Source organism: Heteronotia binoei, chromosome 15 (assembly GCF_032191835.1).
Source record: "Heteronotia binoei isolate CCM8104 ecotype False Entrance Well chromosome 15, APGP_CSIRO_Hbin_v1, whole genome shotgun sequence".
Lineage (NCBI taxonomy): Eukaryota > Metazoa > Chordata > Lepidosauria > Squamata > Gekkonidae > Heteronotia > Heteronotia binoei.
The window spans coordinates 28,258,236-28,380,852 of NC_083237.1; the positions used below are offsets into that span (position 1 = coordinate 28,258,236).

The 122,617-nt window shown below is 46.8% G+C and overlaps 3 protein-coding genes across 3 annotated transcripts; 1 reads left to right on the top strand and 2 right to left on the bottom strand.

The window, feature by feature from the left end:
- Window positions 1–1,575: 1,575 nt before the first annotated feature.
- Window positions 1,576–79,950, bottom strand: PLEKHA4 (pleckstrin homology domain containing A4). The gene is made up of 22 exons (XM_060255492.1): window positions 79,864–79,950; window positions 28,109–28,217; window positions 27,212–27,322; window positions 25,661–25,733; window positions 24,240–24,340; window positions 22,930–23,045; window positions 19,820–20,065; window positions 19,121–19,676; window positions 18,940–19,017; window positions 17,649–17,738; window positions 16,092–16,160; window positions 14,530–14,610; window positions 13,051–13,200; window positions 12,438–12,536; window positions 11,288–11,390; window positions 9,070–9,152; window positions 8,264–8,413; window positions 7,535–7,673; window positions 4,784–4,830; window positions 4,296–4,457; window positions 3,528–3,690; window positions 1,576–2,221 (listed from the first exon to the last, which is right to left on the bottom strand). The coding sequence occupies exons 2-22, from the start codon at window positions 28,190–28,192 to the stop codon at window positions 1,629–1,631; spliced, it is 3,294 nt and encodes a 1,097-aa protein (XP_060111475.1). The 5' UTR covers window positions 28,193–28,217; window positions 79,864–79,950; the 3' UTR covers window positions 1,576–1,628.
- Window positions 78,281–94,347, top strand: PPP1R15A (protein phosphatase 1 regulatory subunit 15A). Its single transcript, XM_060255491.1, has 3 exons — window positions 78,281–78,536; window positions 87,130–88,582; window positions 93,087–94,347. Exons 2-3 carry the CDS (start codon window positions 87,137–87,139, stop codon window positions 93,360–93,362), a joined length of 1,722 nt encoding a protein of 573 aa, XP_060111474.1. The 5' UTR covers window positions 78,281–78,536; window positions 87,130–87,136; the 3' UTR covers window positions 93,363–94,347.
- An 11,381-nt stretch (window positions 94,348–105,728) lies between these two features.
- Window positions 105,729–117,982, bottom strand: NUCB1 (nucleobindin 1). The gene is made up of 12 exons (XM_060256754.1): window positions 117,846–117,982; window positions 116,132–116,239; window positions 115,637–115,769; window positions 115,405–115,508; window positions 113,626–113,811; window positions 113,439–113,529; window positions 111,839–111,897; window positions 110,364–110,456; window positions 109,790–109,879; window positions 108,597–108,767; window positions 107,634–107,748; window positions 105,729–106,474 (listed from the first exon to the last, which is right to left on the bottom strand). The coding sequence occupies exons 1-12, from the start codon at window positions 117,951–117,953 to the stop codon at window positions 106,365–106,367; spliced, it is 1,368 nt and encodes a 455-aa protein (XP_060112737.1). The 5' UTR covers window positions 117,954–117,982; the 3' UTR covers window positions 105,729–106,364.
- Window positions 117,983–122,617: the final 4,635 nt, after the last annotated feature.

Below are 122,617 nucleotides of genomic sequence, written 5' to 3' on the forward strand. Positions count from 1 at the left end.
TTTTTTTGTGTGTGTTTCACTTCAAAAAGTCTACAAATACTTTGGATTTGATTAAAATAGAAGTTACTACTTCATTTTCATGGGTGCCAACCTCCGTGCCATGTCCCCTTGTGCATGCCTGGACATTCTATAATCCTCCTGGCTGTTGCTCCTGCAGGATCAGAAGATAATCAATTGATTTTTCCTTCCTGGCATAACACCAGCTCAGCGACTTTGAAGCCAGCCAGAAGGAGGGTTCGCATTGCCTCTACTGCTTGTGAGGGCCAAGCATTCCATTCACAATGGAAGCAAATTTCATTTTTTTAAAAACAAGATACATGATCAATTGAACAGTCTTGGGAGGACTCAAAATGCCTTAGACAAAAAAAAATTAAACCCTCAAACCATAAAAATATAGCTGCAGTCTGGGACTGTGCAGACATACCCTAATACAGTAGGCCTTGTTTTTTTAGACTCTTGTCTTGTAAGCTTTTGTTTTCCTCTCTAGGGAGAAATCAGTGTCACTATTTTCGTGTATAACTGCTGGAAATCTGCCACTCATGCAAAAGACCAGCACCATGAAACCCTTTGCACATACTTACAAATAACTGCTCACCTAATTGCCTGTGGAGGTTAGCAATTGCCTCTGGGTGACCAGGCAGGGGTTTGGGGGTTTTGTAAGCTGAAAGAGTTTTGTTTAGTCCCCCCCCCCCTTTTTGCAGGTTATTCACCCTCTCCATAGGAATAAGATCAGCATTTGTGTGTGGGAAGTGCTTAGAGTTGCCAACCTCCAGGTGGCGGCTGGAGATCTGCTATTACAACTGATCTCTACATGACAGATCAGTTCACGTGGAGAAAATGGCTGCCTTGGAAGATGGCATTATACTGTGCTGAAGTCCCTCCTCCCTTCTCAGGGCCCATCCCCAAAATCTCCAGGTATTTCCAAGCCCAGAGTTGGCAACCCTAGAATTATGTAAAGATATGTGTGGTCTAATGACTTGCATAGCAGAATTGGCATGTTAAGGAGGAGCCAGGAGAATAAGCTAGGTCTCCAGTTCAAATGCTGCCTCTTTTCAGGCTTCATTAGGTGACCTGAGGCATGCCACACTTCCTCAGATTCCTCCCATCAGCAATATAGGGAATAGTAATACTGGCCTACCTTAAAAGAATATTGTAAGGATTCTGGGCAAGGTAATGCAGTAGGGATTCCCAGTTCTTCTGCTGCTGGGAAATCTTGAGTGAGGACTTAAGAGCATCTCTCAGGGGAGTGTGAACCCACTGAAAGCACTTTGCCTAGTAAAACATGGCTCTAAACTTTTGTGTGCAGATTAGTATGAAAGCAATGGGCTAGTGTTGTGTCCATGCAGATTAATGCACATTCATTAATAAAAAAAATGGGGGTGCGCATGTGCTTGAACATATATGAGAACATCACTGGGTTTCTGAGACTGTAGCCGGATCCTTGGGATTTAAACCAAGAGCTTTAAAACAAGGCTACCAGGTGATGAACCCTTTGGAGGGGATGAGCGCTTTCTGAGATGGGCAGCTCTATGGGCATCATACCTGTTCCCTTCCCATGTTTCTGTCAGACAGGGAAAGATGCCAGATGTGTCATCCATTTTTTTATTCCCACCATCCACCCACTGGAGTTAAAAACTGGATTTCACCAGTGTGACCTTGATAGGCTGTGCAGTGTCATAAAGGTATACCACCTGATGGGACTTATTCTCACCTCTCCACCCATGGCATCTGCCATTGCTTGGGTCCCGATTACCCACAAGGCTTTGCTCAGATTCCCACACTTCACAGTCCCAAAACGGAGGTGAATCCCAATTGGCCATTCTGGAGATAGAGAAGTTCCGATTGGCTGATGGAGGCAATGGCGCCACCCAAGGTGGACTCTTTAGAGACAGCTCCTCATTGGCTGATTCTATGTGGTGCAATGTAGACTTCGGAACCTTGGACTGTGATGACACCTGACTGGTTTCCTCTGGAAGAGGTAATGACCAATTGGAAGCTTCCGAGGCACATGACACATGATTGGATGTGTGGGATGAAGATAGTGTGTGATTTGCTGCTCTGGAGTCACTACGACAGTTCTGAGTGGTTGTTTGGTTGTGTTTGGATGGCACACCATTGAGCTCTGCTTCATCAGAGTTACTGTCACTGGGGAGGTGATGATGGTCCAGACTATCACGTGACCCGGGGATGTTGTCTAAGGAGGAGCGAGAACCGGTCCTTCCTGCAGAAAAGGAAATGGGATTAGAAACCTCTGCTGCTCCCCAGACACCTGAGCTTGTGGGGAACAAATGGGACAACTTCACAAAAAGCCCCTAAGTTGAAACTCTGAGCTGTTGTTCAATGGGCCAAGGGCTGAATCAAGCAAGTGACTCACTTCTGCAAGAAGAAGAAGAAGGAGGACTGCAGTTTTATACCCCGCCCTTCTCTCTGAATCAGAGACTCAGAGTGGCTTACAATCTCCTATATCTTCTCCCCCGCTGCAACAGACACCCTGTGAGGTGGGTGGGGCTGAGAGGCCTCTCACAGCAGCTGCCCTTTCAAGGACAACTTTTGAGATAGCTATGGCTAACTCAAGGCCATTCCAGCAGTTGAATGTGGAGGAGTAGGGAATCAAACCCGGTTCTCCCAGATAAGAGTCCGCACACTTAACCACAACACTAAACTGACTCTCCAACAGCACCCTCCATGCAATTTTAGGTCAGGAAAACCACACAGAGTTGGCGAGAAAGATGCCTTTCTTCCCCCCACCCCCAGCATTGCAGTTCCAATCCAAATCAGGCCCCTGTGGCACTTGGGAAATTGGTTTCCAGCAGCTGACATGTGACTGATAAAAGTTGCTCACCCTCTAGTAAAGCCTGGAGATCTCCTGGAATTACAACTGATCTGCAGACTACAGAGATCAGTTCCCCTGGAGGGAAATGTCAGCTTCGGAAGGCGGGCTCTGTGGCATCCCATCTCCATGGAGCTGTCTTGTCAAACTCTACCCTCCCCAGGCACCGCCCCCAAATCTCCAGGAATTTTCCAAGCCAGACATAGCACAAACCCTCCCGATGGATGACAATAAGAGCTCAAAACCCACAACCAGTTCCAGAAAATAACATAACAGGAACAAAAGAAGAAACCTTCTGGATCAGACCAGTGGTCCATCTAGGTCAGAATTTTGTCTCACACAGTGGCCAGCCAGCTCCTCTAGAGAGACAACAGGACAAATGATGTTGCCCCCTGGCTTTGGGATTCAGAGGTTTAGTGCCTCTGAACATGGAGGTTCCCCTCAGTGACCAGAGCCAATAGCCACTGATAGACCTCTCCCTCCATCACCACATCTCATCTGGCTCATTTAAGTGGTTCCATGTGAAGGAAGAGTTCCATTTCCAGTGGGGAGACATCTTTCAGATCAGACTCCCTCTGCCCAGCTATACCTCAGCTCTTACCCCTTGATCCCGCCCCCCCAGAGAACCCCAGTGCCCCAAATGCCCCCCATTTGGAGATCACAGACCCCCCAATGTCCTGCTTGCCTCTTCTAGTACCTGTGATGCGTTTCCCTCGCTGTGAAGCCTCCGCTGCCAACGCATAGGAAAGCTGGATTACTCTCTGTCGCTCCCACTCAGGGGTTGGGGGGCATTGAGGCTTGGGTCCCGCATTTTGAAGGCCCTCTTTGGGTGATGACTCAGGGGGGGTATTGGGGAGGGGCTGAAGGAGAGATTAAATCACTTGGAGGGGGGATTGGGGAATGAATGGAGAAGACAGTCCTATCCCTGAACCACACCCCTCATTACAAACAAAGCTGGATGCTACACTCCATAATAAAAAGCCTCCCTCTGGTTTTAATTAATAGAACTGAATTGTTCTTTTCACAGTACAATCCCATTTGCTGGATAAAACTGCAGGAATCCTGGCTCTCAGACCCTCCCAGGCAGAACCATTATAGCCTGAGCCATCATCTCTGGGATCCCACCAACCCCATTCCTGTTTCCAAGGTCCCAAGAGTACAAGCTGTACTTTCCCCATATTAAACATTCCCACCCACGTTCAGAGAAGAGTCCCTTTTCCCTGCCCTAACCTGCCTCACTGCCCAGCAGAAGGACCCAGGTGTCCTGCCTCCCACCCCCAGCACTGTCCACTAGAAACCACTCCCCTCCCAGGCCTCCCGGGTATCCTGGTTCCCCACCCCCTCAGCCCCGGCTTGTGACTCAAGGGCTTGATGTCTCAATATAGAACTTGGCAGAGACCTCTCCTCTCTCCTTTGCGTCTCTCCGAAGTCCAGAATCTCCCTCCTTCCGAGTCTCTACACCCACCCGGCCAGACCCACGCTTGAGAGAGTCTCGCCAGGGACTCAAAGGGCTGATCTGTGCGGCTTCTGATTTCCTTTGAGCTTCTTGGTTCCTTTGCATCCTGTCAAGCTGTTCCTGGGCACTCATGCGGGAACGACGAGGGGCAGTTGTATCGGGGGAGACCACCTAGGAGGATTGGAGTGGGGGGAGGAAGTTACTGCCAGTGTCAGTCTCCAGATCCCACCCTCTCCTGGCACAATTGGTGTTTCCTGTTAGCTGTCAACTGCTGTTACACCACTGCTTAGCCATGCTGGCATTCTGCAACAGCTCCCTGCCATCTTGGCTAGAGTTCAAGGTTTGAATTTACCCTCCCCTGTTCCTTGACACCTTTGTGGAACTCAATTAGATTCATTCCAAACCTACTCCAGGATTTTCTAAGCCTAGCATTTTTCCCACTTCCAAACTCCAGAAGTCTAGACTCTGCTGCCCTGCTCCTGAGAGGCCTCTCATACCTTGGCTCTGCTGCGGCTTCCATCTTCACAGATATGGCTTCCACGGTCTGAACAGAGAGAAAGAGAAAACAGAAACAGGCCCTTCACCAAAGTGCCAATTTTGCTGCCTCTACCAGCTTTTCCTTCCACTCTCACAGGGACAAACCCACAAGTCACCTATGGGGCAGTGCTTAGACATCCCAGCTGCATGGCATCCTGTTATAAGTTATAAAGAGGTGCTCTGAAGGATCGGAGCAGGGCTGCATGCCATTTAGGCTTGTTGCTCTTTTTCCTCATACAGCTTAAACTTGGCTTCTTCCTGCGTCTTCTCAGCTCATTTGACAGACTTGCTAATCGGTAAATCAAAAACTGTTGTTGGGGTGTGGAGTCGGGCAGGGGAGCGGGGTCTAAGCAGCCTTGTGCCACACCTCTCCCCACCCTCAAATGAGAGCACTAAAGGAAAAATCTTACCCACCCACCCAGCCTTGCTATGCTCAAGACTGGGTCTTAAAGACCCCAGAACTTACCCCTTTGGGCTACAGAGTTCTTTTAAAGGGAGGTGAAGAGAAATTAGCCCTGGGCTTCCTCCATTGATGGCAGCACCATGTGGAGTGTTTCTTCCCTCCCTTCTTTACTACCCTGTAGTCCGAATGGAGTTGCTGGTTTTCATCCTGTCTGTCAACAGGCAGAGAGTGAGGGCTGTATGGAAGCCATGCTCCTTCTGCTTATGTTTGGCTACTTTCCTCTTTGGGGTGGGAGGAGAAGTAATATTTTTTTTCCTGCACCCCTGAGGTTTTCTTCTGGCCCCTTGATGGTGTCTTAGTGATCCACACAGGTCCATTCACTCTGATATTAAAGACAACAAGCTGGAGCCCCTTAAGGAATTGTTCAAGGGAGGGGATGATTTCTAGATTTAGCTTCCATCCTGCCCCTGCCCAAATCCTCCCCTCCAGGATTCTATAAACATTCAGGGACTGCTGTAGACCAATGGCCCCTCCTCTTTCTCCCTTCCTTAACTATGTTTCAGCTGCTCTCAGCAGATCCTGCCTCCTAAGACATGCTCAGTCCTTATCGGACTGGGGGGGTTTTTGAGGGGGGGGGAGGGTTCAGTTCGTTTACAAATGGTTTTTTCAGGGCTTTTTTTGTAGCAGGAACTCCTTTGCATATTAGGCCACACACCCCTGATGTAGGCCACACACCCCTGATGTAGTCAATCCTTCTGGAGCTTACAGGGCTCTTCTTACAGGGCCTACAGTAAGCTCCAAGAGGATTGGCTACATCAGAGGTGTGTGGCCTAATATGCAAGGGAGTTCCTGCTACAAAAAAAACCCTGGGTTTTTTTTATATCTCAGGAGGCCTCTGAGTATATCAGAACCCTAGCTTTGCCTGACTGGGGCGCCACTCTGCTGCTTTCAGGATTGGCCTGACGCACCCACTTTACTATTAGATACAACAACAATAACAATTCTGCTAGTTCAATACAATAGGCGGTATATATATCTGAACAAAGCATAAAACTGACAGCCCAGATAAGGCTGATGCCAAAAATAACAGCCCAATGCCTCTTTTTCTCTCCCATGGCAAAGTTTAGAAAAACAAAGGGCCCAATATGATGTTATGGTGTTGTAAGAGCTTCCTTCTCCCAGCAGGGGAGACAGTAAGGGGAAGATACAGGGCCTCATGATGGCCATGTGCCAGCAGCAATGAAATCCATTATTTGTTAGTGTAAAGTCAAAGTTAGGTTTGTACTATTGTTCTTATCTTGTCTTGTTTCTATTTCCAAAATAAAAAAAGCCCTAATAGCTGACGTCAATTGCCCCTGCATTTCTTCCTTACTTGTGTCAGACATTGTAACTTGCTTTACTTGTTATGTAGTTAGATATGCTTGCTTGACCTGACTAACTCCATTTTGTAGGCTGTTATATTCTCTGCACTGTTACTAACCCTGGGAATAAAGGTCTGCATTTCAAATAAGGACAATTGCTAACCGCAAGGGGAGGAATTTCTCACTTGGTACTAGAAACATCTGGGGCCTTTGAAGATGGCATGCCCCAAGGTAACCAGCAGGGTTCCTTCCCTGAGAAAGAGATAAGGGAGTATGGGAATCGTCAACTGTCTCTTAGAGTGTGAGAATGGTTTTATTGTTGTTCTTTCATGTAATGTACAAAACCGCCAGGCTCGGCCTTGGAAGGTATCAAACTCAATCTGCTTCTACACCAGACTGCTTGTTCTTGAATAAATGGATTAATTTTGAAACAAAATGATTCCTCTTTATTTGAAGTCCCAACGTCTGACAACTTGAAGGACCCAAATCATCACTCTGAAGTAATTAGGGCCAGTCTACACATTTTAAGTCCTTGTATTTGTTTGGGTGACTCTTCAGTTTGGTGTAGTGGTTAAGTGTGTGGACTCGTATCTGGGAGAACCGGGTTTGATTCCCCACTCCTCCACTTGCAGCTGCTGGTATGGTCTTGGGTCAGCCATAGCTCTTATAGGAGTTGTCCTTGAAAGAGCAGCTGCTGTAAGAGCTCTCAGCCCCACCCACCTCACAGGGTGTCTGTTGTGAGGGGAGAAGATATAGGAGATTGTGAGCTGCTCTGAGTCTCTGATTCAGAGAGAAGGGCGGGGTATAAATCTGCAGTCTTCTTCTTCTTCCACTAACAAACAAGGATTTTGTAATGTGCAGATTGGCCCTAAAACACCCCAATGAACTCAGATTTAAATTAAGCCCCGCCAGTATGCCCAAAGGGTACATTCTCTCATCTTACCCACCTGAACAAAGAGCTTCTGCTTCCCTCACGAGACTACTTTTCTCCATTTTCACGGGTTCAGCAGAGGAATCCGGAGACCGCCGGATCCTATTAGAAGGCCATGATGCCCCCTGCTGCCCTCTGCTGGAGGAAGATGGGTTCTGAAAGCAAAGAACACAAAAGCATCAGTGTGGGGAACTACAGGACTGGGACACTGCTAAAGGCCAAACGCCAAAGCATATATTTCGATTGGTCACAGTGGGGGGGTCTCACTTCTCCAACTGGCTTTTCAACCCTCCACCACATCACAGTGCTTGGAACTCATTCCCCAAGTGCACAGAGTCCCAATTCAGATCAGAATTATGACCTGGAGGAAGAAGGGCTTCAGCCTTCCCCTCCATGCTGTTTGCCCAACCCAAAATGGCTCCAGAGGGGGCACAGTTTGCCTAACAGTATACATGCCTAACAGTGCAAATAGCACTGCCATGGGCCATTTCAGGTTGGGGAAAATGGCATGTGTGTGGGGGAGGGGGAGGGTGTCTGAGACCCTTCTTCCCCATCTGTGCTGTTGTCCCAAACCAAATCAGGGTCCCATGCAATTAGGAATCAGTCACTAGATGGTCCAAAAGACAGACTGGGAAATCCAGGTCTAATCTGTGAACAAGTGCAATGTCTAGCTTGGCCCTAAGGGAAGTAAGTGCAGCTGCAGAAAGGAACTGACAGAGAAGTTTTAACACACAAACACACTTACAGACTGTTCTCCCACACTGGGATTGTCCTGCTGCCCGCTTTCTGATTGGCTCACAGTCCTGCCAGGCTCCTGTGTGACTGACACATGGCTAGAGGTAGCTTCATGGTAGAAAAGGGAGGCTCCTACAGGAGGAGCAGTTTCGGATTCCTTCTGGTTTCCCAGCAAGAGAAGGAATATCGTTAGTGATGTACCTACAGTTTTTCAGTAAAGAAAATGCTCAAAGCAGCATACAAATGGATGGGATGACGGAATCTTTGTTCCTTTTGTGGAATGTGGAAAAATGATGCTTCAGCACATATAAATATAAAGATCTTGCCAACCAGTGGGTCATACTAAAGGTCTAACTAACCCAGTATCATGTTTCCAACCATGGCCAGGCTTATATCTCCAGGATGCCCATTCTCAGATCATCAAAGCGACAACCACCCCATTGTTTCTCCTAGCTGTCTGGGATTTAAAGATATAGTAACTGCGAATATGAAGGCTCCGTTTATCCATTAGAGTACTAGCAGAAAGATCTTGGTAGACCTATTCCTCCTCTATTAATAGGCCCAGTCTCCTTTTAAAGCCATCAGCCATTCTGTGGCAGAAAGTTCTGCAACGGGATTCTGTCCTATGCCCAGAAGAAGGGCAGAGGTCAGCTTCCACAGGATAAAGAATAGGAGAAAGGAGACAGTAAAAGAAGCACAAATGGAGAGACTGGCATGGCTTAAGGCCTAATGCTTCCACTTAACCAGGCTATGCTTTGGAGACAAAACCAGGATGATTACGTAGCCTTTCCCCATTAATTTAGAAACCAATAATACCTCTTCTCCAGAGCAGGGCAGCATGGGATTGTGGTTCATTCCCAGATGAGAATCCAGAGTTGGAGTTGAGGCTGGAGATGCCCCTGCAATGGGGAAAGCAAAAGGCATTCCTAAGTCAGCAAAAGATTTCCCCTGCTAAATGGAACCTCCAAGTGCGGAGGCAGTCTGCTATGTTGACTACTCCCAGGAGGCACTGTGCCTGCAGCAGCTGGCCTTGCACTTCAGTGGCTCTTAGTGGGCTGGCTGACATTCCAGGTGCCCAGAGAGACAGGTCACATTCCCAGGGGAGCAGTGGACAGAAAGCTTTAAAGGGCTTGCTGGAGGTAGGGGAGCAGTGGCCTTTGGACTTGGTCTTAGTCTTTCACTGCCTACCTATGTTGGCACTTCTCCAGGCTCCCAACAAGAAAGAAGGAACAATGGACATGAACTCCTCTGACCTGCAGTGAGGAAGGGGCCAGCATGGCCTCCATTGGTGCCTCGTCAACACAAAGGCAAGTAAGCCAATTTTTTTCCTCCTGTCCAGTCTTTTTCACCAGATTGAATGGCACACAAATGTGAGTTGCCATGCAGGGAAACTGGAGATCTGGCTTTGCTGTCTGGGGGAGCATGTGCAGAAAGCTGTGGCTTCCCTGGAGACAGCTGAGAGCCTTATGTTGCCAGCCTCCCCAAAGGTCCCGGTGACATGGGATCATCCCCCTTCCAGCATCAGGCCTTCCCTGTTCTGGCAGGCAGCAAGAGCTGCTAGCAAGGATGGAGCATCTGACCCAGCCAGTACCTATAATACTGCCTTATCGCATTTGGATAAAAGGGGGACGTATGTTAGAATGTTGTTTGTGGATTTTAGCTCTGCTTTTAATACAATATCACCCCATAGATTGTTGTTTAAGCTTAAGGATTTGAAGCTGTCGGACTCTATATGTGAGTGGATTTTGAACTTTTTATCAGGTCGTTCACAAAGGGTTAAAATGGACGGATATACTTCTTCCGTGAAGATCTTAAACACTGGCACTCCCCAGGGATGTGTCTTGAGTCCACTTCTTTTCACTATTTACACGTCTGATTGTGTTTCTAGTAGTCTGAGCAATAAAATCATTAAGTATGCAGATGATACAATGTTAGTGGGGCTCATCTCTGAGAATGATGAGTCTGCGTATAGGAGGGAAGTTCATCAGCTGTCCCTCTGGAGTAAAGCAAATAATCTTATTTTTAATGTAAATAAAATGAAGGAAATTATAGTGGATTATAGGAAGAGTAGTCTGGACATTCAGCCGTTGTTTATTGATGGGGTTATGGTAGAACAGGTGACAGAATGGAAGTTTTTGGGAATTACTATGAAACAGGATCGAACATGGGGGGCAAATACTTTAGCTCTAGAGAAAAAGGCCCAGCAACGACTATACTATTTAAGACTCTTAAGATCACAACAACTGTCAGGGAGTCTGCTGGTTGCCTTTTATCGTAGTTCCATTGAGAGCATTTTATCTTATTGCCTCTGCGTGTGGTTTGGGAGCTGCACGGAAGCAGAGAGAAGGGTGCTCCAAAGAGTGACGAGAAGAGCACAAAAGATTTGCGGATGTTCTCTCCCCTCATTGGTGGATCTGTATGATATGGGATGTAGAAGGAAGATACAAATGATCTTAAGGGACCCTTCACATCCGGGCCACTTGCTATTTGAGATTTTACCGTCAGGTAGGCGATGTGTTGAAGGCAAAGACAAATAGATCAAGGGCAGCTTCTATCCAAGTGCCGTGGTTAAACTAAATGCAGGGTTATGAATGGTTATGTGTTTTTAGATGCATTTAAATGGTCTATGTATATGTCCTTTTGTGGGTGTTGATGTGTTGGTATGTTTGTGGAAGAGCACCTCATTTTGTTGCTCTCATTTTCTTTTTTGAGAACAATGACAATAAATTTATCTATCTATAATCCACAATGCTGATCTTACACATCTACACACGGCTGCCCTTCCTATTTAGCAGGAACCACACCCCCTTCCTTGTCACTTGCAGCAGATCCTCCCAAGCCTAGTGCTATTTCAGGTTTGAATTCTCGCTCTTGTTGCATTCTGGCCTCTCTTTCTCTCGGCTTCCTCTGGCCTGAAAGGGCTGTTGCTGTGAGGATAAAATGGAGGAGGGAAGAACAGGCCCATGAGATATTTTGGGTCCCCCACTGGGGATGAAAGCAGGAAATAAATATCTTAAATAAATTAAATAAGAACCTGTTCTTCTGTTTTCCATGGTGAGATAGTTTGCCGGGCTGGCCCTCAGACCGGCCAGGATGTCGTGGATCCTCCACAAATCTTGCTGAGCAGATGCTTGGTCCTTTAAAAAGAAGAAGACTGCATCAGATCAGACCTCTGCCACCTGGCCCACCTATTGCAGTCATGAGTTCCATCTTGATCAGCACATAAAACAAAGTCTCCTGTAATTTTCTGTGGCAGGCAATTCGCTTGATGAATTATTTCAAGGCCTGTGCATATTCTGTGAGACCGAAATCCCATTGTGCAAAATTCGGTAATCGAGTACAAACTTCCAATTCATTTTAGCATTCAGTTATTTGAAATGTAAATTTCCAGTTCTCGTGATTATGAAGAACGAACAATATCAATTAAGGAGGCTGGGAAGACTTCCACGGGTCAAGCTGGGGAGACGGGGCTTTGATTTTCTGTAGTTCCTTTTCACATCCTCCCAGGTTCAGCAGAAATGGAATCCACTGGGATTATCTGATACCCTGGTGAACCCCTATCAGCCAATGCAGACAAGACTGAGCTGCGTGTTATGTGCCATATTACGAAACTGGAAAAGGAGATGCAGTGACTCTGTGAGAGAGTGCGTGCTTCACCCCAGGTTCCATCCTAGTCATCTCCACTTAAAAGGAACTCTGTAGGATCTTTAGCACCTTAGGGACCTTAGGGTCCAGTAGCACCTTAAGGACTGACAAGATCTTTGGGGTATAAGGTTCATCAGACAAAGAGAGCTTTGACTCTCAAAAGCTTACACTGCCAAAGTCTGCAGACCAACATGGCTACCTTCTGAAACTATCTTTGCCTGAGACCCAGGAGAGCTCCTGTCTGTCAGAGCAGACAAGAAAGAATCAAAGGGACCAAGAGTCTGCACTGGTATAAAGGCAGCTTTGTATGTTTAATTATGCAGGAAAAAATGGGCACCAAAAGCTGAATAATTTCTGCAGAATAAATAAACAGAAAAGTTGCCTCATCAGCATTGCATGTTCTGATCATGACATTTGATTGTTCAGAGCAGTTTCATTTTTTCGGTGTGAAATCTCCTCAGCCCAGAATATGCCATGGCCCCCCAAAAGATGGTAGACTATAGTTTCTGTTGGGGGAGGGAGGCAAATGAAGCACTTACCTGGGGGTGCCCCACATTCCGGATGTGCTCCAAGGAGCCCTTCAGCAACTGCAGCTCATTTTCCAAGCCTGAATAATCCTCCCAAGCTCGGTCACTGTCCTGAATAAAGAAAGAAGACCCACAGATACTTACCCAGAAATTCCTTCACAACTACTAACAACTAACTAACAGCACGCTAAGTGAACATGCTATGTGAAGAAATTCACTCAACTTGCCAGATTATGAAAACCCTTTCTAACTCACAGATTGCCTACATCAATTATTTGGTGGCTTAAAATGGGGGGAGGGGGGGAGAGAGAACTATTATAAAATTTCCCTGATGTTGCTTGGGAGAGATTTCCTTTCCCCTTAGGTGACCAAGCAAGTCTCTGTTTACTAGCCAGTTGTTTTCCTTTCTAATCCAGCGAGCTGTGGGAAAGAGAGCAAGCTGTTCCTACAGGGGCCCATCCATTCAGCAGGCTGTAGGATGAGGTCAGCTGTTTGTAACAAGATCTTCCGCCCAGCCCTCAGTTTTCATGTGGGCAGTGATGGCTGTTTACACAGGAATTCCTTGCTTACTTCTCCTTGGCAGCTGCCTGCCTGGCAGGGTGGGGTGGAGTGGAGTGGCACTTACCAGCGCCAGATCACACAGACGTGCTCGGACTTGAACCAGCTCATCCTGCAACTGCCGCCGCTGGCAGCAGATTTTCTCCATCGTCGCATCCTGGCCTTTGAACTCCTCAAGCTGCAAACGTGTCACCTCCAAGGCCTTTTCAAGCCGTTCCTGTAGAGGCGGATTTAAGGCTGAGATCAATCCCAGGTTCACCTGTGTGTGAGCCCAGAGCAACCTCAGTGCTCCAAAGCAAAGCCACCAACCTAGGAGTCATTACAATCCAGACCTGAGGGGATCATCAAATGATGCTGAAAAGCAAATCACTCTAGATGGTTTAAAGGCCACATTGTCCCAGCTGGGTGGCCCAGGCTAGCCCAATCTTGTCAAATTTTGGAAGCTAAGCAGGCCTGGTAAGTGCTTGGACCGCCAAGGAAGTCCAGGATTGATAGGCAGAGGCAGGCAATGGCCACCTCTGAACATCTCTTGCCTTGAAAACCCTACAGAGTCACCGTAAGTCAGCTGCGACTTGACTGCTCTTTTCCACCACCAAGAATCAGTGGCCTAGCATAAATTTACAAGAGTCACTTTTCAGAAATTTTAATTGGCTGTTCTTAACATATTTTAGAAGACCACAACCTTGCACCATCATCTGTTAACCTTCATTCAAACCATTTATCCTTTTTCATCAGTTTGCTTTTTCCTCGAATGTCTGGACTCTCTCATCATCTATTATGGGCAGCTGCTGACTTATGACACAGGAGTCACCTACCCTTTCCCACCTTTACTCCTCTCTTTCCCACTTTACACTTGAGTGATTCCTGGCAGAATTCTCTGCCTCACTTCACCCCTCAAAATCTTCCCCATAGGAAGATTTCCCAGTATAATTTCCCTTCAAAGATCTATCTGAAGAGGTAAGTTATGACTCACCAAAGCTCATGTTGGAATAAATATTCGTCTAACTGGACTTCTCTAGTTTGCAACAACAGACCAACATGGGTATCCCTGTGCTGAAATTGCAGCTATGGCCAAAATAAATCAAGCTCGGCCTATATTTGCACTATCTGTCCCTTCCTGCCTTTCCGTTGTTTGGGTATGGCTGCCAACTCCAAGTTGGGAAATTCTGAAGATTTGGGGCCAGAGCCTGGAGAAGCTACTCAGAAGGGATGTGATCCCACAGGGTCCACCCTCTGAAGCTGCCATTTTCTCTGGCAGTACTGATTTCTGTAGTCTTGAGATCAGTTGTAATTCTAGGAGATCTCCAGGTTGCTAACTGGAGGTTAGCAACATTAGTTTATAGCTTTAAATATAAGTGCATCCACCCAATGGAGGTACAGTCGAGTACATCTGGACATCTGAACTCTGTCTCATGAAATCTGAGGCTGGAAAGAACTTAGGTAGTCTTTAAGGCCCAGGGGGTCTTCTGTTCAATGAACCAGGAGGCTGGTTTCCTTGGGGGAAAGAGAGGAGTTGGGGAGGAGAGAGGAAGAGTCAATGGATTACCTTTTCAGCCCGGAACTGGCTTATCTCCTCTTCCAAGCCACGGAGAATTTTGTCTTGGCCACACAGTTTTGTCAAGAGAGCCTAGAAGTGGGTGTATGAGAGGGAACTGTAATTCTACGAGGAACCATCAGATGGCACTATGTTGCACCCACCCACCCACAACTTTCTAAGACCTTCACAGTGAAGCAAAACATTCCCTCCTTTTGGGCCCTGTGATCACAGCCAAATAACCTTATTTATTTATTTTCATTAAAAGCATTTATAACTTGCCTTTTCCCAGGGACTCTAAGGCAGTTCACAAATGTAAGCACAAGTTCAAACAACCATTACAACACCAAAACCTTCCCATTCAAGCAATATCAAAGTGAACAGGCTAATAGAACCCTCCAAAATCCATTATCTGCCAGAAAAAAGTGCTCTGAAATAGGACGGCTTTGGATGCCCTAAGGAAGACAGAAAGTGAACATGCCCTCTATGCTTCTTCGGGAAAGTCTTAATACAGAGGGTTTATAATGCTTGATCTGGTGCATGAGTTCTGGTTCATGGGGGCCAGGAAGACATGCCGATCCCCTAAGATCCTGGGGTAGCTTTTGCCTTTTTTTGTGGGGCACAAAGGACCTTGGGGGACAGTGGCTTTGCATCAGATCAAAAATCTCTCTGGCTTTTGCTTAGACTTAAGGACCAACTGTTCATCTGACTTGGGAAGTCACCCAGCGACTCAGGTTCAAATCCCTATGCAGCTGTAAAGCTTGTGACCCTGCTGGCTGGTCATTCTTTTCCCCTTCACCTAACTCAGAGGATTGTTATGAAAATCAAATGCAGGAAAAGGAAAACCAGGCATTGCACCTGGGAAGAGCAGGACATTTTAAAAAAAAACACTGCATAAATAAGTGGAGCAGGTAAGCACCTAGTCTGGCCTCCAGCATCTGGAAATCAAATGTATAATTTCATGGAGGAACAGAGGCAGTCCCTATCCAACAGGAGGTCACTAGCCAATCGCACCCCCATGAAAGAAATACAAACCAGACAAACACAAATGTCTTTCCTTCTTTGTGACTTCAGTTTCTGTCCAGAACCAAGAGGTCACATTCAGATCTCTGATGCCTTCTGTTTCTTTCTTTATTGACTTCATAGATCCCTGCCTTTCTTCCAAATGGGGTCCCAAAATATGTGAGAGTCTGTGACTGATCCAAGGTCACCCACCAAGCTTCCATGGAAGGTTGGGGATTTGAACCTGAGTCTCCCAGATCCTAATCAGACACTCTAACCACTATCCCGCACTGGCTTTTTTCATCCCTATCTTATCCCAACAACAATTCTGAAAGATCATTTAGGTTGGAAGAGTGTGCTCAAGGTCACCTAACGAGCTTCTCTGGCGGAGTGGGGATTTGAACCAGATCATAGTCCAACAACCACTACGCTATGCCGGCTCTTTGTACCTCACATGGTTCTATATGAGCCAGGGAAATGAGAGTAGACTTGCCACTCGAAGGTACAAGAACAGGCCAGGCTGTTCCTTCCTTCCTCCCACCAATGAGCGAACAGCAGCACAAGACGCTTACGTCAGTGTCACTTTCAAATCGCTGCCCACCAGCACCATGGAGGCTCCTCTCTCGCGCCAGATTCCGGTACTAGAAAAACAGGAAAGAGGGTGATAGAAACATGGAACTAATACAAGGAGGAAGAATCCCCCAAAGGTCCACATTGTCCATCAGGAGAGAGTCTGCATCTCTGCTGTGTAAAAGTTAGCGCAATTTACACATTTAGAAGAGATGAAGAGAACCGTTTTGCAATCCATGCAGGTGCAAGACAGCATGTGATCCTCCCATTTTTTTTAATGACCCCTCCAACAACTTCCTGCAAGTAGAAAACTAACATTTTAGGTAGCTGGATAAGCTACAACACCTTTACCTATGATATTAGTTTCCCAGTAGGGATATTAGTAGGGGAAGCATTCCAAGATGCAATGACCATCTGCATTCCAAAGTAGGGCACACTAATTTGAAAGTCAACAGGTAATTTTTGTTCAGCTGCAGAAGAGGAGAAAAAGAATCACAACTACAAGCGGGAACTTTCAAATTTTACCACAGCCATAGGCAAGCTTAAGTGTTTTCAGTGTCATCTTCCATGTTGCCACATTCATCATAATGACACATCCCACAGGGAGCACTGAGATAATGTGTGTGAAATGCTAAATGTTCATGCCCTGCAACCCATGGGCTTTTGAATGATGCTGTGGAGTTGCAAACTGATGGAATTGTTTCTGTCTAACAGAGAGGCAGGTGACTCTCGCTAATGAACGCCACAATACCCTTCCTTCATTTGGTGCCATCTGTATTATTTTGCCTGGGCACGGCACTCAGCAGGGACCATCTTTGCTGCAAGGTTAGAACAGAATCCATCCCTATTGTAGAAAAATAGGTGGCAGAGCTCATTAGCATAATTCATTAGCATATGCCACCCCCACCCCCTAGCCAGAAGCAACCTGATGCAAGAAAGGAGAGTCTTGGGCAAACAAGGCATGCTTGGGGTGGCTAGAGATCCAACCAGCCCAAGCAGGCCTCACTTGCCTGGGGTTCTCCTAGGCACCCCCCCACCAGTCAGAAAGGCCAGCAGGCCACCCACCACCCAAAATCACATAAGAAGTGGAGAAAAGGTGGCACGGGCTTCTCCAGGGTTAATGAGGGTTGCTGGGGGTGTGGCAAAGCCCCTAGTGGCTGGCTGGCTGCCGCTCTCCTAATCCAGGGATTGTTATGTAGCTGCACCTACTATTCAATGGACAAGGTAGGTGGGGAGGAACCCTCAGAAAGGTTCAGGAGCTGTGCTCCTGTGAGCTCCTGCTGAATCTGAGGCCTGTTATTACTATTATGCAGATTGGAAGAAGGTCAGTTGATTAATTAGCTAGATTGATTGAAAGTCTTTCAAAAGTTGTCCCCAATGAATCAAGCAGTAAATTTTAAAAATGAAGTAAAAGGTAGCAAAAACACAGAAGCTAGCAAACATTGTCTTGTCTGCTGCACTCTCTGAGGACAGCACCTCGAGTAAAACATGGGTGTGTCATCAAAAATCAAAGGTTCCCCCCCTCCCACACACACCCACACCCAAATGCTTACACATACCGTGGTCTTTTTCCCCGGGTTGGGCCGGTTGGGCATGGGGGGGAGGGGCGGCAGGTGGAGGTAACTGGATGAAGCAGAGTGGGGGGAGATCTGCAGGGAAAGGGAAGACAGTGTTAAGCAGAGCAGCCACAGGGCAGGGCTGTGCGTGTGCAGCACCATTCCACAAAACTGCAGAAAAGCCACAGAATATGGTATCGGCCACATGCTGCTTTCTGGAAAATCTCAGTTTCGACCCTTACAGTTGCAAAGATGACCTCTGAAAGCCTCCTGGCAATGAAGCCAGAAGAGAGGCAGGAAAAATGTTCTAGTGTTTGGGGACAGCACTTCAGTGCTACAGCTTTCCCCCTTGTCATGGCCTGAGAAACCAGAATTATGCAAACAAGAAAGAACAGCAAAATAAATGACACAAATGATGTTACTGGTTTTGCACAATTAAGTCAAGTCACAGAATTGGTCTCTTCTTTGCCCAGAACTTCTTTCAAAGCCACTTTCTGAAACCCAACTTTTCCTCATCAAGGCCTCAGTTCTAAATATTTTTAAAAGGGAGGAGATTGGATTTATACCTCACCCTTCACTCAGAGTCTCAGAGGAGCTTACAATCTCCTTTCCCTTCCTCTCGCTACAACAGACGTCTTGTGCAATGTTCCCTCTAAGCTGCAGTCTTGTAAGCAAAAATTCTACTTTGTGAACTACTGGTATTAAAGTTGTGAGCTACTGGCATTAAAGTTGTGAGCTACTGCATAAATTATTGTGCTCTGGGGTCATCCTTCCTGAGCTAAGACAAAAATGTGTGAGCTGAAGGCTAAAAATCTGTGAGCTAGCTCATGCTAACTCAGCTTAGAGGGAACACTGCTTGTGAGGTAGGTGGGGCTGAAAGAGCTCTTTCCAGAACTGCTCTTGAGAGAACAGCTCTGAGAGAACTTGTGGCTGATCCAATGTTACACCAGCAGGCTTCATGTGAAAGAGTGGGGAATCAAACCCGGTTCTCCCATATTAGAGTCTGCACACTTAACCACTGCACCAAACTGGCTCTGGACATAAGCAAGGAGGCAGACCTTCTAGCCAACATACTGAAGGCTCTGGAAGACTAAAATGTAATATGAAGCAGAGTGACACTCTTCTGAAGCCATTGACTTCAAGGGTGTTACGTGACTCAGGACTGCACTGTAACATTTTTTAGGTCTTGCCAGACAGTCACAGGAGGGTGAGGGGGCAGAGCAAAGGGAAGGGGGAAGAAAGGCTCTTAGGAAAACAAAGGAAGTCATGTGGGGGGGTGGCCTGGGATACTCACCAAGCGTCCCTGAAGCCGAGACATGACCAAAGTACGAGCTGGTCCAGTGGAGGGTGAGATGTAGCCACGGTCTGCAAACTAGAAAGAAGGAAAAGATTAATGCAAGGGTCAAGGATGGACAAGCCCCAAAGCCCAGGCCTCTGCGGCTGCCGCTACCACTGCTGCTGCATCATCTACTTACTCGGGTCTGTGGCTGTCTCCCTAGGGAGGGTGTTAGGCCTTCCTCACCCACAGGCCGGGCTCTGCTGGGATGAGGACTTCGAGTGTAGCGCCGGCAATAGGGGTCTTCAGAGGAAGGGAAGACATCGTACCGGTCAGCGGGTGTCAGGGGGTGCCCCCTGGTGCCAGGCGACACAATGGCATAGGGGTTGAGGGGAATGCCCTCGCTGGGGGCAATGTCTACCCTCCCCATGGGTGTGTGGGGGCGCACAAGACTCCTGTGAGCATACAGGTCTTCACACGATGCAGCCTGTGCAGCTGCAGTTCGTGGGGGCTTCCGGCGGGCCCTAGGGGGTGATGAATGAGCGTCTGGTGTCCGAGGAGATTCGGCTGGGGTCAAGGGGAGGGAGTAGGAACGAGAGGAGCGGATAGAAAGGAGAGGGGAAGCCTGAAGGGTCCGGAAGGAAGAAGTAGGCGAGGGGCTCTCAGAGAGGCGAGGCGGTGGGGACCGTGGCCTTGGGGAAAGCTTTGTGTGGATGAGAGGGGAGGCACATCCATCCGTCTGGGAAGAGAGGGAGCTGCCAATGGAACCACACAAAGAAAAGGTTAACAGTGAAAACAATTCAGTCTCACCTCAACAGTACCCTCTACTGGGAGCCAAAAGGCCAGCATTTACCATTGCTTCCTGTCCCCCCTACTGCCTTCTGCAAAGATCTCTTACCTTAAATCTGGTTGCTCTCTTATTTCTAAGGGGTATCCCCCATTGAATGAAGCAGATGAAGAATCCCTCCTGGGGCACAGAGAGTCTTGCTGATCGACTTCGGTTGAAGAGGCTTCAGCTTCCTGCGCTTCTGAAATATGGGCGATTTCTAGGGATTCAGCACTTTTGGCAAAGTCATCCTTCATGAGAGTGCAGTCCTCAAAGCTGGTGTGGGCAGACAAGGACTGGTCATGGAGACCTCGATTGCTGAGCAGAAGGAGATGGGAATATCAGTCTCAATCAATCCACATCAGTCCATCTAGGAGTCCAGCCTCCATGCAACGGTTGAACCATATAAAATGCTGCCCACGGTCACAAGCTGTGTGAATTGTGATACCTGCTGTCCGTGACACAACCCAATACATCCTGGCTCCCAGAAGCCTTTGCTGTAAGCAAACTCTATCTCCATGTTTCTGTCTCAGAAAACACAAATCCCCAGGAGCTGGAAGCAGCTAAAAGACAAAGCTCCGATACGGAAGGCTCCCTTCAGTGTTTTAACTTGTGAAGGGGTGTTGGGATTAGCAAGTCTGCAACACTTCAGTAGTTATAGAGTTAACCCTGTTGTTATTGTTAGTCAACAGGAAGTCACGTGTGTTTACTGTAACCTATCTGTTAGCTAGAGAGAAGCCCTCGAAAGTCCGTAGGAGGTCTTAGTTAAATGACCAGTAACTGAGGCCGTTTTCGCACTAGCGTTTGCTCCGTCGTAGCGCCCCATTTACCTCCGGATCTTCTCTTGGATTTCGCACATCTTGCTCCGGCGCTGCGGTTTGCTCCGGCGCTACAGGGATTTTACGCCGGAGTATGTTTTTCAGCATGTTGCCGGAGTTTCCGAAAACCTCCGGATCCACTCCGGATCCACTCAGCGGAGTTTGCTGTGGGAAATCCATCCACGCCGGAGCGACTGCTTTGTGGGCGGCACCCTCTCCCTTTCCGTCCTCCCACCCCATCCACCCCCTTGGCCAATCATCAGCCTTTCGCGGCGCTTCCCCGAAGTGCCGGCGCGGCCATTTTTTTTTTTTAAACTTCACAGTTTTGCGTAATAGCGATATTTCGAAATTAACAAAGGGGAAAAAAAAAACCCTCCTGGAATAGTTGCGTTATTTCGCTGTTGCGTTATCCCCCGCCTCTTCTCCCTTTAGGGGCCCCGGTGGGGGGACCGCGGCAGCCCCCCCAGCAGGCCTTTTCCAGCCAGTTCGTTTCGGGTCTAGTTTGGGGAGGGCGAGCGGGAAGGAGGCGGTTTCAGCGGGCCGGCGGAGGGGCCCCGGCAGCTTCGAGTCTCCCCAGCTCAAACCCCCCCACTTCACTTCCATTTGCGCCCCGCTTGACCCCGCCGGCTTCCCGCTGCCGCCGCCGCCTTGGCAAAGGGAGCCCAGCCGCCCAGAGACATTTGGCGGCGGCGGCGCTTCTCCATTGTTGGGGGGGGGGAATCTAGTGCCGGTGCGGGCCAAAGCGTTCATGTGTGTGTGTTAAAAACGGAATGCCTCCCTCAGCTGTGCCACCAGGATTTCTGGACCTGCACAAAATCGCCATGTATAAAATGGGAAGTTGAAGTCCTGCATTCTTCTCCCTGGCTACATTCCGCTCGGTTAGAAAATAGACGGAGCTCGCTCTTCACACCCGCCACAGAAGGGGAAGGAGAGAATGGGGCGGGGGGGGGAGCTCTGGCAGCAGGAATCAGTCAGGTCCCCCGTTGCAAGCGCCAGCCGGAGAGGGGAAAGAGAGCGGAGGAAATCCCAGCTTCGCCACCCGGGAGGGAGCGAAGGGAAGAAGCTGCCACACACACACACACACACGCACACAAACCCCTCGATTTCTCTCTCTTCGTTATTGCGATATTTCGCAAATTCAGAATTTGGGGGGGGAATATAGTGCTAGGAATGCTTCTGTTAATACATAAAGGACTGTGGAGGACTCTACAGCTGCAGCCAATCCATGAGCAGCAGCAGCACACGTGATGCGGTTTGTCCACGAAATGAAGGGGAGGGAACAGCTCGATGTTACGTTAGTACGTTAGTACGTCATTACGCAACCAGACTTGCGCTTAAAAAAAAAATGATTGACAGGGCATCGAACTCAAGCCGATGCCAGTGGGAAAACGATTTGAGCCGGGGCTTCAGGGAAGGCGACTCCGCAAAGAGTCACTAGTGGGAAAACGAGAAAAATGATCTGGAGATAATTGCGCCGGGGAATAAGGGGAGCAAACGCTAAGTGGGAAAACGGCCTGAGTGTTGTGACTGGAAATCAATGTATTGGCTATTCTGCATTTTATGACATCTCTTTCTCCCTTTGTCTAAGTTTGAAGAAGAGAGGCCATTCCTAGCTTTGTTCTCAAGCTATAAACACGTAGAAGTTAGTTTCTGTTGTTTTATTCTCATTTCACCCTTCCCTGTAGTTTTAAGTAAAAGAATATGAGTTCAGATCTAGCTGCAAACCCACTCTCTCTCAGCTTTCCTATCTGTAATATGGGGAAGATGATAACATTAGTCTATCTTACAGGGCTATTCTAAGTGTTAAGAAGATATAAGTGCAGAGCTCTGTGTACGCCATTTACAGCTCTGGTTATTTTAATGACTCAATTTCTTTATGAACTATAATAAGAACAGATAGTACACGGGGCCCAAGTCATCTTCCCTAATAGATCCTTCTTCCCATCTCTTCCCTCTCGTTCATTAAACAACTGCAGAGCCCTGACTCCCAGTCTCTGCAACTAAGCTGAGCTCCCTTCACCAAAATTTGTAGTCTAGTTTAGGAGCCCTGTGGCACAGAGCGGTAGGCTACAGTACTTCAGTCCAAGCTCTGCTCATGACCTGAGTTGACTCAGCCTTGACTCGAGGCTGAGTTGACTCGAGGTCAGTAAAATGAGTACCCAGCTTGCTGTGGGGAAAGTGTAGATGACTGGGGAAGGCAATGGCAAACCACCCCGTAAAAAGTCTGCCATGAAAACATTGTGAAAACAACGTCACCCCAGAGTCGAAAATAACTGGTGCTTGCACAGGGGACTGACTACCTTTTCCTTTTTATAGTCTAGTATGGTATGCATTTCGCCCCTCCCGACACCCTCATCTGCTTACTAGTTTCCATAGTCGCACTCAGCAGCAGCTGATTGGTTCATGGCCCGGATCCAGCTATTCATGTCCAACTGAGTTTCAGCACTAAAATAATACGTTCTCATGCCAGGATGCTCTGCCTGCAAGAGAAGGTGAAGAAATGAGTACCTGCCATGCCCTCAACATCCCCAAGAGGTCAGTAGAGATACAATAATGCTGGTCTCCAGTGCCAGAAGAACAGAAAAATTAGACCTGTTAACTCATCACAGTGAAAGCAGGTACAATCCATGTGCATTTGATTTCATATGTGCACTGCATAATTCTCATGCTACATTCAAAACAAGTACAGCTAAACATATGATCAAACCTCCATATTTATGCAGATACAAGTCCCTGGTTTCATTCATAGAGTGAAGACATATTGTGTCTTTGTTAGAAAAAGATGCATACAGGTATATGCAAGATGTACATGTGTTCAGTGCAACATGTTAACAGGGCTTCTACGGTGGCCTTGGTGGCTCAACAGAGATGGAAAAGAAGAAGAAGATATTGGATTTATATCCCGCCCTTCACTCTGAATCTCAGAGTCTCAGAGTGGCCACAATCTCCTTTACCTTCCTCCCCTCACAACACACACCCTGTGAGGTAGGTGGGGCTGAGAGAGCTCTTATAGCAGTTGCCCTTTCAAGGACAACTTCTGCAAGAGCTATGGCTGACTCAAGGCCATTCCAGCAGCTGCAAGTGGAGGAGGGGGGACTAAAATTATATAGATTCAACAACTCCAGGAGATTTGTGAGGAAGCCTGTGGAGGGCAGCATTTGGGAAGGAGAGGGACCTCAGTGGGGTATGAATCCATAAAGTCCACCTCCAAAACTGCTATTTTCTCCAGGGGAACTGGTCACTGTAGCCTGGAGATCAGTTGTAATTCCAGCAGACCTCACAGTTCCATCTGGAGCTAGGCAATGCTAGACATACACAGCTAAAATTTCTCACAGAACTGGATTTATGCATAAACTAAGTAAACTACAGTTTAGGACCTCATATTATATGGGGCCTCCAAATAAAAAAAATACTGTGTGTGTTACACAGACACATAAGTAGTACAATGGGGCATCTTAAACTTGACATACTTTAGGGTCTCAGCATGTCTTTATCCAGCAGCATCCAATATTCTGATTTAATACTTCAATGTCATTTGCATTCCTCCTGTCTCTAATCCAGACCTTGGCTAAACACAATGCTGCTAAGTTTCAGCACAGCCGCTGCTTTCTCAGCCTCCAGTCCATAGATGGAGAACTAAGCACAAAGTGGAGAAAACAGAAGCAACGTCTTACCTTGAACACGAAGCGCCGGTTCTTCTTTTCCTTGGAGAACGCTGTCCGAATTTCATAGCTGGGGAGAGGGATGCTGCCCAAGACCATCTCTTCTCGGCTGTCTGGAAGACACATATCACACTTAAAGCATACAGGAATTAACTTAGTGCTCTACCAGGGCTTCTCCTGGCAGCCTCCGTGGAAAACAAAGGGATGGGATAGGAAGGGGGGTCTTGATCCTGAATCGGAGGCCAGAATCCAACTATTTAGGGCTCTCTGTGCTCAATTTTCAGACTATTACAGCCCTCTTTGACCTAGGAAGATCAGCTCAGGCATCAGGAGGCCTGGGATTACCAACTGGAGAGAAATGTCCTGTCCCTTTAATAGAGGCTTAATAGGATGTTATTGACCATGTAAAAGAAGGGAAGGTGACCTGATATAGTCCAATCTCAATCTTGTCAGCAGGGCTGTTTTTGTTTTGTTTTTTGTAGCAGGAACTCCTTTGCTTATTAGGCCACACCCCCTGCTGTAGCTAATCCTCCAAGAGTTTACAGCAGGCCTGTACACTCTGGGAGGATTAGCTACATCAGGGGTGTGTGGCCAAATATGCAAATGAGTTGCTGCTACAAAAAAAGCCCGGCTTGTCAGATTTCAGAAGCTAAGCAAAGTCAGTACTTGGATTGGCATGGGGGGTCCTTCAAGGAAGACTCTGCAGAGGCAGGCCATGGCCATCCACCTCTGCTTCTCTCTTGCCTTGATATTCCCTTGCTGGAGTTGCCATAAATCAGCTGCAACTTGATGGCACTTTCAGACCCCCACATTTACCAGGAGATGGTATTCACCTCCTCCTGCTGCTTGAAGTGGTTCAGCTGCCCATTTCCACACATTCTCTATCAAAGGGACAGCTTTTCTCCTGGTCAGGTGGCAATTCTAACATTGGCTAGGTTTGGTATAAATACTAGTGGGCCTGGCCTTTTTCCCTGGGCTGGCCAGTGTCAACCACTGACCCTAGGCTGAAGAACAATCACTCCAGTTCTGCTTTCAGGTATTGCTGCCCTTAGGCTCTTCCTGCTTCCAAATCCTGGAACAAAACTCTCAAAGAGTGAACTGAAGCACACCTGAGTTCAGACACCTTCTCTTTATTCTGTATCCCAATGTGTGCCTAAAGAGAATGAGCCCCTTAGGGCATCTTTTCTCAGGCTCTTCTTCTACACTTCAGGAAAAGTTACCCAGAAAAGCAAGGGCCAAAACTGTCCACTGAACAAAGAAGGCTGACCCAGGCTTCAGTGTTAAACTGCTACTCAGAAACCCTCCCTCTAGGAAAAAGCTAGAGGCCTGTGGCACTTTGAAAGCTAGCAAGATTTTATACCTTCCCAACAATGCATTTTTCTGTGAGAAGCCTAAAAAAAGAATCACAAGGGGGGAGAGGGATCCTAAATTACCTCGGTAATAGAAGAGGCAGTAATTTGAAAGGACAAACCAACGTCGTTTCCAGAGTTTAAGTCCAGAACTGTCCTGCGGAAATAAAAAAAAACAAAATTAAAAAGTAAGGCAAAAGAGGCCGTTACTTGGGCGAAGAGACCTAGGAGACCTGGTTTTCAGCACCTAATCTGCTCCTAGATTTCCACAAAAGTCCTCCCTGCCAGTTTTAATTTTTGTATATATCATGGATAGCCCATGCTAGCCTGATCCCATCAGATCTGGATCTCATTAGGTCTCTGAATCTCACCAGATCTTGGAAGTGAAGCAGGATTGTCCCTGGCTACTTATCTGAATGGGAGACCTCTAACAAATACCAGGATCATGACATGGAGGCAGCCAATGGCAAACCACCACTGAATGACTCTTGCCTTGAAAACCTTATGGGGTCACTATGAATTAGCTGTAACTTGACATCAAAACAACAACAATCCAGCCATTCACAGACTTCACAAGGCAACAGTTCCTTCTGCTGCAGCCCAGTGAATCCCCTATATTTTGTTCCAGGTCAGTACGCCCTCAGAAACAGTACAGGAGGCAAAGTGGAGATCTGCTGTGGGGGGAGAGTTGTCAGAACTGTGCTGCTGGATTATGGTTTCTGTGAGTAACTCAAGGGTGTGGGGACAAAACCGCTATCACTCAGATAGTGTAATATCATTTATAATGCAAACACAGAAGGGCTGTCACTGTGTTGGGGCAGCATTTCCACTGAAAATCTATTATTTTTACTACAGTATTTCAGTGGAATCCTAGGGTGTCTCAGGGGTGCAATGGCATCATTTCCTGCTTCATGCCAGAAATGACATCATGGCATCACAGCAACAGTGATTTTTGCTGCATTTTTCCCCACCACTTCCCCAAGCAGTGCCAAAAGTCAAGGGTGGCCTGGCAGGAGGTGCTGGCAGCCTTAAACTGGATTAAGGTTGCCAACTCCAGACTGGGAAAGTCCTGGAGATTTGGGGATAAAGCCTAGGGAGGGACGGAGCCTAGGGAGTGTGGTGTAATACCATAAGAGTCCACCATTCAAAACTGCCATTTTCTCCAGGAGTACTGATCCCTGTAGTCTGGGGATCATTTGTAATTCCAGTTGATCTCCAGGTCCCATCTGGAGGTTGGCAACTCTAGGCTGAATACATGCCATTTTCTGGCACTGAGGGCTGAGAACAATTAACATCATTTACAATGCAAACCCAATTAAACCCAATGCAAAGCCAGTTAACATTGTTGTGCTTTATAAAACATATGTTAAAAGCAACACATCCAGGCAAAACAACCATTTATCTATGCACAGCATCAGCTGGCACAATCTTGAGTGCCATAGAGGTCTGGTGCCAAACTGCCTAAAACTAAAAGCCGCCTGTCTCAGTGGTCTCTCACTGCTGCAAAAATGCCATAAAGCAACTGCTGAAGCGCCCAAAAATACATCGAATTCCTACATGAAGGAATTCTTCACCCACCATTTGCACTTTATCCTATAAGCTAAGGTGCACTGTTCATTTCTCACCATCACTTACCTTTTTATAAAGCCATCCCCGCATGATGACTGGCTGGTTAGGGTCTCTTTTGATGGAATTGGACCTCTTTCCAAAAGTGTGTACCTTCCGGACGGGCCGGGTTGCATGTGGCTGTGAGAGGCAAAAGAACAAAAAATGCTGAAAATTTCTAAAAAATATTGGGAAGTTGTGAATTAATGGGGGCGTGATCCTTTCTTCCTTGCCCCTCCACCTGTTATGATGGTAAGTTTAGATCACAGCTGCACAATATAATCATTACCTGAAGTTACCTTTCTCTGAAGGACCACTATCCATATATAATCTTACCCACTATTAGATCAGTTCAGCTCAGCTCCAAGATTCATCTGTTGGGGCGGGGCAGGGCAGAGCCTTTTTTGTGGTGTCACCTCAGTTTTGGAATACCTAAACACATTGGACTAGTACAGTACCTGCTCAGCTTTTGAGGCCACAGGCTAGACCTATGTAAACACTAACCTAGCTGCTCCCTCTTTGCTGCCTTTTTAGCTCTTTATGATTTCTTACGGATCTTAATAGGTTCTGTTTTAAAGTGTAGATCAAGATGGATAGATCAAAATGGGATTCTCGTAAAAATGCTTGTAGGCTAGTGCTTTTTGTGGAGTTATTCACACAGCTACTATAGAATTCAAGTTTTTTGGGCCCAGATTTTCTGTCTAAAGGACAGAATTTACAGATGTCTATGTAGTATGCAACTTGTTGTACACTTGGGAGGAAATCTTTCCTGGTTAACAACCTCTGATAAAAATTATCTCAGAAGTGCTTTAAAACTGAGCAGAGTGTGAACATTTCTTGGCACAAAACAGGCTGTACAGGTCAAGAGTTTGGGACATCTGTCCCCAACTGCCATCTTCAGGGCATACATTTGTTCCAATGCCTTACCTTGGTTCCCATGGAGACCGAAGTGATGGTAGCTGTGCTGCTGGCTTGGCTTAGGCCGCTTCTTGGCCGGTCCCCTTCTGACATGGTCCCCACCTAATCCAATGCAAATCTGAAAAAACAGCAAAGAATGCTGGGTATTAAAGCGATGCTTCAGGGGAGGTGACAGCACCCGAACTCCTAGTTGGTGCCTGAGAGAAAGGTGGAGCACTAGCCTAGAACCTTTCCACTAAGTTCAACTCAACTTGTCACATGGTAGCTACTCTCAATTTTTGTTTTAGTATTATTTTTGTCTTTATTTTACCTATGTAGCAACTAAGAAGAGCCCTGATGGATCAGATAGGGTTCCCAAGTCCAACCCACAAAATATCTGGGGACTTTGGGGGTGGAGCCAGGAGACACTGGGGTAGGGCTAGGGGGGAGGGGGGGAAACGGCGAGCCGCCCCGTCTCGGAGCGTGCAACGCCGCTGCACAGCTGACGCCTCTTCTCTGCTCACTGCTCAGGCTGAGCCCATCTCGGAGGAGCAGCCACGGCGAGCAGAGAAGAGGCCGCCATGCCGCTGCCGCCTCGCCCGCTCGGCCTCTGGGTTGGAAGCGGAGGGGGGGTGGAGGCAAGCCGGGGGCGTGGCGAGCCGCAAGTCCGGGTCATAGAAGGGCCCGGATTCACGGCTCGCCATGCTCCTGGCCTGCCTCGCCCTCCCCTCAGCTGCTGCTGCCTCTTGGCTGCTCCTCTGAGATGGGCTCAGCCTGGGCTCATCTCGGAGAAGCAGCTGCGGTGGGAGGGGAGGGGGCAGCAGCGGCGCGGCGGCCTCGCCGGCTCCGGGATGCGGTGGCTGGCCATGCTCCCCGGCGCCATTTCTACCCCCTCCCCCCGCTTCCATTTTTGGGGGGAGCGGGGGAAGAGGGTGGAAATTCTGGGGGCCCCCGCCAGGGCGGGAGGGTTGGGAAGCCTAGGATCAGACCAGAGGTCCATCTTGTCCAGCATGCTGTCACCCACAGAGGCCAACTGGTTCCTCTGAATGGCCACCAACAGGGCATAGAGGGCAAGGCCTTCCCCTGACGCTGCCTCCTGACTCTGGGATTCAGAGTTCAACTACTTCTAAACCTATCTATTCATTCTTCGCCCTGTCACTGTCTTTCCAGCTTCCTTTTTTTCTCTCAAGAAAAGATGATCCAGAAAGTGTGGAAATATCTTGGGTCAGGTCTTTAGAGTTCCAACTCCAGCCTGGGAAATTCCTAGCAGTTTGGAGGTGGAGCCTAGAGAGGGTGGAGCTTGGGGAGGGGAAGCTCCATAAAATACCACAAAGTCTACCCTCCAAAGCTGCCATTTTCTCTGTAGTCTCTGGAGATGAACTGGAATTCTGGGATATTTCCAGACCCTACCTGAGGGTTGGCAGCCCTAACTCTTGACCAGGTTGTGGATTGTAACCCACCAGTTGAAGAGCAGTGATGTAGAGCACTGTTTAATGAAATCCAATCAGGCCTCATTTTGGGCAGGAGCTCACAGGAGTGGAGCCCTGGAACCTCTAAATGTTATTGTGCTCTTTCTTTCTTACTTTTCCTCCCCCCCCCAAAAAAAAAAATACTTGCTTCTGGGCTCCATTGTTCAAACCCCTTGCAAGAATTTTGCTGAACTCTAAGATTTGACAAACTTTCTAATATTTTTCCTCACAGAAAAAATGGGAAAATAACCAAAACATATATAGCAGACAGAAGGAAATCTTCATCATGCTACTGTGGCCACATAGAAGAAAGTCATTTTAAAAGTATGATGGGAGGTAAAGTTTTTTCATGATAATTATAATTCAAGAAGCATTTTAAGGTAGATGCTGAGCTGATATAATTTAGTACACCTTCCAGTGATGCCAGGGGTGTTTGGCATATGTAAATGAGTTGTGTTAATGAGTTCCAGCACCTCTTTTTCTACAAAATGACCCCTGAATCCAATCATTCTCTTCCAGTAGGAGTCTCTCTATTGGAGGAAAATCTCTCTCCATCAGAGAAAGATACCTCATTTAGCAGAAGGGAGTCTCTAAATAGGGCAAATTCCCATGCTGGAGATAATTAGGGAAGGGACCGAAAATAAAGCAACCATACTGTCATGCCCCTAAACAGATTTATGGTGTAGCCACATTTGGAATGCTGCTGCATGCAGTTCTGGTTGCATATCTCAAAAAGGATACTCCAGAGCTTTAAAAAGTACAGAAGGAGTAAGAAGTTGGAATTTCTTTACTTCAAGGAAAGGCTAAAGAGTCTTAGGGGGGGTCAGTTTAGAAGGGGGGGAATTGAAGTAGGAATAGGGTTGCCAGGTCTGATTCTAGAAATATCTGGGGACTTTGGGGGTGGAGCCAGGAGACTTTGAAGCCAGGAGCAAGGGTGTGACAAGCACGACTGAACTCCAAAGAGAATCCTGGCCATCACATTTAAGGAACGATGCTCCTTTTAAATGTCTTCCCTCCATTTGGAATAATGAAGGATAGGGCACCTTATTTTGGGACTCTCAGAATTGGGCCCCCTGATCCAATATTTTTTAAACTTGGGGGGTGTTTTGAGGAGAGACACCGGATGCTATGTAGAAAATTTGGTGCTTCTACCTCAAAAAACAGCCCCCCCCGAGCCCCTGATACCCATGGATCAATTATCCATTATACCCTATGGGAATCAGCCTCCATAGGGTATAATGGAGTGCCCAACAGACATTCCCCCCGCACACACTTTCTGATGACCCTGAAGTGGGGGGAGGGCCTCCAAGCTGGGGGATCCCCTGCCCCACCTGGGGATTGGCAACCCTAAATTCCACACAGAACACAATACAGAATAAAACAGGATTCCAAAAGTATTTAAAGATTAACATAATCTCAGTATAAGATTTCTAGGGTGAAAGTTCATTTTCATCAGATGTACTGTAGTGTGCATCCATCGAACCAATTTATATACACAACAAAAGGTGGGTGGACAAAGAGAGTCTGATTCCAAACAAGAATTAATCCAAAGAGGAATCAGTTCATTCAGCAGCACTGGTATGAGACGCACCCAACGGTTGTTCGGCAAACAATAAACCCTGGTGCGGGGTCAAATGACTGTGTGAACCAACATGTGTAAAGGGTGAGATGTACAAGACATTAGCACCTATAGTGACTTAGGAATCCTATTAAACAGAGGAAAATATATTAAAATAAATAAATAAATAAATGTCCTTGGATACCTCAGGGTAGTCTGTTCTCATCAGATCTGGGAAGCTAAGTTGGGTTGGTAGTCCTGCTTAGTATTTGGATGGGAGACCACCAAGGAATTCCAGGGTTTCTATGCAGAAGAAGGCAATGGCAAGCCTGAATGTCTCTTGCTTTGTAAACCCTGCAGGGTCACCATAAACTGGCTGCAACTTGATGGCACTTTCCACACACACAATTTCATACTGGATTCTCCTTTTGAAGTTCATTTGTAAGAGAACTGTAACTTTTAGATCAGATTAAAAATTTTCCTACTAGTTCTAAATATTGTGCTTTTTAAAAAAATGTCAATGTCTACTCATTTTGTGTACTACCGCCTTTACCATATTTCTCCTTGAGTAGTTAACTCAGCCTTCCATCCTTCCAAGGTCGGTAAAATGAGTACCCCGCTTGTTGGGGGGAAAGTGTAGATGACTGGGGAAGGCAATGGCAAACCACCCCATAAAATGTCTGCCATGAAAACGTGAAAAAATGTCACCCCAGAGTTGGAAACAACTGGTGCTTGTACAGGGGACTACCTTTACCTTTAGCTGCTTCTTCCCTTTCCCTCTATCAAATTTTGGCAAGCTGCCCCCCCCCCCCCGCCTGCCAACACTCTCAATAAAATATAGAAGAAAGAAGCTCTGTGCATAATAAGCAAATCATCAGATAGTTCATTGCTTTCCCTAAGAATTTTAATTTTTAAAGCAAAGAATCCAAGTTTTTCAAAGATGGAAAGAGTCATATAGAATACAATCAGCCCCAGTTAAAGGGTTTTGGGATATTCCAGTTTATATAATTTGTTGATTTTGCATATATATATTATTGTTTCCTATTAATTTGTGTATTTATATAGGATTTCAGCTTCGTTAAAATCACCAGGTGGCTCCACCATCCCAAGAATGAGGCAAAGGCCCTTAGTTTGACTGCTGGGGGGATTGTGGGACTTGGGTGGACAAAAGCCACATGGCACAGGAGCTGAAATGGTTGAAAAAGTCAGGTGAGATCATGTAGAAAGCTAGCAGGGTCCGAACAACTGCCAAACCAGTTCCCCTGTTTAGTCCCCAGCAGTGACTTCCCTCTAGTTATTTGTGGACACAAACACAAAAAAACACCTGGCAAAAGCTTCATTTTTAGTGTCAAAGTCTTGTTTGGATAGGAAGTTACACCCCCTCACTTGGCAGCAGGACACTACAATGCATTATCCCTTTGTTCTTAAGCACCAGAACTCATTTCTTAATATCCCAGGTTTTTTCAACTCCCACAGGCTAATTCTAATGAATACTGTTAAGAGTCCAGTAGCACCTTTAAGAGCAACAAAGTTTTATTCAAGGTATAAGCTTTCTGGCTCATTCTCTCTTAAACAAACGCACAGAATTCAGTGCTCTCTGAGGATTGCCACAGACATTAGCATTCATCTACACTTCCCTTAAAATAATTATCATATTGAGCGTTGAAGCTGGATTCCTGAAAGTTAATTTTTTTTGGGGGGGGGGGGGGGGAGTGGGTTTAAATCACAAAAGAAAATTTTAGTCCATATGGTTGTGCATACATCACTCCAACGGTCTCTCATCTCTTCTCCAGTTTTTTTAAGCTGTTTTTTAAGGGAAGCAATGAGAGGCTCTCTTCATTGGGAGGAAAGTCCTGATAACTTATATTTCCAGAGGAGTAGCCATGTGAGACAGTTAGGATAAAATCAGAAAAGAAGTACTTTTCTCCCTTTCTCACAATACAAGAACTCGTGGGCATTCGATGAAATTGCTGAGCAGACAGGTTAAAACGGATAAAAGGAAGTACTTTTTCACCCAAAGGGTGATTAACATGTGGAATTCACTGCCACAGGAGGTGGTGGCATCCACAAGCATAGCCACCTTCAAGAAGGGGTTAGATAAAAATATGGAGCAGAGGTCCATCAGTGGCTATTAGCCACAGTGTGTGTGTGTGTGTGTATATATATATATATATATTTGGCCGCTGTGTGACACAGAATGTTGGACTGGATGGGCCATTGGCCTGATCTAACATGGCTTCTCTTATGTTCTTATGTTAATAGAGGTTTCAGACTATAAAGGTTTAAACAGATTAGTCTATAATATACTACAACCTCTATTAATTTGAAAAGTAATACTGTAATTTTTTTTTTTACTTGCAAACAAGGAAAGCTGCCTTATTCCAGTTTACACGGTTGTGCCGCCAGGGCTAGTACCAAAGTCACCATCTCTCCAAGATCTCAGGCCTAAACCAGAGGAGGCACTGGTCATTTGTGACAAAACCCTGGGGATTTTACCTCTAGACAGGGCTTGTGGGAGGCACAAATGCACAGGAGCGGAGTTCCGCCTGGGCTGGCCAGGGCTTCAGCTGGCATGCTGGGAAAGCCAACTTTAAATGCCTCACCAATGGCTTCAGCCTTCCCCAGGATGCCCACCGTGGCAGGTGCATTGAGGAAGGCATGGGGGAGCTCCTGCTAAGGTTTTTCTACAAAAAAAAAGCCCTGCCTCTAGAGCTCCCTGTGCATTGCTCAAGTGTACATGCATCCTCTTCCCATTCAGCCCCTCTTACCCCAATTCAGATGATCTTCATGATGTAAACTCTAAGCATAAGCAGAGTGCATTTCCTTCCTCACTAATGAAAAAGCAGTCAGGCTAGCAAGAACCCCCAGACTAAAACGAAAAGCCATTTTGATGCCTTAGGGCAGGGGTATCAAACATGCAGCCTGGGGGCCAAATCAGGCCCCCGGAGGGCTCCTATCAGGCCCCCAAGTGACTGACTGTCAACTGCTTCCTTCTCCCTCTCTCTTGCTTCCTTCTGCATAACAGCTTGCTTTTCAAAACTTGCTCAATCACACAGGAGCTACAAAACAAAACATCTATTTTCTCCATTGGCTGAGGCTCCTCCCTTGGGGAGGAGGTGGGAAGAGGCAGAGCTTGCTTTTCCAGGCTCTCTCAATCACACAGCAGAGTTATTGAACCAAGCCTCTCTTCCTTATATTGGCAGAGGCTCCTCTCCTTCCTGGTCCCCTGGGGAAAGAGGGAAAGAGCCAGAGCTTTTTTGCCCAGTTCCCTGGATTCCATGGGAGAAATACGAAGAAAGTTTTTTAAAAAATATTTAATTGTGTTTGTCTGTGTCCTTTATAAAGTTTATATCTCTGCTACCTAACCTTAGATACCTACGCTCAAGGCCTGGCCTGACATGACCTGGCCCAACAAGGTCTCATCTCAGATTTGGCCCTCATAACAAAATGAGTTTGACACCCCTGCCTTAGGGTAGCACAAAAACAAATGGCAACATTCTTACTGAATTCTTTGTTTCACTTCTACTCAGAACTGCAGTTTTCCCATTAGGAGCGCACAAATCTGATTTACAGCAACACACTTGTTTGGAATGCACATCAGGAGACATCTAGTCCTGACTCAAGATTTCTACCTTCTTTAGCATTCCAAATCCCATTTGTTTTGGGAAGAACACAGAGATCCTAGATAGAACATAAAAAGAGGCTTGCTGGGTCAGATCAAAGCTTCTTGTAGACCAACATTCTGTTTTTCATAGTGGCCAGCCAGTCTCTGTGAGGCCCAGAAGCAGGGAAGGAAGGTAACAGCCCATCCACCAAGCCTACAACTGTTATTCAGAGATATACTGCTTCCTTCAAACATGAAGGTTCCATTTAGCCACCATAACAATCATGGATAGATCTGTCCTGTATGAATATGATGATGCCTAATCTCCTTTAAAAACCATCTAAGCAGATGGCAGTGGCATTCTTTGGCAGTGAATTCCACAAGTTAACATTGTGTCATGTGACTACGTTTCTAATATCATTTTTCATATATGCTCACACACCATTCCCCTACACATGCAGAAGTTCAGGGAAGCATTTATGAACTTGAGTTGTCTCTGAGAGACAGAAAATTGAAGTTGGAATAGGGTTTCCAGGTCTGATTCAAGAAATATCTGGGGACTTTGGGGGTGGAGCCAGGAGCAAGGAGCCAGCATGGGTTTCTCAAGAACAAGTCATGTCAGACTAACCTGATCTCTTTTTTTGAGAAAGTGACTACCTTGCTCAATCAGGAGAATGCTGTAGACATCGTTTATCTTGATTTCAGTAAAGCTTTTGATAAGGTTCCACATACTATCCTTGTTGACAAGTTGGTAAAATGTGGTTTGGATCCTGTTACAATTAGGTGGATCTATAACTGGTTGACAGATCGCACCCAAAGAGTGCTTGTGAATGGTTCTTCATCCTCTTGGAGAGGAGTGACAAGTGGAGTGCCTCAAGGATCTGTCCTGGGACCTGTTTTGTTCAACATCTTTATAAATGATTTGGATGAAGGAATAGAGGAAATGTTTATTAAATTTTTCGATGATACTAAATTGGAAGGGGTTGCAAATACAGTAGAAGACAGAAACAGGATACGCAGGTGTGATCAATGGTAGCTCTCCAGATGTTTTTTGCCTATAACTCCCATCAGCTGATGGGAGTTGTAGGCAAAAAACATCTGGAGAGCTACTGTTGGCCACTCCTGGGATACAGGATGACCTTGACAGGCTGGAAAACTGGGCTAAAACCAATAAAATGAATTTTACAGGGATAAATGTAAAGTTCTGCATTTTGGTGGGAAAAATCCCATGCATAGTTACAGGATGGAGGAGACTTGTCTTAGCAGTAGTATGTGTGAGAAGGATCTAGGGGTCTTAGTGGATCATATGCTGAACATGAGTCAACAGTGTGATGCGGTGGCTAAAAAAGCAAATGCAATTTTGGGCTATATCAACAGAAGTATAGTGTCCAGATCACGTGATGTGATGGTATCGCTTTACTCTGCTCTGGTAAGACCTCACCTGGAGTATTGTGTTCAGTTTTGGGCACCACATTTTAAGAAGGATATAGACAAGCTGGAATGGGTCCAGAGGAGGGCGATGAAGATGGTGAGGGGTCTGGAGACCACGTCCTATGAGGAAAGGTTGAAGGAGCTGGAGAGGAGGTGGCTGAGAGGTGATATGATCACCATCTTCAAGTACCTGAAGGGCTGACATCTAGAGGATGGTGTGGAATTGTTTTCTGTGGCCCCAGAAAGTAGGACCAGAACCAATGGGTTGAAATTAAATCAAAAGAGTTTCTGGCTCAACATTAGGAAGAACTTCCTGACCGTTAGAGCGATTCCTCAGTGGAACAGGCTTCCTCAGGAGTTGGTGGGCTCTCCTTCCTTGGAGGTTTTTAAACAGAGGCTAGATGGCCATCTGACAACGATGAAGATCCTGTGAATTTGGGGTAGGTATTTGTGGGTTTCCTGCATTGTGCAAGGGGTTGGACTAGATGACCCTGGAGGTTCCTTCCAACTCTATGATTCAAAGGTGTGTCAAGCACAATTGAACTCCAGAGGGAGACCTGGCCATCACATTTAAAGGGACTGTGTTCCTTTTAAATGCCTGCCCTCCATTTGGACTAATGAAGAATAGGGGCACCTTTTGGGGCTCACAGAATTGGACCCCCTGGTCCAATCTTTTTGAAACTGGGGAGGTGTTTTGAGGAGAGGCACTGGATGCTATGCTGAAAATCTGGTGCTTCTACCTAAAAACATAGGGGGCCCCCCAGAGTCCCAGATACCCACAGATCAATTCTCTATCCATAGATCAATTCTCCATTATACCCTATGGGAATTGGTCTCCATAGGGAATATTAGAGTGCTCAACAGACATTTCTATCCCCCTTCCCCCGCTTTCTGATAGCCCTGAAACAGGAGAGGGCCTCCAAACTGGGGAATCCCCTACCCCCAACTGGGGACTGGCAACCCTAAATTGGAATGATCTGGCAAGCTGCTTCCACAGAGCCACAATTCTCCATTTTCCTGTTATCACTGCTGCAAATGCAGAGGTTGAGTGTCTGAAACTGAGTTTTATGCACAGTCTCCTCCATAAGCCACCATTTCCCCCTGCACACACCATGCTGTGCCCCTGGAGGGCTTTTATGTTTTTTTTTAAAAAAAAATGTTTAAAAAAAATCAGTAATTGATATTGCATTATAGTGCAGTAATATTACAATTATCTACCATCACAATCTACAAGTTCCTCTGAATTCATGCTGCAGTTCATGCTGCTGCAATTTGGAAGCCGATGAGGAGAAGAAAAAGTACAAGTCTTAGTTTACAGATGGACCAGTTCAAGCAAGCATTGCTCGGGCTCACAAGCAAAGACAAGCAGAGCTAATCTTCAAGCAGCCTCAGATTAGCATCCTGAAATCTGAACCCTCTCTCTGTTAGCCAAATTTAAACTGCTGTTTTTGGCTGTCCATGTTCACAACTCTCCACCCTCAAGCAATCCTCAATAGGTCTGCAGAGAAGCCCCATGGAGTCTATTCAATGGGGCTTGCTCTCAGGAAAGTGCCCTTAGGATGGTACAGTTAGCCTCCTCCTATCCTAGAAGTGGGCCTGACTCAGGGTTGGAAACCCAGAGGAGATGGAGTGATCTGCAGCATTGGTCCCACCCCCCCAGGTAGGGTGACCATAATGTCTGAAGGCCAGCCAGGGACACGTTGGGGGGGGGGAGGTAGGGGTGCGCGCGCGCCGCCGGAAACAGGAAGTGATGTCACTTCCGGTGATGTCACTTCCGGTGACGTCATGCCACCACAGGAAACAGGAAGTGACATCACTTCCTGTGACATCATTTCCCCCGCGTCACCTGCCGGAAATGGGAAGTGACATCACTTCCTGTGACATCATTTCCCCCAAATGACATCATTTCCCCCAAATGCCACTGCCGGAAACAGGAAGTGACTTCACAGCACTTCCTGTGACATCCCCAAAAATCCCCCAAATATCACCGCCGGAAACAATTTTGTTCTGAAATCCTGTATATACTTCATCAGTATATGGGATAAGGCACTTTCTCAACTGTGCTGCATAATGCAGCCTATTTATTTTGTCCTGTTTGCTCTGTTGGCTCTATCTGCGCCACCTTCATCACTTTCGGGGTGTAGATCCCCCAGTGGGGTGGTCTCCCGACTCCCTCCGCCGGCTGTTTCTGATAGCCCTGCGCCCTCTCTTTCATTTGATATGTGTCCCGTGCGGGTGCCACCCTCCCGCCGGGAGATGCCGCAAAATTAGCCCCCTTGAGGCTTATGGCGGCAGGGCTCGGGGGAAGCGAGCTAGACTGCTGTTCTTTTGAGGGGTTATAGAGTGTTTCGAGCCCGTCCCTGTGGCATCGGTCCCATCGTTGTGGGGCCCAGGGGGCCGGCGCAGCGGCACGCCGAAGCAGCCTGTCACTAATAACACAGGTCGAGATGCAGGACAGGAACCCGGAAGTGACCGACAGGCTGCTTCAGCGTGCCGCTGCGCCGGCCCCCTGGGCCCCACAACTTTGGGTCCACCAAAGTCAGTATTATCTACTCCAGTCACAAACACAAAGCTCCCTTACACTGAATCAGTGCTTGGGTCCACCAAAGTCAGTATTGTCACATAAGAACATAAGAGAAGCCCTGTTGGATCAGGCCAGTGGCCCATCCAGTCCAGCACTCTGCGTCACATAAGAACATAAGAGAAGCCCTGTTGCATCAGGCCAGTGGCCCCTCCAGTCCAACACTCTGTGTAACATAAGAATATAAGAGAAGCCCTGTTGCATCAGGCCAGTGGCTCCTCCAGTCCAACACTCTGTGCCACATAAAAATATAAGAGAAGCCCTGTTGCATCAGACCAATGGCCCCTCCAGTCCAACACTCTGTGCCACATAAAAATATAAGAGAAGCCCTGTTGCATCAGACCAATGGCTCATCCACTCCACCACTCTGGTCACATAAGAACATAAGAGAAGCCCTGTTAGATCAGGCCAGTGGCCCCTCCAGTCCAACACTCTGTGTCACATAAGAACATAAGAGAAGCCCTGTTAGATCAGGCCAGTGGCCCCTCCAGTCCAACACTAGGTGTCACATAAGAACATAAGGAGGGAAGGAAGGGAGGAGGGAGGGAAGGGAAGGGAAGGGAAGGGAAGGGGAGGGGAGGGGAGGGGAGGGGAAGGAAGGAAGGAAGGAAGGAAGGAAGGAAGGAAGGAAGGAAGGAAGGAAGGAAGGAAGGAAGGAAGGAAGGAAGGAAGGGGGGAGGGAGGGAAGGAAGGAAGGGGGAGGGAGGGAAGGAAGGAAGGGGGAGGGAGGGAGGGAAGGAAGGGGGGAGGGAGGGAGGGAAGGAAGGAAGGGGGAGGGAGGGAGGGAAGGAAGGAAGAAAGAAAGGAAGGAAGGGAGGAGGGAGGGAAGGAAGGAAGGGAGTGAGGGAAGGGAGGGAGGGAAGGAAGGAAGGAAGAAAGGAAGGAAGGGAGGAGGGAGGGAAGGAAGGAAGGAAGGAAGGAAGGAAGGAAGGAAGGAAGGAAGGAAGGGGGGAGGGAGGGAGGGAAGGAAGGAAGGAAGGGAAGGGAGTGAGGGAAGGAAGGGAGGGAAGGAAGGAAGGAAGAAAGGAAGGAAGGGAGGAGGGAGGGAAGGAAGGAAGGGAAGGGAGTGAGGGAAGGAAGGAAGGAAGGGAGGGAGGGAGGGAGGAGGGAGGGAAGAAAGGAAGGCCCCCCCCGCCCCCCCCCCCGCTTTCGGCCCCCTTACCTGTTTCCAGGGCGGCGGCGAGTCCTGCGGCGGCGGCCTCGCGGCGAGGGAGGGAGGGAGCTGCCGGCGCTGGCCTCTGGAGGCCTCCAGGGACCAGCGCCGGGCCTCTCCGCTTCCGGCGCTGGCCTCTGGAGCCCTCCAGGGACCAGCGCCAGCTGCTCTGCGGCCTCTCCGTGGCCTCCGCTGGTCCCTGGAGGCCCTCCAGAGACTCTTGAGGGCCTCCAGGGACCAGCGGAGGCCGCGGGGAGGCCTTCGCTGGTTGGCGCTGGTCCCGGAAGGCCTTCCAGAGGCTCTGGAAGGCCTTCCGGGACCAGCGCCGGGTGCTCCGCGGCGTCCCCCGCGGCCTCCGCTGGTCCCTGGAGGCCCTCCAGAGACTCTGGAGGGCCTCCAGGGACCAGCGGAGGCCGCGGGGACGCCTTCGCTGGTCGGCGCTGGTCCCGGAAGGCCTTCCAGAGGCTCTGGAAGGCCTTCCGGGACCAGCGCCGGGTGCTCCGCGGCGTCCCCGCGGCCTCCGCTGGTCCCTGGAGGCCCTCCAGAGACTCTGGAGGGCCTCCAGGGACCAGCGGAGGCCGCGGGGACGCCTTCGCTGGTCGGCGCTGGTCCCGGAAGGCCTTCCAGAGGCTCTGGAAGGCCTTCCGGGACCACCGCCGGGTGCTCCGGGGCGTCCCCGCGGCCTCCGCTGGTCCCTGGAGGCCCTCCAGAGCCTCTGGAGGGCCTCCAGGGACCAGCGGAGGCCGCGGGGACGCCTTCGCTGGTCGGCGCTGGTCCCGGAAGGCCTTCCAGAGGCTCTGGAAGGCCTTCCGGGACCACCGCCGGGTGCTCCGGGGCGTCCCCGCGGCCTCCGCTGGTCCCTGGAGGCCGCGGGGGACGCCTTCGCTGGTCGGCGCTGGTCCCGGAAGGCCTTCCAGAGTCTCTGGAAGGCCTTCCGGGACCAGCGCCGGGTGCTCCGCGGCGTCCCCGCGGCTTCCGCTGGTCCCTGGAGGCCCTCCAGAGACGCTGGAGGGCCTCCAGGGACCAGCGGAGGCCGCGGGGAGGCCTTCGCTGGTCGGCGCTGGTCCCGGAAGGCCTTCCAGAGGCTCTGGAAGGCCTTCCGGGACCAGCGCCGGGTGCTCCGCGGCGTCCCCGCGGCCTCCGCTGGTCCCTGGAGGCCCTCCAGAGACTCTGGAGGGCCTCCAGAGCCTCTGGAGGGCCTCCAGGGACCAGCGGAGGCCGCGGGGACGCCTTCGCTGGTCGGCGCTGGTCCCGGAAGGCCTTCCAGAGTCTCTGGAAGGCCTTCCGGGACCAGCGCCGGGTGCTCCGCGGCGTCCCCGCGGCCTCCGCTGGTCCCTGGAGGCCCTCCAGAGCCTCTAGAGGGCCTCCAGGGACCAGCGGAGGCCGCGGGGACGCCTTCGCTGGTCGGCGCTGGTCCCGGAAGGCCTTCCAGAGTCTCTGGAAGGCCTTCCGGGACCAGCGCCGGGTGCTCCGCGGCGTCCCCGCGGCCTCCGCTGGTCCCTGGAGGCACTCCAGAGACTCTGGAGGGCCTCCAGGGACCAGCGGAGGCCGCGGGGACGCCTTCGCTAGTCGGCGCTGGTCCCGGAAGTCCTTCCAGAGGCTCTGGAAGGCCTTCCGGGACCAGCGCCGGGTGCTCCGCGGCGTCCCCGCGGCCTCCGCTGGTCCCTGGAGGCCCTCCAGAGCCTCTGGAAGGCCTCCAGGGACCAGCGGAGGCCGCGGGGACGCCTTCGCTGGTCGGCGCTGGTCCCGGAAGGCCTTCCAGAGTCTCTGGAAGGCCTTCCGGGACCAGCGCCGGGTGCTCCGCGGCGTCCCCGCGGCCTCCGCTGGTCCCTGGAGGCCCTCCAGAGATTCTGGAGGGCCTCCAGGGACCAGCGGAGGCCGCGGGGACGCCTTCGCTGGTCGGCGCTGGTCCCGGAAGGCCTTCCAGAGGCTCTGGAAGGCCTTCCGGGACCAGCGCCGGGTGCTCCGCGGCGTCCCCGCGGCCTCCGCTGGTCCCTGGAGGCCCTCCAGAGTCTCTGGAGGGCTTCCAGCGACCAGCGGAGGCCACGGAGAGGCCTCCACCACCGCCGCCGGGCCCCGCGCGCGGGCGGGGAAGGCGGAGAGGGAGGGAGGGAGCGTCCCTGCGCGTGCGCAGGGACGCTCCCTCCCTCACTCCCCGCCTTCCCCGCCGGCGCCCGCGGACCACCGCCTCCGGGGCTGGCTAAACCGGGACCTTTAATGGTCCCGGTATAGGCAGCCCGGGAGGCGGGATTGGGTGGCCAGAACCGGGACATTCCCGGGCTCCCGAGACGGTCTGGCCACCCTACCCCCAGGTCAATAGTTTTATTGAAAAATAAATAAATACACAATTAACACACATAGTGTACAGAAAAAAACAATAAGCGACCAAATATTGACAATTAATGAAATTCCAATAATGATAATACAGTATTATCTAAATGCACATCACGGCCAAACACAAACTCCTTGCCCAACACATGATTCAAGAAGGGCAGTCATTTATCCAATAATGAACGCGGTCCAGATTTTTTAACAGTAATAACAGTATCAGCCAGCTTATCTAAAACAAAGTCCTCCCAAAGCTTAGTACGCCAACTTGTCGAACATGGCGGCTCAACTGCCCTCTGCCCTAAAGCCATGGTATATTTTGCTGCCATCAACATCAACATAATTCTTTTTGTGGATTATGAATTTAAAATTTTTTCCAAATATTCAAAAGAAGAATATGTGGCTCAAGGGGCAATGCAGTATCCAATATTTTTTTTATTTCAGAGGCCCAAAATTTTTGCACAACTAAGCAGGACCACCAAGTATGCAAAAGGACCCCTTCACCACAGCCCTTCCAACACAAAGGGGAGATGGTAGAGAAAATGCGTGAGAGAAACAATGATAGCCCACTTTTCCAGTCTGCTGACCCCCCATCAATGATCAGAGATTAAAATGAATATCTTACATAACAATACAATTCACGAGGGGATGGAGAAAATATGTGCCTGATACAAGCTTCCATCCATAGTTATTTGTTGATGTAGAAGAACTTCCTTTCATCTGGCACTGAGAATGCTGTTTTGTCTCATGATCCCCAGCCAGAAGGCACCTCCATAATTCCCTGGTACATTATGCCTCTTGCATTCCATTCCTCCCACCTCTCACCCTCACAATGACGCCAAGAGGATAAATGGGGGCATTGATGCTGCCAGGGTGCCCTCTCCCTCAATGCTGAACAGCTAGGGGAACATTGCAGCAACTGTTTGTGAAGGTCCTCATTCAACCACCCACACAGGGTTCAGGGATCTCTCGGCCTTTGCTGAGACCCACAAAGAAAGAGGGAAAATTCAGGCTGGGTTTGAGAATTCCAGTGCAAGAGCGCAATAAGATGTCAGGGCTAAAGAAGAAGGCCATGGCCTCCCTTCCTGCCGCTCCCCCAAAAAACCCTCTGAAATCTTACCACTTTGGGGTTGCCAGCCTCCAGGTGGGGCCTGGAGATCTCCCGCTTTTACAACTGATCTCCAGCTGGCAGACAGCAGCTCCCCTGGAGAAAATGGCTGCTTTGAAGGGCGAACTCTAATGCACTGTCCCATGCTGAGGCCCCTCGCCAAACCCCGCCCTCTCCTGGATCCACCCCCAAAGGCTCCAGGTATTTCCCAACACAGACCTGGCAACCCTAACTGTTGAACAGGACATGTGGTGGGTTACATGAGAAAGCACATAGTCCTATTGACACACATAATTAGATTCTTTATCCCCAGAATGTCTTTGCATCCAAGACGGTTCTCTTTTCTGTTTGAAAGTGTTTTGCTTGCTTCATATGTACAGTTCATTGGAGCAACTGCAGCATACCTGCCCGTTTATGAAGGCTGCCAACTGACCAGAAGAAAACAACTCAACCTGCTCTTGTGCCTTTGATAATAGCTCAATCAGTAGAAATCAGTGAGGCAAAGTTTTTCACAGCTTGATTACTTTTCTATGTCTACAGATCAAGCTACTCTTTAAAGGTGCAGAAGTAAATCAAAATAGTTGGCAGCCATAGTGACAATCTGCCCCTAGGATTACATGGCTGGACTATCTAGCATAGTGTCTACAGTAACTTGCTCTGAAGACCTCAGTTCAAATCTCACCTCAGTAAGGAACATGAGGCCAATTGCTTTCTCTCAGCCACAGAGCCAAACTTGACATGACTTCAAATGGAACTCATGTGCCAAAGTCAGGTAGCTGCCAGATCATAAGAACATAAGAGAAGCCATGTTGGATCAGGCCAATGGCCCAACACTGTGTCATACAGTTGCCAAAAAAACCCAAGTGCCATCAGGAGGTCCACCAGTGGGGCCACAGCACTACAAGCAGCTACAGGACTGAGCATTTAAAGATTCATGCGACTAGGGAGTTGTGTCCTTCTGCTGGATCTGGGAGGCTTACCTTTGAATACCCAAGAAAGTTTGCTGGGTGACCCTGGGCCAGTAATTTTTCTTGTCCTAAGGTACCTCACAGGGTTGTTGTGATGATAAAATGGAGGACAGGACAACAGTATAAACTACTTTGAATCCCCTTTGGGGAGAAAGGCAGTGTATAAATCAGATACATAAATGTTTTTAAAATTTGTTTTTCTTTTCATAGGGCTTTGTAACTGAAAGTAACCTGTCTGAAATTCTTTTAAAAAGTGGTTTTAGGGAGAAACGTGTTCAGCTAATCCCTCCCAATCCTAACTTTAATCCCTCACATTTACATTCCCCATTTGTACAGATTCAACATGAATAGGTTGTGCCACAATAAATTTCTTAATGGCTGCTAAGGGGAAGTATTATCCATCAGTGAGAGGGGCTTCTGAAGGGCAAATAGTCCAGCATTTGGGCTAAGGGAAGGGAAAAGCTGGCCTAGTTGGACATTCAAGACAATGGAATAGGTCATTCCATCTTTGACTTGGCCATTGTGAACTTCACCACAGCAGTGCCCTTCTCAAACCAGGATACTAATTCAAGTTCCCCCCACAGCGGGGCCCCAGCAGAAATGCTGAAATGCCCCCACGCCAGGGCTTAGCTGTGGCACTTTGCTGTTTGGCCAAAGGTCAGAGCGAAATAAAAGTATGATTTTCATGGTTGAATTAGTTTTTGCAGCTGTCTCCTTTAACCCTTCCACAGCTGTTTCTTGAAGGGCAGCAAGAGAGAAAAAACAGAAGATGGACATTATTGGGGAAATAAACTTGTTAGAAGATGCATATCAACCTGCACCTCATAGACATCTGGAAGACCCCAATACAGAATGAGCCAACGGCAACCTTTTCCTTTGCTTTGATGCAGTTCTTAGGAAACTGTGAGGTGACCCAAACTTCTCCTTATTCCCAGACTGGGGAATATCAGTACCAACACAGCAGCCCTCAGAAAATCCCCAGTTGTAAGTTTTGCAGCCTTCTCTCCACTGTGCCATTTTGTGTACCCTCATCCAATTAGTTGAGTGCTAGTATGATGCAGTGGTTAAAATGCTGGACTAGGGTCTAGGAGACCTAGGTTAGAATCCACCCCCCCCCCATTGTCATGAATGGTGGCCCTCATCCAGGGTTGTTATCGTAGGGGTAAAATGCAGAACGGGAGAACAATGTTAAAGTTGTTATAAGTATATAACCACTTTGGGTCCCCCCACCTGGAAGAAAAGTGGGGTATGAACATCTAAATACATTAAATAAATAAAGCTCCACTTAGCACAAAGCATCAGACTGCAACCCTTCCCCACCCATTCTTTATTTTCTCAGCTCCCCCACTACATTCTTCTGCATCATCAAACATTCCCAGAGGGCTCCAGTGCTCAGATTTGGTTTAAAATCCCATCTGTATTCCAACATCTTAGGGCCTCTTCCTGTCCACTACAGGCAGGTGGTGTAAATATGCTACCACCTGGGAGATCTATGACTCAAATCTCATATTTGCCCTGCACATATTAGGAAGCCATAGGAAAACCATTCCCCCATGTTTGTATGGGAAGAATCATATTGCACTTCCTTGTAGGGCTGTTATGAGGATTGCACTTTAATATAATGTGAAATGCTTTGTACACTGAAGGGATTATATAAATATGGCATTGTTACAACTGATCTGATTCCAAAACAAGAAATTATAGGAAGGCTTCTCCAAACATTCTCAAAATGCCCCCCAAAAGTTCCCTAAAGTTCTCAAAATCCAGGAGGGGGAGGAGCCTCGGTCAATAGAAGGAAGAGAGGCTTGGCTCAGTAGCTCTGCTATGCAATTGAGAGAGCCTGGCAAAGCAAGCTCTCCCTCTCCACCCCCTCCCCAAGGGAGGAGCCTCAGCCAATGGAGAAAACAGAGGCTTTGCTCTGTAACTCCTGTGCGATTGAGCAAGCTTGGCAAAGCAAGCTATGATGCAGAAGGAAGCAAGAAAAAGAGAAAAGGAAGCAGATGACAGCCAGTTGCTTGAGGAACGAATAGGAGCCCTACAGGGGCCTGATTCAGCCCCTGGGTCACATGTCTGACACCCCTGATCTATAGCACCAAGGTATGATGGCATCAAAACATGTCCGTCTCTTTTCAAAACACCTACCAATCCACAGTATTTGATTTTATATTCCTCTGATAATGATCTGTCTTCTGAAAGACAGATATTTGAACTCCAATCTCCTTAGACAGCATTCCTAAATATCCATAAAGAGCAAAAAGATTTGACAGTATATATTACCATATTTTAAACTAACAACGATTAGATCTTCCCCAAAGTTTTTTTCTTCCTCTTCCGTGACTTAATAGGGTAGCAGAGCCTAAATATTTTCTATGACCAGTTCACTCACCAGGGCCCTAACCTGCTCATAAAGGCTACTTCACTTGTTACCAAACTCCTGTCCGTTATACAGGATGCCAGCCTGCAGGTGGAAGCTGGGGATCCCCCAGAATTACAGCTCATCTCCAGACTAGAGAGATCAGCTCCCCTGGAGAAAATTGATGCTTTGGAGGGTGGTCTCTATGGCATTATACCTCACTGAGGTCCCTGCCCTCCCCCCACCTGGCTCCATTCCCAAATAGGGGGCAATCCCCAAGTGGGGGCAGGGGATCCCCCGGTTTGAACGCCCTCCCCCCCACTTCAGGGTCATCAGAAAGTAGGGGAGGGAGAGGGAAATGTCTGCTGGGCACTTCATTATTCCCTATGGAGATCAAATCCCATAGGGTATTTTGGATAATTGATTAGTGTGTATCTGGGGCTCTTGGGAGGCTGTTTTTTTGAGGTATATGCACCAAATTTTCGCATAGCATTTGGTGCCTCTCCTCAAAAAACCCTCCAAGTTTCAAAAGGATTGAACTATGGGGTCCAATTGTATAAGCCCCCAAAGAAGGTGTCCCTATCCATTATTTCCAATGGAGGAAGGCATTTAAAAGGTGTGTGGTCCCTTTAAATGTGATGGTCAGAACTCCCTTTGGAGTTCAATCGTGCTTGTCATAACCTGGCTCCACCCCCAAAGTCCCCAGATATTTCTTGAATTGGACTTGGCAAGCCTATTCCCAAATCTCCGGGAGTTTCTCAACCTGGATCTGGTAATCCTATCAGCTCTTGCAAAGCTTATCTTTCTTACCCAGTGGCATATATTTTCCTAAACAGAAGTGATTTCCATGCAAGAATTTGGTAAAAGTCACGTGTGAAATAGCCCTCTATGGTAATAAATCTGCAAAGCTTATCTTGCTTATATTAATGAAGCATAATGAAGGTGTGGAAGTAGGCTTCCCAACCCCCCCCCCCCCGCCCTGGCGGGGGACTCCTGGGTTCGCAGCCTCATTCCCCGCTCTTTAAAAATCGGGAAACGGGGGGTGGGGGGAGGGGGGGAGAACATACGTGTAGGCTTCATATTGTTGTAGAGCTCCTGAGTCGTTTGTAAAATGTGTGCCCCTTTAAGGCTGGGCAGGAAGCAGGAAACATGAAGGGCTTCGGAGAACAGCCCCTCCCTTTTTTTCCTTTGGCTTTCACAGCAAGTAGAGTTCTCCAGAAGAAGATCTAGTAAGTACTTGTGTGTGAGAGAGAGAGGGAGGGGGCAGGGGATTCCCTGGTTTGGAGGCCCTCCCCCCCTTTAGAAAGCGCTGGGGGGAGGGAAATGTCTACTGGGCACTCTATTATTCCCTATGGAGAACGATTCCCATAGGGAATAATAGGGAATTGATCCGTGGGTATTGGGGGCTCTGGGGGGGCTATTTTTTTGAGGTAGAGGCACCAAATGTTTAGTATAACATCTAGTGCCTCTCCCCAAAATACCCCCCAAGTTTCAAAACGATTGGACCAGAGGGTCCAATTCTATGAGCCCCAAAAGATGGTGCCCCTATCCTTAATTATTCCCTATGGAATAAAGGCATTTAAAAAGGTGTGATGTCTCTTTAAATGTGATGGCCAGAACTCCCTTGGAGTTCAATTATGCTTGTCACATCCTTGTTCCTGGCTCCACCCCCAAAGTCTCCTGGCTCCGCCCCCAAAGTCCCCAGATTTTTCATTAATTGGACTTGGCAACCCTATGTGGAAGAGCTCAGTGTTGACTTTGGCCTAGCAGTTCAGCTCTTGCAAAGCGTATCTGACTTGTTTGGTGATGTTATTCAAGAAATTACTACAAAGTTAATGTTTTAGGAAATGGAAAGGTAACATCCTTCTCACTGGAAGGCCTCTAGCAATACTCCCATAGATAAGAACATGTGGAAAGCATTACATCAGAATCAATCATTCGAAAGACTGTTAAGTCAGAAAGGTCTGCTTATATTCCACTTGCTCTGACTCATCGACTCATTCCTGAAAAATCCACCAGATCAATTCTGTGATGTTTTCCGCATGGATTCCTCCATAGGAATCATTCCAAAAACTCTATGGGGAAGACAGAATTTAAGAGGATCTTGTTTAATGCTGGGATTTTAGATCAGAGGATAGTTTCTTTTTTTAAAAATGATTATAATTTGATACCACAAATTTTTGAAAGCCCTAAAGTGTGTCTGGCTTTACAAAAGGCAAAACTTAACACTGGTTCCTGCACAGATGTGCAACTTATGGCAGATAAGTACAAAATTGCTTAAATTGGTAGCTTTGCATACAGAGCAGGAGCAAGCAATTAACAACATTCTTAATCCTTTAACTGCCTGATTTTTATGCAGCGCAGCCGTGAAATCCTCCAGAATAGTACCTTGGTTGAAGCAGATAATTGCTCTTGCATGCAGTTATTCGTAATTACCATTAAAGTAATTCTTTATTCCTTAAAATCACCATGTTGTTGTTGTCATTACTTACAGACATCAATGAACATGGCACTTCAAAGAGTCCAAACCAACAGGGCCCTGCCTCAAGGAGTTTACAATTGTAAAATGTAACATATTAAGGAGACAACAAAGGGAAGCAGAGAACCAGATGAACATTCATTCCAGTTACAGGTGGACTTAGAAATCATACATGCCTCAAGGAGCTTACAACTGTAAAATGTAATATAAAGGAGGCAACAAAGGGAAGCAGAGAACCAGATTAACAAGGGATGACTAGGCATTCATTCCAGTTACAGGTGGACTCAGAAATCATACATGCACTGTAAAGAGCAAGAAGATGGAGATTCCACTGTAAACTAAGCTCTTTGCATGGCCATGGGAGCAATTAAAAAAACATAGCACAAGGACATTTAAAACTGCCTTGCTGATGTTCTCGTAGTGCAGGCACATGTAGAACTGCCCTTGGCTTGGCACATGTGAATGACAACTGCAGCAGAAGTGCCAAAAAAGAACCATAATGTCAGAATTCAACTTACACTTCAATAGAAGATAAGGATTAATAAAGCCTGTTTTATCCATGCCAGAGAACCAGGTGGCAAGAAGGGGGTAAAATGAGTTTTAAACTGCAGACGGAGAATTGCCGCTTGGAAGGATCAGTTGTGGCAAAAATACTCTCTGCAAATAAAGAACCAAGCAAACAGAAAAGATAATGCAATAATGATTTTCTATTGGCCTGGAGCTCCTTTCTCGGCAAAGGTATAGCCAAAGCTAAAATCCAACCTGTAGAGTCTGAAGTGTGGAATCCATCCAACTGCTAGAGGATTCTACCACCCTTTGCCACTTCATTCTCCTGTACATGAGAATCAGATCAAAGACTTAGGGAAAGGGTTATCACTACCATCGTCCTTTCATAAGCATTAAATTTGTATCTGGTACCATACAAAAGCAGATTTCAATACACTTTCCTGCCTCCAAAGGGCTTTGCAATCCACAACAGGCAAAGCATCTGCTAGCTTGGGATCTAGACCAGAAGAAAACTGCAAAATCATGTTACAGTTTCACACTGTCTGCCAGGTTAGCTAGATCAAAAAGTAAACCAACCTGCACGTTTCTTAGGGTTGCCAGTCTCCAGGTAGGTTCTGGAGATCTCCCAGAATTACAGCTGATCTTCAGCAACCAGAAATCTGTTCACCTGGAGAAAATTGCTGCTTTGGAAGGTAGTCTCTTTGACATTATACCCCACCAAAGTCTCTCCTCTCCTGAAATTGATCCTTCCCCAGGCTCTGCCCCAAATCTCCAGGAGTTTCCCAACCCATAGTTGGTATCTGTAATTCTTTTGTTTCATCAAGTTTGCACAGATGATAAAAGCAATCAAAGATGCTCCCAAGATACATCAGTCAGGAAACCTGAAGGATGCCCTCCCGCTCAATAACAGCACCCCATAATTTGTCGCTTGAGCTGTTTCACTTCACCCTGCCTGACAGAATCCCAGCATCTGCTTGGGGCCTGCACAATACTGAACCTTTCTAGTGTTTGTTGAAACTTGTCAACTTCCTTGATGAGTCAGAGATCCAGGCCTACTCTGCAATGCAAACACTAGTTGATTCATTACAGATGCACTGATGCTACTTTGCAGTCCTGCCTTAGATAAAACCAAACCACACAAAAAAAGAAAAAGAATCACTCCTTTAAGCTTGGGCCATAAAAGGGACAGGAGACTAAAAGAAAGGACATATCCAAAAATGCCCCATAGTGGGTCAACCTTCAAGTGGGTCCTGGAGACCTCACGCTTTACAACTGATCTCCATCTGGCAGAGATCAGCTCCCCTGGAGAAAATGGCTGCTTTGAAAGTTGGACTATATGGTGTTGTCCCATGCTGAGCTTCCCCCCCCCTCCCCAAACTCACCCTGAAAGTCTCCAGGTATTTTCCAACACAGTCCTGGCAACCAAAATCTGAGCTAGACGCAGCGCCCTCCCATCCTCTATAAATGTCCAAACCATCTTACTTCCTTCCAATTTAGTTATCTCCGATGGGATTATGGTTGTAGATTCCTGGCACTGTGAAGCGTGTGCCTATCTCATCCCAGGGTTGGGTGGGGTGCAATCGAGGGGGGGGGGCATGGAAATAGCTAGCGATACTTTCTCAGCCATTGGATCCATTTATTTATTCATCCACTGGCATTTGAATGCAGCAGCTGAGACAAAAGGAGCCGGGGCAGCTGGCCGCGGGGGCGAAGAGCATTTTTTTGCATCAGTCACAGGGGTTCGTGTGTCCGCATAACCTCGTCCCCACCCAGAAGCCGGAGAACTTCCCTCAGGCTTTTTAACCCATTCAAGCTCAACAGTCAGGCACTGTTCTACTCAAGGCTGTGATCAGACACTACATAATGCACTTTCAATCCACTATGTGAACTGGCAAAATCGAGTTGGAAATACACTGAAAGTGGATTGAAAGTGCATCACTTAGTGAGTGTGACTGCAGCCCAAGCTTGTCGCTTCCCATCTAGGGATATATTCCACACACACACACCCCAGTTAGTTTTGCTCCCAGGTGCAGAATTCAAGCAGGAGCTTTCTAACCCCTCTCTCCCAGCCAGGAAAAATTTCACTTGTTTCAACAGTGCATACTTAGACATGATTAAAAGTGCGCCTGTGAAAACAAGCTAGTTGTCCTAGCCCTAGAGGCACCCGTGAGGGTTGTACAGTGTCTGAAAAATGCTCACAGTACCCAGAGTACCCAGAGTGGAGCAGTCCAGCAAAAACATTCCTGTGAGAAATCTCAAAGCGAGAGCGCTGCTGTGAAGAACTTATTTCCTTCTTAAAAAACTGATATCCCATTTTTCTCCCTCATGGGGCTCTAAAGCACTTATTGCATCATTCTCTCTTCCTCTACCTTATCCTCACAACAACCCTGTGAGGTAGGCTAGGCTAAGAGACTGTATCAGGCCTAAGGCTGATTGAACAGCTTCTATAGCAAAGAACGGATTTTAACCTAAATCTTGCCAATCTCAAAGGGACTGGATATCTCCCTCTATTACAATTAATCTCCAGGCAACATAGATCAGTTCTCCTGGAGCAAATAGCCACTTTGGAAGACGGACTGTATGGCATTATACCCCACCAACATTCCTCCCCAGCCTCTTCAGGCTCCATCCCTAAAATCTCCAGGTATTTTCCAAACTGGAGTTGGCAAACCTAACTAAATCAGACCCTTGGTCCATTAAAATCAGTACTGTCTACTCATATAGGCAGTGGTTCTCCAGGATCTCAGGCAGAGGTCTTTCACATCACCTACTACTGCATCCTTTAAACTGGAGAGGCCAGGGATTGGACCTGGGACCTTGGGCATGCCAAGTAGATGCTTGACCTCTGAGCCACCACCCCTCCCCTGGTCTGCCTCTAATCACTATGCTACACCAGCTCTCCATCATCTAAGAACACTGATGAAGCATTAGAATCCTGCTCTAAGCCAGTTTTAGAAGACGGGCCAGTTAAGCCTTGGTTCTGGGCCCTGAGGCACTAAAGGCATTGTATTGCCAGCATTTCCTCTGGAAAATGTCATCTTATTAAGAACATAAGAAAAGCCACATTGGATCAAGCCAATGGCCCATCCTGTCCAACAGTCTGTGTCACACAGTGGCCAAAAAGACCAAATGGCATAAGGATGCCCATCAGTGGAGCCAGGACACTAGAAGCCTTCCCACTGTTGCCCCACCTCCCCTCAGCACAAAGAATACAGAGCATCACTGCCCCAGACAGAGAGTTCTCCCTTCCTTCTTGGCATGCACCTATCAGCTGACAAGGTACCCAACTGCAAGGAAGAGAAGGAACACAAGGGCAGAGGTAGGAGATCCATGGACAGCCCTTGTCCACAACACCTGGCGCCATCCCTGGCTCCCTTGACACCCACCCACATGTGCATTAGGGGGTTGAAGGGAATTAGACGGGTGAGGGAATTAATTTGGAGAGCAAACCTGCTCCTCTCCCTTGAGCTCTGAGACATAGCCCAACACAACCAGAAGGGAAGGGTGTTAAGGTGATAGGATGGAGAAGAGACCTTACCTGGTCAGTTTCCTGCAGGCTACCTCTTGAAGTCTAGGTAGAGTTGCTACAGCAATTCGGAGTGCCTCTTGAGCAGTTGCTCACCGAAATCTTAATTTCTTTCTTTTGTCTGTTTTGGATCCCTACCCGTCGAGTCTACAGAAACTCATCTTTGGCTGTTTTTCTGACTTCATAATTCATGCTCTCCATCATGCACCCTGCCTCCCTTATCTGCCTCTCTCATCTATTTCCCCACCCACCATAACCCTTATCTCATCTGTCTCCTCTCTGCTCCATTCCTCCTCTCCCTTGCTCTCTTCTCTCATCTACATACAACGCGCCTACTTTGCTACTTCACCTACTATTGCACAGTTTCTTCCTTCGCAACCCTTTTATCGACCCATCTGATTGCTGTAGGGGGAGAAGGGAGACAAGGATTTTGCTCTCTTTCCCTTGTTTCCCTGCAGCTCCGAAAGAGGAGGGATAAAGAAGCAATGATATTGAATTTCAATCCCGACCCCTACTCCACCTTTCAGGGGGCTTGGCCAGGGAGGGAGGGAGGACAGATAGGATAGAGACGGAGAGAGGATAGAGCTGGCAGTGGGCTTGTGTAGGGGGAGATGAGAGACAGAATTCCTGACCTTAACTCCGGGGAGAGGAGTGGCCACAAAGCGTTAGAAAAACAGAGATTTGGGACGCTGACAAGGCAGAAAGAAATTATTTGCCTGGCGTGGTGCTCTATTGATGTCTGGTGCCCCCCAATGGTTGGATTCCCCCTGATATCTGGGACTAGTCTCCCAGCTTCCTATTCCATTTGCAAAATAAAACAAAATACAACCATCTGTCTGGCTGGGATAGCTTATCACTCACTACAATCTAGGGTTGCCAGCTTTGGGATAGGAAATTCCTGGAGATATTGGGGGTGAAGTCTAGAGAGGGGTGGGTTCAGAGAGGTGAGGGACTTCAGTGGGGTACAATGCCATAGATTCTACCTTCCAAACCAGCCATTTTCTCTAGGGAAGCTGCTCTCTGTAACCTGGAGACCAGCTGAACAATTTTTTAGTCCAGAGGCACCTTTAAGATCAACAAAAGTTTATCCAAGGTATGAGCTTTCGTGTGCAAGCACGCTTCCTCAGATACCGCTTCAGACCAACATGGCTGCCCACCTGGATCTATTTGGAGGCCAGCTGTAATTCTGGAAGATCTCCACCTACCACCTGGAGACTGCCAAGCTTACTACCATTGGATGGGGAGGGGGAGAAGAAGATCAAGCATTCCCAGGTCCACACCTCTCACAGCAGATTCTGGTTCCCAGAATCACCTTTGTTCCCATCAGCCAGACCAACAGCCTGACTAGCAGATTTGCCAGCTGATCAAGAAAACAAACAAACAAACAAAGGGATAAGATCATCAGGAGCCCCCAAGACAGCTGAAGTGAGAGAGAGAGCACGACCACAAAACCACATTAGGAAAGACATCGACTACTAAACAAAAAGATGACCAGTAAGTATGATAGATATTGTTATATGCTAATTTGCTGCTCACCTTTACCTATATGCAGGGCTTTTTTCCTGGAGGAATGCGGTGGAACAGAATTCCAGAGCCTCCTCATGGAAACAAAATGTCCAATAAATGTTTTAAAAGGGCACCCTCATGTGTTTCTCCTTCATTCCCCTTTGGAGAGTTCTGGCACCTCTTTTTCAAAAAAAAAGAGCCCTGTCTATATGCATAAACTGGTAACTTCCATGTATCTGAAGTGTGCATGTACACAGAAGCTTATACCTTAGATAAAATTTGGTTGGTCTTAAAGGTACCACTGGACTCGAACTTTGTTCCAGTAATTACGATGTACCATTAAATAGATATCAATACTTTTAAGAATTGATTGGCTGGTATCTGGGGCTCTGGGGGGGCTGTTTTTTGAGGCAGATGCACTGAATTTGCAGCATAGCATCTGATGTCTCTCCTCAAAGCACCCTCCAAGTTTCAAAAAGGTTTGACTATGGGGTCCAATTCTATGAGCCCCCAAAGAAGGTGCCCCTATCCTTCATTATTTCCAATGTTGGAAGGCATTTAAAAGGTGTGTGGTCCCTTTAAATGTGATGGCCAGAACTCCCTTTGGAGTTCAATTATGCTTGTCACAACTGTGCTTCTGGCTCTACCCCCAAAGTCTCCTGGCTCCACCCCCAAAGCCCCCAGATATTTCTTGAATTGGACTTGGCAACCCTATGTGCGATTGAGCAAGCCTCGCAAAGCAAGCTGTTATGCAGAAGGAAGCAAGAGAGAAGAAGAAGGAAGCAGATGACAGCTGGTTGCTCAGGGGGCTGATTTGGCCCCCAGGCCACATGTTTGACACCCCTGGAATACGCCATAATCACCTAAAACCAATAGTTGTAACTAGGGTTACCAGGTCTGTGTTGGAAAATATCTGGAGACTTTGGGGGTGGATCCAGTAGAAGGTGGGGTTTGGGAAGCAGAGAGGCCTCGGCAGGTACAATGCCATAGAGTCCACTATCCAAAGCAGCCATTTTCTCCAGGAGAGCTGATCTCTGCCAGATGGAGATCAGTTATAAAAGCAGGAGCTCTCCAGGCCCCACCTGGAGGCTGGCAATCCTAGTTGTAACCAGCATGGGGTCTGGGACATCTGCCCATTGGTAAGGCTGTCCCTGCAATAATGCTGTGGGCTAGGGTGGGATCTAAGCATTCTGCTTGCAAGAGATTGCAGCCTTGTATTCTGCATACTGAACTGCTATCCTTCCGTTTGTATTCATAAGCAGTAACAAGGAAGCAATGGTGGCACAATGCCTTTTGTAATAAGAACAATTCAGATCCACCAGAATTCTTTATCAGGATGAATGCTGAACAGAAAGGGAGGGGGAGGGAAGGAGGCAGGAGGAAAAGACATTTCAGAACATTGTGAAAGAGCCCAAAATCGCCATATAGGATTTGTTTTACAGTGGAGGGATTTTTTTATTTTTCATGAAAGCTATAAATTTTGTATTATGGATTTTTCCAACTTGCCCTTAAACAGTTCCCCCTCTTGCTTCCAATGTATTGAACATTCAACCAGATAAAGAATTCTGAGGAACTTAAAATTTGGCACTCATTACTGTTGCTGATTTTTGCAAATGGGAAAGGAATGAATTTCAGGAAGAAGCGATTTCCAGTTCCGCTACTTACGACTCTAACCTCCAGTCCTGACGATTAAAATGTGGAACTGGAAATTATTAGCTCCCCCCCCACCACCCCTAGCAGTTTTTCTGCCAGACGCACCACGTTTATACTGCTGGGTATTTTTCTTTTTAATGAATCAATGCAGAATCCACATATTACTCTAACAAAGAACAAAATTTCCATTCCTCCTTAAGTGTGTAATGGAAGATGGGGAGACATCTGACCAAAGTCTCCGAAGAGCCATAAGAACATAAGAGAAGCCATGTTGGATCAGGCCAATGGCCCATCCAGTCCAACACTCTGTGTCACACAGTGGCCAAAAAATTATATACACACACACACACGCATATATATACACACTGTGGCTGATAGCCACTGATGGACCTCTGCTCCATATTTTTATCTAACCCCCTCTTGAAGCTGGCTATGCTTGTAGCCGTCACCACCTCCTGTGGCAGTGAATTGAACATGTTAATCACCCTTTGGGTGAAGAAGTACTTCCTTTTATCCATTTTAACTTGTGTGCTCAGCAATTTCATTGAATGCCCACGAGTTCTTGTATTGTGAGAAAGGGAGAAAAGTACTTCTTTCTCTACTTTCTCCATCCCATGCATTATCTTGTAAACCTCTATCATGTCACCCCGCAGTCAACGTTTCTCCAAGCTAAAGGAGCCCTAAGCGTTTTAACCTTTCTTCATAGGGAAAGTGTTCCAACCCTTTAATCATTCTAGTTGCCCTTTTCTGGACTTTTTCCAATGCTATAATATCCTTTTTGAGGTGCGGCGACCAGAATTGCACACAGTATTCCAAATGAGACCGCACCATCGATTTATACAGGGGCATTATGATACTGGCTGATTTGTTTTCAATTCCCTTCCTAATAATTCCCAGCATGCCACTGGCCTTTTTTATTGCAATCGCACACTGTCTTGACATTTTCAGTGAGTTATCTACCACGACCCCAAGATCTCTCTCTTGGTCAATCTCTACCAGTTCACACCCCATCAACTTGTATTTGTAGCTGGGATTCTTGGCCCCAATGTGCATTACTTTGCACTTGGCCACAATAAACCTCATCTGCCACATTGACGCCCACTCACCCAGCCCCAACAGATCTCTTTGGAGTTCCTCACAATCCTCTCTGGTTCTCACCACCCTGAACAATTTTGTGTCATCTGCAAACTTGGCCACTTCACTGCTTACTCTCAACTCCAAATCATTTATGAACAAGTTAAAGAGCATGGGACCTAGTACTTAGCCCTGCGGCACTCCACTACTTACTGTCCTCCACTGTGAAGACTGCCCATTTATACTCACACTTTGCTTCCTATTAATTAGCCAGTTTTTGATCCACAAGAGGACCTGTCCTTTTACTCCATGACTCTTGAGATTACTAAGGAGCCTTTGATGAGGAACTTTTATCAAAAGCTTTCTGGAAGTCAAGGTAAACAATATCTATCGGGTCTCCTTTGTCCACATGTTTGTTCACCCCCTCAAAGAAATGTAACAGGTTAGTGAGGCAAGATCTTCCCTTACAGAATCCATGCTGAGTCTTCCTCAATAACTCGTGTTCATCAATGTGCCTATTCATTCTGTCCTTGATAATGGTTTCTACCAACTTTCCCGGTATTGAAGTCAGACTGACTGGCCTGTAGTTTCCCGGATCTCCTCTGGAACCCTTTTTAAAGATGGGGGTGACATTTGCTACCTTCCAGTCCTCAGGAACGGAAGCAGATTTCAATGAAAGATTACATATTTTTGTCAGAAGATCCACAAGTTCAACTTTGAGTTCTTTCAGAACTCTTGGACGTATGCCATACGGACCTGGTGACTTATTAGTTTTTAATTCGTCTACCAGTTGTAGGACCTCCTCTCTTGTCACCTCAATCTGACTCAGGTCTTTCAACACCCCTTCCAAAATAAGTGGTTCTGGAGCAGGCAAATACTTCTCATCTTCCACAGTGAAGACGGAGGCAAAAAATGCATTCAGCTTCTCAGCCATTTCCCTATCCTCCTTCAGTAATCCTTTGACCCCTTGGTCATCCAAGGGCCCCACTGCCTCCCTGCTTCTATATATTTGAAGAAATTTTTATTGTGGGTCTTTATGTTTTTTGCAATATGCTCCTCATAGTCCCTTTTTGCCTGCCTGATCACAGTCTTGCATTTGATTTGCCACATCCTGTGTTCCCTTTTATTAATCTCATTTGGACTAACTTTCCACCGCTTAAAGGAGTCCTTCTTACCTTTTACAGCTTCCATTACTTTGTTAACCATGCAGGCCTTTTCTTATACTTGTTTGTGCCTTTCCTAACTTGTGGTATATATTTTATCTGAGCTTCTAGGATTGTAGTTTTAAATAACCTCCAAGCTTCCCCAAGGGTTTTGAATGTATTTACCTTTCCTTTCAGTTTCCTCTTCACATGCCTCCTCATCTCAGAGAATTTACCCCTTTTAAAGCTAAACATGGTTGTGCTGGTCTTTTGGGGCAACTCTCTATTTATTTATTTTGTAAAAACAATTTTTATTATTCTACAACATATTATATCACTATTTCATTTACTTCTCTCAAATAAAAGTCAATATGTTGCATCACATTTTCCACCTTCCCTTCTCCCTTTCAAGACTTCCCCAGTGTTACTTACAATATAAAAGCAATAAAGGTAATTTAACGTTTTTTAAAAAACTGTTTAAAAAGAAAAAAAGAACTTATATTTCTTTATGGTTATTACCTCATTCGATTAATGATCTAATATATTACTAAATTAAGTCATATTATCTATCTTATTATAATCTTTTAAGAACAAAATATTTTCTCATTCTCTCATTTTAACTATCATTCTTGTCTCAGTAAATTAAAAATAGCTAATAAACAAGTTATCCATTATCAAATATCACCAAGTGTCCTTTCACTCTCCAGTGTTCTTCCACATAGTTCTGAAACTTTCGCCATTCATTATTAAATTTTTCCATATCAAGTTCCTTCAGTGTTCTTGTTAATTTGTCCATTTCACTCCAGTGCATAGTTTTCATAATCCAATCCCATTTTTCTGGAATTTTATTTTGTTTCCACAACTGCACATACAATGTCCGTGCAGCTGAAAGCATGTACCAAAGTAATGTTCTGTCTTGCTTCGGAAAATTTTCTATTTGTAATCCCAACAAAAAGATTACTGGTGCCTTCTTTACTTTCTATCCCAAAATCTTTGACATTTCTTGCTGGATCATTTGCCAATATTGTATAGCCCTTCCACAAGTCCACCACATATGGTAGAAGGACCCTTCATGTTTTTTACATTTCCAACATCGATCAGACATCTGATTATTTGTTTTCGACAGTTTTTTTGGTGTCATATACCATCTATACAACATTTTGTAATAATTTTCTTTTATGTTATTACATGTCGATATTTTCATAGAGTTCTTCCACAAATATTCCCATTGTTCCATCTGAATTTCCTTGTTTATATTAATTGCCCACTTTATCATTTGAGATTTTACCACTTCTTCCTCTGTAGACCATTTCAGTAACAGTTTATATACTCTTGAGATCAATTTTACGTCCTCACCAAACAGCATTTTCTCCATTTCTGTTTGTTTTTGTCTTATTCCTTCATTCCTAATATCCTGCTTCAGCAGACTTTTAATTTGTAACCATTGAAACCAATTAAATTTATAATCCAATTCTTCCACTGATTTTAATTCTGCTTTGCCTCCTTGTATTTTTAACAATTGTTTATATGGTAACCATTTCTCTTCCTCAATATCCAAATATAACTTTATTACTTCCGTTGGCACAATCCACAGCGGTTTCCTCTCATCTCCATATTTTTGGTATTTCAACCAAGTTTTAAGCAAACTACTTCTTACATAATGATGTGAGAAAAAACCATCCATTTTACTTTTCCCATAGCACAAATATGCATGCCAACCAAAACCTTTCCATGGCCTTCTAATGTTAATAATTTTCTGTTTAATAACACTATCCAATCCTTAATCCATACCAAACAAACTGCATCATGATATAGTCTTAAATCCGGTACTTGGAAGCCTCCCCTTTCTTTAGCGTCTGTCAGGATCTTAATCTTAATTCTTGGTTTCTTGACAGCCCATATAAATTCCGAAAGTTTCCTCTGCCATTTATGAAATTGTTTATCTTCTTTCACTATTGGTATAGTTTGAAACAAGAACATTATTCTTGGTAATACATTCATTTTTATTGCCGATCTTCTACCCAGGATAGACAAATTCAACTTATTCCATTTTTGTAAGTTCACCTCAATTTTCCGCCAAAGCTTTTCATAGTTGTTTTTAAATAAGTGAATATTCTTTGTTGTAATTTCTACTCCTAAATACTTTACTTTAGAGGCCACTTCACAGTTTGTTAAATTTTGTAATTCCATCTGCTTAGATTTTGACATATTTTTACACAAAATTTTTGTTTTCTCTTTATTTACATAAAAGCCTGCCAGTTCACCATATTCTTTTATTTTTTGGAGCAGCAACGGTGTAACTTGAGTTGGGTTTTCATTTATAAACATCCCATCATCTGCAAACGCTCTGTATTTGTAAGAAAAGCCTTTTAATTTCAAACCCTCTATCTCCTTATCTTCTTGAACTTGCATAAGCAGTATTTCCAGCATCATTATAAATATCAAAGGGGATAGAGGACACCCTTGTCTTGTTCCTTTACAAATTGCTATTTTCTCTGTCAAATCTGCATTTATACAAAGTCTTGCTTGTTGATCAGTATATATTGCCTTTACCATTCTAACAAAGTCTTCACCCAATCCCAGTTTCTCAATTACTGCAAACATAAAGTCCCAATGAACATTGTCAAAAGCTTTCTCTGCATCAGCGAAAAGCAAAGCTACTTCTTTTTGAGGATGTTTTTCATAATATTCTATTATATCTATTAAAGTTCTGATATTTTCTCTTAATTGCCTTCTGGGGAGAAACCCTGCTTGTTCCTCTTTAACAAAACTATTCAAATGCTGCTTCAGGCGTTCCACTAAAATTCTAGCATATATTTTATAGTCATTATTTACCAATGAAATTGGTCTATAGTTTTTTACATTAGTCACATCTCTGTCTTCTTTTGGTATCAACGAGATTACTGCTTCCTTCCAAATATTAGGTATCTTCCCATCTATTCTTATAATGTTCATCAATTTCTGAAGTTTTGGAAGTAGAGTTTATTTAAGATCTTTATAATATCTTGCTGTAAAACCATCAGGACCCGGAGCCGTCCCTGGCTTCATTGAGTTAATTGCCACTTCAATTTCTTCCTTACCAGTTGGGTTGTTTAAGATCTTTTTCATATTGTCTGTTAGGGGTTTAACATTAATTTCCTGTAAATAGGCATCTATTTTCTTTTTCCCCCACATGACTTTTATACAAATTTGCATAATACTTATAAAACTCTCTTTTGATTCCTTCCTGATCAACAATTTCTTTGTTGCCCAAACTAATTTTATTAACAATTTTATTTTCCCTTTGTAATGTACTCAGTGACGAGACGTGCAGAAGACAACATACTTTATTAGAAGGTACATCACAGGACAGGGCAACGTGGGCTGGGACCCACTTTATATACACTTTACCCGGAACAGCCCTACAACTGGCCCAGTCCAATCCTGGCCATTCAAACTTCCCACCCCAGATCGTGATTGGCTGTGTCCTTCGCGTGCTGCACTGGGTGACCAGGCGGCATGACCACTCTGTGCTTTATTTCAGCACAAGACTCTACACTCCTCCCCCACTAGTTAATGTATATAGTCTCGTAAGTAGGCTGGAGCCCTGCACTCCCGAGTCGATCGCCTTGGGTCGCTTGTGGTGTCGGAGCGGCCTCCGTGGAGGGGGTCTCCTCCTGTGGAGACGTCTCTGGTAGCAGATGGGCTGGTTCGGCTTGTAGTTCTGGATCGGCCAGTCTCGGGGGATCGTACGTTGGCAGGGGCAGCTCGGGCGATGCCGGTTCTGGTGTGTCCGTTGATGGCTCTTCCCCGCCTCCTGCTTCTTCCACTTCGGCCGGTTTCTCCGGCAGGGTGCAGCGGCGCATCTGATCGATGTGCCTCCTTAAGATCTGGCCCCCCTCGGTCGCTACCTCGTATGATCGAGACCCCGTCACCCTAAGTACCCGGCCGGCTACCCACTCCGGACCATTCGTGAAGTTCTTCGCGTACACCGGGTCCCCCGGAAAGAACCCCCGCACTGCTTCCCTGACTTCGGGGGAATTGTGGACGTCGGTGGCCCGGTCCGGGTGTAGCCTGTCTAACCGAGTTGTAAGCTTTCTCCCCATGAGGAGTTCCGCGGGGCTGGACCCTGTCACCGTGTTGGGGGTGATCCTGTTGTGGAACAGGAAGGCTGCCAGGCGGTCATCCCAGTCCCCTTGCACGATGCGCCCCAGAGCCTCTTTAGTGGTTCGCACCATCCGCTCCGCCTGACCGTTGGTGGCCGGATGGAAGGGGGCAGACCTTATGTGTTGTATGAGGTACCGGCCAATAAACTCCCAGAATTCCCGGGAGGTGAATGCGGTCCCGTTGTCTGTAAACAGGGTATCGGGGATCCCGTGTGTACAAAAGACCCTTCTCAAGGCCTTGACTGCAGCTGCCGTGAAGGTGGATGCCACCAGGATCACCTCCAGCCATTTTGTATAGGAGTCGACCAGGATGAAGAATATCTGCCCCTGGTGTGGCCCGGCAAAATCTAAGTGTAGGCGGGACCATGGCCACCGGTTTGACTCCCAGCGGTGGATGGGTGCGCTGGGTGGATCGGACCTGGATTCCTGGCATGGCTGGCACCTTCTCACCCATCCCTCTATCTCCTCGTCCATGCCTGGCCACCACACGTAGCTGCGGGCCAACGCTTTCATCCTCACTATCCCCGGGTGGGTCTCGTGTAGGGCATCAAGTACTTGTTTGTGCATGGGGGGGCACCACCACCCTGCTTCCCCAGAGTATGCATCCCTTGTAGGAGGATAGCTTGTCTCTCCGAGATGCGACTGGTCGGAACTCACTTTCTACCATGCCCGTTGGCCACCCCCTACCCACCCAGTCCAAAACCCGTGCAAGGATGCGGTCCCTGCATGTGGCCCGAGCCACCTCCGCGGCGTGGAGGGGTCGTTCGGGCAGGGACTCTAGGAGCATCACCAGGTGGGCCGGTGCGGGATCAGGGTCTGCTGAAGGAAGTGGCAGGCGTCTAAGGGCGTCAGCGTGACCCATGGCTTTGCCCGGGCGGTGTACCAAGGTGTATGTGTAAGAGTTTAGGAATTGGTTCCACCTCAGGACCCGCTGTGACAAGATTTGTGGGGTCTGGCGGTCGGGGGCGAGGAGGCCCAGGAGTGGCTTATGGTCCATTGCTATGGTGAAGCGCCTGCCATACAAGTAATCATTGAATTTGTGCACCCCTGCCACGATTGCCAGAGCCTCCTTATCGATCTGAGCGTGGTTGCGCTCCGCCTGGGTTAGAGTCCATGAGTAGTACGCGACCAGCACTTCCCTCCCGTCCGGGAATTGGTGCCCCAGGACTGCACCCACCCCATACGGGGAGGCGTCGCAAGCCAGAATCAGCGGCAGGGCTTCATTGAAGTGGTGGAGCACCGCATTAAAGACAAGTAGGTCTTTTACCGCCCGAAACACGGCGGCTTGCTTCTTTCCCCAAACCCACGGGGCTTGTTTGTCTAGCAGCCGGTGGAGTGGTTCCGCTATGGCCGCTCTGTGGGGCAAGAACGAATGATAAAAGTTCAACAACCCCAAGAAACTTTGTAGCTCCGCCTTACACATTGGGGCTGGGGCTTGGACAATAGCCCTGGTCTTGTCCTCCGTCAGGTGGATCCCCGCTGCATCCACGGCAAACCCCAGGAACTCCACCCGCGGCACCCCAAGCAAGCATTTTTCTTTTTTGACCTTCAGCCCCGCCGCTTGGAAGCAGCGGAGTACCTCTCTCAAGCGGCTGCTGAACTCCTCTGTGTCTGGGGCAGCGATTAAAACGTCGTCAAAAACTCCGGGGATCCCTTTAAGTAGAGAGTCCATTATGCTCTGAAATATCCCCAGAGCAGCGCTAACCCCAAACTGCAACCTTCTAACCTTAAAGGCCCCCCTGTGGGTCACAATGGTCTGTGCCTCTGCTGTCTTGGCGTCAACTGGTAGTTGCTGGTACGCTTGTGCCAAATCCAGCTTCCCAAAAACCCGGGACCCTGCTAGAGCTGCTAGAACGTGGCTGACCACCGGGACGGGGTAGGGGTTGCCCTGGAGCGCTTTGTTTATCGTGCACTTGTAGTCAGCGCAGATTCTCACGTCCCCATTAGGTTTCACTGGTGTTACTATGGGGGTTTCCCAGGCTGCATATGCTACTGGTTCTAAGACGCCCTGGGCTGTGAGGTGGTCCAGTGCTGCCTCTATCTTGGGCTTTAAGGCGAATGGTACACGCCTCTCCTTGAGCCGGATCGGTCTGACCAGGGGATCGATCGGTAGGGTAATGGGCGGCCCCTTGTAACTCCCCAGGGACCCGTCGAAAACTGCTGGGAACTCCCGGCAGACGTCCTCAAAACTACTTGCCTGCACGTGTTCCACCCCCACTAACTGGATCCCTAGTGGTTGGAACCAGGCCAGCCCCAGTAGGGTGGTAAGTTGGCGCTTGACCACCAAAATGTCCAGGGGTCCCCTGAAGTTCCCTCTCTCTACTCGCACCTGGGCCCAACCCACGATGTGCACTGGGTTCTTTTGGAAATCCCGTAGAACAAAGTCAGCCGGCCTCAGTTGGAGGCGGGGGCATAGTTTCCTTAGGGTTTCCTCCGAAATAATGGAGATGGAGGACCCCGAGTCCACCTCCATAAGACAGGGGGCACCCTCGATGAGGACCGACATTTTGACCTTGTCGGGGGCGGAGAGGGGCAAGTTTAGTACCTGCAGGCTGGTAGATGCTGTCGTATGGGCCTCGGTGGACTCGTGATGCGCTGCCGGTCTCCGGCGGCTGTTCTTGGCCCGGCAAACCCGAGCGATGTGGCCCATCTTCCCACTGCTTCGGCAGTCCATGTTTCGATATGGACAGTCCCTCCTCTCGTGGGGGTCGCCACAGCTGGCGCATTTGATGGTGGGAGATCTCTCCATCGCTCACTGTCTCGTGGGGGCTCTTGGGTCCACTCCTTGTGGCCGCCGGAGCTGGAAAGCCTCTTCGTCTTCCCGATCGCCCGGTGCCATCTCTTCATGGTGGACTGCCTCTCCACGTGGGTGGCTGTACGCTTTGGTGGCCCTCTCGAAGGCCGTCACCTCATTGAAGGCTTGCTGGAGGGTGAGCTCTTCCTTGGCAAAGAGCTTCTGCTGTAGCCTTTCATCGCAGAGGCCCCAGACGAATCAGTCCCTCAGAGCCTCCTCCCGCTTGTCGAAGCTGCAGTTTCCGGTGATCTGGCGGAGAGTGGCCAGGTAGACTGCAGCCGTTTCCCCAGGCTTCTGATCCCTCTTGTGAAAGAGGAATCTGCGGGCGACAAGGGACGGTTGGGGCGAGAAATGCCCTGTGAGGAGTCTGACGACCTCCCCGTATGACCTCTCAGTGAGCTTCGCTGGGGCAGAGAGGCCTCGTGCGATTTCGAAGGATGCCTCTCCGCAGACGCTCAACAGTACGCCCCTCATTCGGTTGTCGTCCGTGATCATGTTGGCTCTCAGGTAGCACTCGACCTGTTCAGTGTAGGTTTCCCACCGTGCAGGGTGGTCGGGGTTGAATTCAGCAAGATGGCCCGTCGTTACGCTAGGGTTCGCCATTGTGGCGGCGGGCGTCTCAGTTTCTTGCGGTCCTGCGCCTTTCTCGTCTCCAGCCAGGTCAGCTGCTATCCACGGGGGCAGCCTTCCTAGCCAGATCCCACCCTCGTCGCCAGCGTAATGTACTCAGTGACGAGACGTGCAGAAGGCAACATACTTTATTAGAAGGTACATCATAGAACAGGGCAACGCGGGCCGGGACCCACTTTATATACACTTTACCCAGAACAGCCCTACAACTGGCCCAGTCCAATCCTGGCCATTCAAACTTCCCGCCCCAGATCGTGATTGGCTGAGTCCTTCGCGCGCTGCGCTGGGTGACCAGGGGACTTCCCCTGGTCGCCACGGCGGCATGACCGCACTGTGCTTTATTTCAGCACAAGACGCTACACCCTTTTTCTTTTCATTTGCCAGGCCAAGTATTTTCCAGCTTTATTCGCACTATCAAAAGATTTTTGTTGAAGCCTTTTTAAGTTCCATTCTACTTCTTTATTTAACAAGTGTCTTAGTTGGTCCTGTAGAATTCCAATTTCTTTTAAAATCTTCTTTTCCCCCGGTCTCTTTATAAGGTCTCTCTCCTTCTTAATCTCCTTCTGTATGTCTGTCATTTGTTTCTCTTTAGCTTTTCTGCCTTTATTATTCAATGTGATTAAAATACCTCTCATCACCGCTTTATAAGCATCCCATACCATTTGATATTGAACGTCCTCATTTTCATTTTCTTGGAAAAAGGCTTTAGTCTTTTTGTAGAGATTCTACTACCCCATCTTTCTGCAGTAAATCTTCATTTATTCGCCATCTTAAAGTCTTTTTGGTAGGTTTCACAGACCACATTATTGGATTATGATCTGGTCTTATTTTCGGAAGAATCTCTATTTTTTTTTTTTTGTAAATCCCAAATTTTTTGTACTCCATAACATATCAATCCTTGAAAAAGAGTTATGTCGAGCTGAGAAGAGGTATAGTCTCTAACTGTAGGATTTTTCTCCTTCCAAATGTCTACAAGATTTTCTTGCTTGGCTAATTCAAAAAAAGACTTTGGTAGTTTACCTTCATTATGCTTCTTCCCAGATCTGTCCAAAATATTTTTAACTGTACCATTAAAGTCTCCCATTAACATGATTTGCTCATATGTCTCTTGATCAAGTTGCTGCATAATGTCCTTAAAAAAAGAATCTTTTGCTCCATTAGGAGCATACAGTCCAAATAGCAAAGTCTTCTTGTGGTTCATCATCACTTGCACTGCAATATATCTACCATCATCATCCTTAAAAATCAATTTTGGTTCCAATTTTGGTTCCAATTCCTGTTTTACATAAAAAACCACGCCTCTTTTTTTCTCCTTAGCCAATGAAAAAAATTCCATACCAAATTGCTTATTCCACAAATATTTGTAATCCAATCGTTTAATATGTACTTCTTGTAGACAAATTATGTTACATTTTTGCTTTCCAATCCAATGAAAAGTTGCCTTTCTTTTTTGTGGTGAATTAAGTCCATTTACATTCCAAGATAATTTGTAATCCATTATGGTTTTCTATTTTAATCTGAACCTCCAAATTCTTTATTCTCCACCAAAAACTTCTCCATCTCCTGGTGCTTGTAATGGTAATCCTCTTCCCCTTGTATTCAAAAACCAATCCTTCTGGGAGAATCCATCTAAATCTCATTTGACTCTCTCTCAATTGCTCAGTCAGTTTTTTATATAATCTTCTGTCACTCAAGACTTTCCTTGGTAATTCTTTCATAATTCTAACATCACTGCCTTCCACAATCAGCTTGCCTTCATACTGTTTACTTAGAATCCTTCCCACCAAGTCTCTTGTTATACATCTCACTACCACATCCCTTGGTAGTTTATTTTTCCTTGCATATTCTGAATTGACCCTGTAAATATAGTCATAAAAGTAATTATTCTCCTCAGGATCATCTCCAACATATTCAGCAATAATCCTTATTATGTATTTCCTTAAATCACCATCCTTTTCAGGCACACCTCTCAAACGTATCTGATTTTCCATTGATTTGCAGTCCTGCAGTACTGCTTTGTCCTGCAATTTTTTAATAATGGAATACACTGTATTAATTCTTTCATCATGGTCTTTCACTCTCTCTTCCACCTCTTGGATTTTTTTGGATACTGATTTAAACTCTTTACTGAGAACTTCTATATCTTTTTTTAATAATTCCTTCTTACAATCACTTATAGAATCTTTAATCAGTTTAGACAATCTAGCTTCCATGGCATCCATCTGTTCTTTCTTTAATCAGCCTTTTTGCCCTCTTCTAGTGTCTTGGCTCTTGTCTGTAATGGTTTTTGGGCTGACATTACTGCCTTCCCACTATAAATATAGGCTTTACAATTGAAGTCACCAAATTCTTTTTAAATGGCCTGGTCTTATAGATTAGGGCATGCCCTTTCAGAAAAGCCCAAAATCGCCGTCCTCCTATGCCCCTGGGTCCAGATATTAATTTTTTAAAAGTTATAATTTCCCAAAATGGTGCCCGATGTTTCTCTATGGTTTAGTCCTAGAGGGGCTTAAAAAACCTGTAGTTTCCCCTTCTCTTGATGGCCTCTATAACAGCGCGCCTCGCAGTCTCACTGGATCGCTTCTACATGCAGCTTATGGCTACCCCAGCCCCTCTTCCGCCTCAGTTCTTCTTTTAAAATTTTACCTCACGGCTATGGAACTCAAGGGGTGGGTGTAATATGGCTTTCTCACTACTAGTCTCTTCGGGGTTTTTGTTTTGCTTTCAGATGGATATAAACTCAGTTTGTAGAGGACCACAGCAGCTTTGATAGTTTTCCCAATATACTGGCACCAGAGAACTTTAAAGTAAACCACAGAAATTTATTAACGTACACACACCGTCTTCAACTGGGGAATGGGAAATATATACACGGGCTATATTGTATCTCAAGCAATTAACAGTTTCTTCGTAGTTCAGCCTTTATAATATCAAGTTCACTTAGGTCTTTCAGGTTTCACAGATCATACAGCTTTCACTCTCCAACACTATTGTAGGTTGGCCTCTTGAGTATAATGTGCCAAGTCCCTTAAGTCGACTGGTGTCTCTTCTCCCAGCCCTTCAGACTTCTAGACCCACATCTTTCCCTCAACCACCTCTTTAACTCTTAAGAGAAGTGTCTCTGCGTCTGTGACCTCTCAGATCTCTTACTGTGACTCTTCTCTAGTCACACACAGCCCAGTGAGCTTTGCTTCTCTCAGACTCTCCTCAGCTCCTGTCTCAGCTCCTTCTCAGACCAACTGCTCTCTTCAGCAGTCTCCCTCAGACTCTGTCACTAACTACCCTCAGCTATTAGTTGTCAATCACCTCTGAGAGTTCCGAGCACCCTGGCCCCCGACCCTCAGTTCACCTGACGCAAGCTCTATGCGTCCTTAGTTTTCTTGTTAACCCGTTCATTACCGTCACATGTCCCTTCCCTTCTGAATCATTGCGCAAGGTGAAAGGTCTCAGCCTTTTGCTGAGCAATGGGTACATGGGCACATTTACTTGGGTTACACTCTGTTACAACTTCAAACCTTATGTTATAACATCAGATTCTTAACTATATACATTCTTCTTCATGTATACGTACTAATATCTTCAATAAAGTTACAATACAAACAAACCTTTCAGAATTTACATTCGTCTCGACAGTGCATCCGCAATTACATTTTGCTTTTCAGGAATATACTGTATGTCAAAATTATAATCCTGGAGCTGTAAACTCCACCTTATTAGTTTACTGTTTGTATCCTTCACCTGGTTTAACCATTTCAGGGGAGAATGATCTGTACCTAGTGTAAACTTCCTTCCCCATAGGTATGGTTTTAACTTTTCTATTGCCCATACAATTGCTAAACATTCCTTTTCAATCACTGAAAGGTGTTGCTCTCGGTCTAACAATTTTCTACTTAAATAAAGAATTGGATGGTATTGTCCTTCCTCTCCCTGTTGACTTAATGTTGCACCTATCCCAACATTAGATGCGTCAGTAAAGAGGGTAAACTCCTTGGAAAAATCTGGAGTTCTTAACACTGGTTCAGTGGTCAGAACCACTTTCAGTTGCTCATAAGCTTGTTGACACTCTGCATTCCAGTTTACTGGATCAGGGTTCTTCTTCTTGGTGCACTCACATAGCGGTGCTGCTATCGCGCTAAACTCAGGTATAAATCTTCTGTAGTATCCTACTACACCCCAAAATGCTCTAATTTGTTTCTTTGCTTGGGGTTTGGGCCACTCGCGTATGGCTTGCACCTTTCCCCAATCTGCTTTTATCTTACCTCCTCCTAGCAGAGCCAGTTTGGTGTAGTAGTTAAGTGCACGGACTCTTATCTGGGAGAACCGGGTTTGATTCCCCACTCCTTTACTTGCACCTGCTAGCATGGCCTTGGGTCAGCTATAGCTCTGGCAGAGGTTGTCCTTGAAAGGGCAGCTGCTGTGAGAGCCCTCTCCAGCCCCACCCACCTCACAGGGTGTCTGTTGTGGGGGAGGAAGGTAAAGGAGATTGTGAGCCGCTCTGAGACTCTTCGGAGTGAAGGGCGGGATATAAATCCAATATCTTCTTCTTCTTCTTAACCTTGGCCATGGCTAGCTGACACTTAGATGCTTTGATGGTGAGACCCGCATCTTTTATTCGTTGTAACACAATGGCCACATGCAGCAAATGTTCTTTCCATGTAGCACTGTAAACAATATAGCATCAATATATGCTAGAGCAAATTCCTTAAGTCTCACTAACATCTTATCGATCAATCTTTGGAACGTGGAGGGAGCGTTCCTTAACCCAAATGGTAATACTGTAAACTCAAAGAGTCCCTCTTTGGTTACAAAAGCTGTTTTCTGCTGATCTTTAGGATCCATAGCTACCTGCCAATAACCTTTTGTTAAGTCTAAAGTGGTAATAAAATTGGCAGCTCCAATTGTCTCGACCAACTCATCTATGCGAGGCATTGGATATACATCAGGTACTGTAATCTTATTTAATCTTCTGTAGTCCACGCAAAACCTTATGGTTTTGTCCGGTTTGGGTACTAGGACTACAGGTGAGGCCCATGGACTTTCCGGTGGTACAATCAAACCCAAATTCACCATTGCTTCTACCTCCTGCTGTACATACTTGGCATTCGGGCCGGTCACTCTATACGGTTGGAGTGCTACAGGCCTCGAATCCCCTGTGTCAATCTTGTGACATGCTAGGTTTGTTTTACCTGGTACATTTGAAAAAATCGTTTGGTACCTTCCCAATATGGCTTGTGAGTATAAACAATTTTATTGGTAACATATGGTAGCAAATCTATATCAATATCTTACAACTTAAAAAGAAAAATTTATCTACCCCATATCTTACTTTTCTCCCACCTCTCCCCCCGTTATTTGACCCCCGCCAGTTTTATTTACTTAAAAAAAATATTAAAGGTACCCTTAACTATTACAAAACCCAAAAGTTATATTCTTCTTTTAAAACTTAATCATTATCAAAAATTGTCCAATGTCCTTTTATTTTCCACTCTTTTTGTACGTATCTTCTGAACTTCTTCCACTCCATCTTAAAAACTTCCAAATCATAGTCTCTTAATATTCTTGTTAATTTGTCCATTTCACTCCATGTCATAACTTTTATAATCCAATCCCATTTCTCTGGTATTTTTTCTTGCTTCCACAACTGTGCATACAATGTCCTTCTTTTGGAAATGTTTCCATTTGTAGTCCCAACAGAAAAGTCTCTGCAACTTTGTTAAACTCATATCCCAAAATCTTAGAAATCTCTTGCTGAATCATCTGCCAAAACATTTTAGCTCTTTCACAAGTCCACCACATATGGTAGAAAGAACCTTCATGCTTTTTACATTTCCAACATCTGTCTGGCATCTTATTATTCATCTTTGCCAATTTTTTAGGAGTTATATACCATCTATACATCATCTTAAAACAATTTTCTTTAATACTTTGACATGTTGCGAGTTTCATAGAGTTCTTCCACAGATATTCCCAAGATTTCATCTTTATTTCTTTATTTACATTATTTACATTAATTATTTACATTAATTGCCCATTTAATCATTTGAGATTTCACTACTTCATCTTCTGTAGACCATTGTATACTTTTGAAATCGTCTCCAAGCAGAACTTTTTCCATTTCTGTTTGCTCTTTCCTTATTCCTTCAGTTTTAATGTCATTCTCTACCAAGCTCTTTATTTGTTGCATTTGAAACCAATCATATTTGTGACTCAATTCTTCAGCAGTTTTCAATTCTATTTTTCTACTTTGTATTTTTAACAATTGATTATATGACAACCACTTTTCTTCACCTATCTCAGCCGTTACATAGAATTTTAGATTTTTCTCTATTTATAGAGAGTCCTGCCAACTCCCCATATTCTTGTATTTTAATTAACAGCAAAGGTGTAACTTGTATGGGGTTTTCATTTATAAACATTATATCATCAGCAAATGTTCTGTATTTGTAAGTACATCCTTTTATTCGTAAACGTATATCTTTTTCTTCTTGAATCTGCATCAATAAAATTTCAAGAGTCATTATAAACAACAGTGGTGAAAGCGGGCAACCTTGTCTAGTACCTTTGCTAATTTTCATTTCTTCTGTAAGATCTGCATTAACACACAACATTGCCCTTTGTTCAGAGTATATTGCTTTTATCATTCTTATAAAACTTTCTCCCAACTCCATTTTTTCCATTACCACGAACATAAAGTCCCAGCTTAAATTGTCAAATGCTTTCTCTGCATCTGCAAAGAATAATGCTACTTCTTTTTCTGGATGTCTTTCATAATATTCTACAATATTTACAGCAGTCCTAATATTGTCTCTTATTTGTCTTTTGGGAAGAAACCCTGCTTCTTCTTCCTTTATAAAATTTATCAAATGTTGTTGAAGCCATTCTGCCAAGATTCTTGTAAATATTTTATAGTCATTATTTAATAACGAAATTGGTCTGTAATTTTTTACATTTGTGGCATCTCTATCTTCTTTAGGTATCAACGAAATAACAGCTTCTTTCCATGTATTTGGTACTTTCCCTTTTATTCTTATTATATTCATCAACTTCTGCAATTTTGGTATTAATTCGTCCTTAAAAGTTTTAAAATATTTAGCTGTATATCCATCTGGCCCAGGAGCTTTTCCATTTTTCATTGCGTTGATTGCTGCTTCAATTTCTATCTTTTCAATTGGATCATTCAAAACTTTTCTCATATTGTCAGTTAGGGGTTCATTTTTAACTTTTGTAAATATTCATCCATCTTCTCTTTCTTTATTTTAACACCTTTAAACAGTTTGGTATAGTACTTGAAAAATTCTCTTTTTATTCCCTCTTGAGTAACCACTTCTCTTCCATCTACCACAATTCTGTTAATAATTCTATTTTCTCTCTTTTTCTTCAATTGCCAAGCCAAATACTTTCCCGGTTTATTTGCTCCCTCAAAGGATTTCTGCTAAAGTCTTTTCAAACTGCATTCCACTTCTTTATTCAACAAATGTCTCAAGTGAGTTTGTAGTATAAATTTTTTAAACTTTTAAACCCTTCAAAACACAACGAAATTTTAGATCTCACCGATTTTCATTTTGACTATCAGATTCAAAAGAGTAGGACTTGCCCTTTATGGCGAGCCCAATTTTGCTGTCCTCTGAGCTCCCAAAGTCCAGATATTTATTTGTAAAGTTTTTAAATTTTCCAAAATGGCGGCCGCAACTTTTTTTTACTTCTTGCAATTTCTTTTCCCTTTTAAAAATTTCCGAGGACCACACAAATAATATGACCAATAGTTCTTATCTTCTTACCCTCTTTTCAGTTGATTCCAACAATTTATACTGTTCCGAATTCTTTTTATAACAATGTTTATAATTTAGCCTCCCAGCAATGGCCGCCGATGTTTCTCAATGGTATATATTCCTAGAGTAGGTTTTCTTTCCACTACTTCCTGTTTTTGTTACCACAAAGTCACAAGGAGATCTCACTTGACATACTTCCTGTCTTGCTCAGATGCACTGCAGATCTGTTCCAGTATGACGATGTTGCTTTTACTTCCAAAACCGCAAGCAGACAAAACAATAAATTCCTTCTCACTTTTTAGCAGTTTTTAACACTGTCCTTTATATTTATATAATCCAAATTTCACCTCTTCCTTCCCTCTTCTTCCAAGCTCTCTATATTTTCTTTTCCCACCTTTTAACTTTGTCCCTTTAAGCTATAAATAGCTCCGGAATGAAAAGAAAACTTCTGTACCTTTTCTTCCAATTATCCAAGTTTCCACTGGTCTTTCAAAGCTTTAGATGTTTAGCAACGTCCAAGAAGGTTAGGATCCTGACGAGCTTATGTCAAATAAATGACTCTGGGCACTTCTGCAGACGATGACTATGCAACTTCTTCTGAGACCCCTCAAAGCCTCAAAGAAGTCCCTTCTGGGGCTCCCTTTTAGCCAAGGTAAATCTCCTTAAAGTTTTCAGTGCATGTCTTGGACTATTCTCTAACTGAGAAAAGTAGGCAGTAGGTATTAATTTGCCTTCCACTACCCCGAACAGAAGTTCCAGCCTGCTCTCGTTATGAGAGACAGCTCAGCTTGGCATTTTCCTCCCCCGGAAGTCATCGGGACCACAGCAGCTTTGATAGTTTTCCCAATATACTGGCACCAGAGAACTTTAAAGTAAACCACAGAAATTTATTAACGTACGCACACCGTCTTCAACTGGGGAATGGGAAATATATACACGGGCTATATTGTATCTCAAGCAGTTAACAGTTTCTTCATAGTTCAGCCTTTATAATATCAAGTTCACTTAGGTCTTTCAGGTTTCACAGATCATACAGCTTTCACTCTCCAACACTATTCTAGGTTGGCCTCTTGGGTATAATGTGCCAAGTCCCTTAAGTCGACTGGTGTCTCTTCTCCCAGCCCTTCAGACTTCTAGACCCACATCTTTCCCTCAACCACCTCTTTAGCTCTTAAGAGAAGTGTCTTTGTGTCTGTGACCTCTCAGGTCTTTTACTGTGACTCTTCTCTAGTCACACACAGCCCCGTGGCTGTCTAAATAGAGTGAACAGTGAGCTTTGCTTCTCTCGAAGACTCTCCTCAGCTCCTATCTCAGCTCCTTCTCAGACCAACTGCTCTCTTCAGCAGTCTCCCTCAGACTCTGTCTGTCACTAACTGCCCTCAGCCGTTAGCTGTCAATCACCTTCTGAGAGTTCCGAGCACCCTGGCCCCCTACCCTCAGATCACCTGACACAAGCTCTATGCGTTTTTAGTTTTCTTGTTAACCCGTTCATTACCGTCACAGCCTCTTCCGCCCACACTTGCCACAAAGTCTTGTTATCTATGGTTGTGAAGTCTCACGATGTTCCCACACTTCATTTCCTGTAATGACTTGTTGATCTGCAGTTCTTCCACTCTCGGGGGGAGTGACCACAAAAATTCCAAACAATATCAGCTTTTGCCTTTTTTAAGACTTATATCTGTTTAACTCAGTCCAAAATTTCCCCCTTCTCCTTCTTCTTTATTATTACAAGTTGTTTATGTGTCCAGACCTTCGTTTGCCTTCCAAATATTTCCCAGTTTAGTCCCGGAGCAACAGATAAAAATCTCTTTACCTTTGAAATCCCGACATCAAACACACTGGTCTGTTTCTCATCCATGATTAATTAGCCCTTAAGAAGCTTGGCACACGTTGAATTTATGTCGATTTAACGACCCCAGATACCCTCTATAGACGTTGGAAGCGGTCCTTCTCCAGAGATTCTTCAAAGCCAAAAAGAACCTCTCCCTGGGATTTCTCGTTAGCCAAAGGACCTCTCCTCAGAACGTTAAGCATATCTTGGCCATCATCTTGCCTAGATGATGTAGACAGCAGGTATTAAAACACCTTCTCTGTCCAGTATAGAGGGTCTGGTGAGCTCCCCCACTGGAAAGCTCGTCAATTCTCCATGAAATCCAAACCGGAAGTCGGGCAACTCTCTATTTATACAACTCTCTATTTATATAGCATAGCATCCGGGGCCTCTCCTCAAAACACCCTCCAAGTTTCAAAAATATTGGATCAGGGGGTCCAATTCTAAGAGCTCCAAAAGAAGGTGCCCCTATCTTTCATTATTTCCTATGGAGAAAAAGTATTTGAAAGGTGTGCAGCCAGAACTCCCTTTGGAGTTTAATTATGCTTGTCACAACATTGCTCCTGGCTTCGCCCTCAAAGTCTCCTGGCTCCACCCCCAAAGTCCCCAGATATTTCTTGAATTGGACCTGGCAACCCTATCAGTCCCCCCGGAGAAAAACATCCGCTTTGAAGAGTGGATTCATTAGCATTATACCTCCATGAGGATCCTCCTCTCCCCAAACTCTGCCCTTCCCAAGATCCACCCACCAATCTCCAAGAATTTTCCAACCTGGAACTGGCAACCCTGCCCATCCCAGACAACCTTCAACTGTGACACTAGCCCTAAATGAAAGAGTTGTCAGGTCCTCAACACCCCTGACCTGAGACTAGATAGGTGAGGCCTAGTGATGTCACACCAAATAGTAACTAACAACAACAGTCAAATTTCCACACATCATCTTGGAGAATTGTATCACACGGCACTCATGCACCTGTGGAGTGACCTCCACGTGGCTTTTACAAGATGAGCTAACAGCATACAGAAGTGCAGCTTGACATAAACTGTAGCTGAGTTGCCGCTGCTGGTTGGATTCAAACACATACTGTATCTGCAATCGTTACCTCAAGCAGGCAGGCAGAGAAGTGGCAGCAGCCACCGTGTGTGTGGGTTGGCTGCCGGCCCTGAAATTTCAGTCAGACACTCCCTGCTAATGAGCCCCAAAACCTGAGTTGCAGGGCTAAACTCAATCCACGGTTAGGTTAGATCAGGACAGCAGGTCTGGGCCTCCAGGGTTGCTGCTTTCAGGTGATAGATTTTTGGGGTTTTGCCTCCTGAAGCTGGATTGGCCCCTTCTCTGCTGGCAGGTGTGTCATTTTTATTGCTATTGGCAGGTTTTTTGTTTTTACTGACGCTGTGCTTTTAAATAAGGTTGCTAACCTCCTGGTAGGGCCTGAAGTTCTCCTGCTATTAATCTCCAGATGGTACAGATCCGTTCTCCTGGAGTAAATAGCTGAACTCTGTGGCATGCTGAGGTCCCTACCCAGGCTCCATCCCCAAAATCTCCAGGCAAGGCCAGCCTTGCCACTGGCAAACTAGGCAATCACCTAGGGTGCCAACCTTCTGGGGGCTCCAAATTGAATGCCCCCATGTCAATCCGTGATGTTAGCGGGGGGTGGGGGCAGAAGTTAGCCTTGCCTAGGGTGCCAGACAGTCCAGGGCTGGCCCTGTCTCCAGGTATTTCTCCACCCAGAAACTGGCAACCCTGCTTATTTTAAACGCTTATCTTGTGGAATAAATCTCTTATGTGAGAAACTTTCCATGAGATCCAGTATGGTATTATAACTTTAAGACTACTTCCAGGGAGACCAGCGTTCCTATTCCCGCTTGCCATGACATTCACTAGGTGGCTTTGGACCAAATCCTTTCTCTCGCTCAGCGGAACCTACCTCACAGGGACTGTTTAAAGCCTGTTGTGAGGATAAAATGGAGGGACATCCCATAGCATGAGCATCTCGGAGCAAAGAGTGGAATAACAGCTCGCTACAGTCAGAAAAAAAAGATTTAAAAAAAAACATCCCAAACGGTTTCTTAAAGCACTTGAAACACACTCGCCATGATCACACACACTCGCCTCTCCTTCCCTCCTCCCCTCCCCTCTCGAACTTTCACTTTCCAACTGGATTTTGCCAGTTCTCATAGTAAAATCCAGCTGGAAAGCACTGAAAGTGCATTATTTAGGGCAGGTGATCGCAGCCACTAGGATCTGGAAAAGTTGCTTTCTGTTTCACATTTCGAGCGTTGGTTTGAGTTATGGGATTTCTTGTTCTGCTACAATAAATAACACCAAAGAGGCTGTATGTGCCTATCACTTGGCGGACGGGAAATGAATGAATTTCAGGAAGAAGTGATTTCCAGTTCCGCTACTTACGACTCTAACCTCCAGTCCTGACGATTAAAATGTGGAACTGGAAATTACTAGCTTGGAGTTTCCCCCCTAGCAATTCTTCTGCCAGACGCACCACGTGACGCGCCGTTTCCTACAGCCCGGAGCTTCCCCCCCCTCCCCTCTTGAACGCTCTCGATATTTCGCGTCCCTCGTCCGGCCACGCCCACGGACCATAACGTCACAGCCCCATGACGCACAGTCTCCGAACGCCGGCTATATAGGCTGAGTGACGCAGCCGGCTATCAAAACATGCCATTCTAATCTATTCACTCCAAAAAGCAGCCGCCGTATCGATAGGGAGACATGGCCAGTGCCGCCGCCGACCCTCGGAGTTCTGCCAAGGTTGCCTTTCAGTTGATTCCCTGCGCCAGCCCCGGAGCTGTTTGCTGGAGCGAACTGATCCCTGGATAAGACCCCAGAGGTAAGGTGGAAAGGAAGGGAAGCGGGGCTCACCCTACTGCCCCCAACCACGGCTCTTTTCCGACCCGCTAGATCTCCTGGCCGCTCCCCCACCCCTTTCCAAGCTCCTATCTGTGGTTGCCATTTCCTTCTGGCCTCACCTACTCCCTGCCCAGGAATCCTGTCTCCCAGATTGCCGGGTGGCTTGACCTCGTCCCACACCCAGTTCCAGAAAACCCAGTAGTCCTGTTTCCCAAGAGGAACGCCCGGTTCCTGGTTTCCTTGTTTATTCTCTCAGGGAACCCGGGCATCCTGGCGAGCACCCCCACCCTCCCTCTCGGGCCCCCGTCCACCACCCTCACACCTCTGCGGCGGGCAGCCGCCCAAACCTTTGACACCCTTCTAATTGCTAGGCAGTTTTGGTCCTTATTCTTGCATAATGCCTGAGTCAAAATGGTGCCGGTCGATCTTTGGCGCTCTCTGCTAGAGCCACCCGGGAGCGCTGCCTTCCTAGGAAAGCTGCATCCCGATGCTAACCCCTGCCGGGGCATCTAAATCTTATTTTCTTGTAATATCTTGGAACTCATTCAGTCTATGAGAGTTCCCATTTTTACCCACCGAAGCCTTATGTTTTGTGTTGCCCCCCCCCCCCCAAAAATTCTGCTCATCTTTCCTTGTATGTCCAGATTTTATTTCTGCCGCCAAAACTCCTTGCATTTTTGCTTTTTCCACACTAGTGTGCCCCTTTCCAGTTATATATGTATTTATCCTCTTCTTTTGCCATTGGTGACCCCCAACAACTCCTCCCCCTTTTTGCTGTATTTTCACTTCTCTCAAATGCAGAATTCCTGGGGAAGACCAACCAGGGAAAAAAAAAACCCCTAATTTAATGTTGGCTCCCCCACCCCCAGCATTGTTTGTTAAGCAGTACCTTTGTTTTTTTTAAAAAAATCACAATCCTGCCTTCTGGTCTATCCCTTGTTCACAAGGTGTCATTCCCAGGTCTCTCCACTCCCCCGCCCCCATCTTTCCCAAATATTAACCTACCCGCTATTAAGAGCTTTCTCAGATTTTGCTCTGGGGTGTCTATGGAGGTTTGCCACTCTTTGGGATGATAGATTTCTATGGGGAGCCCTAGCCTTTATTTTGGAGAGGACAGGATGATCATCAGGGTCTCCTGGCTGTCAAAATCCAGGTGTTCTCCCAACAACCATCTGCAGCTCTGCTGCTCCTGTACATTGTCCTTCCATGCATCATTTCCTTTGTGGTGATTCATAAAAGCAAAACTTCCCCTCCCTTCTCTTTGCTTCCTCTCCCCTCCTGCTCCCCCCCTCTGTTCCAGCTCTAACCTGTTGTGGTCAGAATCTTGGCTTTTCTGCCTCTCTCCCCGACAGCAGCACACGGGAGCCAGCCGGTTGTGTGTGGATGTGAATGATCCCCCCACTTCTGCTTCCGGACTGGGGTGTTGCCAGCGTTCCAGGGGCACTTGCTGGAGCTTGTTTGGGGCGCGCCCAGGATTAAATCAACCTACACATCCCAGCCAGGAAAACAGTTCAGAGCTGAAGGAGAAATAAACTGAAGCTCACAGTCAGCAGGGGAGGAGGGAATTCTGCTGGAGTCTGGGATATAGGCCCAAGGAATGCAGGCTTCTGGCCTCTTCCTCTGACTTGCTAGTCTTGCTCAAAAGATCTGACTGGCCTTTACTAAACCCATGGCACTTCCTTTGCAAAGAAATAAGGTGTCTGTCTTTCACCAGACTCCAGTCTGCCCTGAACTCCCAAAGAACCCAGGATTTCTGACCTTTCCAGATCGAGTAACATACTGCACAGCTTAACCGCCCAGTTTAACTTGCCCCAGGGCTCAGGCAGGTTCCCTGAAAAAGTGGCATAACATCTCTCTAAAACAGGGCTGAAATCTATTATCATTAGCAGGGCTTGGCCTGGAGTGCAACAATTCTTAACAGGACCTCTGAGCATGTGCAGGATGTCATTTCCCCGATCAGTAATCAGGACCTGTATTTGCACAGTGTGGATTAGGGAACAGTCTTTTGTGAATTGATGCATCCCTCCCCTGAATGTATTAAACTGCTTTATATCAGGTAATTGCTCCTGCTGAGTCATTGTGATCTGCTGATTGGCTCTAGACCAGGGATGGCCAAACTTGCTTAATGTAAGAGCCACAAAGAACAAATGCCAGATGTTTGAGAGCCACAAGAGATAAACATCAGATGTTTGAAAGCTGCAGGGCAGGCAGGCAGATAGGCAAATAGATTGGGGAGGGAGAGATAGAAAGAAAGAAACTTTAACTTTAAATGCATTCTCCAAGCTGCAAGCTGGCTTGACTTGGAGAAGAGTGTCAGAACTTGGATGAACTTCAGAAGAGTCCAATACTTGTTGCAAGTTAGGATCTTTATTTGAAGAACTACAGTACTATAGTAACGAAATAACAGTAATGGCGATTCTGGGCAGTTGGTTACATTTTATGCCCACAGCAAAGCATAATAAAACAATAATTCACACGGTCTCAAATGGTTGTCTCTTCTTCCCAGCCTCCGTTATCAGCAAAGGAGGATGCCCCCCTGTTGCGAAGGCCAAACGGCCTGGCTTCAAAGGGCACCTGTGGATGTTAAGCAGAGACTCTCTGCCGCCTGCCTTACTGCCCTAAATATTTGGCATAGCAGAGAGGCCCGGGTCACTGACCGCTGTCAAGCTTTCTAAGTTGCAACATGGAGTCAGTTTGGTTAAAGCAAAGCAATCAAAGTTACAAGTTCTGACATACTGCCCCCCCTAAGCTCTTCGGCTTGGGCTTGTGTGGGTACAGTAGGTGAAATTTTCTGAGTAATTGCGGTGCGGATACATCAGTAGCTTTTACCCACTCATCACAGCTAGGGGGAAAGTACTTCCACCTGATCAGATAATATAGCACCCCCCTTCGGATCTTAGAGTCTAGAATATCTAACACCTCATGATGACTCTGACCCTTCACTAATGTCGGAGGCGGCTCCGGGGGGCGAGGATGAAACTGCGTAGCTCCAGGATCCTTGCGAAGAAGGCTGCAATGAAAAACAGGGTGGATCTTACTTAGGGATTTGGGTAACTCTAGTTCCACATTCACTTTATTGATAACTTTCTTTATTTTGAATGGCCCCAGGTACTTGAGGGCAAGTTTGTGGCACCCTTGAGGAAGGGGCAAGTTTTTGGTGGATAGGAACACTGTCTCTCCCTCCTTCATTTCCCATTGCGGGGCATGTTTTTTGTCAAAGTGTCGCTTATACTCCTTTTTTGCTTCTTCCAGATTTTCTTGGATCACTTTCCACCCTTCCCTTATCCCCTCCCACCACTGGAGGCAAGAAGTGGGCTCTTTCAGTCCTGCAGGGAGGGGGAGGTTTGGGAAAGGCTTTCCCTCGTAGCCGTTGACTATTTGGAAAGGGGAGGTTTTGGTAGAACTATGGAGGCTGTTATTGTATCCATATTCTGCGAACGGCAGAAGCTCCACCCAATTTGTTTGTTGGTAATTAATGTAACACCTTAGATACTGTTCGAGAAGCCCGTTCACTCTCTCCGTCTGTCCGTCCGTTTGCGGGTGGTAAGCGGAGCTAAGACCTTGCTCGATGCCAGCTAGCTTGCAAAACTCCCGCCAGAAGTTGGCAACGAACTGTGGCCCGCGGTCACTAATGACCTTCTCGGGGAATGAGTGTAGGCGGACCACGTGATTAAAGAAAAGCTGGGCCAATTTCCTAGCTGTGGGCAATTTCTTGCAGGGGATGAAGTGGGCTTGCTTTGAAAAAGTGTCAACCACTACCAGTATCACTGTTTTCCCCTGGGATGGAGGAAGTTCCACTATAAAATCCATCGACACAACGGCCCAGGGTCGACTGGCCGTGGGGAGGGGGACGAGGTGGCCGGGGGGTTTTCCTCCCCGGCGTTTGGACATGATGCACGTAGGGCATGCTAGCACGAATTCAGAAACGTCTCTTTTTAGTTTTGGCCACCAAAATTGTCGAGTGATGAGGTGGAGGGTTTTTACATACCCAAAGTGACCGGCCAGGAGGTTAGAATGGCTCTGTTCTAATACCTCCTTCCTCATAGACCTAGGCACATAGATTTTCCCTTTGTGGAGCCAAAGTCCCCCCTCCCCTTGCTCGAGCCCGTCAGGGCGCTCTGCTCCTTCTAAGTCTGCCTCTGACGCAAAGCGTTCCTTTTGCGGTAATTCCGGGGCCCCGGTCTTTTTTCCTGAACGGGTAGTGACCCCTCCCGCGACTGCTGATGGGGGGATGAGAGAGTCGATCACTTCCTCTCGTTGACTCTCGTGCTGAGGCATGCGTGATAGCGCGTCAGCCAAAAAGTTCTTCGTTCCTGGGATGTGTTTCAGCACGAAGTCAAATTTTGCAAAGAATCCCGCCCACCGGATTTGTTTGGCCGTCAGTTTGCGGCGACCCGTGAGGGCTTCTAAGTTTTTGTGGTCGGTCCAAATTTCAAAGGGGACTCGGGCTCCCTCTAACCAGGATCTCCAAGTTTTCAAGGCAAACATTACTGCAAAAGCCTCTTTGTCCCACACCAACCAGTTTCTTTGTTCGTTTGAGAATTTGTGTGAGATATAGGCGCAGGGACGCAGTTCCCCCTCCTCGTTCCTCTGCATCAATATGGCTCCTACGGCGACGTCGGAGGCGTCGCATTGCACCACGAAGGGTTTTAGTTCATTGGGGTGAGCCAGTATTGGTTCAGAGGTGAAGAGTTGCTTAAGCTCTTGGAAAGCATGGTGGCATTCCGGCGTCCATGTCAAGCGCGCCCCGGGTTTTTTCGCTGCTTCCCCCCTCCCCTTCGTTTTTAGGAGCTCCGTGAGAGGGAGCATCACCCGGGCGAACCCCTTAATGAATCCGCGGTAGAAATTGGCGAACCCGAGAAAAGATTGTAACTGCCGTCGGGTTCGGGGTGGTTCCCAATCTAGAACAGCTTGGATTTTTGCCGGGTCCATCGCAAGCCCCTCCCCCGACACTCAGAATCCCAAGCAGTCTAGTTCCGTCTTGTGGAACTCACACTTAGACAGTTTAGCATACAATTTGTTCTTACACAGAGTAGTCAATACTTTTCGCACTAGGGGCACATGGGATTCAAGATCTTTCGAATAGATAATGATGTCATCAAGGTACACCACCACCCCCTTAAACAGAAACTCTCTCAACACTTCATTTATAAAGTTCATAAAAAACCCCGGCGCTCCCTGGAGCCCGAATGGCATCACTAGATATTCAAACTGTCCCATAGGTGTGTTGAACGCAGTCTTCCACTCGTCTCCTTCCTTAATCCGCAAGCGAAAGTACGCGTCTCTGAGATCTAGCTTAGTGAAGATCTTGCCCTCGGTCACTGTGTTCAAAAGGTCTCTTATCAACGGGATCGGGTAAGCATTGGACATAGAAATCCCATTTATCCCGCGAAAATCTGTGCAAAGTCTAAGCCCCCCGTCCTTTTTCTTGCGGAACAGTACAGGGGCAGCATGGGGGGCCATGGCTGGTCGAATGAAGCCCCGTTTCAAATTTTTGTCAATAAATTTTCTCAGTTCCGCTTTCTCTGCCCAACCCATGGAATACAGTTTTGCCTTTGGCAGAGTCTGCCCGGGAATGAGTTCGATGGCACAGTCCGTGGGGCGGTGCGGGGGGAGTTCGTCCGCCTCCCGCTCACTAAAGGCTTTCCTCAAGTCCCTGTATTCTTTGGGGATCGATCCTATCTCTTCGAGGGTGAGGCAGAGTCTTTCATTCTGCGGGGGTGCTTTCGGACCCCACTCGGGTCTCCAGTGGTGGTGCTCACACCGCCAGTCCGGGAACCGCACGATTTGCTCTGCCCATCGAATGTCCGGTTGGTGTTTTGCTAGCCATCCCGATCCCACCACCACATCGAAGGAGCAGGACGGGGCTATGACAAAAGTTTCTACCCCCCAGTGCTCTTCGGTTCCCACAGGGGTGGCCTGGGTCTCTAGGGTGCATGGTTCCCCCCTCATGGGCGACCCGTCCATTTGTTCAAATTGGATGGGGTGGGGAAGGGGAGACGTGGCTAACCCCAGCGCCTCCACTAAGCGGGGGGTGATAATGTCTCTCGTGCACCCAGAGTCAATCAGGGCCCGGGCGTGCATAAATCTTTTCAGGTTGGGGTTCAAAAGGGTGACCGCCATGAACAAAAGCCCCCCGGTAACTCTCACCGTTAGTAGTGCCGGCGTTTTATCGACCTGCTTCGCGGCACTGGTTAAAGCAGGTTGCTGTCGTTTCCCGCCGACTCCTGATCCCAGGACTCCTCGCTGGACTCCTCTATGGTGGTAACATCCTCGTCAATCGCCAAGGAAGTGGCGACGGTGCCCCGACTGGGCTCCTTCGCTCGCCCGCCTTTCTTTTTCGGCGCGGTGGGCGTCGATTTGGGCTGCATCAGGGTCGGTGTTGGCTTCCCTGGGCAGTTCGCGGCCAGGTGGTTCGGATCCCCGCACCTGAAACACTTCCGCGCTGCGGTCGAGGGGGTCGAGGTTGCGGGGCCCCGCTTCCCTTCCGTCTTGCTCGGGGAGGGGCTCGACTTTCCTCCCTTCTTGCCTTGTTGCTGGCGTCGCATCCCGACGTGCTGGAGGTCGGTCTCTACCTCCCCGGCCAGTTGGATCCATCCTACCAGGGTATCTGGTCTTCCCTGGTGGTAGCACCGGTCTAGGATGTTCGCGTTCAGGCCGTTCTTGAACGCGGTGTATTTCATTACTTCATTCCATCCCCTGGCTGCCGCGCAGTGGCCCATGAACTCGGTAGCGTACTCTCGGGTGGTGCGGTTGCCTTGCTCTATTCTTTGTAGGGCCGCGATGGCTTTCTCTTCTCGCAGGGGGTCTCCGTACTGTCGGAGCATCGCCTGGAGGAAGTCTGCCACGGTGGCTAGCTCGGGTTTCCGTCCCGTATAGAGCCCCACGTACCATTTCTGAGCCGGTCCCCTCAGTCTGGAGGCGATGTGGTCTACGCGGCTTGCTTCCGTGGGGTACCCCGCTCCCCAGTGCGTGAAAAACGTGTTGCACTGGATCGTAAAGTACTCCACCGCTTCTCCGTCCCCGTCGAAGGTGATTTTCAGCTCCCGGTGTCCTCCCCCGTCTCCTCCGGCCGGGGCGACAGGAGCCGGAACTACCGGAGCCACCGGCCCACCAAGTGGTGGGGCCGGGGGTCCCGCCGGAGGGCCGGCTGGCGGTCCCGCGGGTGGCCCAGCCAGGGGACCTGCTGGAGGGCCGGCCGGGGGCCCAATCGGGGGTCCTGCCGGAGGACCGGCTGGCGGCCCCGCGGGGGGTCCCGCCGGGGGCCCGGCCGGTGCGCCTGCCGGAGGGCCCGCCGCCCCCCCCCCCGGGATTTGCCCTGCGGCCACGACCCCCTGGAGCGTGCGGATTTGGTCGCGAATCGCTCCCAGGTTCTGCTGCATCTCCTCCGCCATAAGGGTTCTGGAGGCATGAACCTCATCGTGGATTTCTTTCACCCAATCGAACAATTCGTTGCGTAGTGTTCGGATCGGGTCCCCTCCGCCGTAAGTGCCGAGCCCCTCGTCTCTGGGCTCGTCCTCGTCCCCTTCTCCCCCGCCCGTGGCGATAATTCGGTAGCGTTGCTCTGCGGCCTCCATAGCGGCCGTAGACTTCCTCGGGCTCCAGATTTGGGAAGGAAAGGCGTCGACGGAAAACGGCGCGGGGACTTTAATCTTCCTCCTCGCGCCAGTTACCTTCGGGTCGAGGGGTTCCTCGTCTGGTGGGATATTGGGCTCTCCGTTGTCTGGAGCCAGTGCCGCCATCGGGCCAGGTTGCCAGTTCCGATAAGCCCAAACAAAGGGATTACTGTTATAATGTCAGAACTTGGATGAACTTCAGAAGAGTCCAATACTTGTTGCAAGTTAGGATCTTTATTTGAAGAACTACAGTACTATAGTAACGAAATAACAGTAATGGCAATTCTGGGCAGTTGGTTACATTTTATGCCCACAGCAAAGCATAATAAAACAATAATTCACACGGTCTCAAATGGTTGTCTCTTCTTCCCAGCCTCTGTTATCAGCAAAGGAGGATGCCCCCCTGTTGCGAAGGCCAAACGGCCTGGCTTCAAAGGGCACCTGTGGATGTTAAGCAGAGACTCTCTGCCGCCTGCCTTACTGCCCTAAATATTTGGCATAGCAGAGAGGCCCGGGTCACTGACCGCTGTCAAGCTTTCTAAGTTGCAACATGGAGTCAGTTTGGTTAAAGCAAAGCAATCAAAGTTACAAGTTCCGACAAAGAGATTTAAAGAGAGAAATGCCTTCTCCAAGCTGCTTGATAGGGTGGTGGGGGCTTCAAGAGCCACACAATATGTGTGAAGGAACCACATGTGGCTCCCAAGCCACAGTATGGCCACCCCTGCTCTAGATTCTTCTCCATCAGAGTCTTCCCCCTCCTAGTGGAGATCCTTTATACAGCAGGGATTGAACCTGGGACCTTCTCACTGCAAAATATGTGCCCCACCAACAGGTTTGCAACAAATGGGCAGGGTTATGAAAATGAATCTTCCAGACTTCCCTCTACCACTTTCCCATTCTAGAGCCCCTAGATTCTAATAAAGCTTATGGCTTATCCTTATTTCTGTTTATTTTCAGGTCAAAAATGCCTCCTCACTTGTCCAACGAGTTGGCCTTACAGCCAAAAAGTCTAAACATGCCCTCTGTTTGCTGTGATCACTTTGGACTCATGATGACCAAAAGACTACCTCTGGAATCAAGCCCATCCTCTCCTACTGGCAAGCTTGACAATACAGCTATGCTTCTTGGACGTGTGGCTAACCTTGCAATGTGCTGGGTTAAGAAATGGTTCCACCTTTGGCGGAATTTCTCTGGAGCACTGATGAGGGCTATACAGATGGGCATTGCCAAGGGGGCCTGCAGCCTGGCTGCCGCAGCCTCTTTGGAGAAAGTAAAGAGACCCTCGGGAGACAAAGACAAACTTGGGAGAGATAAAAGCAAACTAGATGATGGAGAGAAGGTCAACTGCAAAGTTGACCATCAAAGGTATCTTATCCTGAGTAGCCTTGAAAGCTGGTCCCAAGAGGATGTAGAAAGATTAATTGAAGATGGACATTTTGGAGAATGCTCAGAAGAGTTTTTCAGTAATGCTAAAATGGCTAAGATGGATTTGGAAGATAACACTGCAGTGTGTCTAATACGTCGTTCCATCTCCTTTGACTTTGAAGATGATTTGGAAAGCTCATCAGACGAAGACATGGGACTTGAGGATGCAGAGTATCCTGGGAGTTTCCCCCAGAATTCACTGAAAGGTTTGGGTATCAGGGGATATTTTGAAGATTCCTGTAGCTCCTGTGAAGAGTTTGGGGATTTTGAAAATGATCTTGAAGGAGAATCTGTGGAAAGCGTGGAGAGTCCCTCTGTTTCCCGGGAACGCAGGGAGAGTGTCGAACATAGTGGGGATTTTGTGGTGTTTGAAGAACAAAGCATGGAAAGTACATCAGATTCTTCAGAATGTGGGGGATACCTGTCACAATACGGGAAAGCTAAGGAGAACTTGGGAACACCTATCATCTCTTGTGGCTTCAAGAACCCCCTTGTGGTCTCTTTGTTCTACAGTCCATCAAAGGAAGATGATGATGATGATTCAGAAGACTGGTCAAGTGAAGACGAGATGGAAGAGACTGGTCAGTCGTATTTAGATGGTGCTGTTTTGGAAAATGGAGATAGTTCTGCTGCAGAAAATAATTCTCAACAGCAGGATTTTCCTGAGAATTTCTGTGGATCTTCCTTCCCCAACATGGACCCTTTGCATTCACTCTGTGTTTCCAAATCAATTCAGCCAGCCATCTTCAACCCACCTGAGCCCAAGAAGCACAAGGAAATCACAGTCTCCTTTCATTTAAGAAAACCAGATTCTAAGCCGGAAGAGTTTTGTAATCCTCCCAAACCATCTTCCCCAAAAGACCGAAGATCTGTCACTGGGCATGTACCTCACCAATGCTGCCAGTTGGAAACTGAAAGAAACTGTGACTTGGTCACCGTAGAAACATCCTTAGGTTCCCAGAAGGAAAGCCAGGTGGTTAAGAAGGTGAGTCACATTGAAAAATGTTAATGAAGTAAACCAGAGTTCTTGTATTTGGCTTGTGGCTTTCTGTTGTTCTGTAATTAGTAGTAACACTCCTGATTCTGCCTCTCACCATCAGTAATTGGATGAGAATTGCCTGTTTCGTTCACAAATACTGGGAAAAATGTGACACTACGCATGATTTTTTTACCACTCTTACTATGGTTTCTCACCCCTAACCACCATTGTGTTAATGTGGTGGATAGTAGGGCAACTTTGCTTTTACTAGCTGCACAACAGACAGGAAAAGGGTGGGTATCCCAATATGAGGTAGGCTCAAAACTGTGGTATTGTAGAGTGTGTCAAAACAGGATTGCTATTTATTTGGGGAGCGTGGGAGGCGATGAGGGGCCTTCCCAGAATGCCAGTTCCCACTAACTTTTAGCCTTGAAATTGTCACAGGACACTCTGTTGTTAATTCTCCTGAAATTACTATTTTTTTATTGTACTTATATCCCACCCTCCCCTGATGGACTCAGGGCAGTTAACAGCAATTAAAAGAACAAAGAATTAAATCATTACAATAAAATCCTTAAAACATCTCAAACATATACAGTTTTAATCCCTAGATGGCATTATTATTAGTTCTTGATTAGTGCTCTTTACTATGATGTTATTAGATGTTGTTTAGCACATTACACTACACAGGAGCTAACATTGCAGTTAGGGATGTATGCATGTGCTGTATTTCATTTTGGTACGATGCCCTTGCAGACCTTTTTGTTTCACCTATTTTCAACACTGGCATTCCAGATTCTTTTATTTGTTTGTATAGGACAGGAAAGAGAAACAAAGTGGCCTGAAAAGAGAAACCGAAGTGAGAAGCTGAAAGTAGTGGGACTGCACAGTTTAGGGTTACCAGGACTGCGTTGAAAAATACCTGGAGACTTTGGGGGTGGAACCAGGAGAGGGCAGGGTTTGGGGAAGGGAGGGGCCTCAGCATGGCACAATGCCTCAGAATCTGCCCATCAAAGTAGCCATTTTCTCCAGGGGACTGATCAAAGCTACCACGTCTTTCAGTTTGCAAAAATATATTACAAGGATTGTATACAACACATAATAAAAAATACAATAATGATAGAGGCCGGCGGTGCTAGGGCCTTTTAAAGTAACAGAAATCCCAAGGGGCCAAAAAAATGCACCCGCTTTCTTAAAAGGATGTCTCTATATTTTGATGATGTTTCAATTCTTTCTTCAGTTTAATGTCTTAATTATTTAGGAACCCCATTCTACATTTTCTAATCACAGCATTAAGCTTCTCATTTCAGTGTGAACATCTTTTTAAGAAAGTGGCTGCACTGAAGCTACACTCCTCAGGAGCACTCACCTTGTGAATGTCAGTTTGGACTTATATCTATTCCTTTGAAGACGGGGTTTTTGGCCCCTTGGGGTTTCTGTTACTTTAAAAGGCCCAAGCACCGCTGGCCTCTATCATTATGGTATTGTTTATTATGTGTTGTACACAATCCTTGTAATATATTTTTGCAAATTGAAAGATGGTGTATTACTTGGTGGCTTTGATCAATCTACTGATTACACCAAGTGCCCTTCAAGCAGCAGATTTTCTTCAGGGGAGCTGATCTCTGCCAGCTGGAGATCAGTTTGTAAAAGCAGGAGATCGCCAGGCCCCACCTGGAGGCTGGCAACCTTAGCACAGTTTGGCAGCATCCCTAATTATAATGCACCCCCAACAGAATTATTCACAGGGTGTGCGCGTTTATAAGTGAGAAACAGTGGAAGTGAATTTGTGGGATGTAGAGAAATGGCTGTCATTGATGACCAAAGGGTGATTTCCCCAAGCCTCCTCTTTCTCATGCTATGATGTCTCCCCAGCCAGCCCTCCCTTTCTAGCCTCAGACCCTCCTCCCACACCCTCCTCAGTCTCACCATTCTGGAAAGAGCCAGAAATACCGAGTCCCTGCTCTGTGTAATGCTAGACTTCCAGCAACGGAAGTGGATGACGTAAGGCTGTGAGATTCCTGAGCCCAGAAGGCCCCTCCCTTGCCTTCCCTTGCTTCCTTTGTGGAAGTCAGTCATCTGAACTACTTGCAGATCCACTGTGCAAAAGCTGATGATCTCAGAATGCAGCAGTTTTAGTGTTTTTTGGGGGGAGGTTTTTGGCTTAATAGCACTTAGTACATTTTCTGTGGCAAGCTCAGAGAGAACTACCTCAGCCTTCCCCAGAGCAAACTGTTGGGTCACACCGTGGATGCTTAGGATTTTAATTGAATTGGCTCTTGACTCAGGAATGTGGGAGAACAAAGTCTATGTCTCTGAGCATGGAAGGAATGCCTTTTCCACATGCCTGAGTTGGCACAGCCAGCCACTGCTGCTGTTGTTGTTGCCATCAAGTTATAGCTTACGACACTCCTGTAGGATTTTCAAGGCAAGAGACCATCAGAGATGGTTTGCCATTGCCTGCCTCTGTGTCAAAACCTTGGTGTTCCTGGGTGGTCTCCCTTCCAAATATTAGCTGGTCCTGCTTAGTTTCTGAGATGTGATTCGTTCAGGCTAACCTGGGCTATCCAGGTCAGGGCCACAGAGCAATTAAGGGTAGATAAAGGATTTCTAGCCATAAAGGGTGGATTCTGAGTTGCACTGAGCCCCCACCACCACCACCCTGCAAAGGGAGGCGCACAAAATGCTTTGGATAAAGTGTGGTTAATCTGTGTCAGACAGGGACTGTGCATTCCATGGTCAGCCTGAATGGTGGCCTTTGGTTTTTGTCTTGTGTGTAAAACAGGAATCCTGTGGCACCTTGAAGTGAGTCTGCTTGCTTCATCAAATGCATGGGAGTCAGTGTGATTCCATCAGACTGATTTGTATTCACAAACAGAATGTTACACGGAGAGGCCAACTCAAAACAAGACCCAGTCCCAAAGTAATCTGTTCACTCAGCATGGGCGTAGGACACTCCTTGCTTTCATTAGATAAGCAAAACATCGAACCGAGTGCAGGATGAAATGAGATAAAAAGATATAGGGGAGAGTGTGTCACACCCATGCTGTGTGAATATTACTTGTTTGGAGTGGATCTTGGTTTGAACTGATACCTCCTTGTAACATTCCCCTACCTTTCTGTTGCATGTATAGATCAGCCTGATGAATGTACACTCCAGTGCCTCTGAGGAAGTGAGCTATGCCCCGGTTTCAGCAGCCCACTGTGAGAGGGTTGGCTTAGCATAATAATGTGTGTCAAGTCAGAGCTGATTTATGGTGACCCCAAGACTGGGATTTTCAAAGGAAAAGATGAGCAGATGTGTTTTGCATTGCCTGCCTCTGCATAGCAGCTTCTGTTGTCCTTGGTGGTCTCCCAAGCTCTGGTGAGATTGGGCTAGGCTGGGCTATCAGGCTGCTTGGCATAGCAAAGTAGCTTACAAAACTGAGCACTGGATCAGGAAGTCCGTGACTTCAATGTCACATCAGCCAGTTGGGGGCTTGGAAGCGCACAAACAAACAGGAAACTTAAAGATAATACTGGTCTGTTTTACAAGTTAGTTGTAAAGATAAAAAACAGAGCTATATAAAGTGTTACGGTTACTAAACATAAAGCATAACTCAGGGTGATCTAAAATGGGGCAATGGGCATTTGTTTCGATGGCTCTAAAGGAGCACTGAATGATGCTCCTTTATCAGCCACCTTTAGCCATGGAAGCAAAATGGGAACCTCTGTGCAAATAAAGCACCTCTCTGAATACCAGTTGCTGGAGGCAACAGTGATGGTGGGATGGCTGTTGCCACCAAGCCCTGATTGGGATGCCTTTGGCGTGATCCAGCCAGTCTGTTTTTAGTGCATTCTTAAGAACTGGTGTCCTGTGCTTGCTTCTCCTCCCCAGCATTGTTTGGCTGGAAAGATGGCAAGAATGAAGAGTTTATCTGTAGGAGGCAGATCAGAGGAGCTTGGTTTGTTTTGCTAAGAAGGGACGTGGGAGCTGGGGCGGGGGGAATGCAGTGTGGAAGGGAGTTCCTGTTTGAATGCAAGGGGCCCATGTTTTGAGGAAGGGCTTTGGGTACTATTTAACAAGATCATTGTTTGGCCGTGGAGCCCACTTTAAGCTGTAAATTTGGAAGGCGGTTTCTGAAAGTATGGCTGAAGACCAACAAAAAGGTGGTGAAGGTCTGAGCAGTGGTTTTAAGAGGGATTGTTGCCACTGCTAATGAGCACCCACCCCTCTTTTGTCTCTGATGTTTTATTTCAAAAATATGTTTGACCAAAAGCTTTGGTGAGATACACTGCCCCCGGAAAAGCTGTGGCTCTCTCAAAGCAGTTTCAGCCCCCTCAAACTATAGTGCATTGGAAACGTGCACTTTTGTGTTTTCTCCACAGAATTGAGAGGAGAGAACCTATCGCACAGGATTTCTTATTTTCTTTCACACGTATATATCCATGCTCGGGTTCCACAGCACACAACTGTCCCTCTCTAAGAAATACCTGCTATAATCTTCTTGTCTTTCCCTTTCATCCTTAGGTTCAATTCTCTCCTGAGGTCACTATCCATACACTGGTGGTCTGGGATTATGCTTCCCGAGCAGCTCGCCGTGGCCCCTGGGAGGAAATGGCCCGTGATCGCTGTCGTTTCAAACGCAGAATTACAGAGGTGGGAGCCATCTTGGAGCCTTGTCTGGAGAGGGAACATCGCGCCAAAGCATGGAGGAAGATCCATGGGGCTTTGGGCCTTGCTCGGCCAGAAAACACTGACAATACACTTCACAGTTCAGCTGGGCAGCAGAAGCTGCCGGCCTAAACAAAGCTGCGAATGAAATGGCTGCTCACAGTGGTGCCTGTGAAGCAGTCTCTCTGCGCTGAAACACAGATGAAGGATGATGGGATTTTTGATAGCAAAAGCATGGGAGTCTGAATTCAAGACTGCTAGCATTTCCTGAATTAAAGTGGCAGGGGAGGAATCACAAGACACTCATGCCTTGCATGCACACGACTGTACCCATTAACATGGGACATATCTGTTCTCTGCCTGTAGCCTACAGTGTAGCGAGATTACCAAGCAATCTGACCTCACATTCTATATCCTTTCAAGTGGGGTTAGACTTGAGGGAGGGGCCCAGGCTCAAGCTGTTTTGGGTTCTCCTTTTCTGAACAAATGCACTGATCCTAAATTATTGCTACCTCAGATTCCTGCATTTTGTATCCTCCACATAAAACAGAACCACAGTTGTAGTGACAACTGTGTGTACAAGTCAGGCCTCTGATGTAATACTTCTGGGTTGTTGCAACAGTGAGCAAGGCTTGTGAAATGTGTTTGCAACAATGAGGTGGTGTGTTGGTATTACCATTTTATGGGCAGGGGAAAAAAACCTGAAGGATGTTCAGAGAATCTATGGCTGGATGTAGCACTGGTACCAGCTCCCACTAGTCTTGAATATTGTTGTATGACAATGCTAGATTTAAACAACTGGGCAGGCTAAAATACCTTATTCACATAGTATTCCATCTGGCAGGCTTTACACTAAAACAGGATTTTAGCTGCTGTAGTTACAGCATTAGAATTCTGTGTGTGTAGGCCCTACTGGGAATTAAACCCATCTCTTTTAAACTGGGACTGAGCCTTCGGGATACCTGTAAAAACTGTCTATTTTCAGGATGTTTTTTAAATATTTAAATTATTGCTGTCTGGAGACATTTGATTAATCTTTCAATATCATATGTAATAACTACCTGACAGTTTGATATTTTTTATATTAATGTATAAATAAATTGGTGTTTCAACTGTCTGTATAATTTTTTTAAAAAATCAAAGCTCTTTGCTCCTGCACCCAATCTCTTCTTTGTGACTTACTGAGAATGGCCATTTTTATGCACATTTAGAACTGAAACTCAACAATGGTGAGAAATCTGTGCTGAGCTGTCTTGCATACGTGCAGTACACTCCAGCATTTAAAACAAATGAGAATCGGACTGCTCTTTATCTTTAAAGTATAAGAACTCTGCTGGATCAAATCAAAGTTCCATCTAGTCCAGCATCCTTTCTCAGAGTAGCCGGTCATATACCTGTTTGAAACTACATCCTGTGGAAATGAGTTCCATGCATTAATTGTTAGGAAGGAAGATAGGAAGAAATAGTTTTGCCTTTTCTGAATGTATTGCCCATCAACAAGTTCTCTATCCATGTGCTCCAAACTTCTTGTCCTATCAGGAAAAAAGTATTTTCCCTCAGGACAAGTAGCAGGGAGAGTGTTAACCTCAACAGAAGTAGCTAGGTTTGCCAACCTCCAGGTGGTCCCTGGAGTTCTGGAATTAGAACTGATCTCCAGACTACAAATATCAGTTCCCACAGAGAAAAATGGCAGCTTTGGAGAGTAGATATTATATATCACAGATAACTGAAGTCCCTCCCCAGACACTGTCCCTCAAATCTCCAAAACTTCCCCAAGCCAGAATTGGCAACCTCAACCACAACGCTGATCCAAACTCTCCCCCTCAGCGTTTCTTTAGCTTTCAGTTGAGCCCTTAAGGGTTCAGGACAAGAGTAGGTGTGTTCAGTTAAAGCTTACAACAGGAATCAAAACTGTATTTTAAGGGATAGGTTTGTGCTTGGAAAAAACATGGATATTGGAAAGAAACAACTATTCTATTTCTGTAGTGCTTCACATGACACTACCTCAACATGCTTTGCCGTTTGGTACTGTAGGCCAGTACAATCCAGACAGAATGCAGACTTTTAAAACAGAGACAAAAAAATCCAGGCATTTGCAGACTCGGCTCCTAGAAATTTACTGATCTTCCTCGTGGTCTCTGTGCTTCACACCCATGGGATAGAGCACCTGCGCCGATCCCCGAATCGGTATCTGAAAAGCCCGGGATTTTTCCGCGCTCAGCGCCAATGGGCATGCGCAGGTGTCCCAGTACGCATGCTCACCTGCGCCAGTGCGGGGATCCTGCCAGTTCCTTTCTGACCACTGCGCGGAGAGGTTCACCTTTCATGTCCCCGGTCGGTGAGATATCGGTTTTTGCCTTTTCTCGTGTATATAGCCCATTTGTTGTTTTCTTAGAGTAGATATAGTTAGTAAAAAAAAAGTTTGTGTGTGTGTCTGTCGGACTGCCCTCCGGGGCCTTCCCCCTCGTTTGTTTTCCCCCAAAGTTTTTTTTTCCCCCTCAGAGGACTCTGAGCGGGTGTTTAGCGACTGGAGTCTATGGAAAGTCACTGGGGGGTTTTCAAACGTTGCCGTTCCTGCGGGAAGAAGATTGCCCCCCCCCCCAGACGGCCATTCTCTGTGTCTTCTCTGCTTGGGTGAAGCGCACTGTGTGGAGTCCTGCCCACATTGCCTCCGCTTCTCCAAGCAAATGAGGAAGAACAGGGCGGCGCGGCTTTCGGCGGCTCTAACCGAATCGGCACTCCGCCCTCAAAGATCGGGCACATCGGCATCGACCATGGCAGACACCCCGGCCCCGACGGTCACATCGGCCAATATGACCCCGGTCGTGACCGAAATGCCGACTGAGCGAGGCTCCTCTGTAAGCCGAAATGCCCTTCAAACGAGGTTGGGGAATTAGGTGGGCACCTGGCTCACTAGGAATCTTTTACCAATGTATACAAGAATACATGTCCAGAAAAGTGATGCTTAAATATTTGGGACTCTAATTTAGTGAAATCAATTATAATTTATTGGAAAAATATATAGACTTCCATACAAGATAAAAATACACGTACAATCATACACACACACAGTCCTAAGAAATATAGATAGATGGCTAGGGGAACATATAAGGGTAGACACACAGGGTAATATTACCTATCGTAGTCTTCAAGGAAGGCTCCAATGGCGACAAAAGAGGACAGGGGAAATGGACCCAAAACTGTGGCCAGAATTGGGGATGGATCTAGACAGCGGAATTGGGATACTGCTAGAAGCACACCAGTGGGTAGCTAGTCCACAGGTTATAAGGACTCCCTTGAGCCCTCAGGGAATGGGAGGTAGGAGGGAGGAGAAAGGGGAGGCTCTGCAATGACCAGGAGGGCTAGACTATTGCAGAGCCAATAACAAGTACCTTGGTGGCACCTAATTGGGTACCTGCTCTTGACCAATGAACTCTGCCTAGGTCCTGTGTACCTGAAAGAACTTCCAGATTGAAACAGGTCGTGGGGCAGGCTCCAAAGTGACAGAATAGAAGTGATTACTGAGTGGGGAATACTTAAGATTAGATGGACTTATCTGAAAAGGTGACAATAGAGAATCAAATATTGACCTAGGTATCACCCGGTTTAGACAAAAGACTTGGCTCATGCAGGAGATGGTCTTCCTCTTTCTTAGTCTTCTTCCTGACACCGAGGAAGTTTGCGGAATGGGATCACAGTCCGAGGCGTCCTGTATGTCGAGGCTGTCGCACCATTCCCAAAGACCATCGGCATCGATCCCTCCGGAGAGGCGCACTACATCAGTGGCTGAGACTCATCGACGACCATCTACATCAATCCGCTGAGTTCCTTTTCACCCATCCGAAACCGAACTCAGTGGTCGTCTCTTCTTCATCCAAGGCATGAAAGGTCCACTCATCCCCACCCGACAAGGAGGGAAAGAAGCTGGACAACATGGGAAGAAAGGTGTATTCTGCAGGGGCCCTGGGAGTAAAGGTATCTAATTATGCGGCTTGCATGGCTAGATACCAGTACTCCGTATGGGAACAACTTACCCCTCTTCTCTCTTCCCTGAGCGAGGACAAGAAGGCGGCTGCCAGGAAGCTGCAGAAAGAAGGCTTTGCTGTGGCCAAGCAGCAATTGGCTGCAGCAAAGCACATGGTGGACGTGTCAGCAAAGGCAATCACATCCGCTGTGTGCATTCGTCAGCACTCCTGGTTGAGATCAACAGCCCTGCAGCAGGACACTAGGGCTTTTGTCGAGGACTTGCCCTTCGAGGGGGATGGCCTGTTTAGCACCACCACAGACAGTGCACTGCAGGAAATCGACAAGAGCCTGAAAACCTCTAGGAACCTGGGTGTGCAGGCCACCTCAAGGACTCCTAAGGCAAAGCAGTGGCACAAACCGTGGGCCAAGAAGCCCTTCCAAAAATTTTCGCCAGAACAGCAATGGCGACCTCGCTCCACCCAGCCTGACAGACCATCATACTCAGGCAACAACAGGAACCGCTATAATTCTCAGGCTGCTGGCCTTTTGACTTTCTTGTGGCACGCGTCATCGCCCCCACTTCAACATCTATCCGTCTCCGCCCTTTCCTATCTGCCTGGGAGTTGATCTCTACAGACAGGTGGGCTTTGCCCATCATAGAAGAGGGCTACAAAATAGAGTTTGTGCAGATTCCGAACCAATCCGTGGTGATCACCACTCCCCCTTCCCCACCTCTGCTGGTGGAGGTGAACAACCTCCTACAGAAATAAGCCATAGAGAGAGTTCCGATGGAGGCCAGGACAGGAGGTTTTTACTCTCGCTACTTCCTGGTCCCCAAGAGGGACGGGGGCTTAAGACCAATTATGGATCTTCGGAATCTGAACAAATTTATTCTGTACCAGAAGTTCAGAATGGCCACACTGCAAACAATCCTGCCCCTCATCAACCAAGGAGACTGGATGGTGACCCTGGACCTCAAGGATGCCTACTTCCATGTCAGCATCCATCCGGAGTTCAGGCGTTTCCTCAGGTTTGCAGTGGGTTCCCAGCACTTCCAGTTCAAAGCCCTTCCGTTCGGCCTGTCCACTGCACCTCGGGTGTTTACGAAGATGATGAGCGTTGTGGCTGCCCATCTCCGTCTTCAGGGAGTTGTCGTTTTTCCATACATCGACGACTGGCTCCTTGTGGCGAAGTCGAGGGAAAGTTTGTCAACGCACATTGCCATCACTCTACGTCTTCTCAACACCTTGGGGTTGCAGGTCAATTTGGAGAAATCTCATCTTACTCCGTCAAGGACAGTGCAGTTCATAGGGGCTTTGCTGGATACGAACCAGCATCGTGCATACCTGCCTTCGCAGAGGGCAAAAGACATTGTCGGTCTGGTATAACTGCTTCAGAGGCGAAAGTAGGGGCTGATGGCGGCAACGACAAGTGCGCTACTTTTCGCAAAACTGAGAATGAGAGGCCTACAGTTGTGGTTTCTTCGCCAGTTTCGCCCTCTCAGAGACTCACCTCGAAAGAGGTTTACCATCCCAGCCGGGACTCTGCAGACGCTACAGTGGTGGGGGTCAGAGAACAACATCTGCCAGGGAGCTCCCTTTCAACTTCTGACTCCTACTATGACGATCACCACAGATGCTTCCTTGTGAGGGTGGGGGGCCCACATGGAAGGCCTGTATGTGTGGGGCCGCTGGCCACCAAAACTGACTCAGTTCCACATAAACTATCTAGAACTGCTGGCGGTTCACTTTGCCCTACGTTCTTTCTGCCCCTTAGTGGCAGGGAGGACTGTAGCGCTGCTTACGGACAATACCACTGCCCTGTACTACATCAACAGGCAAGGAGGGACAGTGTCTCGTTGGCTCTGCGCATTGGCGATGGATCTCTGGTTCGAGTGTCTCCAGTACGATATCTTCGTGAAGGCGGCACATCTTCCGGGGGTCCTCAACCTTCAGGCAGACTCCCTCAGCAGGGGTGGGGCTTCCCCACACGAGTGGGAACTGCAGTGACGTTTCCTGAAGCCTGTATTCCAGCTTTGGGGGTGCCCGCAGCTGGATGTCTTCGCCACAGCCGAGAACAAGAAATGCCCCAGGTTCTGTTCCAGAGGGGGAGTGGATCCAGCATCTCTGGGAGACGGGCTCCTGCTTCCTTGGGAGGGCCGGTTCCTGTACATGTTCCCGCCTCTGCCATTGTTGACGAATGTGGTCAACAAAATAGCAAGGGAGAGACCACGCTGCATCCTGGTGACTCCCTGGTGGCCTTGCCAGAACTGGTTCGCGATCCTGCTCCAACTCTCGAGGGGGGTCTTCTACCAGTTCCCGGCAGAACCAGACCTTCTGTCAGCTCAGGGCGGGCATGTATTCCATCACAACATGCCCCATCTGAAGCTGACAGTGTGGTTCATCGACCAGTAGGGTTCTCTGGCAGGGTCCAGCTAGTTCTTATGAACAGCAGAAAACCGTCCACCCGCGCTTCCTATGACAGGAAGTGGCGGAGATTTACCAAGTTTTTAGTTGACCCTTCGGTCTCACCTAGCAGGGTGGGATTGGCGGCAATTTTTTGCTGTCCCTAGTGGATGCGGGCCTGGTTTTCTCCTCTGTCAAAGTTTATTTGGCGGCAATATCTGCCTTCCATGATCCGGTGGAGGGGTACTCCGGTTTTGCGCACCCTCAGTCCAAGAAATTTTTGAAGGGGTTGTTTAGGCTGCATCCACCATCAAGATTGCCCCCACAGTTGTGGGACTTGACTTTAGTGCTGAACAAGCTAATCCGTCGCCCCTTTGAGCCGATGGCCACGTGCTCTTTGCAGCTCTTGTCATGGAAGACTGCATTTTTGGTTGCCATCACATCAGCACGTCGTGTTGGGGAGCTCACGGCGATGCGGTGTGATTACCCTTATCTTGTTTTTAGAGAGGCTGGGATTTCCCTGGCTCTGGACATTAGTTTTCTTCCGAAGGTGGTCTCTCAGTTCCACCTCAATTTAGAAGTTTGGTTGCCTACTTTTTACCCTAGCCCTTTCTCGGACGAGGAACGTAGGTTGCATGCTCTGGACGTTAAGCGTGCTTTACTGTTTTATTTGAAACATTCAAAGGTTTTTTCATAAGGACAAGCAGCTTTTTGTTTCGTATGCTGCTCCCAAGATAGGTTCCAGGATTTCATCTCAAAGGCTCTCAAAATGGCTCACTGAGACGATTAAACTCTTTTTTGTTGTCGAAGAAGCCGCTACCTGGGCCTGTTTGTGGACACTCCACAAGAGCGATGGCCACGTCGGTGGCGTTCCTGAGAGGCGTGTCCCTTTCTGATATCTGCAAGGCTGCCACCTGGTCTTCTCCGCATGCCTTCATGAAGCACTATGCGCTGGACGTGCATGCTCAGCAGAGGACTTGGTTGGGAACTGCGGTGCTGCAAGCTGTCTCTTCCGGTTGACCGTCTTCCCGCCTCCAGGTATGCTTTGCTTGCTAGTCTCCCATGGGTGTGAAGCACAGAGACCACAAAGAAGATAGACAGGTTGCTTACCTGTAACTGTAGATCTTCAAGTGGTCATCTGTGCATTCACACTACCCAACCTCCTTCCCCACTGCTGATGGTCTCCCTCCAGTAGGGGCTTCCAGCGGTCAGGAAGGAACTGGCGGGATCTCCGTGCTGGTGCCGGTGAGCATGCGTACTGGGACGCCTGCGCATGCCCATTGGTGCCAAGCGCGGAAAAATCCCAGGCCTTTCAGATACCGATTTGGGGATCGGCGCAGGCACTCTATCCCATGGGTGTGAATGCACAGATGACCACTCGAAGATCTACAGTTACAGGTAAGCAACCTGACTTCTCTCACATTTTCCCATGGGTAGCATTCAGGCTGAAGCCTCAATTATCCTTTTCTGAGAGGAAACAGAGACACTCCCTATTATAACTATGGGTGCAGCTTATTTGTAGTCCCAACTCGTCTTCCTGAGAAGGACTCCATTAAATCTCTGCTGCCCCATGTCTTCACATTATGAGGTGGAGGTGGGGGGTGCTGAGGCTGAAAGACACCAAGTTGCCTGGCGCCAGTTAATGTATTCCTGGCTGTTGAGCCTGAAATACCTTGGCTCAGTAACTTTGCTCTGCCAGCTGTAAAGTACTTAGAAGCATTTTTGCTGAATTGCACCTAAAATGTTCAAGGAAGTAGCCTCGGTGAAGGAGAATGAAATCTGCTTAAAAGCTGGGAAGCAGTGGTAAAGTAGTGAAGAGAGTCAGACAAAAGTTCAAATTAAACTGCCAGAATGACTTTAGAGAAGTTACTGTTGTGCCTTTGAGTTTGTATCACAGCTTTGTATTGAGAATAAAATAGCATGGCAGGGAGAGAATGTGGGGACCCTGTTATACCATTCTAAGTATCATAAAGAAAAACCAAAAGAAACCAAATTAAAAACTACTAGAGGACAGGCATTCTCTACAAAGGCCCCCCAATGGTGGAATCAACTGCCGGAAGAGGTGCGGGCCCTACAGGATCTTAACCAGTTCTGTAGGGCCTGCAAAACTGCCCTCTTCCAGCTAGCTTTTTAAGACGGAACTCCTGATAAGATCAATAACGCCGAGCCATCTTACACATAATTTGATTGTATTACAATGTCATGTTGTTTTATTGGTTTTACTGTTTAAATTATTAATTTTATTATATATTGTTTTATTGTATCATGGTTTTACCATGTCTTGTTAGCCACCCTGAGCCTGCCTAGGCGGGGAGGGCGGGGTAGAAATAAAAAGTTTATTTATTTATTATTATTAAAACAAAATGACAATCACCATGAATAAATTCAACACACCCAACAGTGATCACTGGCCTAACAAAGGCAAGGTGAAAGGAAATCTCCAGGTTTGGGCAGCTCCTCTTTCTCTCCCTTCTAATCTTATCTCATGGAAGACAAACATCAGACTTCAAGCCTGCAGTGTGAGCCTAACTTCAGTTTTATCCAAAAGGCAGGAAGGAGAGCACAGAGGTGACTTGATTAACATCATCAGAGTCTCATCAGCTGCACACAAATAACCTTGTGACAATGAATGAAAAAACACAACGTACCTTTCGTGCTGCCAGTTTCTCATGCGTCAGGAATGTGGTCTCACATACTTAAAACAACTGACTCACAAGTTCTCAAAAAGTAATGACAGGCACAATTAAGCCAACACCCATTTATGGAGAACCTTGAGCATTTGTGCTAACAGCCAGAGTGTGGGGGGGAGAAGATAAAACGTGACAGGAGTTAAAATTAAAGCCTTAATTAAGTAAACAATGACCCAAGTGGGAATGTGCTGCTAGGCCCAGAACACAGTCATAGGCGAATGGGAGTATAGCTCTGGAGACCAAAAACAAGCTGGCGCTGTAGAGACAGAAACTGAAACTAGTTCCCAAACCTCTTACCCCCAGGGAAACTTTTGACTTTGTGTCTTGTCAAGTAATCTCATGTACTTCAAAAGCTTCACAGCCTGTTCTCAGGCATTGTCCCTTTACATTGGGTGTTGGCCAGACATGATAGGCCTTAGACCTGCTGTGTGTAAATGAAGGTCAAAACACAACACTAAAAGCATGGATGTTACTGAAAACACCTGTATGTTTACATTCCCCTTTCACTGTCCAAGACAGCAGCCAATGATATGTGGTGGAAACTAGCAAACCTGCAGTGCCTTGACTGAGGTAAATTTTTTGGATATTGTAACTGAATGCAAGAGGATCTGGGAGGAAAAGGGTTAAGAGAAGTCTCTCACTCAGGTACACTTGGCAGTTGGTTTCAACCTCTCATCGATTAGATGTTGAGCCTCTTTGACCATCGATTGTCTTCTGTTTCATTTTATATAGGACCTCTCTTTTCTCTCTTACACAGGCTATAGCAAGTTAGCCTTTTAAAAATTAATCTGTTCCTAATAAGTGAGCTATACCTACATGAAATATGTCATGCAAAATATGCTTCTATTTTTTGTAAGTAAAATTTATTCCTCTAGTCAGATTATTTTTCTAATTTTCTAATCAGACTGGAGTCAGATCATTTTTCTAATTTGTTTGAACAGCATTTTCCTCTTAACTAGGAAATGTAGAGGATCCAGAATACTGTGTGAAGGTTTTGTGCTTCCAGGGCACCTGGGATTTTTTTACACTTAACCCAATACAATTGCCCTAGGTTAGTATTATAGAGCTGCAGAAAAGAATTAAAAGCACAGCAGCTGCTTTCAGCATTTAATGTGACATGCAATCATTGCCTAGGAAACAAGTTATTACACCAATTGCCAACAAAATCTCCTTTCCCAATCCTCATCCTCCAGAATTACTGACACGTAAACCTGGTTCCAGTGTTGTTCCCCCACCCCCCACCATGAAACCTTACCTAAACAGAACTTGATAACAGCATATCTGTCTATCTGAAACTCTGGTTACCTGAAACATTTAGATGTCTGCCAAAGCAGCTAGCTAGCTTTGCAGGGATTATACTACAAAATGTGACTGGTTTCCTGCTTGGAAACATTCCAAAGGTTTGTACTTTAATTATGCAGCAGGGAAGGAAAGGTATTTTCTATCACTCATTGAGAAAAATGCTTTCCGGCAGTGGGTTTGCATTTTGCCATTAGGCAGCGGGCAAGGGAGGGGAAAGTCTGGTCTTTTGGATCCAAACACTGCTATTTCTTCCCTCCTGAACTGTACCTTCTTCCTACACTCAATCCGATCAGAAACTACTACATATTTTAGATATCCAAAAAGGTACATATTTTTATTAGCATACATACATAGTAGGCAGGCCTCAGATTCAGAAGGAGCTCAGAGCACAGCTCCTGAACCTTTCTGAGGGTTCCCCCTCCTCCTCCCCACCTTGTCTATTGAATAGTAGGTGCAGCAGCATAACAATCCCTGGATGAGCTTCACCACCTATTTTTCTACAAAACGACCCCTGAGTAGAGAACATATTTTGGCTTGCCTCAGCAGCTATTACTCTTCCACTGCCCCAAGTTCTTTAAGTACAACAAATTTTGGAAACTGAATGGATCCATTTTAAACTTTATGTCAGGGTTTGACTGTATTCAAATATTACTGCAAACAAGTTTGTTCACAAGAGGCACAAGCACAGCTGTGTGCCATGTTGTATTTCTTTGCTCTTATATCTTTATTTAGGAAACCTAGAATCCAAATGCAGTTCTACATGCAGGCACTTGGGCAAATTTGGGAGTTTGTTGCCCTTTGTCTCTAACCTCCTCCGCAAATCAGGATTCTGAACTGAGATTAAGCAGAGGTATATAATCCCAGGTGGTGGAGAACAAAAGCCAGTTCTGCCTAGGCACCTTCAGGTTTCTCAAACACAGAAAGACTTTATTTGTGCACTGCACACTTGAGGAGGAAAAGTGTTCCCAAACTGCCAGAAGATACATTCATACCCAACAGATGAAGCTGTTGGTCATGACACCTGACTACAGCCACCGGTGGGATATCTCCAAAGGCCAACAGGAAGCAAAAGACTGGTCTCACCCGGCTCAAAGTCTATGAGCCTTTCCCATGCAGAGAAACTGGGGGAGGAGAGGGCTACACCTTGCTACACAGCATGCAGTCAGAAAAATATTTGTGGCTCTTATTGGTCCATTTACATATGCTAGTTACTCAATGCATTTCTCATATTATTGCAGCAATATTCACATACTTTGGCTCTTTCCCAGCTGTTCCTCTTACACACATCAATATCATGCACACACAAACATGCACACCCCAAAGGAGGAGTTAACCTACTCCAGCAGCCACACTATAAGCCAGCATCCTTATAGGAATGTGGGTGGAGCGCCCATCAGGCTAAGCAACTCAAAGCAGGGACTCCTGTCCTTGTTCAATTCCACTGCAGGGAGGGCCCCATCAATGGAAACACTTCAGCAGCAGCTTAAGAGAGAATGAGTTAATCCATGTTAAAGAAATCAAGTTAAGGCTCCGCACAAAGTCAGGAGAAGGAGGCTGATGAAGTGTTTACTATCGAAATCACGAGGAGTCCTGCAGTAAGCGGTTCCTTACTTTCTCCGCACCATTTGGAGCTGAACGCTGAGTTGAAAAGTTTTCACCCACCTCTGTACTTAACTTGAAGAAGTCATTTATCAGGCTGTGGGAAGACTTTGTGGGGACGTTTTATATATTGCATACTCAGTGTTCTGTACTTCTTGTTCTTTTCAGTTTTGCACTAAATATATTCACACATGGTTTATGTAGAGGTTACATTGTTTCCAGTGGTTTTCTTATATTGTTTACAACCACAGGGGTAGCTGTAAACCTCCCCCTCCCACTGAAGAAAGAAAGATGGAAGGAAGGTCTCAATGAGGCAAGAATGGATGGCTATAACACGAAAAATCTAGACTCACAGAATATCCCTGGCCCCAGGCTACTTACCAAGACATTGTCATTTCTCGCTGGAGACAACAAAACGTTAAAGGGAAAATTTTAAAAAGGAGATAGCAACAAACCTTCAAAAACAGCCACCACCATGGAAAGAAGGGAAACTAATGGGAAACCACACAGAAAAGGATACCAAGTGCACACGTGTGTGGGGGCATGTCACGACATCTTTATTAAATAAAAAGACTCAAGTAATTTCAGAAAACACAGCCAAATTTCAGCTTTTCAGCACATCTGCTTTTTAAAAAGGTGCAATACTGTAAATCCATTATATAGCAGCTGAAGTCAGGTGAGGAGGAAGGGGGCAGAACACTGAATAGTAACATCATGCCTCCTACCCCACCATTCCCTCAGAATGTATTTCCTCAGAAGCGTCCAGAACCTGAGGTCAATGTTCAGGGCATGGTGTTTGGTTTCTTACTTCATTACCCCACTCATTCCCTCCAATATGGCACCTCCACCTCCCTCATTAGAGCCCCCTTTTGAGGTTCCTCAGAGGTTTATTCTGCTCAGGTAAGAGGGACAAAGAGCTCTGATGAGCAAAAGGGGTGTGGAATTTTTGAATAACCTCCTCCCATCATTCTCGACTTCTGCCCTTCCTTAGGTCGCAGCTAAGTATTACAGAAAAACGAGGCGACAGAATTCTGAGGTGCCAAAATGGGCTGCCCCACTTCAGACTGCAGGTATGGGTGTGTGTGGTGGGGGGGAGGGGCACATTTTTTATTATTTTCCAAACTTGCACTCTGTGAATAGCGAAACTTTCCTCCCTTCCAGGTCTCAGTGTTCTATTGGATCTTAACTTCGGGTTGCTGCTGGATCTGAGGAGGTTCTGCTTGGTTCTGTGGAGCAGCAGGGTCCGGAGCTCCAGGGTGGGAACCAGGTGGGACTGCCTGGTCTGCAAAGTGAAGACAAAAGGAGTTTGTGGCTGCTGCTTTGCAATGGTTCTAGTACTCACATTCACTTAATCAGTTTCAGAATCTTTAGTCAGCCCCTCAGCAGGGCATTTAAATTGCCAAAGAACAGGAGTCTCCAACAGGGCTGTAACCAGGATTTTAAAAGTCGGGAGGCTTTTTTAAAAGCCAGGGGGCACCCTTTCCCAACCACTGCGGGGCTTACTGCTTCTTAGAAGCTTTCTGGCATAGGGGCAAAAGCTGAAGGCTCTGAAAATGGCCAAGTTGAGGCAGCCAACCATAAAACTTCGGAGTCTCAAGAAGGGACTGCACCTTGCATGCAAGCAGGGGGGTTTCCTTCCACCTCCCTCTCCCCCACTCTGGCACTTTGAAACCAACAGCTCCATCTGTCCCCCCCTCCCCAGCCCATTCCACGTGGCTTCCTCCGCTTCCCTCTCCTCCACCCACCTCCTCTCCACCTGCTGCTTTTGCTCCTGCAGTGCACTGCACCCTGCTCAGCTCTCCCAGCTCCAGCTACTGTTGATGACACTTTGGTGGCTCAGCCATGGCAAAAAAAGGGAAAAAGCAGTCTGGCTCCTGGAAGTCAGGGCACAGTGCCCTCACAGGCCCCCCTGAAGCTACAGGCCTGGTCTCCAGTGTGGTGCCCATCAGTGCCATGGCACCCTCCACACGTTTTCTGGTGCTCGCCAAGTGTTTTTAGGAAGTGGGTGGGGCCAGGTAGGGCTTTTGCCCAGCAAGGCTTTTGACCAGCTGTGATATTTTAAAATGTTGCTTTGGCAGCAACTCCCACCACAACACAAGGATTTGCACTGTGTCACCAAAGTTAAGCTACAGCTATCATTTTGTGGCCGGCTCCACCTCCAGCAGCAGCCATTTTCTTGCTGCGCCCACCACGATGTGTCAGAATTCCAAAGGTGCCCATAGGCTCAAAAAGGTTGGGCACTCCTGGCTCCTGAAAATCCATCTTCGTACTTTGGCAACTATGACCAGAGTCCCTGCAGTGCTTTTTAAGATGTCAACAACCTGAACTGACTGCATCAACAAATGCTAAACTCTCCCAGGAATAGTCAAGCAAGCCAACTCCTTTCCCATCTAAGGAGACTAAACTCCATCCAGAGAATCCAGGGAGTTTCTGGCTCTTACCTGCTGGGGCCGCATGGGGAGGCTGCGCCTGAAACTTCAGCTCACCCCCCGGTCCAGCCAGGTGTCCTTGTTCGGCCTGTGGCTGAGATTTCCTCTGTTCCATCTGGAGCACAGCCTGCAAAAAATATAAAGTTTAACAGGTTCTCACTCCCGTACAATAGGTAGGAACGCCAACTGGCCATCTTTCCCTCGCATACTTTCCCATCCACCTGATGCAGCAGCATCTCAGAATTTTGCACCAGGAACTCCTTGAGAGGCTGTGGGATGACAGTAGAACATCCGCAAGGCACAACTTTCTATCCCTGGCATCTCTGCTTAAGGGAGCTGCAGGAAAATACTACTGTTTGATTTTGGGTTTGTTTGCATACCACTCAACAGCTGCCAATCAGAAAAGGCAATACTGAGTTAGATGGGCCAATGGTCTGACTTTATGTAAGGCAGCTTCATGTGTCTGGTGGTGGAAAGTGCTGTCAAGGCACAACTGACTTATGGCAACCCTCTAAGGTTTTCAAGGCAAGAGATGTTCAGAAGTTGTTTGCCACTGCCTGCCTCTGCGTCACAACCTTGGTCTTCCTTGGAGGTCTCCCATTCAAATACTAGCCAGGGCTGATCCTGCTTAGCTTCCGAGATCAGGCTAGCCTGGGCTGTCCTAGTCAGGGTTCATGTGCCTAGCCATTAACAATTGTTGGTTGTTTTTTGTGCCTAGTAAGCAGCACACATATCTGTAAGAGTCAGAAAGCAAGATGCTGCCAGAGATTCCACATGTTAGGATACATTAATATCCAGAAGTAACTACCTATAAAAAGATCATCAGGGAACTTGTTTACGGGCTTCACCGATCCATGAGACTCCGTTGCCACCACATTTCTCAGGAGAAGCAGGAGTCTATGAGTCAAAGTACACCAAATGCTTTCTTTCCTACACACGCAACTAGAAGAGAGTGTCCTGTCCGATGCTCCCTACCTGTTGATACTCCTTCTTTTGAGCATCCAGCTGCACCTGCCGCTGCTGAAGTTCTTCATGCTGCCGGCGGAGCTGTTCTGCACGCCGGCCAAGCTCCGCCTCCTGGGCTGCTAACTCCACCTCAAAGCGCTGAAGCTCCGCCTCGGAATAGACCTGCGTTTCTTCCACTGTCTGGATGGGGGAGGAGGAGGAGACAGAAATGGAGCTGGGTCAGTGGACCATGAGACCGGTTATCCCAAAAAGTTTACCTGCCCTTATGCTTCTTCTGTGTGCATGTTCATCAATCTTTCCTCTGGCATTTCATCCCAGTTGCTAATTGCCAAATTCATATCACATATTTCTAACTAAATGCTTAAAATGGAAATACAACAGCTAAACAGAAATATTAACTGCTAAGATTTCACTCATCTTCTCTTGGAAAGTGGATTTCTACTAGTTTAGCTAATTTTCTTCCAAGATTTTATTTCTAGATTTAAAGGCACCCCACAAGCACTGGGAAGGCACCAATAGTTTAGGCATTAGAAACTCCAGAATGTTTTCATAAGGTTCAAGTCCTGAAGCCTCATATTAACATTAACCCACCATTTATTTAGGATGCTGTGATTTATCCTTGAACTAGGCTGAATCACAGATCCAAACACAAGAACTCTCATACTGTAGTGGAGGTCTAGACCAGGGTAAAAAAAATTGCCCTGAGGCAGAAAACACATGCCTTAATTCCCAGTCATGTATAACTAAGTCAACCCAACAGACTTAGCTTGACCACAAACTGTGCAATGCATACACACTCAACTTTGTCTCTCCAAGTAAGACGCTCTCTTCTCTAATGACTCACTGAAGTGACAGAGAAAGCACACCCTGAGCAGTGTTCCCTCTAAGCTGAGTTAGTGTGAGCTAGCTCACAATTTTTTAGCTTCTGGCTCACACTGTCTTAGTTCAGGAAAAATGCCCCCACAGCAAACTAATTTATGCAGTAGAGTAGCTCACAACTTTAGTGCCAATAGCTCACAAAGTAGAATATTTGCTCACAAGACTCCACAGCTTAAAGGAAGCATCGGCTATGAGCAGTCATTAGCTAAGTTTATCCCTGCAGCTAAATCATGAGCTTGCTGCAGGACTCCAGAAGGGAACCAGCTGCTACTAGCTATGCGCTTCTTCTGCCCTTGAATCATGGCTTTGAAACCCTCACACACCTTCCATCCATCAGCTTCATTAAATTCCTTCTTCTGTGTCGATTTTAGAAACTCATCCAGGTTCACTAGCCTGTCCCTGTTTAGATCCACCTGCAAGAAAGAAAAGTCGTGCAATGTCACCACCTTCAAAAGGTTCCTTTCAGTTTCCAGCAGCTGACTTCCATTCCTACTTGTATCTGATGAAAGAAACTTTGACTCTGGAAACTCTTGTCACACTCTAGGGTGCTACCAGACTTGAATCAAACTGTCCCTTCTTTCAGACATCTTTCCTAAAAAGTTTTTCAGAGTTTTAGACTTTGGGACCAAAATGGGAATTACAGTTATCCAACTTTCACCAGCAGTCTTTTGAAGTACATTAGGGACAAGGCAGAGAGAGACCCTGAAGGCTCCTCCAGCAAATTCAAGCAAAGGCAAGACCAGAGCCTTGTACAAAGCACCAGATTTCAGGCCTGTTTCTATCACCTCTACTCAAAAACAAAACAGAAAGCCCCACCTGTATCTACCCGTCCTAACCTGCCCACCCAAAGAGAAACTGTCCTGTCCATCCTTCCCCCCAACAGTCCCCTTTGCTTACATTTTTCATGACATGTTCACGCATGCGCAGCCGCTCTTCTTCCATTTCTAGCATGTCGTCTTCCTCGTTACGGGGATCATATACTTTCTCCAGCTACAAGGCAGGGAGGAAGACAGGGGGTCAGATCCCAAGATATACAGTCATTTCTTTTCTCCAATCTATAGCAAGCAAGGGCAGAGGGCAAATGTGGTGCTTTCGGGAAGCAAATGCTCACTCTTGGCTTGAGGAAAGTTGCTCCTTTAAAGCAAATGGTGCTTCATGACCTGAGGAAATTTTTCTCCAGGCCACTCTGGCAAGGGATCCTGGAGGTTTTTTCCATCTTCTGGGCATGGGTCACTCAGGATGTGGGGGGGGGGAGGAGATATTTGTGAATTTCCTGCACTGTGCAGGGGGTTGGACTAGATGACCCCAGAGGTCCCTTCCAACTCGATTCTGATTCTATGAAAGATTATCAGGGTGGGGCTATTGCTTGTGGTCAAGTCTAAAAAAGTGCAGGATCCACTTGCATCCAAGACATTTGGGCTCCACTCTTCCCTTCTCATCCAGAGCACAACTGGTGGGGGTGGGGGGCAGAGATACCCTGGTTTAGAACTACTAGCTACCAGAATAATCCTGACTTGCAGAAGCAAAACCATCACCGGTTAACCCACATGCTTGCATTTTGTATGTTGCTGGTGGCTAGAGTTGGTTTGAAATCAAGGTTCCTGCATCTGCCTCTGCTCAAGAAGAGTGTATGAGTCTGAGAAGAAGCTGGATTTGTGCACATTCCTGCTTAACATCATGTCCGAATACAGCCAAGCAAGCCCTGTAGCACCAAGGGCCTGTGTTTCAAATCGCACTACGTCAGAGTGCAGGGTGTTTTTTCCCCTATTGTGCTCTGGCTGAGAAGAGAGGACTGGAACACAAATGTCTTGGATGCAAGTGGATCTGGGCTTGACCACAAGCATCAGCCCCAGCCTGATCATCTTTCTCTCATCTCATACACCTAAAGTCTCCTCAACGCAAAACATTCCCTCCACGCTAGAAGTTAGCCCACTGAGGAGAAGAGTTATACTTATTTTAAAAGTTTATATCCCACTTCTACCCTCACAAAGGCCATCAAGGTGGGTAACAATATTAAACACACATAATGAGAGCACACTTTAAAATGATTAAAATCATTCTCCCAACACACATCATTAAAACACGTTAAAAGCAGTTAAAACACATATGAAGACATAAAACGGCACTTAAAACATTGGTCAGGAAGGAGGAATCACTGAGGGGACGTTGAACAAAAAGGTCTTCACCTGTTCTCAGAAGATGGCAAGAGATGAATCTCCCTGGGGAGAAAGTTCCAGAGCTTTGGTGCCATGACTGAGAAGGCTCTGTTGGTCATGGCACTGGCCTCCTTCTTGCTGAGCTAATTTTCTCCTGTAGTGTTTTATATAGAAGAGCGCTCAAACATGTGAACGGAAACTTGGCCAAGAACTCACCTCCTTTGTGAAAAGCGCCTCTAATTCCTGCTCATCTAAGACCCCATCACTGTTGGTGTCTGGAAGCAGAAGGGGAAATAAAAGAAAGGGAATTGAGTTACAGGAACAATACCCTGGCAACTGTAGATAAGCCGCTGGTTCTCTATGCCTGTTTCCTAATTTTGCAACAAGGGGATGACATTGGCCTCCGTACTCTGATTGTTTTAAGAATGAAACCATGTTAAAGGATGAACTCTACAGGAAAAGTCTTTTCATGGCCAATGTTAAACATGTGATATTGAGGAAAGAAATGCTTGTAGCCAGTCACAAACAAAATTTCATTCTCTGACCAGTAGATGGAGATGCAGGTCCATCTTCCAATTCCTCAGTCTCAGAACAGGATTCAGAGTTGTGATGTAGAGCCAGGCAATGGCAACCCACCTCTGAACCACTCTTACCTTGAAAACCCCGCTAGGGGTCGCTGCAAGTCAGCTGTGACTTGATGGCAAAAGGAGTCAACCCCTGCCCCAGTGCACGCATTTAAGTCACCCATCTGTGGGCTCAATCAAAAATTTAAGAAGAAATTGATTTTTGCATAACATCCCTGATCTCCCAGAGGTAATTCCTTGCTGGCAACCAGGTAGGCAGTTATCATTAAGCCTTGAAGAATTCCTCTCTGGGAAGCCAATGGGGCATAGTGGTTAGATGTAGGAGGAAGATTGGCAAGAGCTGTGTTCAAATCCCAGCTCAGCCACGGGTTTCCTTGGACTGGCCACTCTCTCACCTTCCTCACAGGACTGCTGTGCAGATGACACACAAGAAGGGGAGAGCAAGGCTAAGCACCTTGGAGAAAAAAAGTGTGCTAAAATACACTAGACCAGAGATGTCTGTCCCAGATGAAAATATGCATGAGATTCACAGTTTAACTCTATGCACAAATACTCCAGCCTAAGCCCGCAGAAATCAATGGATCTAGCATGGAGTCACTCTGTAGAGAACTGAGCTAACAGTACCCAAGGAGGCTGCTGTTCCAAAGGAACTGGATTCTTAAAACATGCAGTATCATGAAATACTCTAGATATTAGCGCCAGATTGTTTTTAACTGTTGAATTTTAAATTATGATGTATTAATGTAGCAAAATTTTATTGTTTATTGTGATTTTATTGTTGTGAGCCACCCTGAGCCTGCCTTGGCAGGGAGGGCAGGATATAAATCAAATCAAATAAATTAAATTAAATTATGTGGAACTTATTTGTTATGAGGGCCGGATCTGACAGATATGAGACCTTGTAGGGCCGGGCCATGTGTGCCATAAAATGTAATGCCAGGTAGCAGAGACATAAACTTTAAAAAGGAAGCAGACAAACACAAGTAAAGGGTTTTTTTTAAAAAAAAAAAAATTAAATAAAACGTAGTTAAAAGATTGGCACTTTACAGTATTTTATTTAACAGTTTCTGACAACTGATGGAAGCAAGAGAGAGGGTGAAGGAAGCAGATTTGCTCATTGGTCTGATAGGAGCCCTCAGGGGGGGGGGCTGATTCTGCCCCCGGGCTGCATGTCCGACACCCCTGGCCTAGACACTGTTAAAGTAAGATCTGGAGCAACCACCACCAATTACCATGCAAGTTGAAGAAGGTCTTGGGGTTGAACTCATTGGGATCTAAGCCGTCTGTCTCCTGCCAGACTTCCTTGAGTTGATCTTGGCTTCCCTGCATGGGATAAGTAAGGTGGTCAAGGTGCATTCAAAGAACTCGCCACATTCCCCCTTCTAAAAGTAAAAACCAAACAAACAGGTTTCTCCCTACTGGGGCATTGACTTTGGGGTGCTCTTTGTGCTTCTTCTTGAGCTCCTCGAACCGTGCCTCCTCCTCCCGACGCTTCTCCTCATCCAGAGACTTCAGATACTCCCGGCGCTCGTGCTCCTTCATCATCTCGTAGCGCTTGAACTCATTGTGATGGTCTGCATCAAAGTTCTCCAGGTGCTTAGTAGCCTGGGAGGTAGAGAGAAAGACCCCCAGGGTCATCAGGGGTCTTGGTGCTCCCACATCTCCTGGTCTAGGCTGCATGTCCCCAATTCCCCTCCCATGGAAAATCCTGAAGACTCAACTCCGATCACTGTCCTACTTGCCCCATTCTTGTGCACTCCTGTGCCTTTACAGAAGTGGGAACATTCCACCAAGTACATCTGCCAGTTTGGTGTTGTGGTTAAGTACCCAGGCTTTTATCTGGGAGAACCAGATATAAATATAGGTATAAAACAGTGTAATAAGCACTGGCAAATAAAATACCTATATAAATCCAGTCTCCTCTTCTTCTCTTCATCACAGAGACAAGAATAGCTGCTCTGAGCAAGAGCCCTCCTTCTGTGCAACTCTTACATACCTATCTATAAGCTAAGGCTGCAAGACCAGACCAAAAGACCATCTAAGTCCTGCATCCAAATGACTCCCAGAAGCCAAAAAGCAGAGCTAGAAAGCAACAGCTTTCCCCACTATCCCCCCCCCCCAATATCTGATGAACCTGGAGATTCTATTGAGCTACTGTTGACAGACATATCCCTACCTTCAGTTTTCTAATCTTTCTCAGAAGTTGTCTAAGCTAGCCACCCTCATCACTAAAACTCACAGAGCTGCTGTGAGGATAAAACAGAGATGGGGAGAAGCATGGGTGCAACCTTGAATTACTTGGAGGGAAGGCAGACTAAACATACGTTAGCTGTTAGTGGCAGAAATCAAAGCTGGAAGGTGTCTTCCAAGGGCTCCCCGCATTAAGGTAACTTCCCTCTCCTTTGCTTAAAAGGGATGCAACAACTTCCCCCCAAGTAAAGGCACATCAGAGTCTGCTTGGGTTAGCACCATCCCAGCTGACCTTAGCAGCACCACCCCCACCCTTTGAGCCTACTATCAGAATACTCTGGATGTGTATTTAGATTCAAAACAGGCTGTGCTTGCTCAAGGCAAATCAAGAAACAAACACACATAGTACAGTACAACCTGACAATGACAATCAGGACGTGTTCTGCTTTTTAGATTAGCAACTACACATGAAGGATGATGCAGGGAGACGTTGTTATCTCCCAGATGAAAATATGAATGAGAATCACAGTTCAGCTCTATGCACAAATACTCCAGCCTATGCCCACAGAAATCAATGGATCTAGCATGGAGTCACTCTGCAGAGAACTGAGCTAACAGTACCCAAGGAGGCTGCTGTTCCAAATGAACTGGGTCTTTACAACATGCAGTATCCTGAAATACTCTAGAGAATCTCTTCCTCCATGGCAGCACCCCCAGGAACATAAAAGGGGCAGAAATAGAACATTAGGGACATTAACCAAGTTACTGTCCTGTTAAAGTTGCCAAATGATCAACCAGCCTTTGTAGCTGTGCCTTCTTTAAACACCAACTTGATAAAGTTCACCTGCAGGGTGCAAGAAACATCCCCAGCTAATTGCTTCCAGTCCAGCTGCACAGCTACAGAGGCCAGGTGACAAGTTGGCACATCCTCTTGCAAGATTTGGAATTCTGCGCTCAGCACAATTCCATCTTTCTGCAGCCAAAAAACCCCAACCAAAACAGACATACAGTCTGAATGAGCAGCTCCAAGTCTCGGGCTTCAAATGTGTGTTGGTTTTGAGGATCTAGATGCTCAAATTGTTTCAATAAAGTCCGGTGATCGATCTGGACATCTGAAAGCAAAAGAGATGGAAAAACTAGTTAGAGATACAATTTTGCATCTGTAATTTAAGCAGATTATACAAGACAAGTTTATCAAGAGTAACACCAACAGCAATCTCAATCTCCCCTCTCAACTCACCTTGTTCCATGGTGGCATCCATCTTGGCCTTCAAGAGCATCCGAAGCCGGGACACTTCCTGGCGCTTCAATTCATCCAGTTTGGTGCGGACATGGTGGCTGACAAAATCCAGCTCTTTGCTGAGTTTCCCACTCTGAAAGACAGAAGAGAAAGAGCAAAAGACAGCAATTATTCTAAATCCACAGTGTTCCCTAGGAGTTTTGCTTGAAGTCAACCAGTCCCCACATATTTGTTTGTTTATTTTAGTCAATTTATATTCCACCCTTTTCTGAAAATGAGCTCAGGGTGGATAACAACATAATAAAATGACAATTAAATCAGAGAAGTATAAAACAGTGTAATAAGCACTGGCAAATAAAATACCTATATAAAAGATCCAGTGCATCCACCTCTACTGCAAAAATCCTCATGCAGGAAGTGCTGCATTTTGCTATTTGTCCAAATCCTTGCTTATACCACCAAATCCTACACAGCAATTTGAGAATCCCAGATCACCTTGATGTCCTCGGCGTTTGCCGCTTGGAGCTTCTCTCGGAAGTGCCCGTCTGTTTCCAACACATTGATGACTTCCTGCAAGTAGCGGTGGTAAAATAGGCCTGTGTCCTGCATGGAAACCGAAGAAGAAGACATTGGATTTATATTCCGCCCTCCACTCAAGAGTCTCAGAGCGGCTCACAATCTCCTTTACTTTCCTCCCCCACAACAGACACCCTGTGAGGTGGGTGGGGCTGAGAAGACTCTAACATCAGCTTCCCTTTCAAGGACAACCTCTGCCAGAGCTATGGCTGACCCAAGGCCATTCCAGCAGGTGCAAGTGGAGGAGTGGGGAATCAAACCCCGTTCTCCCAGATAAGAGTCCGCACACTTAACCACTACACCAAACTGGCTCTCTTGTGGAGCCAGAAGTCAGGCTAACCGGAGGGGCCCTCACTCAGTGCAACCAGCAGGTCCCAGATTGAATCTCTGGTATATCTAGATGAAAAGTTCTCAAGTACCAGGTGCCCGGAAAGACTTTTCTTAGCCTGAGAGCTGCTTCCAGCCAATGGCTACAGGTTTTTACAGGCTTCTCCATCACAGTTCATTTCTCTTCAGCCTCCCTCACCATGCAGCTACACTGAAAAGACTGGATCATAACTGCTGGATGGTCTTTTTAGTCCAACAACACCAGCAGATCTAAAAACAGTACAAAAGAGTCAGGGCTCTTCTGCTTCTAAGTGCCCCTCCAGCAAGGAAAGGAAGTTCACCCAGAAGCCCCTGGCAACATCACAAGCTCTCAAGGGCAACTTTCTATTTCCTTTTTGGAATAATATTTGGGGGAGGCAGTAAAACACGATTCTCTTGAGCTGTGCTTCTTCCACTGCTGCTCAGCCAGCCTCCAACACTGTTTTTGCCAGTCAGGGTGGAACACTGGGACAGAGATCTGGCTTGGCAGGCTCCCCTCGTAAGGTATGTTCATTTACCCCACTGTCTAGTCAGGAACTTCCCCACTTTACCAAACGTGCCTGGAAGGTCTCCAATTTAGTCAATTTAAGTGGTGGCCAAACTGTGTCTCAGGAGCCACATGTGTCTCTTTCACACATACTGTGTGGCTCTTGAAGTCTCCATCACCCCGTCTGCCAGCTTGGAGAAGGTATTTTTCTCTTTAAATCACTTATCCAAGCCAAGCCAGCTGGCAACATGGAGAATACATTTAAAGTTGCTTTCTTTCTACCTCTCCGCATCTATTTTGCCTTCCTTCCTTGCTGACTTGCGGCTCTCAAACATCTGATGTTTATGTGGCTCTTACATTAAGCAAGTTTGGCCACCCCTGCTCCAGAATAACTTGTATGAGGATAGGATCAGAGGACCCTGCAAAAAACTGTTACATAGGAACCAAAATAGTCCACAACAGAACCAGGCCTAGATCTTGCTGCTACCAAGCAGACAACATCTTAGTTATGCATTTCCCCCTTTGAACATACAAAATGAAGAGGCATTCTTAACAGCTAAGAAGTACATCAGTTGTTCAAAACTTTGCCTTTCTTCCTGTATTTCTGTTTCTGTCCAACCAAGTCTTTCAGCAGTGTAGGATCACCCATCAGTGCAAAACAGAGGCAAGCGAAGCTGCACTAGCCAATATCAGGCTGCTTTTAAAGCTGCAGGTACCACCCAGCATACATAAGAGCATCTAAAAGCTGCTTTTTGCAAAAGAGGAGAGCCCAGCACTTACCGCTGGGTCTGGGGGAGGTTCTGTCTCTTGCTTCTCCTTGGGCCGTTCAATGGGCACGCAGATTGTCAGTCCCAAAAGGGCAGCACTTACAAACCATGATAGATGCATTGCCTCGTGTCTGAGTCACCTGCAATCAGAATGTAAGAGCTGAGGAAGAGTTCCACTGTTACTGCAACAGACTTATACTTGGGGCAGTCCCCAGCTAATGATGAGACTATGCTTATACAGCAGGATGAAACAGTACAACAGATCAACAGTGAGAGATCACATCTTTACTGCTTCCATGTATAAAAGGAACATTTCTTTCTAAGACTAGCACAGAAGGAAGGATTCAGGTAGGTAACCATGTTGAGCTCAAGCAACTTTTTTGTACAGCAAATTTTGTATAGAAAGAAGGAGACTGGGCTAGAAGCTCACCCTAATGCAGTAAACAGGCAAATGCTATTTTGGGCTGTACCAACAGAATAATAGTGTCCAAGTCATACAAAGTGACGGTATCACTTTACTCTGCTCTGGTTAGACCCCCACCTAGAGTATTGTGTTCAGTTTTGGGCACCGCAATTTAAGAATACAGACAAGCTGGAACATGTCCACAGGAGAGCAACAAAGATGGTGAGGGGTCTGGAGACCAAGCTACCTTGAGCCACTGCAGGTATCATTTCACAAACCCAATCACATCCCTGCAGGCTTTCTATGAAGAAAGGTTGAAGGAACTCAGTATGTTTAGCCTGGAGAGGAGACGACTGAAAGATGATATGATTACCATCTTCAAGTATTTGAAGGGCTGTCATACAGAGGATGGCGTGGAGTTGTTTTCTGTGGCTTCAGAAGGTCAGACAAAAATCAACAGGTTAAAAGTTTACCAAGAGTTCTCAACTAAACATTAGGAAGAACTTCCCGACAGAGCACTTCCTCAGTGGAACAGGTTTCCTCAGGAAGTGGTGGGCTCTCCTCCTTTGGAGGTTATTAAACAGAGGGTAGATGGTCATCTGACAGCAATGCTGATTCTGTGAACTGAGGCAGTTTCTGAGAAGGTGGGCAGGAAGGACTGCATCAGTGCCTAGCTCTCATGGCCCTTTCTTACATGCCCAGGGAAATGCTGATTGCTACTTTGGGGTCAGGAAGCAATTTTTCTCCAGGCCAGTTTGGCCAGGGATCATGGAGGGTTTTGTGGGTTTTTTTGCCATTTTCTGGGCATGGAACAGGGGCCACTGGGTGTGTATGGGGGGAGGTTTTTGTGAATTTCTTGCATTGTTCAAGGGGTTGGACTAGATGACCCTAGAGGTCCCTTCCTACTCTCTGAATATTTTTTCTTACATTCTTTTTGTGTGACTCAGGAAAGCCACAGCACTACACTGGTCATAGTGTCAGACTACAGTCCAGGAGAGGCAGGTTTGAATCCCCACTCTGCTACAGTTCACTGCAGGATCCCGGGTCAGTCCTCTCTCACCATACCTCATAGTACTGCTGTTGTGAGAATAACACAGAGGAGGGGAGAACATCATATGGGTCCCCATGGTGCAAACAGTGGAATAAATAAACATTCAAAGCAGCACCTACAGCAGAATGTTTGCTTTCCAATTCTGTAGAATGCATACACTTGGCCACGGAAAATGAGGACGGAAATGGGTAACGTCACAGGGCATGCCTTACAAAAATTCTGTGAAAAACGTGATCTGCTGTAATTGATTCATGTCACATATTTAGGGCAGAAGCAGGACAGTGAAAAAAACGCACTCTCATTTTTTAAAAAACATACAGGGACCACCTCTACAGAAAGCAAGAAGGTAACTCTCCAAAGCAGGCAAAGCTTCCCTCCAACATGGCTCAAACTCAGAGCCCTTGGACATGTGCCTCTGAGAAAGTGCAGAGGGGCTCCTCGCCCATCAGTTAGTCCCCAGGAATTACAAGGTCGGGCTTCCAGATCAAAGCGGGCCGCTGAAGAGCTACCTTGAGCCGCTGCAGGTATCATTCCACCCAACTGCATCCCTGCAGACCCGCAAGATAGTCTAGAAACAGAAGCGGCGATAGACCACAGAGTTTTGTTTTCCTAGAAGCCTTATTCCCCAGAAGGTTGGGATGACTCCCTGGTAAACAAAAACTGCACTTTGCCCATGTTCAGAAAAACCTTTCTCTCCCTCCCTACAGCCACAACACTGTGCCATGACACAGCAAATAAATCCAGGGGCTTAGTCCTGGCACGAAAACCAGCACCCGGGGCCAACACACGTTCTTTTTTCACTTACCTTTATTCAATAGAAAACCCGAATATTCCCCCACCTTCGGGACCCTCCTTTTGCTACTTCCTTTTGCTAAGCCCCGCCCCTATATCTTCATACTGAGCTCCGCCCCTTTCCTCCCGCTGATGGACTTCGCCCCCTTCGTGTCACGTCTGGCGCTTCTTGCTGCGTCATGGCGTATTTTGGATAGGAGGCCGCGCCCCCTTCCCCACCGCCTCTTGATAGCTGGAGGAACGCCCCCTTTTCCAGATTTTTCGCTGTAGGCAATAGATGAATAGGCGGGTAGGGGGCAGGGTTTGTTGCCGCCCTCGATCCTGTTTGAAATGCAAGACCTCCCTATCGGCTTGCGTGCAGTAAATAAGGAAAAGATATCTGTGAGCACGGGAAGAGAGCATTCTTACTCGAGATGCGTCATATTTTAAGGGAGTCGGCATGGGAGAAATTCAATAGAATGAGACTGCAGGGAGCCATGTTGCTCCAAAGCAAAAGCTGAACAAAAGCCGTGTGATACCTTTTATTGTGGTTTCAGTGGGATTGATGTTCTTAAAAGGCGTTGTGCGGATTAATAACCTTAATTTTTAAAATGTATAAAAGGTATTACATGGCTTTTGTTTTTAGAAATTCATTTAAGATTTCTAAACACGGGATGCAAAGCTAATAGGTAGAATTCATTGTATATAGGAACATAATACTGTTCTTTTTTAAAGGGGGGGGGGATAATTTGGATAGGTGCGGTCTTCAAAATTCAGATTTCCCTAACATGGCAAGAGCCTCTGATTGCTTTGCCTGTGCTGACGAAGTCTACATCATTGCAACAGATGGTCAACGGATACGAGAAATAGCTGAAGCAGGACGTGGGAGTTTAACTTATAGAGCACCCCAAAGGAAAGTACCATTGAGTTGCTTCATTCATTCATTCACTCACTCACTGTGCCCATTAATAACATTAAAAACATTGAAAACTGTGCCCATTAATAACATTAAAAATACAATAATTTTAGCATTTGCATAGTATTCTCACTGTTAGGGCACAGTGTTAACATGTTTCATCAGCCCTAGAAGGTGGACCTCTAGCATTATCCCAGTCTTGTGGGGTGGTGTTAGAGAAAGAACAAGTTGCTTGAGTTTGTAGAAGAGGCTAGATATGAACCAGGGATCTCCCACATCACAGTATATCTTCATAACCACAGTGCTAAAGCAACTGATATTTGAGACTCTCTCCAGTTAGAAGCTCTTTATATAGAAGGCAGGGACATGGATAAGTAGTTAGGATGCTGTGGGATAGAAGCAGGCGTATGGAACTGAGGAAACAACCCAAGAAGAGTAAATCTGAAATATTTCCCACTTAAGGAAGAGGCCCTGCATCACATTCCTCAACCCACTTGAACCACCTGCGTGGTATCAGAACTGGTCACCTCAAGACAGTAGGGCCCTTGTGAATCCCATTGTTCATACATTCTGGAATGGAACACTTGTTTATGCTTTGTGGTCCAGCACTGCTGTGATTAACTATTGTCCCTTCAGAAAAGGCATCATCTGTTGGTGGTTTCTCTTTTGCGCACCAAAGGACTTAGGATTTTTGAGCTGTTGCAAGGAGTACTTTTTTTTGGTGATGCTTTGCTTTTTAAAAAAGAATTCCAGACTTTCCTTCTTCAGTTGATCCACCAACATCCTCTCCTGAGGGGAATTTGCTGTTTGCTCGCAACAATGCTGTCCAAGGTACTGGGGGGTCCTTGCAAAGCCTGACTGGGCTGCCTGAAACAGACCCATTTGCTGGCAAAACTGTAGATTTTTAGTCAGGACAGAGGGTACATGCTGTCCCAAAGAGAATAATAATTTGGTTTATCTGCTCTAGGTTGAGAAATACCTGGAGAAATTGGGGTGGAGCCTGAGGAGGGCAGGTTTGGAGAGGGGAGAGACTTCAATGGGGTGTAATGACAGAGTCCCTTCCACAGTGGCTGTTGTCTCCAGGGGGAACCGATCTCTGTCGCCTGGAGTGGAGATTAGTTGTAATCCCAGGAAATCTTCAACCAACACCTGGACATTGGCAACCCTAGTCAGAGAAAAAAAATATATTGTGTAGATTTTTTGTTCACTTTTTATTTACAGGGAGGGAGGGAAATGATTATGTGGGGGGGCTAAGAGTTATCAAACCTCGAGGGTTGAGAAAGGATAGGGAGTAATTTGTTCCTCAGTTTTTCTCCACTAGAAACCAAGGTCACCTTCTAAAATTGGTTGGCTGTTAAAAATGGATTATAGAAAAGGAATTTCTTGACAGAATACAACAAGGACTTAAGTGAATTCATACCCAGGCCCTTAAACACAATTGTTGTGCTTCAATGTCCACATTCACTGCTGCTAGGGTTCCTGGGTCCCTTCTGGCCACCAACAAGGGATGGGAGTGAAGGGTTACCAGATCCGGGTTGGAAAACTCCTGGAGATTTGGGAATAGAACCTGGGGAGGCCAGGGACCTCAGTGGGGTACAATGCCTTAGGACCCACCCTCCAAAGCAGCCCTTTTCTCCAAGGGAA

Excerpts from the sequence above, each read along its gene's own strand:
- PLEKHA4 (XM_060255492.1), bottom strand. The coding sequence starts at position 28,192 with ATGTCAGAAGGGGACCGGCCAAGAAGCGGCCTAAGCCAAGCCAGCAGC. Across the intron at positions 23,046-24,239 it reads ACCGGCGCTTCGTGTTCAAG|GCAGAGCATCCTGGCATGAG; the intron begins GTAAGACGTTGC and ends CTTCTCTTGCAG. Across the intron at positions 19,677-19,819 it reads AGAGAGCAACCAGATTTAAG|CTCCCTCTCTTCCCAGACGG; the intron begins GTAAGAGATCTT and ends TTCCATTGGCAG.
- NUCB1 (XM_060256754.1), bottom strand. The coding sequence starts at position 117,953 with ATGCATCTATCATGGTTTGTAAGTGCTGCCCTTTTGGGACTGACAATC. Across the intron at positions 115,770-116,131 it reads CAAACGCCGAGGACATCAAG|AGTGGGAAACTCAGCAAAGA; the intron begins GTGATCTGGGAT and ends TCTGTCTTTCAG. Across the intron at positions 109,880-110,363 it reads GTGAACATGTCATGAAAAAT|GTGGATCTAAACAGGGACAG; the intron begins GTAAGCAAAGGG and ends TCTTTCTTGCAG.
- PPP1R15A (XM_060255491.1), top strand. The coding sequence starts at position 87,137 with ATGCCTCCTCACTTGTCCAACGAGTTGGCCTTACAGCCAAAAAGTCTA. Across the intron at positions 88,583-93,086 it reads AAAGCCAGGTGGTTAAGAAG|GTTCAATTCTCTCCTGAGGT; the intron begins GTGAGTCACATT and ends TTTCATCCTTAG.